Source organism: Bubalus bubalis, chromosome 16 (assembly GCF_019923935.1).
Source record: "Bubalus bubalis isolate 160015118507 breed Murrah chromosome 16, NDDB_SH_1, whole genome shotgun sequence".
In the NCBI taxonomy this organism is placed as follows: Eukaryota; Metazoa; Chordata; class Mammalia; order Artiodactyla; family Bovidae; genus Bubalus; species Bubalus bubalis.
The window spans coordinates 51,798,159-51,928,362 of NC_059172.1; the positions used below are offsets into that span (position 1 = coordinate 51,798,159).

The 130,204-nt window shown below is 41.8% G+C and overlaps 2 protein-coding genes, 1 long non-coding RNA gene and 1 pseudogene across 3 annotated transcripts; 2 read left to right on the forward strand and 2 right to left on the reverse strand.

Moving 5' to 3' along the window:
- Positions 1–20,842: 20,842 nt before the first annotated feature.
- BSX (brain specific homeobox) lies at positions 20,843–26,249 on the forward strand. The gene is made up of 4 exons (XM_044929598.2): positions 20,843–21,204; positions 21,435–21,840; positions 23,795–23,991; positions 25,010–26,249. The coding sequence occupies exons 2-4, from the start codon at positions 21,579–21,581 to the stop codon at positions 25,247–25,249; spliced, it is 699 nt and encodes a 232-aa protein (XP_044785533.1). The 5' UTR covers positions 20,843–21,204; positions 21,435–21,578; the 3' UTR covers positions 25,250–26,249.
- LOC123329795 lies at positions 23,001–24,853 on the reverse strand. The gene is made up of 2 exons (XR_006545354.1): positions 24,714–24,853; positions 23,001–23,122 (listed from the first exon to the last, which is right to left on the reverse strand). It is a non-coding gene; the product is annotated as an uncharacterized LOC123329795 (long non-coding RNA).
- Positions 26,250–38,556: 12,307 nt separating the features above from the next.
- On the reverse strand, positions 38,557–120,906 carry JHY (junctional cadherin complex regulator). Its single transcript, XM_006072530.4, has 9 exons — positions 120,704–120,906; positions 117,766–118,184; positions 92,483–92,999; positions 71,265–71,378; positions 61,527–62,188; positions 55,846–56,140; positions 42,819–42,899; positions 41,923–42,051; positions 38,557–39,755 (listed from the first exon to the last, which is right to left on the reverse strand). The coding sequence occupies exons 2-9, from the start codon at positions 118,089–118,091 to the stop codon at positions 39,558–39,560; spliced, it is 2,322 nt and encodes a 773-aa protein (XP_006072592.2). The 5' UTR covers positions 118,092–118,184; positions 120,704–120,906; the 3' UTR covers positions 38,557–39,557.
- On the forward strand, positions 71,433–72,473 carry LOC123329793 (annotated as a pseudogene).
- Positions 120,907–130,204: the final 9,298 nt, after the last annotated feature.

Sequence of the window (130,204 nt, forward strand, 5' to 3'; positions counted from 1 at the left end):
GGCCACAAAATATCTCTTCCTTTTCCTTTCCTCGAGTTGCCTGCATGTTTCATTATGATTTCGATTGAGGGCTGGAAGATTTATGCCCTACAACCCTTTTCCCCAGCATTCTCATCACTTTAATTTGTTGAGCTGCCTAATTACCTAAATACTTCTGGCCAAGAAGCAGGAAGGGGATGCTGGGGCTGGTGTATCCATCACCTTCCTCCTCTTCCCCAGCAGGGCCGTCCCCATCTCAACTCCAAAGGCCCAGTGGTTTCCATCGGAGGGTAGCAGCTCCATTTCCCTCCAATATTAATAATTATGACATTAGAGGGGTGATCTGCTGCAATTCAGCCTTTCTATTTGCAGGCTGGTGACTGCATATCAATGGCATGATTAGGCAAATGAAATCAGATTGGCACTGTTATGAAATATTTACATGGCCAGAATGCATATGCTTCAATCTCATTGTTCCCATTATTAAGCCATTTTATAATCTCATAACATTTAGACTCACACTTTGCATTTCTAATTAACTTGAGGAGTGACTTCGCTGGGAATTAATTGCAACTTGTGCATTCTTATACACACAAACTCGCCGAAGAACAAACTCTGGTTGGCAATCATGCAGCTCACCCCCAGGCTGGACTCTAGGCTGACTTCTGTTCTAACCCATCCTCTGTCAGTTGGGAAAAGTGGTTGGAAACTTTAGTTTTCATTAAAATTTGGCCACAGATCACATGCAGGAACAGTCTGAGTGCCAGAGACCTGTCTCCCTTTGGAGGGACTTGTGTCTACCTACATAGCCTTGCACAAAGAGCATTGTGAGGGAGTGGTTTTCAGCCTTTTGGATTTCATGGATCAATAACATCTTCAATAATAATAATAATGAAAGGTTTGGGATATCTAAGTAGATGTTGTGTTGAGCTATTACATTGTCTTTATTGAAAATTACTTCAGGATGAAGAATATGGTATATCTCGCACTCTTTAGTTGGTTAGTTAGCATTTGAAAATCTCTAATCACAAGTCCGTACCCTTGAAGTGGTCGCTACAAGCACTTTAATGATCTTTAACTCCTATTAACATCAGAGTTTTGTTAACATGCGCAGTTGGTGTCAGAAATGACTTTTTTACTGGAGAAATGAGTGATGTTCAAGATATTGTGGATTGGTTAGAAATACTGATGAGGCGTTTTCATGAATGAACAACTTGTAGCCCAATGGCCTACACAGTTCAGGACAGGCCCAGAATTTTGCCTTGTCAAATTTTAAGAAACTTGTACAGGATCTGGCTGCCTGGATTTGATTAAGAAATGATCTAAGGGCTTCCCTAGTGGCTCAGTGATAAAGAACCTGCCTGCCAATTCAGGAGACACAGATTTGGTCCCTGATCTGGGAAGATCCCACATGCCCAGGAACAACTAAGCCTGTGCATGACTACTGACCCTGTGCTCTAGCGCCCGGGAGCTGCAACCACTGAAGCCTGAGCGCCCTAGAGCCTGTGCTCTGCAACGGGAGAGGCCAGCACAGGAAGAGAAGCCCTTCCTTCACAGGGCTGAAAACCCACGAACTCTCTGAACGAAACAAAAACCAAGTAGCATGACTCCCATTCTACAAAGGAGAAAACAGGCTTCAGCAGCTAGTCCATTGTCATAAGGCTAGTATGAGTTTTCCGTATCTGAACCCAGATCCCCCCACCTCTAAGATCTCAGAAAGGAAACATCTCTGCTGGGATGTGACCTAAGGATGGTGGGTATGTATCCACTCAGCATCTGACAGAGCATAGGATTGAATATTCTTTGGTGGATCATCTGGTCCAGAGATTCCCAATCTTATAATAGATCCATGAACCTTTAAAGAAAATTTTTTTAAAGTTTTATTTTATTTATTTTTGGCTGCTCTGGGTCTTCATTGCTGGGTGTGGGCTTTCTCTAGTTGCAGCAAGTGGGGGCTACTCTTCATTGCCATGCCCAGGCTTCTCTTTGTGGTGGCTTCTCTTGTGGCTCTTGGGCTCTACGGCACTTGGGCTTCAGTGGTTATGGCACAGGCTTAGTCACTCTATGGCATGTGGGATCTTCCTGGACCAGGGATTGAACCCATGTGTTCTGCATTGGCAGGCAGATTCTTAACCACTGGACCACTAGGGAAGTCTCATGAACCTTTTAAAGATAATTATATACTTTGATTTTTTTCCAAGGAAAAATATTTTAAAAATACTCTGACACTACTCGTGCCATTTCATTGAAGAAAGTATATTTTAAAAAATAATTTTATTTATTTATCTTTATTATTTATTTTTGGCTGTGCTGGGTCTTTGTTGCTGTGCAAGCTTTTCTCTAGTTGCAGCGAGTAGGGGCTACTCTTCATTGCAATGCACAGGCTTCTCATCATGGTGGTTTCTCTTGTTCCAGAGCATGGACTCTATGTATACTGGCTTGTGGGCTCAGTAAATGCAGCTCCTGGGCTCTAGAGCATAGGCTCAATAGTTGTGGCATATGGGCTTAGTTGCTTCTTGGCATGTGGGATCTTCCCATATCAGGGATTGAACCCGTGTCTCTTGCATTGGCAGGTGGATTCTTTACCACTGAGCCACCAGGGAAGCCCAAGAAAGGATATTTTGATGCTAGGAGAATAGAAAGGAAGTAATTCCTTCCTTCCTTCATTCAGTGAGTATTTATCAAGTGCCCATTTCATACTTGTATTCTAGGCGTTGGTGAAAAAACAGAAAATGAGAACATCAGAGTCCTTGTCCTCTTGGAGCTGATGTTCCAATAATATAACTCAACTCTTTAAGTAAAAGAAATTAAACACAAGATTCATTCCAGGGTACCTATTAGTAAAAGTAAAGTACCTATAAGTAAAAGAAATTAAACACAAGATTCATTCCAGGGTACCTATTGTTATCTTTTCATCTTAATTAGTACAATCCTCATGTGGCGGGATTAGTAAAATCCTTGTGTTCCCAAATGCTGGTCTGTATCTAATGCATTTATCTGTTTCCAGGGACAGAGCCCCGAAGTTATCTCAGATACAAGGAAATCAGATCAAATTTTAGATAGTGTCACAGGGCTCACAGGGAAATCGGCTGTGGCCTTGTACACTGGGGTGGCAGGAGCCAGTTTTCTCTGAGTGCAACTCCTGGTGCTTTGGTTCCACTGGTTAAGTGGCAATGTCCACGTCACCTTACTTTGCCTGCTTTTTCTATACCCTCACTGGTATGCCTGGAGACCCTTCAAAGCATTCCAAGCACCTTTGCATCTCCCAGTTCATTGCAGCTCATTTACAGTGCTGGGAGGTTAGGTTCATTTCCCCCACAGGGAAACTGAGCCTCAGGAAGAGGTCACCTGGCAAGGCAGAGGTGGCTTTAGGACCAATCCTGGCTCTTTTGCTTTTCCTCCATGGATCTATTCATGGGACAAACTACAGTCCTCTCTGTCTCCTGAAGCAGTGACCTCAGAATTCACGGCAATGGTTCTGCATGGCTAGTATCTCTTACTTGCTGAGCTGTCCAGCAGGCTCAGAAATGGCAATACAATGACGTACACACTTAGAAGTGTCCTTGAGAGAGGGCACAGCAAAGAGGAAGAGCATAGGGGGAGAAGCAGGCCTGAGGTCTGAGGCTGAAAGGCTGTTCAGGGTGTTCCCCAGGCTTCAAGGTGGAAGAGAGAAGGCCAGGGTCCTTGCCTGAACTTGACAGCTGGAAAATAAACAGTGAGCTTCCCTTACTCTGCATGAGCTTGGTTTAGTTTTGCTTTTGTTGTCCTTGTTTGGTCAAGTCCTGTCTGACTCATTTGAGACCCCAGGGACTGTCATCCTTCAGGGTCCTCTGTCCATGGAATTTTCCAGGTAAGAATACTGGGGTGGGTTGCCATTTCCTTCTTCAGGGGATGTCCCTGAGCCAGGAACTGAACCTGCATCTCCTACATTGCCTGGGAAGATTCTTTACCAACTGAGCTGCCAGGGAAGCCCCTAGTTTTGCTTTAGAGAAAGGAAATTCCTGCTGGATCTTTAAGTAGCATCTGATCTGTCCTCTGGCCTCCAGGCAGGCCTACATTGGTACCACCCCTGGTGGCTGCCACTGGGCCGTATGCCCCTCCCTCCTGCCGGGCTGTGCAAGCCCTCTGCCCTCCATCCGAATGCCTGCCCTTCCCAGTCACTTCCCACAGAAGCTTCCTTGGCTGGTCAGAGTGTGGGCCTGCACAGGTCTCACTTGTTCATGCTCGCTCCACTTTCTTCTTTAACTCTGGAATTCGTTCTCAGTCGATGGTGCTGTTGCCACGGAAAAGGGTGACTGGGCAGCAGTACAAAGCAGTGCCTGGCACCGAGATCTTTCTGAATGGCGCTGGGAAGTGTGGAGGAACTTCTTGAGAGACATGCATCTCTTTCTGTTTTATTCTTTGGGGGAAGACTAAAAATGAGTCTGTGGTCCCTGAGCCCATAGCAACTACAAACAAAGTGAGGAAACCCAGGAAGCATGGTTGGGTTGAGAGCAACATCCTCACAATGAGTGCTTGGCCATGGAAGATCTCAACATGCACAACCAAGAGGCAACCTTTTTTTTATAGAATATTTTATTATATTTTCATTGAAATAGAATAGACATATAACATTAGCTTCAGGTGTACAATGAAATGATTCCATATTTGTATATATTGCAAAGTGATCACTTCAATAGGTCCAGTTAACATCCACTGCCACACTTAGTGACGATTTTTTTTCTTGTGATGAGAGCTTTTAAGATCTACTGTCTTCAGTTCAGTTCAGTTCAGTCGCTCAGTCGTGTCCGACTCTTTGTGACACCATGAATCGCAGCACGCCAGGCCTCCCTGTCCATCACCAACTCCCGGAGTTCATTCACGTCCATCAAGTCAGTGATGCCATCCAGCCATCTCATCCTCTGTCGTCCCCTTCTCCTCCTGCCCCCAATCCCTCCCAGCATCAGAGTCTTTTCCAATGAGTCAACTCTTCGCATGAGGTGGCCAAAGTACTGGAGTTTCAGCTTTAGCATCATTCCTTCCAAAGAAATCCCAGGGCTGATCTCCTTCAGAATGGACTGGTTGGATCTCCTTGCAGTCCAAGGGACTCTCAAGAGTCTTCTCCAACACCAGAGTTCAAAAGCATCAATTCTTCGGCACTCAGCCTTCTTCACAGTCCATACATGACCACAGGAAAAACCATAGCCTTGACTAGACGGACCTTTGTTGGCAAAGAAATGTCTCTGCTTTTAAATATGCTATCTAGGTTGGTCATAAGTTTCCTTCCAAGGAGTAAGCGTCTTTTAATTTCATGGCTGCAGTCACCATCTGCAGTGATTTTTGGAGCCCCCCAAAAATAAAGTCTGACACTGTTTCCACTGTTTTCCCATCTATTTCCCATGAAGTGATGGGACCGGATGCCATGATCTTCGTTTTCTGAATGTTGAGCTTTAAGCCAACTTTTTCACTCTCCACTTTCACTTTCATCAAGAGGGTTTTTAGTTCCTCTTCACTTTCTGCCATAAGGGTGGTGTCATCTGCATATCTGAGGTTATTGATATTTCTCCCAGCAATCTTGATTCCAGCTTGTGTTTCTTCCAGTCCAGCATTTCTCATGATGTACTCTGCATAGAAGTTAAATAAGCAGGGTGACAATATACAGCCTTGACGTACTCCTTTTCCTATTTGGAACCAGTCTGATGTTCCATGTCCAGTTCTAACTGTTGCTTCCTGACCTGCATACAGATTTCTCAAGAGGCAGGTCAGGTGATCTGGTATTCCCATCTCTTTCAGAATTTCCCACTTCTCTCTTAACAATTTTCAAATACACAAAACAATATTATTAACTATAGACAACATGCTAAGAGGTGATCTTTTATATATAGCATTTATTATGCTATTTAATATTTATTGGGTTGGCCAAAAAGTTTGTTGGGGTTTTCTAAGAGGTTATGGAAAAACCCAAATGAAGTTTTTGGCCAACTCAGTATGTCCAAATATGTGACTAGTTTAGTTTCTGCTAGTCAATAAGATTTGGATTGACTTTTTGTCAATAAGTGTTGGATTAATTAGTTTATCAATAAACGAATACAATGTATATTTCTATACAGCATCATTCATACCACATTTGGAATATTATGTTCAATTCAAGGCAGGTTCTGTTTTAAAGTTCAGAGCTCCACAGTGGTGAGATGGCTAAAAAATGATGTTACAAGGAGCAGCGCTGGTTCTGAGATATTTATTCTGGGAAGGAGAATACTCAGAGAAAACAGTAGAGCTTTTAATTTTGGGGGGGGGCGGGTTTAATATTTGAAAAGCTTTTCTGTAGCAGTTTTCCTCTATGTGATTCTATGCTCAGAACAGGAATCAGTTGTACAGGTTACACAGAAGTAAATTGAGACTTCATAAGAGGGAGTTGTTACACTGTCTCATATCTTTTAGGTGGGAGGCCTACTCTGGTAGAGTTTGGACAAATGTCTGCTAAGGCCATTTCCTGCTATAAAATTATACTGTTGCTGCTGCTAAGTTGCTGCAGTCATGTCCGACTCTGTGTGACCCCATAGATGGCAGCCCACCAGAATCCCCCGTCCCTGGGATTCTCCAGGCAAGAATACTGGAGTGGGTTGCCATTTCCTTCTCCAATGCATGAAAGTGAAGTTGCTCAGTCGTGTCCGACTCTTAGTGACCCCATGGACTGCAGCCTACCAGGCTCCTCCATCCATGGGATTTTCCAGGCAAGAGTACTGGAGTGGGGTGCCATTGTGTTCATATTACATATATGTATATAAATGGGCTTCCCAGGTGGCACTGTGGTAAAGAACTTGTCTGCTAATGCAGAAGATGCAAGAAACTTGGGTTGGATCCCTGGGTTGGGAAGATCCCCTGGAGGAGGGCATGGCAACTCACTCCAGTGTTCTTGCCTGGAGAATCCCTTGGACAGAGGAGTCTGGGGGGCAACAGTCCATAGGGTCACACAGAGTGAGACACAACTGAAGCTACTTGGCACACACACACACGTGTGTGTGTGTGTGTGTGTGTGTGTGTGTGTGTAGCATATGGTTCTTCTGCTGTACCCAGACATAGGTTTTTGCTTGTCTTTTATTATGGGTAAATGTGACTAAGATCATCTGTTCTCTGAAAGTACATTATTTGAGTGAATGTGAACATGGCCTTACATTGATATGCATATACAGAAGTACATAACAGTATTGTCTAATTTTAATTAGGCACTGGACCCACCAACCACTTTCCGTGCACTGTCTCATTTAAATCTCCCAACCATCCTGTGAAGAGATGGGACCATTTATTTATGTCCCCATTTTACAGATGAGACAGAGGCTCCAAGAGGTCCCAGATAACATACCCAAGGGCACACAAGAAGGGAGAGCTGGGTTGAATGTCCAGGTGTGTCTGATGATCAGCCTCATAAAAGAGGATGTGTGATTTGTGTTTAAAGACAGACACACATTCTAAGACTGGGCATTTATCATGGAGACCACATAAATAGCTTGCTGTCCGGGTCGGTCACTGTCTCACCGCATCATGGGACTGCAGAGGCAGTGGGGTAGCTTCTCTTCTGAGTGACGGGCTCCCTTCTTCCTTCAGGATCCGTGTACTTTAACCTCAAGGAGCTCATGGCCAGGCTGGCCAGGCTGGGCCATGCTGTTGGTCTGGGGTTTCCCTGCCATGGCCCTGTCACAGAATGGAAATAACCTCACATTTCTTTAGTTTAAGCAAATGAAATTTTCTGTGCCTTATTTCACTTTGGTTTTTGTGTTTTGTGTCCATATGTACCTATACACATGGGCTTTTGTTTTTATTTTCCTAATGGATGAAGTTGGCATGGCAGAAGCTGAGCTCTCTGTACCAGAAGGGAAGCCTCCCGGATGAATGAGGATGGTTAAATGAGAGGAGATGCGTTTCACAGTTTGTCTCAAACAATCACTTAATGGGTACAGGAAATTTCTGCGAAATGGGTGAATAGCGTGGGTCCATTTTATCAGCCCCTTAATGAAGTAAAGCCTGCTGGCTTTTAAGAGCCAGGCAGCAAAGAAAAAATGGTCTTTATCCTCACACACCAAATCTGTGCATCGGTAAAGTGCAGGCCCTGACAGGAATTTCAATTATTTAATCAAAAAGAAAATGAAAGAGGTCTTAAGTGTTGTGATTTGAAGACAGCCTTTTCATAGACCAATCTAGTGTGCGCTCACATTGAATATGAAGCGAAATGGGAAGGAAATTAAGGCAGCTTCGGCTTAAATCATGTGATTGCAAATAGTAAATTAGTTTCTCGATGTTTTCATTTAAGTGTTTAAGTGGAAGGTTTTATTCCTAATGTAGCGTAGTGACACAGAAGAGAACCCTCACCGACTCCAGCTTCCCGTCTTCAGGCGGCGGTGCATTTGCCCTGGGGAGGGAGAGGGAGAAAGGGAGGCGAGGACGGAGAGAGAAGGGGAAGCGGGGCCGCGGTCACGTTGAGGTGCTTTTGTTTTAAATTGCTCGCGAAGTAGCTTTCACAGCAACTCATTAATCGGGCAGATGAGTAACGTCTGTTGAAAACGTACCGAGTGAAATGCATTTAATTTGGAAGGGAAATCAGAAACTGCATTAGTCAGAGCATTTAAATGGCAGCATCATCCAGTCGCCTGTTGTTTTGCTTGATGCGGCTTCACTGAGTTTGTTCTTAAGGGATAAGGGTTGGTAAAACCAGTTGGCATTGAGCTTCAGAGAAAATATGCCCCTCTGGCTTTCAAAGGCTTCTGGGTGGTTTGGCCGGGGCTTCAGCGGGACCTGCTGGTTGGATGGGCGAGGACACCCTGGGAATCTCTCGGGAAAGCACTAATTGGGTTGGGCCGAGCTGACCTCTGGCTGGTGCAACAAGTAGCTGGAGGTCATTTCTTTGCAAATGAGCATCCCTTTGTGTTTGTAATTAGCTTTGATTATTCGGCTAGGGGCCCACGGCGGTGCACAGCAGGAGGTCTGGCTCTGGCTTACTCTGTGGACCAACTGTGTATGGACTTTTAATATCAAATTAGGCAATAGGGCTTGGCACCTCTGAGGATTAGACTTGCCAGCACCCCGCCTGTAGCCCACAGTGGGAGGAGAGTGGCGGTGAATGTGTCTTTAAACTCGCCATTGTCTTGGTTATGCTAGGATTACTGACCTTCTTGTATGTTTCAGTTTCAGTCATCCAAAGTCCCACCTCCTCCAGGAAGTATTCCTTGACTACCTCAGGCCAAGAGATTTATTCCCCCCCCCCCCCCCCCCAGGAGTCTAGAGGACTCCTAGATAGCTTTTGGTCTATGTTTCTGTGATGCTTTCTGGACACTGAATACTCAGCATACACAACTTTTACTGTTGTCTAACTTTCTTTTTATGGTTGAATGGTATTTTTGCTCTTCTTTCTTTTTATTATGGAAATTTTCAACAACTAGAACAAAGAAAACTATAAGGAATTTCCATATATTGCTCATTAAATTTTACTGGTTATTAGCCTTTTGTCATATTTATTTCTTCTTCCCTGCCCTGGTCTCCAAGACTTAGTTACCTTTTTCCATTATTCTAAAAGAGTTTTTTATGCTTGGTATGTTCAAAGCAGGATCTAATCAAGGACCACACATCGTGTTTGTGTCTTAAGTTTTCAGTCCTCATTTTATTTTTATTTTCCTCATGGCATTGTTTTGTTGAAGGAAATGGGGAATTGTCCCATGGAATGCTGAATCGCCTGGATTTATCTCACTTCTTCTATGCAGTATGGTTTAGCTTACCTTTGGGTCCTTTTGTATTTTCTGAAACTTAAAGTCAGATCTAAACCTGATTGAATTCAGGTTAAGCATTTGGCAGGACATCACAGCAAGGACACAGGTAATGTCTAGTTGTCCCACCATTAGGGATGTTAAAATTGATCACTGATTTGAAGAGTTGACCGCCTGATTTCACCAATCTAGAGTTATAGTTCCTTGTCTGTAGACAGCAAGTAATCTGTGGGGTGGTACTTTGGTGCCATAAAAAAAAAATCAGTTTCCCCATTTCCCAGCAAATGAGGGCCAAGAACCTTGCATTAGAAAGTTTCCTGCAGCACCTGGTTGTGTAACTGATATGATAACAATTCAAAAAGTAATTGGTTTTGAGAGAATAAAAAACTTAATGAGAAATTCTGTATACCCTCCTGTGACTGATACATTGGTCAAAGGGCTCAACAACTCTGGGAGTCACAAAACACTAACCCTTCACCGGATGTGGAGAGATCAGGTTTCCTAGCTTCAGCTCTGCCAACAGTTTGCTGTGACTTTGGGCAAATCACTTACCTTCTCTGGAACTGATGTGTAAAACAAGGACTACAAAAAGAAGAAATCTGGGACTTCTTGGCAGTCTAGTTGTTAAGACTCTGTGCTTCCAGTGCGGGGGGTGATGGTTTGACCCCCAGTTGGGAAACTAAGATTCCCACATGCTGCAGGACATAACCAGAAATAAAAAGAAATCTCTAAGTTTCTACCAGCCTTAGAATTCTAAAAAACATGATGAACTATTTGGACCAGGTGGTTGGAGCCTGCAGATCTTGAACCTCCTTGAATCTGCAAACCACCAGCCCCTTCTTGCACCAGAGATTTGAGGTATTTAATAAGCTTACAGGTTGTCATAGCAACCACCGCCCTCCCCACAGCTTATTATCTGATTGCCAGGTCGGCTCTGTGCCCCATTTGATAGTGAATTGGAAAGGTGACCAGGCATTGATTGACTTTCATGCCATTTTATACACAGTGGAAAACACTTCTTTCCCAAGCCAAGAAAAATCTTCCAGGCTTGATCATCTGAATGGCTCTTTCACCTATGCGCTTATTTATTCACTTACTCAATAGTTGAGACCGTACTATGTGCCAGACATTGAACTTGATGCTTGAAAGATCATTGGTCCTCCTTTCTGTGGAGTTTACAGTTTAGAGAGGGAGTGATGGTGGTTTAGTCGCTAGGTGGTGTCTGACTCTTTGCGACCCCAGGGACTGTAGGCCACCAGGCTTCCCTGGGGTCCATGGGATTCCCCAGGCAAGAATACTGGAGCGGGTTGCCATTTCCTTCTCCAGGGGATCTTCCCCACCCAGGAATTGAACCAGGGTCTCCTGCATTACAGGCGATCTCCTGCATTGCAGGCAGATTCTTTACTGACTGAGCCACAAGGGAAGCCCCTAGAGAGGGAGACAAATGATTAAAGAGGCAGTTGCAATGTAGTGAGAAAACTATGATGATGTCAGAAGTATGGTAGCACAAGGGCAGGGCACCAATCCACCTGGGGGCATCAGGGGAAAGCTTCCTGGAGGAAGTGATTTGTTTTAGCTGAAAACTGGAACCCAGCGCCAGAATGAGAGGTGGCAAGAGCAATGAATGTTCCTGGCAGAGAGGGTAACTTAACCTACTGCCAAAGGATTTTAAGCATGGACTAACAATCAGATTTGTACTTTTGAATCATCACATTGGCTAGTGAAGAAAGGATTGGAGGGAGTGACAGAAGAGGGACACAGAGACTATTAGTATTTAAGATCATGCCAATATCATGAGGTTTGAAAGTCTTAAAAGCAGATGATGTTGTATTTACATTTTCTAAGCTACTGCTTGGAGAGGGCAATGGCACCCCACTCCAGGACTCTTGCTTGGAAAATCCCATGGACAGAGGAGCCTGGTAGGCTGCAGTCCATGGGGTCCCTAAGAGTCAGACACGACTGAGCGTCTTCACTTTCACTTTTCAATTTCATGCATTGTAGAAGGAAATGGTAACCCATTCCAGTGTTCTTGCCTGGAGAATCCCAGGGACGGCGGAGCCTGGTGGGCTGCTGTCTATGGGGTTGCACAGAGTCGGACATGACTGAAGCGACTTAGCAGCAGCAGCAGCAGCAGCAGCAAGCTACTGCTGGGCTTCCCTGATAACTTAGTTGGTAAAGAATCCTCCTGCTATGCAGGAGACTCCGGTTCAATTCCTGGGTCAGGAAGATCCTCTGGAGAAAGGATAGTCTACCCACTCCCGTATCCTTGCCTGGAGAATTGCATGGATTGTATAGTCCATGGGGCTGCAAAGAGTCAGACACGATTGAGCAACTTTCACTTCACAAGCTACTATTATCATGGCCGACATCCACAGAAAGTGACTAATAAACATTTGTTGGGCTTCTGTTGTGGCTCAGTAGTAAAGAACCTGGCTGTGATGCAGGAGATTATCTGCAATGCAGGAGACTGTGAGTTCGATCCCTGGGTGGGGAAGATCCCCTGGAGGAGGAAATGGCAATCCACTCCAGTACTCTTGCCTGGAAAATCCCATGGACAGAGGAGCCTGGTGCGCTACAGTCTGGGGGGAACTTAGCAACTAAACAACAACAACAATACAATGCTATCAGAGTGTAAGTGCTCTAATCTATTATCCTTAATAATAATTAGCATTTTCATGCTGCTGGACAGCTTTGAAAGATCTTTTGCATATTTTCCTCATAAAATAGTCCTACAATGGGTCTCTGAGGTAAGTGACATTATCCCCACTTTGCAGATAGAGTAACTAAGCTTCTTAAAGTTGGAAGAGTGGGATGGGGAGATTTTTCACTTCATAACTTTTATGGTTTTTCACCTTGAATGATTTGAATATTTTTCCTATAGAAAAAATAACAAATAGTCTAGTTGGAGAAACAGAACATGGCCATGAAAAGAGATAAAACATATCAATGTTGTAATTAGCCTATTCTAAAAGCACAGTGAGTAGAACATCTGCTAATACTATGGTGACTGAGTGCTGTGGACAGGGATAGTTTTCTCAGGGACAAGGGTCTGAACTGGATCTAGATTTGGATGGATATTTCCTATGTAGATGGGAGGTGATATGGATGAACCTTCCTGAAAGAGACAGATGGAAGCAAGTTTTAATAATCAAGCTTTGTAAAAAAAAAAAAAAAAAAAAAAATCAAGCTTTGTGAGGCTAAGACCTCAGAGTGCAAAAGAGGAGAGTGAAAAAGCTGGCTTAAAACTCAACATTCAAAAAACTAAGATCTTGGCATCCAGTCCCATCACTTCATGGCAAACAGATGAGGAAAAAGTGGAAGCAGATCAATGTCCCCTGCTTTGTAAGGCAGATTCTTAACCACTGGACCTTCAGGGAAGTCCTTGATATTATTTTCTAAATTAATGTTTTTGAACTCTGTCTGGGGGAAAGTAGGGAACATGAATAATGCAGCCATCCAATAAGAAGTTGTCATCTTTCTTAAAATCATCTTCAAAGTATCTTCTAGAGCTAAATAGCTATTCCCTACTTGGATCCAAGAGATGACTCCACCTTCTCAATATATTCTTTTTTTTTTTTTCCTTGACAAAAAACTCTTTCTGCAATTATATAAGCCTGCTTTTGTGTAGCAACATGGTGTCAGATTCATTAATGACTCGTGTCTGTGATATTGATCATTTGGGCCTGCTTTTATCAGTTAGTTGGGCCACCAACACCACTACCACCACCATCACCTCCGTCTCTATCACCAGCAGAAGCACCCGTAGCAGGGCCACTTACTAAGCATTAACTGTGTTAATGCTTACCAAGCACTGAGCAAAATGCATGACATATATTATCTTTTAACATTTTAGATATAAGAAATTCCCTGGCAGTCCAGTGGTTAGGACTTGGTGCTTTTACTTCCAGGGCTCTGGTTGGATCCCTGGTCAGGGAACTAAGATCCTGCAAGCTGAGTGGTATACCCCCAACCCCCCAAAAATTTGAGATATAATTGACACATATATATTACCTTAAATAGTCTCCATTTTACTACTGAGAACAATAGGGCTGAGAGGAATTAAACAAAATGTCCATGATCATACACCTAGTATGGAAAGGTGATGGAGCCAGATCTCTACTCTTAGTCTGCTTGACTCTAACCCTGCTCGATTTTCAACTGGCAATGTATACTGCTCCCATCATCCTGAAGCGTGTGTGTGTGTGTGTGTATTCATATTGCAAAGTTAAAACTTTAAAACAACCTTTCTGTTATTTTAAGTTCTGGTTATTACAGATCATGATATGAATTTTATAAATTTTATAAAGTTATAAATTGGAGGACTTATAAATCCTCCAATGAGAAGAACTGGGGAGACTGTCCTCTTAAATCAAGGGCAGTAGTTTCAAGCTCCATTCCAGATGGGAAACAGGCAGCGTCTATTATTGTTTTGCTTGTCCGTAGTAATGTTGTTGCAATGAACAGAGTATGGACCCTGGGGTCAGATAAACCTGAGTTCAAGTCCTGGTGTACAAAGCTGAGCGGCTCTACCTACGTGATCTTCCATTTCTTAGTATGTAAAAAGGAAGAGCTGTGATACTCAAATGAGAAGGCAGAGCCAAATGTATGATAAATAATATAAATGCAAGAAATTCACCTCATGATCCATAATGTCATCATTGAAATAGTTAAAAAGCATTCTTCAAAGACTTGAAGTGACTAAATCCATATTATTCCTAATTTCTGGATGAAAGTGAAGTGTGTGATCAACTTTTTGAAATCACATATTTTATATGGCAATAAAGACTTGAAGAACTTTTACTAAGGAATTAAAGTTTAAAGTCCCTTATAGGCAAATATCAATTAAACACAACAGCGTACTAATTTGGGTCCAGTAACTTACAGAGAAAAGCTAAAATCATAATAAAAATAATAGAGTGAATTTTGACTGGAACATTCTGGGGTTGAAGTATAATAACTTTTTTTTCTTTTATATTTTAATCTTAAAATTATTTTTGAATGAATATTACATTCATATGATTCTTACAGAAAAAATACAAAAGGGCATTTAGGGAGAAACCTACTTCCCATGAAGTCCCTGGCACCTCAGTCCCTGAAGGCAACTAATGCTAATACCTCCTGGAGTTCCTTTTGTTCTGGGTTTGTATAATTTAGCCGTGCTGCGCAAATCATATCTGTTGGATAAATTTCAATGTGCATTTGTAATTTTGACATATATTACCAAGTTGTTCTCCATAGAGATTGTACAAATTTGCATTCTTTGCATCAATATAAGAGAGTGATTCTTTCCTGCACAGCCTTGCCAACAGAATGAGTAATTAGATTTAAAAAATTTTTTTATTCAACAGGTTAATGTCTCACTGTTCTCTTTCATTAGTCTTATTTTTGGTAGTTATCATTATTAGCATCTTTTAAAATGCTTGACAGCCATTTATTTATATTTTCTTTTAGGTGATCTCTTTCTATCCTATGCCCGTTTTTAAATTGTACTGTTTTTTAAAAACAATATTTATTTTTATTTATTTATTTATAAATGGTAAATTGGTTGTGCTGGGTCTTAGTTGTAGCATGCCTGGTCTTTGGTTGCAGCACGTGAACTCCTCATCCTAGCATGGAGGATCCAGTTCCCTGACCGGGGATCAAAACCCGGGGCTCCAGCACTGGGAAGGTGGAGTTCTTACCACTGGGCCACCAGGGAAAGCCCTTAAATTGTACTCTTGATTTTTTAAAATTGATTTGTAGGAGCTTTTTATATATAAGAAATTATCCTTGTGTCTGGGATACAAATTGCAAATACTTTCTCCCAGTTTCTTGTCTTTTTCCTTTGCTTATGATAATTTTTGTCATGCAGAATTTTTAAAAATTAATTTTTATCAATGTTTTATTCTATTACTTCCAAGTTTTTATGTTATACACAGAATGATTTTTCCTATTTTAAGTTTAAAAAAACTTCCCCAATACTTTTCCTTCTGCTTTCTTTTAAGATTATGTACTGTCTTGGTTATTGGGGGACAAACCCAATATTGTTCTCTTACAGTGACATTTGTACCTCCCATGTTTTTGGTCCACCTAACTTGATTGCATTGTTAATGAGTTTAAAGAATAAAAATCAGTTTGCTTCATGAACAATATTCTCAAACAAAATATAAACAATCCAGCATTTAAAAAAAACATACTCAATATTTAGTTCTATGAACATAGTCCTTTTGGAAAATGTTTACAAATTTCTGTACCCAGTGATAGAGTTTGAAAGGATCTTATAATCTCTGATATTAGAAAATCACATAGTAAGTATTATGGTAGCAACTCATTATTTTTGAAACTATGCATACTAATTTTGTATTGTTGTTTAAAGTACATTGTGCTAGTAGGTGCTCAGTTTTATTTTATTTTATTTATTTTTTTGTGTGTGTAATAAAGTTTTATTAAAGTATAAAGGAGATAGAGAAAGCTTCTGACATAGGCATCAGAAGGGGGCAGAAAGAGTACCCGCTTGCAGAAAGAGTACCCGCTTGCTAGTGTTAACAATGAAGTTATATAATCCAAAGAATGTCTGGAGGTTGTAAAGACCTCATCAGACCTACTCCCATAATTTACATTTTAAGATAACAGAATTAGCCAGAAGGTTTAATCCAAAGACTGTCCTCAGGCAGGATACATTATTGTTATATAATCCTAAGGAATGTGGAGAAAGAAAAAAAGTTTGTCCTTTCTTCCTCCTTGAGAATTCCAGACCCCTCTCTCCTTGGGGACCCCTAGACTCCTTATCAACCTGCCTAGGAAATGACTCTTTCATTCCCCCCTTTTCTTTTAGGAGAATTATGTTGCCTAGGGAAAAGGGGCGTCGTTCTCGTTCCATAACTGCTTCCGAGCTGACAAGGGGCGTTGTCCTTAAACTGGTGAGGCAACATATTCTCCTAATCCTCATATTGAGGATATCTGATCCAGGGGCCCCAAGGTGCTAAGTTTTAAATCTGACATAGAATTTACATGGTTTAGAATGGAAGAAAAGAATACTTAAAAGGCATTTTGTAAGCTTATTAGGTTTTTTCCCCTCTGGTAATATACTTAGTTTTGGGGTCTTGATGTCTTTGGGGGTTTTGATGAGAAAATGGTGGAATACTAATAAGAAACTTATTCAAACCTCATTCTTATTCTACTGTATACTTCTTAGAGGATTAAGAAATGATGTGTAATTGCTCACATTTCAAACCTTTAACGTCAGGTGTTTTTTTTTTTCTTGTCACTTTGTGAAGCTTGTTTTGAATTGAGAGGCCAAAGTCAGCATAGAAAACTTCAAGAGAGAAATGGAAGTTTTTCTCTTCAGATTTTATCCTCAATGAGCAAACTGGATGTAGTTATTTCTCCTTAGGTTAGGAATACTATGATTTAAATACCCTATCCTTGAGTGTGTTCTCATAAGAGTTCACATCCTAATTTTCAGTGTAAAAGCATTATTTGAAGATACATTTGCAGGAAGCATTCGGTGACTCTTGTTCTTTTTCTCGGCATGTCATCCACTTTGGTAGTGCTTAAAATAAAGTACTCAGATAGAAGGTAAGTTGAAACAGACAACAAGCAATATAATACAAAATGTTATGAGTAAAGCGTGTTACTCAGATCCTTCTAAAATACGTTTCTCTCTATTTTGAAGGCCACGGTATAGGCATCTTGACTAATGGAACCAGTCTCTTCCTTTGATCATCAGTAGGGTTATCTTTTCGGGAAACCAAGTCTCAGTTCAGATGACAGTTTTAGATGAGGCTGACATGAAAGAAAGAAGGACTTTTTAATTATTAGCTCCCTGAGAAACATGCATTCTCTCTCTTTACATTAATAATTCTTCAGCTGAAGCCATAAACAGGAGCTTGATCAGGTCTTGTGGGTTGAACAGGGGCAGGGTGGGGATTTTTTTGATCTTTATTTTTTTGCTCAGATAGTAAATAGGATCTGAATGTATATGTCAGCCTGGCATACAATTACAGCCTGCTGACTCTGGGTAGATCAATTTTGGTCAAACGAGAATAAAAAAATTAATGTGAGTGCATTTCTTTAATCTCCTAAGGCTTGGGGAAAGCTTGCAAAGATGGGTAGGGAGTACCCTCTCAGACGGTAGATGCTCAATGAATGCTCACAATAATAGAATATCATAGATGGATGAAAGGCAAGCATTGAGAATGTTGGAGGCTGGCTTCAACAGCTTCTTTCCATTTTCTGTTTGTGAATACCTACATTGGAAAAGGGCAAAAGGAATTACGGCAATTAACTAAGTGTGCACTGTTCAGTAGGTAACCACTAGCCATACGTGTTTAGTGAGAACTTGAAATGTGGCTAGTCTGAACTGTAAACAGAGATGTGCACCAAGTATAAAATACACCCTGGATTTTGAAGATTTAGTATAAAGAAAGGAATGCAAAAAAACTCAATGATACCCATACTGATTACATGTTGAATAATAATATTTTTTATATATTGGGGTTAAATGAAATACATGACTATTTTACCTCTCTCTTTCTACTTTTCAAATGTGACTGATAGAAAATTTTAAATTACTTATGTGGTTTGCATTATACTGTAATTAGATGATGCTGGTCTGGACTTTGGAGGTAATGTAGGCAATGAAATATCTCTGCTTTTAAGGGCCAACTTGCAAGCTATGTAACTATATGACTACTTTTCTCCTTAGGTAGACTGGTGGGAGAGGAGGGGAGAGGGAGGCCTGTTGACTCTGGAATGCCTCTTCCTTCAGACGGGAGCCTTCATCATGCAGGCAGGCTCAGTCGCTCAGCCCTATCCGATTCTTTCACAATCCCATGGACTGTAGCCTGTCAGGCTCCTCTGTCCATGGAATTCTCCAGGTAAGAATGCTGGAGTGAGTGGCCATTCCCTTCTCCAGGGGATCTTCCCCACCTAGGGGTTGAATCTGTGTCTCTTGCATTGGAAGGTGGATTCTTTACCATTGAGTCACCTGGGAAGCCCACCCTGAGCCTTACCCCAAAATTTAATCTCAAGAAGGGGCTGGGCACCTCAGGGGGCCTCCTTCACCCAACCTGGGAAGTAGGATGGGTCAGACCAGAGCCCCAGCATCACAGAGAAATTTGTCAGCTTTCTTCACCTCCCAATTTTCCAAGAGTCTGGGTTGTAATAACTATCTAAGAGGAAAAAGGAACTTTCGTGGGACAAGCCCTGCCAGGACAGCCTGCCCTCATACTGGACTCAGGCCCCACAGCCCCTAGTGGGGTCCCAGCTGAGATTACCTGAGCACCCTGGGAGAAAGGTGTATCCTTAATGGAAAGGGGTGATGATGGAGGAATCCCTCTCTCGGCCTCCACTTCCGATCCCCAATTTCCACCTCTGAGCCTCCAGGGGCCTGCATTAGTGTGGACAGTGGGTCCACTCTCTCAGCCACAGAGCTTTGCTTCCCAGCACTGCTGAAAGGGGAAAGGCAAGGAAAACTCCGGCAGTCTTGGAGGTCCTGCCCTTTCTCAGAGCTGTCCAGTTTCCTCCCTCCATCTGTCATTTCCCAGGTTCCCAGGTTCTGCGGAGGCAGAGGAGGGAGGGCTGGACTCCTGGGGAAAAGGCCTTCAAGTGCTTCTCCATGGGGCTGGGCTCTTGGGCAGGCAGGTCCGGTGTGAGCAATAGAGAGAGGGGAGCATGGGCAGGGCCTGGGGAGATAGCCTTAGCTTGGAGGGAGAACAGGGAGTATGAAATAAAAGTATATAAAGTAAGGAGGCAGTAAGGACTTAGCAGGCTGCGTACCTCGCCCTCTCCCTTCCCTCTTTGGATCCTGCAAACATCCCAGGAGAGGTGTAAGGTTGAATTCTGAGACAGGGTTTGCAGCACCTTGGCTCCAAGGTAACTGCTATCCAACAGTGTTTTACTGCCTCTACTCCCAAGGGACTTTCAGAAATCTTGTCGTTTCTGAGGCTGAAGTTAGTCCCCGCCCCCAGGTGAAGCTGAAATCTCACCCTCAAGGGTGGATGCGAGTCTGCTCCGTGTAGGGATGTAGTGTAGGTGTGCAGACCCAAAGGCTCTTTACAGTGGCTACTGCTGTTTGTATATGCACCATTCCCTCAATGGCCACTCTGCCTCTAGAGTCTCAGTAGACAAAATGCCTCAGCTCTCACTGGGAGCTGGTAGATGTGCGTCAAGTGTGGCCTGTCACCCCCACTACCTCTTCACGAATTTGTCTTCCCCTGGACCAGAGCTAAGACCAAGCATTGACTCCCAGAAGTCTGCTGTATTCCCTCACTGATACTACCTGTTTGGGGTTTTCAGTTCTTACCATTATAAACTTTAAAAAGATCATATTTCAGGCTCCAGGACATGAGTTCTGACTTCATTTAGAGGCTTACTTTCCAAGATCTTATTTTAAAGTTATTTCCCCCTTCTTTCTCCTTCCTCTCACTCTCCTCATCTATTTACCATTTCCCAGTTCATCCGTATGGAATACGACGCTCCCACTTCCTGGAGTGCTGTAGTTTGGGGCCTAATTGATTCTGGTAATTAATTTGTTCTACCTGCTAGATCAGATGGAAATCCTACCCGTGCGCCCAAGGATTAGCACTTGGCTTTCTAACACCTCCTCTAATTATCTAATAGCATGGGTTGTGTGGACTCAGTCTCTATTAAAACACTTTTACTATTAACAGTAGTGATTGGAATTGTGATGATGACTAGATTTCAACAAATTAGAGCTTAAAAATGGAGAGATGGAAGAGAAGTGGCTTCTTTTAATTTCCCTGAGTTTAACATCAATAATTAGAGCAATTTTCGGAGATGTGAGCTGAAATTACCCCTGCTGTGTTGTAGATGATCACCTTAATTTTAGCAAATTGACTCCAGGGAAATAAATGTGACAGTTTAGAAAAAGACAAACAGAAAAAAAAAAAAAAAAAAAACCCAAAAGATTGGGAGGGAGGAAAATGAAAAGAAAGGTTGCAAAAGGGAATGGGAGACAAAAACACAGTACAATTATTTTTCAGGCTAGGGTTGGTTGACAAGTGATGGTATAGTAGAAATAGCAAGTCATGTGAGTGGAATGAGAAAGTAGTGGAAATTTGAGAGGAGGAGGAGGCTGGCATTAAGAGGTAGTTCTGGACATATTTATACAGATCAGATTACTTGACTAATGTAGATATAACTTTCCTCACACCACCCTCTAAAACTGAGGTAAATAATGTTATGATCATTTATTTACCTCCACAATGCAGTCATCCCTTAGCCATCAACTTAAGTTGGGTCAGCAGGTATAGGCTCTCTCCTCACTTCTTCTCATCCCCTTCTGCAACCATTGTTCTAAAGTGCCCAGACCCCAAAGCTGAAGTACATACTTTATTCCTGTTGCTTCAGGGCCCTTTAAATGCCCTCTGCTCTCTAAAGAGGAGTTTGTCCGACGTAGAGACCTTTTCTCTTTCGCTTTCTTTAAAAGACGACTGGGAGCTAGGCAGCTCCTGCAGTGGCCAGGCAGAAATCGAGGTCCAGAAACCTGGTAAGAGCAAGAATCCAGTTCTCTCTGCTCCACTCTTTCCGGGCCTGGCCGGTCGCATTCAGCACCGCGGACAGCTCCCCGCCCCGCCCCGCTCCGCCCCGCGCCCACCGCACCCTCCCCTCTGCCTCTGGCAGCCTTGCCATTGGCTCTCCCGGCTCCCCTCTCCAAGCTGCCAATTCTCCTACACGTAGACCCAATCTACCCAGGAGCTTATCTTCTCGCCTCTCCAGCTCCGGGGGTAGCCCGAGGCCGAGAAGAGAGCATCAGGGATCCGAGCTCGAGGGTGGTTGGCTCTCGACCAGGCTTGGTGAGACGCCGCCTGCTTCCTACACTTCGTCCCCGGCCCTCGCCCTGTGGCAGGCGCTCGGTTCAAGATGAATCTCAACTTCACCTCCCCTCTACACCCGGCATCATCTCAGAGGCCCACGTCCTTCTTCATCGAGGATATCCTGCTACACAAGCCCAAGCCGCTGAGAGAGGTGGCCCCTGACCATTTCACCAGCACTCTGGCCTCCCGGGTGCCTCTGCTAGACTATGGCTACCCACTCATGCCCACACCCACCCTCCTGGCTCCTCACCCCCATCACCCACTACATAAGGGAGACCACCACCACCCTTATTTCCTCACCACCTCGGGTAAGTAACAGGGGTCTCAAGGAATGGGGAGCAATAACAGGTCTTCCAGCAGACTCTGAGCCTGTGATGGAGTGGAGGAAAGGCCAGAGCTGCCTGGGCCTGGCTTGGCGACCTCCTTCTCTAAGTAACAGGGAAAGAATGTTGGGGATACAGCTGAGAACACAGGGAGCTCCCTTGAGGCATGCCAACCCAGGGTGGTAACTGTACTTTTTATTATGAAGGAAACATGCCTAGCCAAGAAGTGGCTGTAGGTTTGGGTGATATTCTTGATGCACAGTGTTCGGTTTCCTTTTTCTTGGTCTTGGTCACTTTGGTCCATCTCTGTCCCCATCGCTATCTCTTTCACTCTGAGGGGAACCCCTGACTATCCCACCCCATGGAAGGGAACTCAACTTTTCAGCTCAAAAGTCTCCAGTGGGGCCAGCTCTCTCCTTCCAGGTGCTGAGCATTCGCAGATACTTCAGGGGTTTAGAAGTAAAGGAGGGTTTGGGATATTGTAAGGACTGAAGGTTTGGACTGGCCTGAATATGGGAGAAAAGGTAAGAAAAAAGAGAGTGAGAGGAGGCTGTTCGTTAACCCTCTTCACTTCCAACACCCATCATTTAATTCACAGTCTAGGGCTGGGCTGCCCTCCCCTGCCCCAGTTGCTGGCGTCTCTGGAGCCCCAGCCGAAGTAATTTGATTTCCGAGGCATGGCAAAGAGCAGAGACCAGCAAAGTCTGGCTGGGACAGGGATATGTGGGGGAAATACCCAGGTTTTCTTCTGCTTCTCTCCGAAAGCCTACATTCACACTTTCTTTTCCGGCCTCTTCATTACAGCCCGAATTCGTTGATTCGTTGAGTCCAGATGCAGAGCGTAGCGGGAAAAACAATCCCGGTCGGGGTGGGGTCTGGAAAGACGGGAGACAGTCTGTGAAATGTGGGCGCTGGAATCCACGACAAAAGTTAAAGCGTTTGTGAAGCGGTAAAACCCAGACTTAGGGGCACTGGGTTGGAGGGGCAATTTTAAAACTTGCGTCCGAGCTCGCCTTTTGGTTTTTGCTTCACCACGGGCCGGAGACAGCTCTTTAGCGCTGCACCCATGTTTCCCGCAAATAGAAAATAGTGGACAAAGCCCGAGATACAGGAACTACTTGTTTTCTGTTTCTGCTTTTTCTCTCTGGAATCAGTCGATATTGATGTCTGTGGCGGCTGGTCCGCTTGGCGCGTCTCAGACACGGTAAAGCCTGCGAGGGTCAGGAAAGACTCAAGACGTGTCCCGAGGCAAGGCGCTTCAATTCTTCTGCGTGGGGTTGGAGGGAAAGAATGAGAAAAAGAATGAGAACCAGATCAGAGAGCGGGGTCCCCAGCGCTTCCCCGAAACTGACAGGAAACGTGCGAGACGGAAATTACCGCTCCGTTTTCGCTCAGGAGCTTTACTTGCATCTGACTGTTGGTCTATTCCCTTTGGTTGCAGGCGGGAGAACCGGGGCGGCTCAGTGAAGAGAAAGGTGCTTTTTAAGTAAGGTTGTGAAGCAGGATCACATTCACTGCTTCCATCAGCCCCAGGACATCACTGATTGTCACTGAGTGTCCAGAGAAGACTGGAAGGATCGGGTGGGGGCGGGTGGGGAGAAATAGCTGCTGGACCACTCGACGTTTGCAAGAATATTTTGGTAGGCGCGACCAGAAGTTTTTCTCCAAGAGGACATTTTCAAAGACCTCCGGATCTATTTGATAATTTTCTTTTCCGTTTTACTTACCGTTTACTGTTTGTATTTATAAATGGCCTTTCTGATAAAGATCTCCAAGCGCTATTCTTGCAATTTGTTCCCCCCTGCCCTGCGATTCCTAGGAGAAGCTTTGGGGACGTGGGGCGGGACCGGTGGGGGCGCGAGGCGGAGGGGCTGCCGGGGAACTAGGGTGGGAGTGGGGCGGGCGCTCTCTGCCCACTTGACCGCTCTTCTCTCCGCAGGGGTGCCGGTCCCTGCGCTGTTCCCGCACCCCCAGCACCCGGAGCTGCCGGGGAAGCACTGCCGCCGCCGCAAAGCTCGCACAGTTTTCTCGGACTCGCAGCTCTCGGGCCTGGAGAAGAGATTCGAGATCCAGCGCTACCTGTCCACGCCGGAGCGGGTGGAGCTGGCCACGGCCCTCAGCCTGTCGGAGACGCAGGTGGGCCGGAGGAGGGGGAGGCCCCTTCTCCGCTCGCTCCTCTTCCTAATGCCTCTGGGCGGGCCGCAGAGCTCCCGCTTTATTCTAGACTTCTCCAAAGACCCGTAGGAAGACTACCGACACTTCCAATCTCTTGTCTGAGTCACTGAAGCAAAATCTCTCGAGCAGGTTCCGGACACGGAGGAAAACCCCCTCGAATGATTCCGATGATCATGTCCTGTTTGAGGACTACCATTTCTGCGCCTTCCCCCACTCCTTTCCCCATCAGGGCAGTAGCCCGGGTCAGAGGCAAATCAGTAAGAAATAAAGAGGGTTCTTGACCCGAGAGAAGTCCACATAAGGGTTCCCCCCCCTTAATGTTTCTCACAGCCGCAAGTCTTCATATCCACCCTCTCCCTAACACACTCTCACACACATGCACAAATATGAGCCTTCTTCCTATTTCCCTGTCCTGAGTGGGAGAATTTTTTTCATTTTCTTCCAGATGCTTTTCACCTGCAACCTCAAAACGCCTGGCTCCACTCCCTCTCCTCTGTTCTCTGAAACCCAACTTGCTGTGAAAGCGCAGGCCTGCCAGGCCCCAGTGATTTTTTTCTCTCTGATGAGAAGCAGCAAGTCTGCTTCTCTCCCCTTCCTGTCCAGGAGTCTTGCTGGACAAGGTATTTAGATGTCACAGTCAGAGTGAGTTGAACGGAAAGGAAGCTCACCCACGCAGCACTTACTGTTAGAGGTTCTAATTAATAGCGGTATTAGTATGTACTAAGCGCACCATATTGAGCCTCGTTGTTATTTTGGGGCAATTACTTCTGAGAGCTCTAGGATATCTGGTTCCCATTCAAGCTAAGACGACAACTTGTGAGCCGTTCAGGTGTGACCCAACCCAAGAGTGAGACAGTCAATAGCTTCTGGATAATTCGTCAGTGGGTTGAGGTCTATTTTCTTAAACCCCAGCAATCGCTTTTATCTTCGCTGAGTCTGAAGGAATGACGTGCTTTTCTGTCTTTCTCCCCGGAATCAGGTGAAAACGTGGTTCCAGAACCGGCGGATGAAGCATAAAAAGCAGCTGAGGAAAAGTCAAGATGAACCCAAAGCGCCTGATGGGCCCGAGAGCCCCGAGGGCAGCCCCCGCGGCCCCGAGGCCGCACCCGCCGAGGCTCGGCTGGGCCTGCCTGCCGGCTCCTTCGTGCTGACTGAGCCGGAGGACGAGGTGGACATTGGGGACGAGGGGGAGCTGGGCTCAGGGCCGCACGTGCTCTGAGCCGCGGGGCCGGAGAGGCGGGGAGGACGCGGCGGGGCGGGCCTGGGAGATCGGCTTCGGGAACACAAACGCTACACACCTGTTAGCCCTCCAACCCGTGCGGGCCGGTGCGCCCGGCCTCCCGCCCCCTTCCCCCGCCCACCCGCCCGCCAGAGCCCGCGCCGCCGGGGCGAGAGTGCGCCTGCTTCGCTTGTCCGCGCGTCCCGCGCCTTCGGCAGCGCCCACGGGAGCTTGGGCTCTCGGCGCCCTAATTCGGTGCGGGAACCTCTTCCCTGCCGCGACTGCAGACCCCTCGGCCCTCGCCCTCAGCCACCTTTCCCCGCTCGTTGTCCAGGCGCTGCGGCCTCTCCACCGGACCCCTTGCCCTTCCTTGGGCAGACCGATGGGCTGCAGGTAAGGGACCGGGTGTTCCGCTCATATCCACTCCGGGACAGACTCGCGCGCTGCTCGCCGCCACGCTCCCACTCTCCCCCGACTCCCTCCTCTTCTCAGGGCGGCGCTTCCATCCTCTCTCTCCAAGGTTCTCCTCAAGATCTCTTGGGTCTGCACCCAGAACCGTTTTTGAGCTTGTGGTCCCCTAGGCCCCCGCGGTCTTCACTCTGGTGACTCCGGCCCCCGTAATGGGAGGCGAGAAAGTTGGGCGGATAAAACCCATCGAGCAATTCCGGCTCCCGACCTTGTTGCGCGCCTGCCCCGCAACTCTTCCACACCCCGCCGGCTATTGATATTTTAAAACTGAGTGTCTCTTGGGTTCTATATGGAAATGCTCGTTCTCATTGCATTTTAGGGAATCTTAGCAAGATGAAGCCTAAAGGAGAATGCGCATCCCCTACCAGGCGTGCCTGTCTCTTTTTTGGGGACTTTTGAGGTGGGGACAGGAATCGGGTTGGCCCTACCCGTCGCTCCCCTTTCCTTTCCCCTGGGAGGTCTCCTATTCTTTTCCCGGGTTTGCACTCTCTGTAGATAATAAAGGGCTCGCCGGGCAAAACTGGGAACGAAACACGAGTTTCCGGGAATCGTTTGTTACCGCGACCTCCTGCGCGCACGCCCCCTCCGCTCAGCCCTGGGCAATTTCCTGTCCTCGGCAGGACTGAGCAGGGCTAATAACTTTTACTTAACAGATTCCCATCTCCCCAACGCCGATTTTTCTGTTTTGAATCGTTTAATAGTCTCGGGTTCCACCTACATGAAAAAGGTCTCTGCAGATGGTATTTTTGACTCTCAAATGCTGAAAGGACAGCGGTCTCTTGATATTAGGAGTTTGAAATGTGCTAAATGAATTGTGTGACGACACTACGTACCCAGTACACTTATCAGATATAGCACCCGTGCCAGAGGCGACCTCAGTTTCCGACCTTCCTTTCGTTCTGGTTGTGTATTTAGGTAAAAGAGCCCAGGAAACCTGGAAAAGAGGCTATGTCGAGTCCTGACTCTTGGGTCCTAATGACTAACGTTAATTACATGAATTACAGCTCTATGACCTTGGGTTCCATTTAATTACAATTTTTGGCTCCTTATTTCTCTAATAAGAGGATGAACCCTAAAGATCCTCTGGGTCTAAGTTCTATGATTCTATGAATGTAGCAGCAGACTTTTTTTTTTTTTTAAGTAAGCTTGTTTGGGGAAATACTAACTTAAGCAGAGATAAGTATCAGAGTGAGACCTGTATCCAGTCTATATTATTTAGGAGCAAAGCTATTGCTTTAAAAACACAAGCATTGTATATACTATCTGGATTTTCCAAATGCTCTTTATCAGTTAACAATCAGTGAGTCTTGGCAAGAAGGGATTGTTTTTCCATTCATAAATAAGGAAATTGAGGCTTGGCAAGGTTGAAGGATTTACCTATGAAATCAGGACTAGCTAGGCGCCAAAGCAGGACAGAAAATCTCTTCTGACTCCTTGATCACTTCTTTGCCTCAAACACTTTTTCTTCAACAATGCATTGGTTGGCATTTTGCTTCTAACACTTCGTAAGGACACCCCTCTCATTTACTTAGATCTTGTAGATGTGCTACAAATGCAAGTCTAGGTTCAGATTCCTCCTCTCTCTCTCCCTGTTCAGATAACGACGGTACCATTTTAAGCAAGTTTTTGACAAATGCTTTAAGGAAGACTTGTTTATAGAAAGAAAGCAATTTGTGAATAAGAATGTTCTTGGTAACTGGGAAGAGAAAGTAGATCCTATTTATTACACAAGGGGAAATAAATCTCAAATTCTTCTAATCCCAGGAAGAGCAACTCCTAAGAGGGATTTTGGGGGAGAATCTTTGAAGGGAGTAGAAATACTGTGTTTAGGGGGAAATTAAAAAAAAAAATTAGATGGTTAACACAAACCCCAAAGCACCAAGCATTTCTTTCTTTCTTCTCTTGTCTTCACAAGAAGATGGCAGGGGTTATTTTGGCTCTAAGAGTAACAGATAGCTACATTTTAAAAACTTTTTTGCCTTGAAAAGACAGATAAATAGGAAACACTGTTAGCATAGGCACAACATTGCTTGACTGGAGGCAGAATGGATCCTGGAGCTAGGAAGTAGCTGTCTTTTTCATTCATGAGCATCAACACAAGATGTTCACTTTGCCTCATCCTGGTCTCCCTCTGTGCTTTCCCTCGATGGGTGGGTTAGTTGGGAAGGGAAAAGCTCAGACCTGCAGCACCAGCAGAACCTGGGGCACCATTTCCACATCAGACAGTATTCCCTGAAATTGATGCAAACAATTCAATAGCAAAGTTCTCCAGGATTTTCTTTCCTTTTTCTTTTTTCCCCCCCTTTTATATACAGCGAGTTAGTGATGATGATAGAGGATAGACACAATTTAGTCTCAATTTAATGTAACATGATAGTACTTTTTGTTTTTGGCCTTCAATACTGATCAAAGCCTCCATAGGCTGAAAAGATATTTTGTCTGAATTACCCAGGCTTTTGCTTCAACTCGGTTTCACTTGGTGGTGAAGATCTGACAAAACCACGCTCATTATGATATATTAAAGAGAGATATACACAGATCTGGTTCTGAAGGGTCAAAACCATCTTAAAATAGCCCTGGTGGACAAGTCATCCTACTTGTAATCCTAAATGTAGTAAATAATTTGTTCGGTATTTGTTCTCAATGTTGTTTCTGATGGACAGCATTTCATAGCCTCTCAGAGAGGGACTCAATAATATTTCTACTCACATGACATAAGAACGCAAGAAATTGACAATACGTCACTTAGCCTAGTATTAGCTGATAGTGGCACTAAGAAGTGATTAATTGAAATCCATGACACCACTTCAAAAGACAGAGGACTGGCTTTTATCGATGGATTTGATAACTAGAGATAAAGAGGTATGAAGGCACAGAGCAAGCAGAATGCTTTCTGGTGCTAAGAGAAACGTGCAATAAACATATTTAATTGAATCAATAACTTCCTGGTCTTGAATTGGGCTCAGTGTGTGTGCAAAACTAATGAAATATATTATATTTATGTTATGTTCTTGGCATCACGTTTTAAAGAGGATATTGACAAAGGTTAAATTCATCCAGGAATGAATACAGGAACCTAGATAGTAAAAGATATAGGAAACAAAGAAGTGTGAACTTTTTAGTTTGGAGAAGCAAAGCTTTGGGGAGGGTTGGGAGAGGCTGTGTTAGTTGTGTTTCAGTGGCTGCAGAGGGATTACGTATCACGAGGGCATGTCTAGTCTGCTCTGCTGGAGAGGGCAGAACCAGAGCCAATGGGTGGTTCCAGGGAAGTAGATCTTGGAACGATATTTGAGTAACTTCTATAAGACAGGTATTGTGTTGACCATCAGTAGAACAGGCTAAATCCACAAAACACTAAATACTTTTCACTAGAAAAGTGTGATCAGAAGCTGGCAGGCAAAACATTTAAAATTATTTGTCATCTTACTAAGATTTTAGTTCATACACTCTAAATAAATAGAAGAGTTAACAAAAACAAGAAAAAGAAGAAAAGGATATTCGTTTATTCATTAAAGAAGTCCCAGAACCTCACTCTAAAAAGTAAGTGAAAACTAAGTGATGTTCCTTTGGGTTAAAGACAAAAATATAATTAGGAAGGAATTGTCCGTATTATAAGAGACATTTGACAAAATCTAAGTCCTTCATTTTATAAAGGAAGACATTAAAATCCAGATATAACAAATTACGGGCCAATGTCAAATAGACAGTGGTGGAATTAAGACTAGAAGTCAATTTTAATTATATCTTACCACTAATTCATATTGTGATAAAAGTGGCAGAGGGGTTATTATCATTCTATTATGTGGAGGAAAGGATTTTGCATAGTAATTTTAGATGTAAAATTTTTAAAAAATAGCTGGAAATTATCTAGCAGATTCTTAGATCAATTTATGGTACACCTAATTAAGAGCAATCTGAAACTTAAATTGACATTCCTAGGAGGTACTGAGTCCCTTAGCCCTATTTTTTGTCCAAGCCACAGGGGAATAACAATTTGCTGGGTGGGATGTTTTAGAAGATGTTTGTGTGTCCAGTAGGATGAGCTAGATATGTCTGCTGCTGCTGCTGCTATGTCGCTTCAGTCATGTCTGATTCTGTGCGACCCCATAGATGGCAGCCCACCAGGCTCCCTGTCCCTGGGATTCTCCAGGCAAGAACACTAAGCTGCTTCAAATCCCCATAGTTTTCTAAAAATTTTGGCCTAAATCTCCTTTAATTGCAGACAAAGCAACTGAGAGAGACTGACTTGCCTCATGTCACACAGGCTATTAATTTGGTAAATTATAGAATTAATACATGTAGAGGTCAGAGAGCATTCCAGTAAATATTTAGGAGATAAAAACTTGAAATGACTTTCATGTTTTCTCTTCAGATTCTCTCTGTTGTATTTTCTAGTTTTAATCCTGCCTCCCAAAGACAGATTTCTCCTTCTCTCAGAATTCCCTGTGTGTACTCTGGAGAACCTTCCCTCCGTGATTTCATTTTTGTTGTTGCTCAGTTGCCAAGTTGTGTCCGACTCTCTGCGACTCCATGGACTGCAGCCCTTCAGGCTCCCCTGTCCTCCACTGTCTCCCAGGGTTTGCTCAGATATATGCCCACTGAGTCAGTGATGCTGTCTTACCATCTCATCCTCTGCCACTCCCTTCTACTTTTGCCTTCAATCTTTCTCAGTGGTTCCAGTTTTCTCTTACTACTCTTTGTATTATTGTGGAACCATAGCTGATTTGGCCATGAGCTGGATGGCTTAGAGACTTCAATTCTAATCATTTCTTTTGCTAATGATTACTTGGCATCTGTAAATTATTACTTTGCTAAAAATTTTTCTTACTTGGTATCTGAAAAACAGGGAGAGTACCCTGTAAATCAGTTGAGAATGGGAGGGGATGTGAGATAACAGTTATAAAAATACATACTGTGGTATCTTGGAAGAAACGTGCTAGAGAAAGATGATGAATTACAACATACATCTGAGGACAGGGAGGCCTGGCATGCTGTAGTCTATGGGGTCTTGAAGAGCTGGACACCACTTGGCGACTGAACTACAACATACATTGAAGGTATCAGTTTGGTCTTTGATACTAAACTCCAGAGGACATCGGCTGGAGCAATATGGTACCAAAAGGTCAGTATTAGTTTTGTGTGCCAGCACCGTCATTAAAAAGGGGATTTTATGTCTCTTTCCAAGGAATTGTTTTTTATAACTTCACCTTAATTTCTGTTGTTGACCTCATGTGTGGACTGAGAGGATCAGACAGCCTGGATGAAATAGAAAGTGTCACTGGGGATGCTTTATCCAGAATGCTCCTTTTCCTCCCCCTTACCTAGCCCAGCCCCCTTCTGTCCCAGGTTTCTGTTATCTTCCTTAGTAACAGACATGATGCTCTGTAAAGAGGGAAGTTAGAATTCAAATTCTTGGGAACCCTCTTAAGAGAGAAAGAATTGACTGTGACTCCAGTTCAGGGATCAAACTTGCATCCCGGCAGTGGAAGTGTAGAGTCCTAAACACAACCAGCAGGGAAGTCCCTGTGCGTGTATTCTTAACATTTCATTTTCCTGAACCAGGCTCTCCCACAGCCTCTAGCCTGTCCACCCTGAATTCTGTGTTAATGCATCTTTCTTCCCCTTTATCCCGTGGCTGCCTTTCATTTCACTCGTTTCCTCTTTCTTCCTCATTCTTGGTTTACTCTATTTTGGTGGAGCACAGGCTCCTCTAGCTTCCTGGTTGGTAGTGAAAGGTCAATGTTTAGAGATCATTCTTGTGTAAAAACATCTTTATTCTAGTTTCTTAGTATTTTGGGTAAGTATAGAATTCTCAATTGGAAATCATTTTGAATACGTTTGAATAATTTTGAAGGCATCATTCAATCGTGTTTTGGCTTCCAGTTGCTGCTGTGAAGTCTAATGCCATTTTGATTCTTGATATATCCTGTCTTAGTTACTCATTTGTTTTCCTCTTGGGAAACTTGTAGGGTCCTCTCTTTGGAGCCAGTGTGCTGAAATTTTACAGTGATATGCCTGTGTTGGAGGTCTGTTTTCACACACTTTTTCAGATGCTCAATAGGCCCTTTCAATATGAAAACTTTTTTTTTCAATTATGGGAAAATTTCTTGAATTAATTTTTTGATGATTTATCTCTTTTTTTTCCTATATTTGTTCTTTATGGAACTCCTATTATTTTCATTTTTTTTCAACCTTCCAGATTTATCCTCTAAACTTATTCCTTTCTCTCCTACTTTTCTATATTTTTGCCTTTTTTGCTCTGCTTTTTGAAAAAAAATTCTTCAGTTTTACTTTATAACCTTTGAATTTTTAATTTCAGCTATCCTTTTTCTAACTCTCAAGATCTCTTTAATTTCCCTCTCCTTTTTAGTAGTATGCCATATAATATCCTCAGATATTTGGAAAACCTTGATTGTCTGCTCATATTTAAGTAGGAGAAACAGAAAGCTGATAGGAAGCTCTGAATACCCAGTGAGACCAGCTGGCTGTGAGCTCTCTTGTAGGATGACACGGTTGACTCCTTCACTTGGAGAACCTCTGAGGTCCGAATCTTTAGCTCTTTTCTGCTGGGCTGGTCAGATTCCCAGAGAAGAATTTCCAAATCTCTGCTTGTAGGATGAAGGCCTAACTTTCTGGGAGCCTAGTGGCAAAGGAGGAGCAGAGGTCTGTGTATTTAGAACACCTGTGCTCACTGTTGACCCTGTTATTGGGATGGTGCCTCCTAACAGCAAGTCGTTTCTCACTCCTGAGACACTGTTCTACCCTCTGCAGAGGGTCCAGCAGCCTTTTACTGGGGTGGTGGAGGGTCAGTCGTCCTTCATTTCACCCCACCCCCTTTCCCCACTACTTCCAGTGGTAATTGACCTCATCAGTTCCTGAGCATTTGGGGGCATTCTGTAGTGTAAATCAGATTGATTCTTGGATTTCCCCATTGCTTGGTTACGATTTCTTATTTTTTGAGGCTTTTAATTACTAATATTATTTTACAATCTATTCATCCCCTTTCTAGTTTTAAAAAAGTTGCTACTGGTATCCCTCTTCCCGTTCTCCCTGTTCTTATATGTTTATGCCATTAAAAAACAAAAAGCTGTTACTGTGATTTTAGTGGGAGCTTGCCAAAGGAGTGAAACAGATATGCACATGGGCACGTGTGTGTGTGTGTGTTCAATCTACTGTATTTATCCAGATTTCTCATAATTTGAATTTAATGTTTGTTTATTCTGGCTTTTACAATGGAGGTACTGATCTTTTATGTTGATGTTTCTTTTATGTAACTGAATTTGTTAAATTCAGGAGTTGCATTATCATTACTACAGACTAAAAGGTTGACTTCATTGCCAAAGCACAGAATATCCCCTCTTACCTCATATTCAGTAATGTAGTACCAATGGCTTGGGATCTACCCATTTGAGAGTACTGGAAGTTAGTTAGTCCTTAAGAATCTTTGTCTGTGAAAGGTCCTGAATAGTTTTACAGGATATTCTTAGAAATTTCAAGGTGAAAGGATTTGTTATTTCATTTTTCTTGGTTTCAGATTGATTTGAAACCTGGGTCCCTGATCTCTGAACAGAGAAACAGAAAAGATAAATAGAGACAGCAAAACAGAGCCACAGACACACAAATACATGTGCGCACACATGCACGCAGGCTCACAAAGAGAATGGTGCACACAGGACAGGGAGAATTGGAAGGTGATCAATTAAGACATTAAGTGTTTTGTGACACACGAACGCATCTACATTTTGCCCTGATAACAAGGCCATCAGCTCGTTTTCAGAGGGCTGCTGCCTTCTTCAGCTCAGTCCTCAGATCAAAGCAAAACTGTCTGCTTGCATTTTCCAATCAGAATGGACATGCTAATTTATACTCCTTAATGTGTGATGGTAGGAGACCCCTTCAATTAACTGAATTCTATAGCTGGCAAAATAAAAGGTATACAAAGAGGCGCAGGCTGGAAGAGCCGAAATTCTCATTAAATCAAAAGGTCCAGTATTCATTACCTCGTGCATCTGAGGCTAAACACTAAATATGGGGATCATCAAAGGAGGTTTAATGGGTTAAATTGAGAATATAATCTAATTAAAACATTAGACATGGCAAATAGTTCTTTGATATTCATCTAAAGGTTTCATTAAAAATGGGTGCTTGAGGTTTGTACGCTAGATTATCAATTTTAAGTAGAGACAGCATCCTTGGTACTGCTTCAAAGTGTCACCATTGTGTGGAAGCAGGGGAAATGGGAAAAGACATTGCTGCCAGGTGACGGGTTGGAGATCCGGGGTGAGGCCAATCAGGTTTCATGAGAGTGATTTCGATCATTGTCTGGATGGCAAAAAAGAAAGTGTAAGGATTAATTTAGGAGGCAAATTTGCCACAGAGGAAAGAGTCCATTTGGAGCCCAAATTATTTAGTGTAGATATCTACAGGGATTTTACTCACTGGACATTCATTTTCTTCTTCCTTCTCCTGTATAAACAGCTTCTCAAAGGATAACAGGTATACTTGGTGGATTTTAAATTTCTGAAGGTTATTTCTCCCACTGTCAAATTTGTGCCCTTAGGATACCTACAGTTTAAGCATCTCTTGCAAACGCTTGGGACTCCAGCGACAAGAGGTGCTCTGAAAAGCCAGTCTGGCAGCCTCCATATCCGGTTGGGTCTCTCTAAGCTCATTAAAGAAAATTTCTGACATCTTATCAGATATTTCCAGGGCGTCACTAAATATATTTGCCTGAGATAGTCACATCATTGTAATCCTCTCGACCTGTTAGAGTTGCTTAATAGTGGAAGACCATTTATTCAGCTTATTGAAAATTAATTACTTACATGGCTCGGGTTTGCAAGGGTACAATGAAAAGGCAGTAGAGAGGCAGCAGGGGAGATAAACCTTGCCGCCAAATTCTTTTTTCTTCTCTTCATTTTACCCAAAGAGGCCCTATATTACGTGGTGGAGAGAGCTGAAAAATCTGTGTACTTTGCATCTTATTGCATCTCACACTGTGATATTTTCATAACCTTTTGGGAAAGCCTCAACTTTCCAGCTATTCCACTAAATCAAAATCAAATAACAAAACATGAAGAATGGGAATCTTTAACACAGACGGGGAAATAAAATGAACAGATGAAAGAATGAATAAATTGATGAAGGAAAGAAAAATCTGCTATCCAAGCCCTTTTGCATTCCATTGGATGGATGTTTGCCTGGGAAATGGAGACATTTTGTGTTTTCTCAGTACCTTTGTGAGAAAGATGTGTGGTTTTGCTTAATGAAGTGCAAGGGGGAGTAGAAACAAATACTGTACTTAGTCTGGAGGCTGTGGGTTGAGGGGACAGTTCTGAATATCAGATTTTTAGCTACTCTGAGATCCTACTTCCATATGCTTTAAAAAGTGGAATGAATATCTAAGTGAACATTTTTTTAGAATACATATTTCTCCTTTTTTGGCCTTTATAGTACAGAAATTTTGTCTGACAATGTAAAAAATTTCTTATAATCAAGGATATAGAATGGGAGTGAGACATTGGATAAACAAAATCTGCAATAATGAAAAAACATCACTTCGTGCTATTGTTTTAAATCCTTTTTCACTAGGAAAACAGCTAAGCGAATGGAGCAATCATGTATCTTTTTGTCTTTCTGTTTTTTACCCATTAGGAATAGACGTTATGAAAATGTAGTTAGCATTAGGGAGAAGTCTATAGTCGTCCTGTAGAATACTTGAGAGTTAGATGAAATGTGTATTATTGTTGTTCAGTCGTTAAGTTGGTGCCCGACTCTTTGTGACCCCATGGACTGCAGCACGCCAGGCTCCCTGTCCTTCACTGTCTCTCGCATTCAAGGTTTATTCTTGATAGGAAAAGATAATCTTTAAAAAGGCATGTTTAGGAAAGCAACCTTAATTTTTCCTTAAGAACTTTATGTTTTCAAGTGCAGCTTCTAATCTAATGGTAATATATGTTTGGAAGCACATCTTAGAATTAGTTAAACTTGGTCCTGATATGTGCAGGCTGTCACCCAAATTCAATTCATTTTTTATGCAATTTTTCAATCAGTAATTAAAAAAGAATCCCCCCTGAATTTATCCTGTATGATATTATAGACTATTTGCTATCAACTCAAAGTTCTCAATTAGCTCCAGTGTTGTTCTAATTACTGGATGTGTTTTCAAACAACTCCCAGCTAATAACTGTTGGGATGAAGAGTCATTTTCTCGCTACAGAGTAGGCTGTGCATGCTCATGCTTGCTGCGATGTTTTGACAATGATTCATTAACCAATAATAAGGCCCCGATTGGAACCATTAGACTTTGGTGCTTTTGCTACGCTTACCTTTTATTTTATTCCTCAATGTTGTCTTTTCTTGAGTTGGTTTCTAGATAACTCCCAGGAGACTCCTTACCATACAGAACAATATCATGAAGACAGCTGCCATTAAATTCAGCTACTTGTCCAAAAGCTCCCTCTAGGAGGATGCTCTTGTTGGAAACTCAAGATGGAAAAACGTCACAAAAAGAGCTATAATAAGAGAACATACATGATTTAAAGGTCCTTTCTTTATACCAGCTCGCAGCAGCAGCATAGAGATTAGGCGGATTAGACACTATGTCTTTCAGTGGCTTATCTAACATCTGGTCAAATCCAGGCCCTCCATCATTTTATCACTCAGGTTTATAGTTTCGTGCCCTCTGATAGGCAGGTTCTTTTTATTTCCTAAATATCTGAAACAGAAATACTATAAAAATTGATTACTGATCCGATTGGGTCTATAGAAGATCAGTGTTATTAGTACAATTTTCTTGAGAGGAGCCAACAAGTGTTCGTCACCCACTGTTCTTGCGGAATCTCTGTCCTGTGCTAGTCTCATGACATCCTGCTTAGACGTTAGAGACGTTCTGCTGGATCTTATGGTTGTGGGATGACTTGGGGTCAGAGGAAGCCTACTTTGAGCTATTCTTTGATTTCAACCCCCAAACTTTCAGCAAATACGTTCTTTTTTTTTTTTTTTTTTTTTTAGCTAAAGTCATTTTAGATGCTACCTGTCACTTTCAGTATTTGGGTACAAAGAACTTTTTAAAAAAGTAAGCTTCCCATTTTTAAAAAGTTATTTGTGGCTGTGCTGGGCCTTTTGTTGCTGTGCAGGCTTTTGTCTAGTTGCAGAGAGTGGGGGCTGCTCTCTAGTTGTGGTGTGTGAGCTTCTCATTGCAGTGGCTTCTCTCCTTGGGGAGCGTGGGCTTTAGACACGCAGGCTTCAGTAGTTGGGGCACACAGGCTCTAGAGCACAGGCTCAGTAGTTGTTGCTTATTTGCATAGGCTTAATTACTCTGGGGTATGTGAGGTCTTCCTGAAATCATTTCTTCTGCATTGGCAGGCGGATTCTTTGCCACTGAGCCACCAGGGAAGCCCCTCTATACAAAGAATTTTCATTGTACTAGGGTCATACTTGGGAGAAGGCAATGGCACCCCACTCCAGTACTCTTGCCTGGAAAATCCCATGGACGGAGGAGCCTGGAGGGCTGCAGTCCATGGGGTCACTGAGGGTCAGACATGACTGAGCGACTTCACTTTCACTTTTCAATTTCATGCATTGGATAAGGAAATGGCAACCCACTCCAGTGTTCTTGCCTGGAGAATCCCAGGGATGGGGGAGCCTGGTGGGCTGCCGTCTCTGGGGTTGCACAGAGTCGGACACGATTGAAGTGACTTAGCAGCAGCAGGGTCATACTTAGTGGATGGTAAAGCCTTGCCTTGGATGTATAGTCTCTGGGAAATGTTGGTATCAACTGATTCATTGAGCCTGCTTCAGTGGAGTGTGGGTTCTAAATGGCATTGATATGTGTGAACGTGCCTGAAGGATTTAATGCTTAGGCTGAGAGAAATGGTTAGGGGAGGTTTTTAAATGTTCTGGAAAAAAAAAAAAAAAAACTGTCATAGCATCTCATTGACTGGTCATTATTTGAGTTGTGTTGTAGATGTCTCCTACAACTTTAGTAATGACGTTGCCAGACTGTGCATGTTAAACAGGCAAGATAGATAATAATGCATATTTCTAAAAATGGAACTTAATGGTGGAAGTTCACATCCCAAATTGAAATATATAGCTAATTCCTCTTTGCTCACACAGAGAAACAAGAGCTCTCTCTTACCACAATCAGTCAATCCAACAGTGCTGCCCTGGCTGTTCAAAGACTGGAGTTTAGACCTGCCTGCTCTCCCACTGTAGGACTGAAGGGTTTCAGAGTCACACCCTTTCTTAATCATCATTGCCTCTTCTGAAAAATCGACACTTGAACAAGATAAACCCCTTCCAAGCTCTAAATTCCTTTAAGATAATTTAATAGAAATGGAACATTTAAATAACTTACCCTGTCCCTTTACATATGGAAATATGGAAATGTCTTTATATGCATTATTTCCTTTATCTTCCAGAGCAAGTTTAAATTTAAAAAATAATCATTCTAGTTCATGTTTTTAGAAAGATCTTTGAACATGTAACCTGAGGGTCTGCTTCTTTTATAAATACATTTTAGGAGGAGCTTGGGCTATGATTTTCCTGAACTAACTCCTCATGTATGCTCTGATTTCCCCAATACTACTGAACCAGGGTGCTCCAACTTACTGTTTATCTTCAGATACTTGTTATCATTCCAGACCTTCAATTCTGTTTCCAGTAGGAAATTAAATTTTGTACAGTCTTTCTACCATGTTGTGGTATATGTAGATGTATACAACGTAGGAATAAATCTCCAAAGCTAGTCCTTATGCCACCTGTAGAGAGAAACAGATTTGCCTGGAGAATTTCATGGACAGAGGAGCTTGGTGGGCTGCAGCCCATGGGGTTGCAGAGACGGACATGACTGAGTGATTAACACCATACTGTACTATTGTTAAATGTGTCCATTTCTAGATATAGCCATCTAAGAATGCAATGCCCACCTAGTACAAGCAAGTCAGAAAAATTAAATCCTCCAGTAAATTAAGACCTGGGAATTTTACAGTGTGTATTGAGTTTCAAAAGATTTTTTAAAAAGTAAAAAAAATATTTATGAATATTGACATTCAGTAGTACACAGTGGGATGTTTTTGTCTTACCCAGTGTTTTTATGTGAAAGCAAACACCTGAGGATATTTTAAGATCTTTGTGATGGCAAGATGGTCAGCGCATTTATAGACTTGAGGAAGTAGCTTTGAGAAAGAGTGTCTCAGAGTGGCCTAACTTGAGCATTCCTGGCCTTGGTAGATTTCTGATTAATGTCTTGATGCTCTGTTAGAACAGCACTGAGATTGGTTTTACTTGAGTGAGCACATCTGAAGCACTTTCATTTAAAAGATTTTATCCTTTAAAATATTGAGAGATGTTAGAAATATTTTGGAAACGACATCTCAAAATTTACCTGTGTTTAGTCCCATTTGAGTTCTTTTCAACAGAAACTGAAGTGTTCATACTTTTTTTTTCTTATCAGAAAAATGAGAAATAAACACAAGTAGATACATTTATTTCTGGGTAACTTCAAGAGTTTCATTATGCTGAGAAAGGGTAGCCATCATTTTAGAAATTAGAAGAGCTGATAGAAAACTAGAAGGTTTTATTCCCTAGTTCTTATTCAGCCCCAGTTTTAACTGATTTTGAAAATAAATAATTAAAATAGTTTTTCTTCCTGGAAGGTAAAATATGGCACCACATTGTAATTAGGGCTCCATATTTTAAATCCTATACAAAGCAAACATGGACTGCAGTTACATGATGATGTGAGGTCATCACTTAATGCAGAGCAGTTAAAGTTGGAGTTTCTCTCCTCCATGTCCATTCCCCGAGTGTCTCTGATCTCCAACACATATGTTGTCTATACAATGTGAAGGACTTTAAAAGCAGCCACGGCCTGTTTTTCCCTTTCGTGTCTGTTCTGCAGCACTTCCAGCAGTGAGATTTCAGGTAAGGTGTCTTCTTTTCCAGCATGGGTTGGAGTTTTCTTTTCTTTTGAGGCTTGATCACTCAGATTTGAAGGTTTGGGTTTGGGGATGGTCTTAGCATATTCCAAAGCCTAAAAGCATATAAAAGTTTATTTGAGATGGGAAGGGAGCCCTGGATTCCTTAAATCTAGTCTTAGAAAAGGTTTATTGATAGTATAAACGGAGACTGTTGCTACAGGTAATATACTAACACATAGGTGGAAATGGAGACCAAATGGAAAATACAAATAATGCAATATAACACACAGATTAAATAAAATGAACCATGTAACAAAATGCTGTGGAAAAAAAAGAGTTGAAGACTGATACATACAGTTGTGCCTTTGGATGTTTTCTTTATAAAACTGAGCTTTATTAAAGTGCTTGAAAATAGATTTCTTATGTGTTTGATCTATTTAGCTTCTGGCAGTCTTATTAAAACCAAACCTCTATTAAGGCGATATTAACAGACCTTTCCATCCAAAGAGGACTTGTTATAGCTTGAGACCAAAGACATCACTGTAGTTGAGATAAAATTGAGCCTCCATTATTATACCAACTATTCTTGTTTCTGGCTCTTAGACCTCTAGCGCTAGTATTCTTTAGAGGTTGAAAATTCTTTTTTCTTTCTTTTTTTTTTTTTTTTTTTTAGTAAACCTATAGAAACCTGGATACTGAAAAAAGGCAGTCTTTTATTCAGGGCTGTCAGTTCTGAAAGGCATTACAATAAAAATGAGATCACTAAATATGATTTCTAGATCTGCCTTTATATGTTTTAACACTTTTTTAAAATTAAAAAATTGAAGTATAGTTAATTTACAATGTTATTTTAGTTTCAGGTATATAGCAAAGTGATTCTGTTTTTTTAATATATATATATATACACACACACACACTTTTTCAGATTCTTCCCCATTATGGGTTATTACAAGATACTGAATATAGTTCCCTGTGCTATATAGTAGCTCCTTGTTGTTTATCTATTTCATATGTAGAAGTGTGTATATGTTAATCCCAAACTCCTAATTTATTTCCCCTCCCTAGTTTTACATTTTAGTAAGAGTTTCCTGAGAGCTGAAATGGGGATAGATACAATATATGTAAGTTCTGGAAGGGGTAAAATTCCCCAAACAGAAAACTCCAGACTTCTCTGTGTGTGTAGGTGACTTCTGTTGGAATTTCTAATTATAGACTTGCTGCCTTGAATTTTTCATGAAAAAAATAATGGTTTGGAGAAAAAAGAAAAAGTGGCACCATGGAAACTCAATCAAGAGGACTGAGGTCTTCAAGGTCTGAGGAAGAAAGGCAATAGATAGAAAATATGAGAGTCTGTGAAAGAGAACACGAAGTACAAATCCCTAAAAGCACCAAGGGGTCCCTTGTCCCTCATGCAAAGGGTCCCACGTCCTTGCTGGGACTGAGGCAGAGAGTGCACTGCAGAGCTCGGTGTCCCCATAGAAAGCATTTCATTCACATCACAACTTAGAGTTGGATGACTTCTGAGAGGGAGAACATTCTGTATTTTATGAAATCATTTTTCTTGGGTTGTTGTTCAGTCGCTCAGTCATGTCTGACTCTTTGCGACCCCATGGACTGCAGCACACCAGGCCTCCCTGTCCTTCACTATCTCCCAGAGTCTGCTCAAACTCATGTCCATTGAATCAGTGATGCCATCCAACCATCTCATCCTCCTCCTCCGGCCCTCAACCTTTCCCAGCATCAAGGTCTTGTCCAATGAGTCAACTCTGCATCAAGTGGCCAAAGTATTTTCTTAGGTAGAGGAACCAATACCTATTGTACCATCCCTTAGGAAAAATGTAGGGAGTGAACTTGAAACAATGAAGGACTTTCCTCTGACACAGGCACCCAGGGATGGCAAGAAGATGCTAATTTCTTAAAACTTATTTAGTGGTAGAAAAGGAAATTGATGGTTAATCAGGATTACTAGTTTCTTTTAGAAAGAAAACCACCTAAGCATTCAATTCTTGTGTGACAAACTTGAAATACTAGGAGGAGAACACATGGAGGACTAAAAATGATAGTGACCCTCAGGGGAAAAAAAAGACTCTAACCTTCCAGCAGCATATGTGGGTATATCACTTTTACATCAATATCTGTGAATGATGGGGTGCTGCAGGAATGGTAGAAGCTAAAACATCCTCTGTGTTCAAAAGACGTGGGGAATTTATGTCATGAGGTCACACAGATTTCCTTTTAATTCTAATTGAACAGAGAACTGCCTTGGTGAGAGTGTCTTACCTTCTGCCGCGGGACAGCAGATTTATTTTCGGTAATTGCTGTTTGTGGCTTTGAGGGGATGGATAGTGCCTTCATGTTGTATTCCTTCACTTGTTTAGCATATTCCTTTTGCTGTATTAATTTCTGCATCTGTTCAGAGAAGCGCAGGGAGAGTGACTCACAGGTCCTGCTAGATCGCTCTGTTCTCTCTTTCAAGTGACACTAATTTTGGTGAGCTGGGCATACAGTATTATTAGCACAGGGGAAATGGGATTACCACGTGTGACAGCAGTGAAATGGTTAAATTAATGTTTCTCCTAGAAATCATTCTCTCTCAAGGAGGGACTAATACACCCAGTGTTCCTTTAACAGGGGCTAAATCGCATTCAGCCTCTGCTTTGTTGCGTTTACCCAATTTATTTTCATTCTTGCGTCCAACTTTGAACTCTACTCTCTTGTTATGCCTTGAGTGCAACTGCAGTTAAAACACATTAAATGAAGATCTCCTTTCACTAGAGGAAAGAGAATAAAGTGGATGCACTTTTCATGGGGGAAACTCTTACCCTGAGTGTCTTCTCTGTAGCCACTCTTCAGTATTATAAAGATAACTCTATTGAGAAAGCCCAACAACCACATAACACACACATCTCTTTTCATGGGCATGTGCCCACTTTTCTGCTTGGGCCTTTAAAACTAACTTAAAAGCTGGATACATAAAACAACATTGGCTGAGTAATTTTATTTCATGGTAGAAGGAGTGCCTGGGGCTTATTAATACCAGTGCTATTTCAGAGGGGTCTCTATTCAGAGCGAGATGTTTGAAATAGAACTTGGTTCTGGGGGTCTCTCTATACAGTTCTGCTGGAAGACAAAGGGCAGATCTGAGCCTGGAAATGCTGTAGGTACCTCCTACTCACTTTGTCTCTGATGGACTCAAGGTCAGGTCCCAGGCCTCCAAGTTTCACGTCTCTGTTCTGATAACCTTTCAGCTTGGAGCTCTTGAAAATACAATCAAACAGAGAGTTTCTTTTAGAGACATGTATGTTCCCCCCAGCTCCTTCCAAGTTGTCATAGACACGTGAGAAAGGGGAGAGGCGAAATGAAGAATGGTGGCCTGTGTGGACCTCGGGGGAGTGGGTGTGTCCTGACAGTTCTTCCATTTTAATGGTTGTCATTGATAACAGTGTCCTTGGTAATTTGTAGCTGGTGGGCTGACATGTGTGGACTTTTCCACTTCTGCAATAAAAAACACTGAAATTCTGAAAATTATAAATAAAAAATTTCAAGTGAGTAAAGTGCTGCTTTGTTATTAACTTTTTTAAAACTTTTTTCCCTATTTTTTTAGTTTAAATATTTAAACACTTTTTTACGATGTTGTGTTGGTTTCTGCCATACAACAATGGGAATCAACCCTAATTATAAATACATTCCTTCCCTCCCTAGCCTTCCTCTTCTCCCCTCATCCCATCCCTCCAGGTCATCACAGAGCACCAGACTGGGCTTCCTGTGCTACACAGCAACTCCTCACCAGCTATCCATCTTATACCTGATAGTACATATATGCTGATGCCACTCTCTTCCTCCCCCACTGTGTCCACATATCCATTCTCTACATCCGTGTCTCCATTCCTTCCCTGAAAATAGGTTCGTCAACATAATTTTTCTAGATTCCATATATATGTGTTAATACACTATATTTGTTTTTCTCCTTCTGACTTCACTCTGTATAATAGGCTCTAGGTTCATCCACCTCACTAGAACTGGCTCAAATTCATTCTTTTTTATGGCTGAGTAATATTCCATTGTGTATGTGTACCCCATCATCCTTATCTATTCATCTGTCGATGGACATTTAGGTTGCTTCTGTGTCCTGGCTATTGTAAACAGTGCTGCTTTGAACATTGGGGGTACATGTGTCTTTTTCAGTTACGGTTTCCTCAGGGTACATGATTGGTAATGGGGTTGCTGGGTCATATGGTAGATTTGTTATTAGTATTTTTAACATGACAGACACATTCCTACTTTGCTGCTACTATGACAAGTATGTCTAGTTTTGTACCATTCACTGAACCAAATGATCTCCCTGGAAGAGGCTATCTATCAATAAATGACTCAGGTAAGCACACTGCTTCAAAGGCAGAGTGCCCTGTCTGATGTTAAAATTCAAAAGAACGGAAACATGTAAAGCTTAAGAGTCTAAAGAAGACCCACTGAGAAATTCATTGTATTCAGTGTGATTCTGGATATGTTGAAGGGTACAGGTAATTTTGATTCCCTTGTGTCTCAGCTGTTAAAGAATCCGCCTGCAATGCAGGAGACCTGGGTTGGGAAGATCCCCTGGAGAAGAGAAAGACTACCCACTCCAGTATTCTGGCCTGGAGAATTCCATGGACTGTATAGTCCATGGGATCGCCAAGAGTCGGACACGACTGAGCAACTTTCACTTCACTTCACAGGTAATTTTATATGATAACTATTATCACTATTGCATATTTAAAGGGATGATACAAAACAAGGCCATTTAATTATTAAATTATGACACGAGCACAGTAGTAGGCGGGAAAAATACTAAGGTGCTCCTGATTGTGGGATAGATTGAGATTTTCCCCAAATTCCTGCTTTTGACAGGAAATCTGACTTGTTATTTGCAGCAGATGCCCTTGTGGTAAACCATGTCCTTTAATTTGTGAGCTCCTTTGCTTGTCTTCCTTGGGAAGGGTGCATGCGTGCTAAGTCACTTGAGTCATGTCCAACTCTTTGCAACTCTATGGAGTGTAGCCCCTCAGACTCTTCTGTCCTTGGGACTCTCCAGAGGCAAGAATACTGGAGTGGGTTGCCATGCCCTCCTCCAGGGGATCGTCCGAAGCCAGGGATTGAGCCCCCGTCTCCTAACATCTCCTGCATTGGCCGTCAGGTTCTTTACCACTAGTGCCACCTGGGAAGGGTAGGAAGGACGATGCCAAAGATACGGTTTGGGTGACAGTAATGGTCTTGGGGCACATCGAAATTGGTGCTTAGAATAAACAGCCATACCGTGGAGGTGGCAGTTCTGAACTGTACATGGTACCACCTATTTATATGCTAATGACAAGGCATTTTTCTAAATGTTGAAAGTTCCTGTTAATTATTGAAAAGTGAAAGCGAAAGTAGCTCAGTCAAGTCTGACTCTGTGGCCCCATGGATTATACAGTCCATGGAATTCTCCAGACCAGAATACTGGAGTGGGTAGCCTTTCCCTTCTCCAGGGGATCTTTCCAACCCAGGGATTGAACCGAGGTCTTTTACCACATTTACCACATTTACCACAAGGGAAGCCCAAGAATACTGGAGTAGGTATATACACTATACCTAATGTGTTCTTTCCTAAGAGAGAATTTGGCAGAGATAGTCGAGAGACTTTAAAAATGGAACATTTCGTCATATAGTTACTGCATACAATTCTCAAATCTTAACAGTGAATTTACATACACACATGGATCAACTGTTACTACTCGCAGGGACTATTGACTGACGACCTGGAGGTCAGATCACTTAGCTTCTCCATTGCTATTTCCCAGGCTTAGAGCCAAATGCTCTTTTTCCCAGATCCCAGCACTGAGCTCTGGGCTTTGAGGTGTGAGCTAGAGGGTGCATCTTGGAAAACTTTGATTTAGCCTGCGACAGCCCCTCCCCTTTCCCTTGGTCTTGTCTTGAACGTGGATGTAATTTCTGGCGCTAACAGCAGTCTTAAGGCCGGAAAGGGAAGAAAGAGAAGCATAAATACTGGTTCTGATGTTTTGCGCTCTGGAACCACCGGTGCAGCTACCCACCTGTGAATTAACTGTAGGTAAGAAGAATGAACTCAAGAATTTTTCAGGTTGTTGTAAATAGCAATTCTATGGCTTGTAACTGAAGGCAATATTTCTATGGTCCTACAGAATTTTTGTAGTGCATCTTGGGGCTTCAAAGGGCCAAAGTCATGTGCCATTTAGGCAATAGTTCTACACTGCAAGGATGAAAGTTGTGTAAATAGTATTTGCCTTATTAGAATGTTAATATAACATTTATTATATAATGACATTCATAGTCAAAACTCTTTCAGTGCATCTAATCCTAAAAGATCAAAGAAGATCCTTTCTTAAAGAAGGCTTTGTTGTTGTTCAGTTGCTCGGTTGTGTCCAACTTTTTGCGACCCCCATGGACGGCAGCATACCAGGCTTCCCTGTCCTTCACTTCTCCCAGAGTTTACTCAAACTCATGTCTGCTGAATCTGTGATGCCATCCAACCATCTCATCCTCTGTTGCCCCCTTCTCCTCCTGCCCTCAATCTTTCCCAGCATCAGGGTCAAAGAAGGCTTTGGACTAAAATGACTAGAACATTAATAATGTTAAGTATATAGAAGAAACAGTGTTCATTGAAGCCACTTAAAAATCATAAATCTCCTTTAAGAGAATGGAGTCATCACCCAGAAAAACCACTACAGCTGCTTCCTGCCCTTAGATGTGTCTGCTCCTACTTTTCTAAAATTGTCCCTATGCTACAAATTATTTTATTTTTCACTGAGGTTAGCATGACACTGTATTTCCCTGCCACTGAATATTTTCTGTGTTTAACATGCTATGGTCTATTTGTAGTTGAATTATTTAGTGCTTTCTCCAAATGTTGAACATTTAAGATGTCCTAGGGATGAGCACAGGCCTCCCCTGTGACTCAGCTGGTAAAAAATCTGCCTGCCATGTGGGAGACCTGGATTTGATCCCTGGGTTGGGAAGATCCCCTAGAGGAGGGAAAGGCTACCCACTCCAGTATTCTGGCCTGGAGAATTCCATAGACTGTATAGATCATTGTGGAACCCCAGCTGGGGTCCCCTATTCAGCACTGACTGCCCCCCATGCACACACACAGCAGCTGCTCCTCCAGCCACACCCCTCCTCCTGCTCCCCCACCCACAGCCCTTGACCCTGGCCAGCCTCCCCCAGCACAGGCCACCAGATGGGCTCCTGAGACCCTCCCCCCAGCAAAAGGCTGTGTGTGTGCAGCTGATTCTGCTGGGGGTGGAGAGTAGGAGGGTGTATGCTGGACGCTGGACTGGCAAATAGAAGCCTGGGGTAGGGGGTCAGTGTGCCTCAGTTTCCTCCCCAGCAACAGAATTTTTTATAATATCTGAAAACTGAGGGGACTTCCCTGGTGGCTCAGACAGTAAGAGTCCACCTGCAATGAAGGAAACGTGGGTTCGATCCCTGGGTTGGGAACATCCCCTGGAGAAGGAAATGGCAACCCACTTCAGTGCTCTTGCCTGGAGAATCCCTTGGACAGAGGAGTCTGGTGGGCTACAGTCCATGGGTTCACAGAGTCGGACACAACTGAGCGACTGATACACGCACGCACACGCACACAGGGATGAGGACTGTTTGTGGGCTACTCATTATTTCTTCACAAGTATTTCTTCTCTTCTCACTTCTGAATTATTTCTTCACTTCTCTGAAGAGAAGTGAGATTATTGAAACAGAATTGTGATGTATTCAGGGCCATTCATGAACACTTCCGTTAAGGAGGCAGAAGAATGCTCCTTTTGTGCAGATCTTGAGGACACTGAGTATTATTACATTTTAAAACCTCTGCTGACTTGTAATAGGTAAATGAGCTCAGATATCCTATTCTTGGCAACTGCGGATTTGTTCTTTACCTGGCCTATGCCACCTGTGCCATTGTTTTCAGCGTAATCACTAAGTTACTATCTATTTGCCAAAGTAAATCAAAGATGAAAAAAGAGGGAACCCACTCATGTCCAAGTCACAAATCCAATTTGTCCAAAACTGAGAGAAAGAAATGATTAGTGCCTAGAAATCACAGCCTTAGTCTGAAGCAGCTTAGCCTTAATCATCCCACCGATTCACAAAAGACAGATTGTGAAGCATGAGGAATTGCTTATTGCTGCCCCATCCAAGTTCTTAATATCACCTGGATTGGACATCATGGCGGTCACAGGAAGACAGAACCGAGGGTCCAGTACTGTAGACTGACACGAAAGAGAGAGTGTGGACTGAAAGGGGCATCTCCAAATGCCACTGACCCCTTGACAGGCTGAGCTGCTGCCAGCGAAAATGAGGACATTTCTCAAGGGAGTGCCAGGGCTCCTGACAGAGTTTGTTCTGGGTGACCGGCAATGAAAAATCCTGGATTCACTTGTTAGCCTCAAGTAATCTTGATTGGTTCTCAGTGCTGTAATTTTGTTTGATCCCTTTCCATCAAAAATCTTTTTAACAGCTTTATTGAGATAAAATTCACACACCACCACATGCACCCATTTGAAGTTGTACAAGTCAGTAGTGTTTAGTGTATCAAGCTGTGCAAGAGTCACCACAATCCAATTTTAAAACATTTTCATTATCCTAAAAAGAGACCCCATACCCATTAGCAATCACTCCCCTCCCCTCTCTCCCTCCAGCCCTAGGCAACCACTAATCTACTTTCTGTCTCTTCAAAAGGCTGTCATAGGCAAATAATCCCTAGAATTTACTTTGATTTACCTCTCTTTGGCTGTTACAAGACCAAAGGGTCACGACAGCGTGATGCCCTCAAATTTTTTAAAATTACATCAACAATATAGTCTCGTTAGGTCTCCAAACATGAGGAAAATAAAAGCACGTTTTCAACAAATCTCCAGTGGGGTTCACCGCTAGTCTTTGTGTGAGATGCCCATGGGCTGACATTAGCCAACTCTGGCTCTAGTTGATGACTGACCAGGCCAGACCTGTGCCTCGGAACTGGTGTCCATGGGTCATGACTTTGGCAGAGTTCGGCATAGGATTTCCTGGTGGAAGGTTTCTGCCAGCCGTCCATCATGCTTCTCAAGCTAGAAGACGGACTTTTACTGTAAACTTGGGGCAAAAGCTGCCTGAGCTGAAAATGACATCAACTGTCCCCAGGAGGACTTGTGTCAACTCTGAGAGGTCATGCCCCGATGTGGGGGGACACTGCAGGACTTTCCCCCAGAACATTCCTCAGATGTGTAAGGGTGAGAGAGTTACTTAGTGATGGGATAGAAAACAATGTCTCCAATACTGGGGAACAGCAAGGGAAGGAAATTTGCTCTGTGGTTACTAAACTTAATCCAAATAAACCTCTTCTTAGAAGCAGTCGAGCAGCAATACCCAGATTGTCTGTGACAACAAACACAGGAGTTAATTACTGTGGCTCAGCTCTGCACATCTGTCAGAGAACTCCTTAGCAGTTATTCTGTGCAGGTCGCAGTGGATATTTTTATACTGTTTGTCATCCCTTGCGCTGGGTTAATCTCTCACTGCCTGACGTCTGGATTCAGTGGCATGGACAATGCTGAGTATTCATAAATCAGTCACAATACAACTGCCAGGAGAAGAGGGACGGTGCTCAGGCCTATTGTCTTGACAAATCCTCTGATTTTTACTGTGATTCAAGTCAATTCCCTTGGAGACCAAGAGATTTGCTTTGACTGGGAAATGGGCCTGATCTGGGTAATGAGTCTTTGTGTCTGGGGCCCGGGCTACCTGCTGTCCTATACAAATAGCTTGGTTCTCAATCATTGTAGCTTCTGGAATGGCTCTCCGGACAAAGACTGCTTCTTTGTCGGATGTAGGCTGAAGGTCTTGGATGGAGAAAATGGTCACAAGAAGATTGTAACATCCCCTAGAGAGAGCAGGAGGAGAGGGATTTCCCAAGTTTAAAGAGGGCTTGGGAAGCAATAAGTGGAAGTTCTCTTTCTTCCTCTTCCCTCTCTTCCAGATCTTAGATGTCTGGTGATACCCACCATTACCTGGGCCTATCCTCTACCCTCCCAGGTAAAATGCAAATTCAGACTACAGGAGGAGAAGGAAGAGAAGGGAAATGAACATCTAGTTCCATCTATTCTTCACTAGGTACTAAGCTAAGGTTTTGGGGTTTCCTTGGTGGCTCAGTGGTAAAGAATCCATCTGCAAGTGTAGGAGATGCAGGAGACAGGGGTTTGATCTCTGGGTCAGGAAGATTCCCTGGAGGAGGAAATGGCAACCCACTCCAGTATTCTTGCCTGGAGAATCCCATGGACAGAGGAGCCTGGCAGGCTACAGTCCATGGGGTTGAACATGACTTAGTGACTAAAACAACAACAACAAGCTAAGGTTTTAATATGGTATTTCATTTAACTGTCAAATGAGATCTACCAAAAGAACAACTCTAATTGCACAAATGGGGAACTAGGGGCTCAGGTGAATTAATAACTTGCAAAGTTATACAGAGATTAGGTGATAGAAATTTAGAAATGGCCAAGTGTTTGACTTCCACTGATCCCTGCTCACTAGAAATTGAGCTAAAATAATCCACAGTTGGTAGGAACCCTAACCCAGAAGGTTCTCATCCAAAGTGGTGTGTTTGAACTCTTTCTTAGGCCCTGACAACTCATAAGTTCTAGAGGGACAGGACATCCTCATCTTGAGAATGTGCTGGTTCCTAAGCTCTGAATACATTTCCCCATAGAAGTAATAATACGCATGGTGTCTGGCTTCCTAGTCCAGTGTACAAACTCTATTCTGTTTATGAAGTACTTGAAAACAGTACTAATTGTACCTCAGAACCTAACTGTAATGTAACCTAAGCATATAATGATGTTTTGGTGGAAAAATAAGTTACTGATGGTCCCAGGAACACATTTCTTCTTAATACAGTAAAACTGGGGATTATCCCAGCTCCAAACAACTGGTAGTGGTCTCCATGGCCTGGGCAAGAATTAGGACAGAGGATGTGAGGGAAGGTCAGACAAGGAGCTCAAGGAGCCCTTGGGTGGGGGTATAGGAAGGGGTGGTGGTAAGGACCCTGGGTTGTGAGCGAGCTGAAGACCTGGGCTGCGTGGGCTCTTGGGTGGGGGCTTTGGCAGTGGGCTGAGGTGTTTCATGTCCATCAACCTCGGAGGTCCTCTCTTAGGAGGACATAGCAAGCCGGTCTTCCTTTCCTTCTCTGTAATATAGAACTGTCATTCTAGTCCACTTTCCCTTGTTCTCTTTAAGGTCACCCTTTCCTTTTTTTCTGAGGCTCCCACATGAGCTTTTAGCTCACGACCCCCTATTCCTGGTGTGCTCTGCATGACATAGCCAGAACAGTCTTTCTAAAAAGGCTAAGCTGAATATAGTAAAGTTGCAGGATATAAAATTAACACACAGAAATCCCTTGCATTCCTATACACTAACAATGAGAAAACAGGAAGAGAAATTAAGGAAACAATTCCACTCACCATTGCAACGAAAAGAATAAAATACTTAGGAATAAAGCTACCTAAAGAAACAAAAGACCTATATATAGAAAACTATAAAACACTGATGAAAGAAATCAAAGAGGACACAAATAGATGGAGAAATATACCATGTTCATGGATTGGAAGAATCAATATAGTGAAAATGAGTATACTACCCAAAGGAATCTGTAGATTCAATGCAATCCCTATCAAGCTAACCAACGGTATTTTTCAGAGAACTAGAACAAATAATTTCACAATTTGTATGGAAATACAAAAAACCTTGACTAGCCAAAGCAATCTTGAGAAAGAAGATTGGAACTGGAGGAATCAACCTGCGTGACTTCAGGCTATGCTATAAAGCTACAGTCATCAAGACAGTATGGTACTGGCACAAAGACAGAAACATAGATCAGTGGAACAAAATAGAAAGCCCAGAGATAAATCCACACACCTATAGACCCCTCATCTTTGACAAAGGAGGCAAGAATATACAATAGAGAAAAGACAATCTCTTTAACAAGTGGTGCTGGGAAAACTGGTCAACCACTTGTAAAAGAATGAAACTAGAACACTTTCTAACACCATACACAAAAATAAACTCAAAATGGATTAAAGGTCTAAATGTAAGACCAGAAACTATAAAACTCCTAGAGGAAAACATAGGCAAAACACTCTCTGATGTAAATCATAGCAGGATCCTCTATGACTCTCCTCCCAGAGTAATGGAAATAAAAGCAAAAATAAACAAATTGGACCTAATTAAACTTAAAAGCTTTTGCACAACTAAGGAAACTCTAAGCAAGGTGAAAAGACAGCCTTCAGAATGGGAGAAAATAATAGCATATGAAGCAACTGACAAACAACTAATCTCAAAAATATACGAGCAACTCCTGCAGCTCAATTCCAGAAAAATAAATGACCCAATCAAAAAATGGGCCAAAGAACTAAACAGACATTTCTCCAAAGAAGACATCAGATGGCTAACAAACACATGAAAAGATGCTCAACATCATTCATTATCAGAGAAATGCAGATCAAAACCACAATGAGGTACCATCTCACATTGGTCAGAATGGCTGTTATCAAAAAGTCTACAAACAATAAATGCTGGAGAGGGTGCGGAGAAAAGGGAACCCTCTTACACTGTTGGTGGGAATGCAAACTAGAACAGCCACTATGGAGAACAGTGTGGAGATTCCTTAAAAAACTGGAAATAGAACTGCCTTACGACCCAGCAGTCCCACTGCCAAGCATACACACCGAGGAAACCAGAACTGAAAGAGATACGTGTACTCCAATGGTTAGCACAGCACTGTTTACAATAGCCAGGACATGGAAGCAACCTAGATGTCCATTGGCAGATGAATGGATAAGAAAGCTGTGGTACATATATACAATATTACTCAGCTATTAAAAAGTGTATTTGAATCAGTTTTAATAAGGTGGATGAAACTGGAGCCTATTATACAGAGTGAAGTAGGTCAAAAAGAAAAACACCAATACAGTATATTAATACATATATATGGAATTTAGAAAGATGGTAACGATGATCCTATATGTGAGACAGCAAAAGAGACACAGATGTAAAAAACAGACTTTTGGACTCTGTGGGAGAAGGCGAGGGTGGGATGATTTGAGAGAATAGCATTGAAACATGTATATTATCATATGTGAAACAGATCGCCAGTCCAGGTTCAATGCATGAGACAGGGTGCTCACGGCTGGTGCACTGGGATGACCCTGAGGGATGGGATGGGGAGGGAGGTGGGAGTGGGGTTCAGGATGGGCAACACATGTACACCCATGGCTGATTCATGTGAATGTATGGCAAAAACCACCACAATATTGTAAAGTAATTAGCCTCCAATTAAATAAAAAAATAAATAATAAAAATAAAAAGGAATGTTAGTAGGATCTAGCTCTCTACTACAGAGGCTAAGAATAAGGTTCTAAATCTGATGACTGCTGACCAGAAAACCACCTTCAGTTCTGTCATCACATGCTTTAGTGTTTCCATGTTAACTGCTGACCAAGGGGAGAGAGCCATTTAAACCACTAGCTATCTGTTAATCCATAAATCATCTGATGAACACATACACATTCTGGCCCAAAATGAGCAGCTAACGTGTCAGGGGACTTACTGTAATTTCTTTGCAAGACCCTCATTTGATCAGTATGTGACTGAACTGACACTTAATTTTGTGTCTGTATCTTTTCACTTATCCACACACCGGAAAACAGACTAATGAGCAATAACATCATCAAAAGCACAATAAAACAGAAGAGAAATAAAGCCCTCAATTAACCACCCATGACTGAAATTCCTCATATGTGACTGTAAAGCATATTATCCCTGTTCCTGATATTGAATCTGATAACGTATCTGAAGCAGGACTAGTAATAGAATAGTTACTTGGGAAATATAACTGGTTAATAATAAATGGAGGACAGAAAAACATAAGCAATAGAGAAAGAATAAATGAAAGCCTGGTTTTTACAGAGACCTTCATTGAAAAGTATTTCTTTTCAATTTCAATGAAGTAATACTTCATTGAAAAGTATTTCTTCCCTCTGAACTCAAGAAATGCAAACCATTCTAATTAAAACTGTCACCTTATTTGAATGTCTTTGACATGAAACTTTTCATTCATATCTTTTGATGTCTTGTGACTATACCCCAATTTTTCACCCTAGCCCTTTTTGTCTCATCTCTTCTTCTCAGTTGTTTTATTAACCTTCTGGTTATAAAAGTCATGCATGCTCAGTTCCAAAAAAAAAAAAAAAATCAGAAAATATGAACAATTATGAACAGAAAATAAAGGTCAATGTTAATCCCATAAAATAAAAAGACTAAGCTAATTGTGGTTAAAATTCTTCAGTGCCTCCCGCCAACCCGCACCTCTACCCTCCAGCCTAGAGATTAGAGCCCTTCTTCCACCAATGACAAGCAAGATACTGGCAGACCTACCCAACCCCCTCAACTCCCTGACCTATTTCTCCACTGTCATCTCTGAACATTCAGGCCTCCTAGTTTTGAGGGACTGTGCTGTGCTTAGTTGCTCAGTTGTGTCCGACTCTCTGCAACCCCATGGACTGTAGCCTGCCAGGCTCCTCTGTCCATGGGATTCTCCAGGCAACAATTCTGGAATGAATTGCCATGCCTACTTCTTTACCGTCTGAGCCACCAGGGAAGCCCCAGTTTGAGTGATAGTAGCCTTGAATTGCTTCAGTTCCCAGCATGCTTTGTGTTCTCGCGCACTTCAGAACATTTGCTCACGCTGGTCCCTCTGCCTGAAACGCTTTCAATCTTTCTTCTGTTAATTCATGAATGTCCTCTGAGACAACTCAGGATCACCCGTGAAACTCTGCATGACCCCCAGGTGGGGATGTGTGCCCCCTCAGTGCTCTGTGTTCACCCTGCATCTCTCTTTTTTATTTCAATATGATACTGAAGCCACGTGCCTGCATGCCTTCCCCAGTTCCAGGTAATTGTCCACTCCTGCTGCTCGTTCACTATACATCCCCCAGCACCTGACACCGGGTCCTGGAAGGACACGTATGTCCTCAACATATGTGTTGAGTTGAACTGAGGATGGCTCCCTAAATCTGCCTGAGAGTGGACGCTCCCCTGGACCCAGACTCTTGTGCCCCTAGCTGCTGAGTGTCCTCTTCCGTGGCTCACAGTCGAGTCCCTCCCTGAGAACTGCCCTCACCCAGGTGATGTAGCTCAAAGTTACTACCAAAGCAACAAAGTAGTAGCCCAAAGGAACCGTGCCCGAAGTTACTACCCTTCCCCACAGACAGGCAACAGCCAGTGGCTGATCCGTGTTAGGGAACAGCTGGTGCCTTGCCTCTGAAGGGCCATCCCAGCTTCAGAACCCTCCTGGGCTTGGCTGAAGCTTCCACTTTCAGCCTCAAAGCTGCCACCTCTCCCTCGCCCAGCCCTGCCTGCTCCCTCCCTCCCAGGGGTAGTTCTGGAGGAGGGCTCCAGCTCATAAATCTCCATTTCAGAGTCTGTTCCTGGGAAGGCCCATCTTCCAACCAAGTCTTTCCCTGTTGCCCCTTAAAGCATTTTCCAGCTTTTCCCTTACTGTTTGACACTAGAAAACAAGTGGTCTCTCCTGAGGAGTTTTTATTGTGTGGAACAGTGGAGAAACATAAAGGACATAAAAAGACTCCTTCATTTCTTCCTGGAAACCTTCCTTTTTTGCCTCCCACCCCCATTTCCTTTATTTAGCAAAGCAGACCCGATGGGAAAGACTTCAGTGCACAAAGGTGCTAATGATGGTGATCTTTTTGTTTTTGTTTTAAAAATATTTTCATTGGAGGATAATTGCTTTACAGTGTTATATTGGTCTCTGCCATACATCAACATGAATCAGCCAAAGGTATACATATGTCCCCTCCCTCTTGAACCCCCCTCCTACTCCACCCCACACCCCATGGTGAATCTTATAGTATCGAGTTATAGTAAACACAGAACTCAGTAAAGCAAACATTTCAGAAGAAAAGTGCAGTCATTGGCTGTCCTGGGTGTTTTACTGCAGGAGCTGAGGTTGAGATGAGAGTCAAGGAAGAGTTCTTAGGGGATAGGGGCAGGAAGAAGAGAAAGAGGAGGAAGAGGAGCATCCCTATTCCAGGCTTATGATAAGGGGAATGAAAGTCAAGGACCATGCGTATTATCAAAATGGAAGGTTAAGTAAGATGCTATTATTACCTTAATGCTGCTTCTTTTCCTATGCTTTTTCCCCTTTTCCAGTTGAAACAGATAGCTTTCAGAATTGCTGCGGCTGATTTTCACTTGGTTTCTTTGGCTTCTCTCTGAACTGAGTTGGGATTCACTCTCCACCCTTGACAGTATGGGTGGAAGGGTGAGGCCGGGTGAGGCCCCTTCGTGCGGCTGCACCTCTGTCAGCTGCAGCAGGGCTTGCTGATGCTGCTCCATTATCTGGGAGAGCCGGGAATCTGGGGAAGCCTTAGCAGGTTGTTCCTCAGAGGAGGAATGGAATTTCCTTAAAGGAAAAACAAAAAAAGCACAAATCTGTTAAAATGTAGATACATAAGACTTAGCATAAAAGTCTTCATGAACCATTGATTTACTATATTTACCACTCCCAAAGAACCCACCGCCAATGCAGGAGACATAAGAGACGCAGGTTCCATCCTTGGATTGGGAAGATCCCCTGGAGGAGGAAATGGCAACCCAGTCCGGTATTCTTGCTTGGAAAATCCCATGGATAGAGGAGCCTGGTGGGCTATAGTCCATGGGGTTGCAAAGGGTAGAACTTGACTGAAGTGGACTGGACTTAACATGCATGACAATCAAATTAATGTCCTTTAGTTTAATCTTTTCATATTATTATCCATATTGTCCTATTTTTTTCTTTAGGATATTCTAGCTCTTACTTAGAACTTTCATTTACTGCATTCAGAATGGAAAAAAACACCATTCTGAAAAATCAAAGGCCTTCCCACCACAAAATACCTGGATATGGTGTATTAAATTAAACAAATATCGTTTTAATTGTATAATTAATTGAATTTGTAAGAGAGATGGGGAATCTTCAAAGACCACAAACTAAACAAGAACTAAAACTAAAGCAGATTTTGGATGAGCTGAAGCTATAGCTTTCTTTGAGGGGATTTTGAACCTAAGTGCTTGCATTTTACCATTTAACACTAGGGTTAGATATGTCAGACCTTGGCCTTGTGTGGGGCAGGGAATCAGAAGTGAGATACCTACACTAAGGCTCTTACCCTTGAAGATCCCATTCTCCAGGGGATCTTTGCAACCAAGGGATCCAACCCAGGTCTCCTGCATTGCAGGCAGATTTTTTACTATCTGAGCCACCAGGGAAGCCCTGAAGAGATACAGCCTCAATAAAAAGGCAGATTAGTAAAAAACTCATTCACCAGCCTTGAGAAACAACAGAGCAACACTATCTTTGTCTAGGCCCTGAACTAGGGGGAAAAAAAATTCCCTGGGAATTTGGGGCAATATTTGGGGTTCAAATTTACCTTACCTACATAATCATGGAACTCCAACACCAAGAAATTAACATAAAAATGATGCTGGAGGAAGGATACCTCTGTAGGTGGCAGAAGCAGATAAAAAAGTTCTCTGGAAAAATGCAAATCAAAACGACAATGAGCTACTACCTTACATCAGTCAGAAAGGCCATCATTAAAAAGTCTACAAATAAGAAAGGCTGGAGAGGTTGTGGAGAAAAGGGAAGCCTCCTACACTGTTGGTGGGAATGTACATTGGTACAGCCACTATGGAGAACAGTACAGAGATTGCTCAAAAAACTGAATATAAAGTTGCCATATGACACAGCAATCCCACTCCTGGGCATATCTCCAGACAAAAGTATAATTTGAAAAGATAATTATGCACCCCTATGTTTATAGAAGCAGTATTTACAGTAGCCAAGACATGGAAACACCTAAATGCCCATCAACAGATAAATAAGGTATGGTGCATACACACAATGGAATATTACTCAGCCATAGAAAAGAATGAAAGAATGCCATTTGCAGCTACATGGATGGACCTGGAGATTATCATACTAAATGAAGTAAGTCAGAAAGAGATAGACAAATACCATATCACTTAATATGTGGAATCTAAAATATGACACAAATGAACTTATCTATGAAACAGGAACAGACTCACAGACATAGAGAACAGACTTGTGGTTGCCAAGGGGTTGGGGGAGGCTTGGATTGGGAGTTTGGGACTAGCAGATGCAAACTATTATATGTGTTAGTTGTACTCAGTCATGTCTGACTGTTTGCAACCCCATGAACTGTAGCCTGCCAGGCTCCTCTGTCCATAGCATTCTCCAGCAAGAATGCTGGAGAGGGTTGCCATTTCCTTCTCCAGGGGATCTTCCCGACCCAGGGATTGAACCTGGGTCTCCCGTATTCCAGGCAGATTCTTTACCATCTAAGCCACTAGGGAAGGCCCAAACTATTGTATACAGAATGTATAAACAGCATTGTATATCATAGGTGACTATATTCAGTATCCTGTAATAAATTACAGTGGAAAAGTATGAAATAAAAGTTCTCTGGAAGGATACATCCCCACCCAAACCTGCCTAGGTGTCTACAGATAAGGTGGCTACACATAAGTTCACAATCCAAAATTTTAGAACATGTAAGGAAATAACCTACCAAATAAGAGAGTCCAGACACACATGCAAACTCACATACAAAGCAGTAGTAGATTTCTAAGAATTTAGGATAACTGAATATTAGAAAGCATTTGTAAGCAAGCATGTGTATAATGATTAAAGACATGAAATAAGAAATAAAAACTCTGAGAAATATATTCTGAAAAAGGAACAGGAAGGTTTTAATCAGAACCATACAGAAGTTCTAGACATGAAAAGCACCATCAGTGAAATTTACAACCAATGGACACGTTAAAGACCATATTGGACACAGAGACTTATAAACAGGAAATTTCTCAGAAAGAAGCACAGAGAGATATGAGATGGGAAATAAGAAACAGTTAAAAAGACATGGAGTCTAGAATAAGAGGATCAAATATATATCTATTGTGTGTTCCTGAAGGGAAAATAGAGCAAATTTGGGAGACATAGTATTCAAAGGGAAAATGTGTGATGATTTTCCAGAATTTATGAAAAAGATGAACCTTCAGATTTAGGAAGCCCAGAAAAGTCACAGGCAAGATTATAAATTTCAAACTAAATACGTCATAGTGAAGCTTGAAAACACAAAAAGCAAAGGAGAGACCGCAAAACCAACAAGAGAATAAAAGACAAAAAGAATGATAAATACATTGATAAAAGTCTTTTCAAAGAAATACAGAAGCCAGGAAATAGAAAAACAGTGTTTTTCAAAGAGTTTAATTCTTTACCGAGTTAAACAGTAATTTAAAAGAATAAAGTAAAGGAATTTCAGGTAAGTTTACCAGTGAAATGTACTTGCTGAAAGAACTTCTAAAGGATCTACTTGAAGAAGGAAGAGTGAAATGGCAGAAAGATGGAAAGCAAAGACATTAACAATCGGTTAAATCTAAAACAGCATGGACTCTATCCAGCAATAATAAAACAGCAATTAGGAGATATAAGATGCTGAATGAAAAGAATATGTATGACACAAAGGGATTAGAACAATCCAATGTTTTGAATATATCTGCAGGATAATAGAAATATTAATTTAACACTAGACTAGTTAAGTATGTAAGTTAAAAAAAAGAATAGAAAGAAAATATCCATTTCTAAATCAGTAGAGGGGAAAGGTAACAAAGTTCTATCAGTTTAATAGATAATATTTTTTTTTTAAAGATGATATTAGAAAAAAGTAGGGTGGTTAGGACAAATTAAGATAGTGGAAATAAACTCAAGATTTGAGTATCACAAAAAATGTAAGTAGTCTAAAGTTTAAAATCTGCCCACAAACAACAACAAAAGAAAGGCCAAACAAAAAAACACATGTGAACTAAATAGATTTACTGAAAAATTCTATGTAACTTTCAAGTAACAGTTCCAATTGTGTATCCCAGAGGATGTGAAATGAGGGAATTATTCTAAGGCTGGTATAATCTTAGTATAATTGATAACACATCCAGACAAGGCCAGTGACAGATTGGAGAATTTTAAGCCAGTCTCACTTCCTACATGTGAATGTTAAATCCTAAATAGCATTAACAAATCAAATCAAGCAGTTTATTAAAATAGTATGACAAGGTGGGATTGTCCTAGGAGTAAAAGGTTGGTGGAAGGGTAGAAAATCTGTTAATACATTTAGCCACATTAAAGAATTAAAGGAGAAAAAATTTCAATTGATGCAGAAAAAGTTTTTGATAACATTAAGCATCTATTTATGATAGATCTTTGCAAAAAAATAGGACATTTCCTCTGTATCTCCCCAAGTACTAAAAATTAAATATTTTTAATGGCAAAATGTTAGAAGCACTCCCTCTAAACTCAGGAAAAAAAAGACAAAAATGCCTGTTATCTATCTATCATTATCTCTTCTAGGAAGTGAATTCTAAATCTTGTTAAATGTACATTCCACACCTCCAAGTGGAGCACTGAAATGTCTTCTGATTAATTCATACGTGTTAAAATTGTCTCTCTACTTTGAAAATAAGCTCCTTGAGGGTTCCCATGCATCATACTACTTTTGTATCTTCTATAACATTTCAGTCCTATATTCAGTTGTATCAGGCGTGTAATAAATACATTTGATTGAATGACATCAAGAAATCCCCCTTGATTTTAAAAATAACTTTTCATTTTTCTAATTACAGAAGTAATGCATATACATTGTAGGGAATTTGGACAGCTCAGAATATATAAAGAAGAAATTAAAAATAATCCCAAACTCTTTTGCCAGAGAAAAACATTATTGATGTTTTGGATGATTTTCCATCTTCTGTGTACATTTTAACACGTAGGTGAAGCTCATACTCTTTTAGGTAAAATTTTGTACCTCACTATTTTCTCTCTATAAGGACTTCCCAGGTGACTCAGTGGTAAAGAATCCACCTGGCAATGCAGGAGATAAGGGTTTGATCCCTGAGTGGGGAAGATCCCCTGGAGGAGGAAATGGCTGCTCACTCCAGTATTCTTGCCTGGAGAATCCCATGAACAGAGAAGCCTGGTGGGCCATAGTCCATGGGGGTCGCCAAGAGTCAGACATGACTTAGCAGCTAAACAACAATAACAACATTTTCTCCCTATAGAAGCATAATTTTAAGGGGTGTATTGTTTTTCAGTCACTAAGTCATGTCTGACTCTTTGCAACACCATGGACTGTAGCATGCGAGGCTCCTCTGTGCATGAGATTCTCCAGGCAAGAATACTGGAGTGGGTAGCTATTCCCTTCCCCAGAGGAAAATGAAGGTGAAATCTTTACAGTCTGAGCTACCAAGGAAGCCCATTTAAATAATTCCATGATATTTAATAAAATTTACTTAAACATTTCTTTATTCAATTATTGTCATTTCTGTAAATGGTGATATTTTTTCACATACATAATTTTTTCTGCATTTTAGATTATTTTCTTAAGATTGACCATTACAGGGTTGGAGATAATTTGTTTCCTCCAAATATTACTTGCAGTTCTCAAGATATACTGTATCTTTTTTTTTTAACTGTATATTTTTTGATAGGGTCCCTCTGTCCTCCCCTCTAGTCTCTGGTTTAACTACAGTGGAAAAGCTAGAGACAGGGAAGAAGAAAATAAATACATGAAAAGTGGACTATTTTAGGTAAAAGGCCAGAGCCAAGGACGCCGTTAGGTGAATTTCTCCTCTTGCCTGACCACTGTCATGAACCGACCCCTCTGTCCAGCATCCCATCCTCCCTCTTCTAGCCTCCCATTTCTCCAGAAAACCACCTGAGAACAGGGAATTCTTACCATAATATTTCTAAGTTCTTATACTTTGTCTCTGTATAAGCCAGTTTGGGTTGCTGCTTCTTTTCGGTTGATGCTTGCCTGTTTACGTTAGAAACAGTCTGAGAGCCTTTCTGGCTATGGGATGCGTGTTTCTTGGTAAGTTCATGAAGGTAGCTCAAGTGCATATTGGATAGAGTGTCAATGTGTAGCTGCTGGTAGGAAAACCTTTTCTCTTCTTGGTCGTTGTGTCCTCTTTCTCTATTAGCGTTCATCACTGGGTAATAGCCGGCAGGATTTTTATATAATACTTTGTTAGAAACCTGGTGTGGTGGAGCAAATTGACTGGAGGTTACTGTGGGATCCTGGCTTCTCAGTACACTTGAGTATTGTAAATCATCGTTGGTGGTATTCATAATCACAACTGTTTCCTGTGTTACGTCAGTATCAGTAGACTTATCTGGGTTTTGCTGATGTCTGGGAGTGTTATTCTGGTTTCCTTGACTGACAACCAGCTCTTCAGTCACCAAAGACTTCGGGCCATGCCGGTGTTTATGCTGTTTTCGAATCTTGTGCTTGGCTGGTCTTCTGGAAGGTTGCTGGCCATTGGTTGTTTCTGAAGATTGACCTCTGAGTCCATTGCTTGACTTTTCATGTTCATATTGAGACCAGTGTTCCTGGTAATCCTAAAAAGATATTTTTTGTTAATGTAAAGTTAAAAGACTGAATTTAATGTAAAGTTAAAAGACAAAAATTTTAGTGTTTCTCAAACTGGGAGTTTTGAGACTTCTAGAAAGGTGATCATGGGATTGAAAGGACATAAAGAAAGAGAACACAGGGGGCTTTCCTCATTTCAGGTAATGAGAGGGTGATTAGCTGAGTGCTTCCTCTTGGCAATTTCAGATTATGAATTTTCTAGAAAAAAAAAAAAGCTTAGAAAGGGCATTATATTAAGGGCAAGTCTTTGACTTAAAATGTTGTAAAATGAAGTTTTACCACATAGGGGGAGAAAGCAGCTTTTTCTCTAAAGAGCTGCATACAGAGGAAGTGCAAATCAGCATCAAAATACGCACATTTGTCTTAACTAAGAAAAATATTAAAAATCTCAACCAGAAAGAACATCAATGATCTACTTTACCCACTAAATACAAGTTTAGTATGAAATACAATTCACATTATCAGATCTTAGTCATGTAGGTCAGAAGCCAGAAATGACCTCTTCACCAGATGAAACAAATTAGATTTTATTCAGAGGATTATAAAAGAGTCTGCATGGTGATGGGACATCTGTGAAACCACAAGGGTTGTTTTGCTTCTGTTCCTTAATATAGCCTGTACTTAGGCAATCAAACATCTGGGGGAAATATTTCAATTTCAGAACAGTCTTTATGCTTTCCAAAGTCTTGTAACAACACAATGTACTCCTGGTATAATAGATACACTATGTAACTATATTGCACTAAGCCATTTAGACATATTTCCCAAGGAATAAAGCACTCATTACTTTGTGAAAAACTAGCTGAGTTAAGAGGCCTCTGGAAAGAATGATTATATGCTTACTGAAAACAGTCAGAGGACCATATGCCCCCATGTGCTGTGTAACTGCAACATATTTCTTCCTATCTGAACACACATATAAAAAGCCTCTGTGGCCTGTATCTACGCAAGGTTAATCGAAAAAGCGCAAGTTACACAGATTGTTCAGGAAAAAAAAACCTTGAAATGAATAAATCATGTTTTTGCTCAAATTGTTTGTTTTAGGGATATTTCACTTTTTTGATGTAATTGCTAAGACTCCTGTAAAATATACTACTACTGTATAATACTACTCTTGTATAATATCATTTAGTGCCATTCTATTTCTCATGGTATCTCATTATAATAAGGTTGAGATTATTGAATTTAAAATAGTAATATACAATATTCTTATATCAGATTTTCATGTAAGAGTGACTTATAATTTGAAATTTAGAGTACGTTCTCCTTAGATTTTGAACTTTCTGGAAGATTGTTCTGATTAGCTCCTTAAAGTTTTTACCTGCAGTGTCCAAAAAAGAAAAACTTCCTTCTCTGTATTTCAGTTGAAAGGGTCCTTCCTTCCATGCAGTATACTGAGCTGCATGGACTCAATGTGGGCAAGAAGGCTCTGCCAGTGCACAGCCTAAGAACAGCCTTGCTTGTAATGCATCCAGAAGAAAATTATTTTACACTCGTACAGGTGTGTTCATGAAACACAGTGACTCTTTTTATGGCTATTATCACTGTTCTTGAAGGTCAATAAAGATCCACTTTTGTGATGATCTGTAGATATTTACTGATGCTGATGTTATTCTTTTCAGTATTTGTTTAGCCTTTTTTGTTGACATTTAATGTTGTGTCAATTTCTGCTGCACAGCAAAATGACTCATATACCTATATACATGCTTTTAAATATCCTTTTCCATTCTGGTTTATCACAAGAATATAGTTACCTGTACTATACAGTGTAAGACCTTGCTGTTTATCCACCCTATCTATGACAGTTTGCATCTGCTAATCCCAGATTCCCCAGCCATCCCTCCACTCCTCCTCCCTCTTGGCAACCTCAAGTCTGTTCTCTGTGTCTGTGAGTCTGTTTCTGTTTCATAGATTAGCTCATTTGTGACATATTTTAAATTCCACATGTGACTGGTATCAGATGGTATCTGTCTTCCTGACTTCACTTAGTATGCTAATCTCTAGGTCCATCCATGTTTGTTCAGCTTTTTAACTGCTGGAAAAATAAGTGACCAGGAGTTCTTCTTCTGCTACCATCTGACTGTGCTTGGTCCAGTTCTCTCTCTCATTTCCACCAATGAGAAATGGCCCGAAGTCATTCCACCAATGAGTACCAGACCCGAAGTCTTGGCCTACCACTTGGCCTTAATCATGTTAAACCTTTTCTGCTGACACTTCAGACGACAGCTGTGCTCTTCACGGGGCGCTCTGTCAACAAGGCCAGGGCTCATCATTTCGTGAGAAACTTCAGTTGTCTCAAGTGTTAAATCTGCTATTCACGTAAATGTGAGTGCCCAGGCATGGCATTTCAGTCTCCGTAAAGAAAGACATTTATGGGCTGGATGTGATTTGCCTCACCTTCCGAGCAGCCTACTTGAAATCTGAGGTTTACTAGAGATGTATTACCTACAATTGAGGCATCAGGTGTCACTCTTTAGGGCAAGACCTGAGTTCCCTGAAGTTAATATACAAAGCCATTCTCGGGCTATTTAATCTCCATCAGCACTGAAATCCTCTACTGCATCCCCCTCTCCCTGGGATTCTTTTGTCACCAACACTCACAATCAGTCCAGACTACATGCACTCAGAATAACTGCTTAATGGCAGTAGGTTTTTCCAGCACACACACAGCAGAGTCCTGTGGCTGGGACATTAGCACCAGAGTCTCCTGATGCCTGATGCTATGATGATAGCTTCTTAGTAAGATCTGTACTCAGTTTTTAATGCTCCTCCGTATTGTGCCATCCAAGGGAAGTTTGCCACCAACCCTGAGAAGGGCAGCAGCTGACTGTCTTTTTCATGACTTTCCGGTTTACATGACATAAGCAGAGGGGAGAATGCACACTTCGACCTCAGCAAAAGCAGAATGTTCATCTGCTTTAAAACAAAAGCCATTCTTATTCTCAACCACCCTGATCAACCCTAGAGTCCTGAGGGCTATGCCTGGACTCCAAGATTAGCTCTGAAGTTTGTGTTGTCTTTTTTATTATTTTGTTTTTAATTGGAGGATAATTGCTTTACAATGTTGTGTTGGTTTCTGCTGTACAGCATCGCAAATCAATCATAACTATACATATGTATGTCGCCTCCCTCCCACCCACCCCTCATCCTGCCCCTCTCGGTCGTCACAGAGCACCAGACTGGGTTCCCTGTGCTCGGTAGTAGCTTCCCACTAGCTATCTACTTTACACAGGGTAGTCTGTAAATGTCAATGCTACTTTCTCAATTTGTTCCACCCTCTCCTTCCCCCACTGTGGCCACAGGTCCATTCTCTACATCTCTTCTCCAAGTGTGCTGTGTTTCTTAACAACAAAACACATATTCTTTGAGTCTGGGTTATACATTCCATCCAATAATATTAATAAAATTTAGAGAAGACATTAACTGGCTCAAATTTTTTGTGTTTGGATGAATAAATGCATCATAGTTCTGCTGAAAGCATTGGAGGCAAAACCCGATGAATAGCTCTTTGGAAAGGTGGAAAGATAACTTAGGATGGGATTACAAGAACTTTGACGTTAACAAGTCAAAGATGCTACATATCTTTCACACTGTCATTTCTTATCTAGAGAGGCAAGAGTTATTTTATTTTAGAGAGAAGAAGGAAAACATCCTATTTCATCCCTTTGAAGCCTTCCTTAACCAGGGAACGTTTGTCTTTTCCTTTTGACCACATGCTTCTCTCCTGGGAAGGTTCTTCTGCAGGTGAAAGTGTGCCCTCTTACACTGGCCCCCTGGGCTCCGACTCTTGGCTAAGTATTCTGTACATTTCTGAGTACACAACAGAAATGGGATCTGGAAAAGATTCACAGGAGAGCACAAAACAATTCAGGACAATAGAACCTCATGGACAGGTAAAGGACGATGGATTACTTGAGATAAAGATGTCAAGCATGGGTAAGGCCTTACACAGAAAATAATGAGAATGACCATCAGTTCTTGGTATTTTTAAAGTGAAAATACACAGGCTTAAATGGTCTCAGGGACCTTGTTTCCAGCATATCACCTTTCTTTTTCTGGTCCTATATCTCTAGTTTCTTATCCTTTCTAGCATGTGAAAGTGTTAGTCACTCAGTTGTGTCCAGCTCTTTGCGACCCCACAGACTATAGCCTGCCAGACTCCTCTGTACATGGAATTCTCCATGCAAGAATACTGGAGTGGGTAGCCATTCCCTTCTTCAGGGGACCTTCCCAACCCAGGAATCAAACCCAGGTCTCCTGAATTGTGGGCATATTCTTTACCATCTGGTAAAGACCTTGTAAAGTCACCAGGGAAGCAAGCAAGTAAATGTTTAAAGCTCTTCTATTAAGAAAGAAAGAAAAAAAAAAAGAAACAATTCCTTACTTGACCTCATTCTCTGGTTAAACTTCATCTCTTCAGTGGGGGTGGGGGATAAATTGGGATTGAAGCATATACTACTATCTAGGAAACAGATGATTCTTTTTGAGAACCTACTGTATAGCACAGGGAACTCTACTCTGTGCTCTGGGGTGACCTAAATGGGAAGGAAATCCCCCCAAGAAGGGGATATATGTACACAATAGCTGATTCACTTTGCTGTGCAGCAGGAACTAACACAACATTGTACAGTAACTATTGTTGTTGGTCAGTCACTAAGTCAAGCCCGACTCTGTGACCCCGTGGACTGTAGCACGCCAGGCTTCCTTGTCCTTCACCATCTCCCGGAGTTTGCTCAGACACGTCCATTGAGTTGGTGATGTTACCTAAACATTTCATCCTCTGCTGCCCTCTTCTCCTTTTGCCTTCAATCTTTCCCAGCACCAGTGTCTTTTCCGATGAGTCAGCTCTTCGTAACAGGTGGCCAGAGTACTGGAGCTTCAGCATCAGTCCTACCAATGAATATTCAGGGTTGATTCTTTTAGGATTGACTGGTTTGATCTTGCAGTCCAAGGGACTCTCAAGAGTCTTCTCCGGCACCACAATTCAAAAGAATCAATTCTTCAGTGCTAAGCCTTCTTTATGGTCCGACTCTCAAATCTGTACATGACTATTGGAAAAGCCAGAGCTTTGACTATACGGACCTTTGTCGGCAAAGTTGTCTATACTATTAAAAAAGCAACTACTCCAGTAAAAATTAAAAAACAAACAAAAAATCCCCAAACATCTCATCTTGTAATCCTTCGCCAAGCATCTTAAACTGCAGGTTGGTCTTCATCTTCCCCGCTCTCATCCCGACCCCTGTACACTGCAGGTGGACCCTTACTCCCACCGCCCCAGGGAAACCGCTCTGCTCAGGCCACCAACCACCTCTTAGTTGCTAAATCCTATGGTACCACTTTCTTTAACTTTCTGTTTTTTCACACTTACACTATTATTTCAAACTTACAGAAAAAAATGGCAAGAATAGCACAGAGAACTCCCAGATATATTCACTGATTCACTTTTTAACATTTTGGCACGTTTCATCATTCTCTCTCTCTGTAGATCACTCAGTCTCCGTGTGTAGACAGACACACAAATACACATTCTGTCATTTAAACTGTTATTGCTGGTCCCATCATCACTTAGTTGGTCTGAATCATTTGAGACTTGCATCTGTGAGTTGGATACATTCCTCCCTTTTCGTGGCACAGGTGCACAGGCTTCTCACTGTGGTGGCTTCTCTTGCTGAGAAGCACAGGCTCTAGAAGTTCAGGCTTCAGTAGCTGCAGCTCCCGGGCTCAGGAACACAGGCTCAGTAGTTGTGGCACAAGTGTTTAGTTGCAAAAAATCTTTTAATTGACAGAGAGAGCCTTTCCTGGCCCCCGGCTAGCCTGCCCAGCCTCTGTCCCCTCCTCACACCTTTCCCCTTTAGTCACTGAACTCCAGGCAAAACTCTCAGGGCAGACTAGACTCCCCCCACTTTCATTCCTCTGCTCTCATCTGTCTGCTTGGCATGGCTCAGAGGGTAAAGCGTCTGTTTACAATGCGGGAGACCCAGGTTCAATCCCTGGGTTGGGAAGTTCCCCTGGAGAAGGAAATGGCAATCCAGTCCAGTACTATTGCCTGGAAAATCCCATGGACAGAGGAGCCTGGTAGGCTACAGTCCATGGGGTCACAAAAAGTCGGACACGACTAAGCGACTTCACTTTCACTTTCACTTCCAGGGTCAGCTTAGATGCCATGCCTTTTCGAGAGGCTTTTCCCATCTTTTTAGGGCAGAATTAGGTGCTCTTTTAGTTATACTGCATTTTATGCCGACTTTCATATCACTGAATTCTGATGACTACGTAACTGTTTTGAGCTCCTTAAGGGTAGGAACCATTTTTGAAAGGGTCTTTTTTTAAGTTTTATTTCTATTTTTTTCTGAAGAGTTTTAAAAAACCTATGTCTTTGGGGCCAGGCACCTAAAAGCTGCTGGTTGGAACATAGTAGGTATTCAATAATTATTTATTGTCTGAATTATTTTGATTTCACATAGAGGTATCTCTATGTTAGTAAGAGTTGCTCATGGTTAGATTATGTTTACTAAAGGATGTGTAGATTCTTTGAAAGTCACCTTTTAAGAAAAAGATTTCAAATGAGGCCCATTTTCACTTAAGATTCAGTAAATGACCTATAAATGGTTTTCTAATCCACCACTGGGCTTCCTGGGTGGCACAGTGGTAAGAGATCCACCTGCCAAAGCAGGAGACGCAAGAGACGTGGGTTTGATCGCTGGGTCAGGAAGATCCCCTGGAGAAGGAAATGGCAACCCACTCCGGTATTCTTGCCTGGAAAATCCCATGGACAGGGGAGCCTGGCAAAGAATGATACACGACTGAGGGACCGAGTACACCATTAAATATTGAGTATCAGCTTTGGGCAAAGCAATGTCCTAGGAAGTGGAGAGAAAAATTCATACAAAATTATGGGAATTATCAAGGAACTTAGAGAGTAGCTGGTACAAAAGAAACACAGCTAATGGGACAAAGGTCAAATGGGGTAAACCCTGAAGGAGTGGTCCTGACCACAGGTGTGACAGGATGCGGTGGGGGAGACAGGAGGAGGAGGGGAACCAGAACAAAGGCAATGGAGCTGGGTAATTGAAGAGAAGAAAGGCAGGCATCCTGGGGACCTTCCTGGCAGTCCAGTGGTTAAGACACTGCAGTTTCAATTCACGTTGCATGGTTTCAGTCCCTGGTCAGGGTACTAAGATCCCATATGCTGTGGGGCCAAAGGGAAAAAAAATAAGGAAGGCAGCCTGGAGGTTTGTACATTGAGTATCCAGTCAGCGTGTTGGGTGCAGCGGGCAGCTAGGAAATCCTTTCTGAATAGAGGGAAACATTCCTTGGGCCGCTCTGTGTAGCCATCTTTCTAGGTCCAACAATCTTGAGATGTTTCGCTTCTTACTGTCTTCACTCAGGAGTGGGTTAGAACCAAGTGAGTCTAGGACACTCAGAGATGAAACAGCTTTCTTCTGATTTTTTTCTTTACAAAGTTTTTTTGTTGTCTCTGCCTAGGGTCATGCCATGCATCAAGCACCCCAATTTTACCTTGATTCTTTTATCATTGGCTGAGATGCCTCCAATTTTTCATAGGGAAAAGTGTGAAAACTAGAGGTTGTGAGACTCTTACATGCTTCAAGTGTGTTTTCCATAGTAATTTAAGTTCACTAGAGATAAAGGATCTTAGATTCATAGCATTTTGTAGCTGGGATGGCCCTTGTAGTTCATTTCTTTTTCTGCAACTCTGAAAGTAGCCTGGAGGCCACTGTGGTGGGAAAAAAAAAAGATGATTTGAGCTGTCTCTCTTCTCTAATGTTTCTGAAACTGGAATGAGCTCTCTTCTTCTTCCCGCCACCCTCCCCCCACCCCCACCCCCACCCCCACATTACCTAACACGTGGGATCGTAGTTCCCTGACCAGGGATTGAACCCATGCCCCCTACATTGAAAGCACAGAGTCTTAACCACTGTATCACCAGGGAAGTCCCAGGAATGAGCTTTATTCTTATTATTGCTTTTCCTTTGAACATGATTCTAACTAATGATGTCAACAGGCTCTGTAGGCTGGGTGATTTCAAAGGGCTTCTCCTTCTGAAAACGTTTGTTGCTTAGTCGTGTCTGACTCTTTCCAACCCAATGGACTGTAGCCTGCCAGGCTCCTCTGTCCATCAGGTTTCCCAGGCAAGAATACTAGAGTGGGTTGCCATTCCCTTCTCCAGGGGATCTTCCCAACCCAGGGATCGAACTGGGGTCTCCTGCATTGCAGGTGGCTTCTTTACTGTCTGAGCTACCAGGGAGGTCCAAGAGTCACTACTACACATAACGCTATATACTGGTTCAAGAAGAAATCAGCTGCTAGACCTTTTCTTGATTCTTCTAGAAAAACAGTCAGTGAGGACAGTTTCGTGAAAATCTTCCCTGAAACAACATTGTGATTTCAAAGTAGTAAACCCATGGCTCTCAAAGGGATGTCATCATGCTAAATTACTAGGTAATAGGCTGTCATGTTATGCCAGTGAGGGTTTATTGAGGCTCTGGGGTTTCCCATCTATTTTTAAGGACTGTGCCCCCCCCATCACATAGGGATACTATGTGACTGATAACTCCAAAAGGAAATAGACCTTTTTTTTTTTTTTTTTTTTTTTAATCTTGCCATGCTGTGTGGCATGTGGGACCTTATTTCCTGACCAGGGATCAAACCCAGGCCCCCTGCAATGGAAGGATGGAGTCTAAATCACTAGAACACCAGGGAAGTCCCCAGGAAACAGACTTGGGAGCAGTATAGGATCAGACAGTGTTTTGGACCTGCCTGTATTGTTTCCAGGCCATTCCTCTGAATATCGGCAGAGTGATGTAATGATTTTCCTCTAGGAAGGAGAACTTTGGGAAAGTGGGTAGGGTTGGCTGGCTGAGCAAGTAATGGCCCATCTGGGCAGAAGTCGTCTTACCCATCAGAAGGTAGGTAACTATTCTCAGGCATAAGAATAAACCCTTAAGTGATAAGATGTCAGCCACAGACCATCACTTAGATCCAGCAGTAACTCTTGAAACACACTTAAAATTCAATCTAGCGAGTGACCTTTAGCTGTTGGGCTCTTTGATGCCATTTGTCTTCAGGGTCTATAGCGACATTTCCAGTCTCTCTGGCATTCTGAATAGACGCCTTGTCAGTTACTCTGACGGGGTAGGAGATCTGCAGGGGTAAAACATAGACAGCATGTTAACTGGATTCATTTTAGTCTGTACTCTCGAAAGAGGTCCTGCAGTGTTACGTTTTACCTATGGTTCATTTCAATCATTCATCTCAGGTAGCTTAGGTACCTGGATTATTCCCAAGGAAAATAGGAATAAACAATGTTTTCTCTTGTAGGGATGATGTGAGAATTGGTGTTTTGAAGTCAAATTTTGTTGTTGTTGTTTAGTCTCTAAGTCATGTCCTACTCTTCTGCCACCCTATGGACTGTAGCCCACTAGGCTCCTCTGTCCATGGAATTCTCCAGGCAAGAACATTGGAGTGGCGAGGGGCCAGTGGCAGTGGGCCTGGAGTGAGCAGGGTTCGGCGGCCTCACCTATCCCCATTCAGAGGTGGCTATCGGTGGCGGCGGGCAGCGTGTCAGGCAGAGCGAGCCGTCACCAGGTGGGCAACAGGGGAACGTGGCTTAAGAAACTAATCACAGCCAAGTGCCTGTGCTTTGTTCTGCTGGCTGCAGATTTTGTGGAAACCCTGGTACAAATGGCATGTGTTCAGTGCGCAATAAAAAACTACTATCTTCAAATTGTAGTTCAGAATAGTGATGGTAGAATAAGCCCCCCTGTACCTTCTGTCTCTAGTCTGTCTGAGTCTTTACCAGCCCAGAGCACAGATGGCAGTGTTCCAGAAGCTCAGTCAGCGCTAGACTCTACATTTTCGTCCATGTAGCCAAGCCCTGTATCACATCAGTCACTTTTATCAGAATCTGTAGTGTCTTCCCCAAGTGGACAGTACATCTATGGACAAAGCAATACTGGAAACAGATGACCTGCAAACTTCAGTATCAGAAACAGCATAGCAGCCGTCTGAAGAGAAAACCAAGTCTCTTGAAAAACCAAAACAGAAAAAGAATCTCTGTTTCATGTGCAGGAAGAAAGTGGGACTTACTGGGTTTGAATGCCAGGTGTAAATGTTTACTGCGGTGTACACCATTACTCAGATGTACACAACTGCTCTTACAATTAAGGACTGATGGCTGCTGAGAAAATCAGAAAAGAAAATCCAGTACTTGTTGGTGAAAAGATCCAGAAGATTTGAACTGCTGGGATACAAAATCCTTTGATTATCTGCAAACTAAAAACTGACGAGGTTTTTTTCCCCTAGTCCTTGGGAACGTAGAACAATGTATCTTGCATAGACCTTTAATCATGAATGTCATCAAAGAATAGATTTTTGTTTTTGTTTTGAAAATTACTCTGAACATTTGTTTCCAATGCAGTTTCTGTGGCTGAAACGACTTAAGTAAACTCTGTGAATATTATCCTTTTAAGATCATTTTAATTTTAGTTGAGTGCAGAGGGCTTTTATAAGAAATGTGGAGAAATTTTGGAGGGCTGTGATTTTCCCCAGTATTAAACATGCATGCTTTAATCTTGCAGTTTATTTTCTCATTGTGTATAGCTTTTCTCTGCAGCACAATTTCTGTCTTGATAATGCCCTTTAGGGCACAGCTAGTTATCAGTAACTGAATATATATTAATCATTATGGCTGCTTCTGATTTTCACTGACAAAGATTATACATATGTTAGCATATAGTTTCTTTGCACCTAGTATTTACATCTGGATCATTTGTCACAGGAGAGCGTGTGTTGATACAATTTTAGTGAAGTTGCTCAGTTGTGTCTGACTCTTTGAGATCCCATGGACTGTAGCCTACCAGGCTCCTCCATCCATGGAATTTTCCAGGCAGGAATACTGGAGTGGGATGCCATTTCCTTCTCCAGGGGATCTTCCCGACCCAGGGATTGAACCCAGGTCTCCCGCATTGCAGGCAGACGCTTTACCCTCTGAGCCACCAGGGATGCAATTCTAAGTCTGCGTGTTTTTAAATTTTTTTGAGTGAGGGAAGGGAAAGCTGTATGCATTTCATTGCTGACTGCAGGTTTCTTTTAAGATTATGTTCATTGGCCTGTGTGTATACAATATAAAGAATGATCTGAAGTAATTAGCTGTATTTATATCTATCCACTGTCTTTGATTAAATAAAAAGGAAAACCATAAAAAAAAAAAAACCCACTGGAGTGGGTTGCCATGCCTTCTTCCCGACCCAGGGATTGAACCCAGGTCTCCTGTGGCTCTTGAATTGCAGGCAGATTCCTTACCACTGAGCCACCAGGGAAAGCCCCTAGCTACCTGTTTTAAGTCGAGAAATTAGGTTGTCTTTGCGCTATATGGAATTCTAGCCACTGGGTAGCATTTCAGAGAACAGACTTAAAGTTCTGCAATCTTAAAGGTGGCAGAGATTCTGAAGATAATCCAGCACACCCTCTGGTGTTACCATGCATCCCTGGTCGACCTTCCTCCCCTCACTGCCTAATCACATGCCCCTTCGACAAGCGGGAGAATCTGCTTGTCAGTATTTGTATAGATGGAGAGAGGAAGGCAGAGCAAGGTTGCTTGTGAATAGTCCCTTGCTGTGGGAGATCCAGTCCTTCCAACCACCCGCTGGAGTAATAAAATGTTAGATCTCTGAATCTCTGTTTCATTAATGATGAACATTCTTTTCCATCTTCGAGAAACCTAACTGCTATGAATGAAAGTGTTAGTCACTCAGTCGTGTCTGGCCCTTTCCCACCCCATGGACTGTAGCCCGCCAGGCTCCCCTGTGCATGGAATTCCCCAGGTAAGAATACTGGAGTGGAAAGCCATTTCCTTCTCCAGGGGATTGTCCCAATCCAGGGGTCAAACCCGGGTCTCCCAAATTGCAGGCAGATTCTTTACTGTCTGAGCCACCAGGGAAGCCCAGATTCTATTAGGCTGTTCCTTATAAGAGCAGTGATATGTTTGTAATTTCTATCCCTCTGCCCTTTGAAATAACACAGAATAACTCAATCCGTCTTTCAGAAAGTGCATTGGGGTTTAGGATCTGCATGGTTGCATTTAAATTCTCCCTGTGTGGCTGACTTTTACTTCATACTTACACAAGCAGACTAGTATTCAGTGCAGAAAGGCAAAAATACTTGTTAAATATTAACTAGTAAGCAGGCATCATTGACTCAATGGACATGAGTTTGAGTAAGTACTGGGAGATGGTGAAGGACAGGGGAGCCTGGCGTGCTGCAGTCCATGGGGTCGCAGAGAGTCAGACACGACCGAGCGACTGAACAACAAAGCATTTGTCGGTGATGATAACCTCACTCCTTATTCAAGGTAGCTTCTCTGGCACAAGAAAGACAATTTGTTTTTTGTTTGTTTGTTTGGGGTGCAGCCCTCTATCTGAATGCCTCCTGATCACAACTGCCCAACTCAAATAGTGTGAAAGTTTCCATGTTTAAAAGGTTGATCTGTAAAAAGGGAAAAAAATGAAAGTAAAACTTTTTTCATGTTTGAATTCTCACTGCTAATACAGGAACACAATGTACTGTTGGATCATGGAGGTTTTTTTTTTTTTATTACAAATGGAAGTAATCAATAGGTTTTGAGTAATTACCTACTCTGCAAGTGGAAAACTTCATGATACCATGCAACAGTTGAACTTGTGCTAAGATGGGAAGTTTGGAGTTAAATGCTATAATAGAGCTCAAGGTCAGGAGCCGCTTTCTCGTGTTTCCATCTCTCAGCCCTTCACTCTTTCCAGAAACCCAGGATGACAATAAAAGTATTAAGATTTTGCAACTTTTGTCATTGTTTTTTTTTTTTTTTTTTAACTTTACATAATTGTATTAGTTTTGCCAAATATCAAAATGAATCCGCCACAGGTCATTGTTTTCTGTAAGGCTTCAATCCCTTACTGCCGTGATGTGAAACAAAAACACAACTCATTTGAAAGAGAGATCAACTCTGTCCTGGAGGAGAAATGACAGTAGGGACGGGGGGGAGGGGGGGGGGATCTAAATAGGCTGCCTAAGCAGGCGAGGAAATAATCCTGTTTTCAATCTCAAACACGCAATGTCTTGGACAAGCTGGAGCCTGGGAGAAGCTGGGTTTATTCCTAGATCTGCCACGAGGAGATTTGATGCCCTAGCTTTTGTAAAGGGGACTTCGTTAATTTGGTTTTTCACTGGTGATATTATTTGATAAACAACCATGGGGTCCCTTAATGGAGCTCTGATAAAAAGTTTATAGATGAAAAAATATAAAGGCATTGTTCTACACTGCCTTCCCCAGAGAATGTAAGATGTACAGTATTTCCATCCACAGGCTGTTTTGGTAGAACTCGGTGTGTGAATCCCCCCAGTGAGTCTCTGGGTGGATAAAGCATACTTCTACATTATCTCTTTGAAAGTGGAATGGGACACAACCTCTGCTAGCTATTTCTTTTTTTTTCCCCTTGGTGAGCCATTCTATTAATACCAATCAAATCGAGAAAATGATCAAATGAAATTGCATTTTGAGCATCATAAGCTGTGTAATGTCTATTCTGTTAAATTGGGACCTATAATTGCTTCTCTACTGAAAAGATACAACAAAGACAGCAATCATGCTATGTCATTATCCCGGACTAGAAAACCGGCCTTTGCTGGGAGGACTTCAAAGGCCTGTGGTTCTCGAATTGCATTTGGCTGCTATTGTTGAAGCTCGGGCAATCTTGATTAGGTGTTTACACTGAGGTAAGGCGCAGAGCAGAGCGCCTGAGTGCCTGGGTCTAGAGCCATTAAAAAATTGTACATTATGTTCCTGGCTTTGAAGTGAGGGTTTGTATGTAGGAGAGCAACTCAGATTGAGTACAGCTGAGCTAGATTGGGCTGGCTACTTCTGTCTCAAAGAAACTCATCAGGTTCTTAGGGAATCGGCACCACAAAACAAGTTGATGCTTTACCGAGAGCCCTATGTGGATCCGCGCGTACCCACAGAGACACACACTGAAACATGTTTAAATACAATATCACTGTGAGGTCCTGCAGTCGCTGAAGGTTTGGGTCCTTTTTTCCCCTTTCCGTTATATTCTGTTAATAACCTTGTGTTTAGTTGTTGTGGGGGAGTCTCGTGTGAATTTATTAGGTTCCCTGTTATTCTCATTCCTTGATGGTATTTATGATATATGACAAGCATATATCCAGATTAAAATCGGCCAGAGGGTCCTATTTTTCCAAAGTTGCTGTTTGCTTAGCATCATTCCAGCACATCTGTTATTGAATCCCTCTCTTAGGAGCGTAATCAGTGGACTGAGTGTGCGTCTGTTTGTGAACTTGGCTGATGAGTGACGTGCAGCGTTAACTTGTCCTGTTTCTAATCCGTATTGCTCTGTGTCGGTTTGGACCTGCTAAGGTCAGCATTGCTGCTGCCTGTATTACATATCTTCTTCTGTGGCTGGCAGAAGAGGCAGGGACGTCAGGCTGTTGGGCTCCGACAAGGGTATTTAGTACAGTTGTTTGAAGCTTGAGTTATCTGGGCGTTTGTAATAATTATTCAGCTATTTAGAGACAAAACACCTGAAATGTTTTGGCTCTGCCGCTGGCCACTTTCTCTATCCTATAGAACAGGGAGTCCCCAACCTCCGGGATCTGTGGTGGAGCTGATGTAATAATAATAGACATAAAGTGCACAATAAATGTAATGCTTGAATCATCCTGAAATCATCCACCACCCTCGGTCTCTGGAAAAACTGTCTTCCACGAAACCAATCCCTGGTGCCAAAAAGGTTGGGGACTGCTGCTATAGGTCACTTCATAATGTATTTAGCATGCATCTACTCAGAAACTGATGACACTGAGATCTCCGAATATATTATTTTTACATTAAATTTCTGTATAAGACTCTTGAGCTTCTTACAACCCTACGTGAATTATGCCAGGCACCTACTTAAAGAGCCTTCAGTGCACTTCCTTTGCCCTTAACCTTTAAAAGGTTTATAAGGTCCCACATCCTCTATACTCAGCCTCTCCTCCCTGCTCTCATTGTTGTTGTTTAGTCACTAAGTCGTGTCCGACTCTGTGACCCCCTGGACTGCAACACACCAGGCTTCCCTGTCCTTCACTTGCTCAAACTCATGTCCATCGAGTCGGTGATGCCATCCAACCATCTCATCCTCTGTCATCCCCTTCTCCTCCTGCCCTCAAACTTTCCCAGAATCAGGATCTTTTCCAATGAGTCAGGTCTTTGCATCAGGTGGCTGGAATATTGGAGCTTCAGTTTCAGGATCAGTCCTTCCAATGAATATTAAGGATTGATTTCCTTTAGGATTGACTGGTTTGATCTCCTTGCTGTCCAGGGGACACTCAGGAGTCTTCTCCAGCACCACAGTTCAAAAGCATCAATTCTTCAGTGCTCAGCCTTCTTTGTGGTCCAACTCTCATATCCATACATGACTACTGGAAAAACCATAGCAGACTTTTGTCAGCAAAGTGATATCCCTGCTTATTTACATGCTGTCTATGTTTGTCATAGCTTTCTTTCCAAGGAGCAATCATCTTTTAATTTCATGGCTGCAGTCACCATCTGCAGTGATTTTGGAGCCCAAGAAAATAAAATTTGTCACTGCTTCCACTTTTCCGCCTTCTATTTGCCATGAAGTAATGGAACCATGATCTTCGGTTTTTGAATGTTGCATTTTAAGCTAGTGTTTTCAGTCTCCTCTTTCACCCTCATCAGAGGCTCTTTACTTCCTCTTTGTTTTCTGCCTCTTTAGTTCCTCCTGCTCTCGTTAGACTATGTTTTCAGGTCTGTTGTTGGGCCACATGCTCTGGGTCCATGCACACGCCATTCTTTGCCCGGAAACTTTTCACCTTACCTACTCTGACCAATCCCATTCACTGGTCTACTCTTGGCCAAAATATAACTTCCTCCAGGAAGCCTTCCCTGATACCCCAGGAGGTTATAACAGATGTACCACCGCCTTAGTGTTCTGTCCTTTCCTGTGTGTGACAAGTTTCACCCTGGTCGTTATGTTTGTCTCGCCTCTAGATGTTAAGTCCCACGAGGGCAGGAAAAGGAGGGACTCTGTGCCGGGCTGTAGGGCTGCAGGGGCACTACTCCCATGAGCTGTGTGCTGACTCTGGATGTGCCTGGCACATACGTGCTCAGTAAACGTTACTGAGTGAGAAGATTCATCTACATTGCTCACTGGTTGCTCCATTTACATCTGAACACATCTAATCTATTGTTTCTCTGCCTAGATTTGTGGTTTTCGATTAAAGCCAGGTGGCGGCTGTCAGCGATACAAGGTAGAAGCTAGGATCCCCTGTCTGTTCTTTCCCTTGCTGGCTTGGCTCCAGGCCCGTTAGCCCTTCCTCTCTTCAGCGCTTTGCATTTGCTGTTTCCTCTCCCAGGAAAGCTCTGCTCTCCTACCTCCGTGACCTGTCTACAATGGTGACCCCCACCCCCAGCATTCCCTGTCCCTGCTCTGCTTCCTGTCTCTCCTCACCACTTACATCACCTGCTAATACGCTGATTATCTATTTTGTCTATTGTCTGCCTCCTCCTAATAGGAAGTTGGCCCTTATTTTTGTCAGTTTTGTTCACTGATATATTCCAAACACTTGGGACAAAGCCTGGCACATAAGAAGCTCTTAATAATTGTATGCAAATGAATGACGCCAACAACCATTTTCAAGAATGTGAAAGAGATTTTTAGGAATGTGGCATGAAACGTAAGTGAGGGTTGATTAGCAACCTGAACTCCCTATAAACAGCTAAGGATATGTAAGTGTGACCTCTGGACGGTCACAGGATTCAGATTGCTCCGTGACTAAAACCCTTCGGTGATTCCATGTCGCATAAAGGAGAGGCCTAACTCTTCAGCATGGTAGTTCTAAAACTTGAGCACATGTCAGAATCACTTTTGTTAAAACACAGATGTAGGGATTTCCCTAGTGGTGCAGTGGTTAAGAATCTTCCTTGCAAAGCAGAGGACTTGGGTTCGATCTCTTGTCAGGGAACTAAGACCCCACATGATACAGAGCATCTAAGCCGACCTGCCACAACAAAGACCTGACGCAGCCAATAAATAAACCTTAAAAAAAAAACAAACACAGATGTACGGAATTCCCTGGTGGTCCAGTGGTTACAACCCAGTACCTTCCCTGTCAGGGTACGGGTTTGATCCCTGATCAGGGAACTAAGATCCCACGTACCTCACGGCACAGCCAAAACAGCCCCTAAAGCAAAACAAAAACACAGATGTAAAGGCCTCACCCTGATGTTTCCAGTTTGGGAGATCTGGGCTGGGGCCTGAGACTGCATTTCTAATGAGTTCCCAGTTTGCAATTCTAATGGTCCTGCTGCTGCTGGTCAGGGACCATATTCTGAGAGTTCTTCCTTGTGAAAGGCCCATGCCCATTTCTCTAGCCTAAATATGGACCTCCATCCTGACAATCCAGTCATCCACAACACAATCTAGTCCTCCGCCTCCACTAACTCAGTTGATTAAGTAACACTCTCCAGTCCTTTCTTAAGACAGCCTAACTTAAGCCCATAGGCAAACACTCATATTATGCCTTGATATGTCTGTTTCCACTAGTTGAGTTACGTGTTTACCAAGAGGCTTTTACTTGTTTATTCCTATTGTATATGTTGTTAAAATTATGAATTTGATTTAAAGATCAGATAATCTGGAGAAATCTGAGTGTGAACAGAGAGCTGTTTTCACAAAGACTGAGTTGAATAATTTAGAATGACCGAGTCAAACAAATGGCAGTATCACAACTGGGTGAGGTATGTGTCTGTGTGTGTAAGAGACTAGGGGACACAGTCACAAAAATCTAGAAAGGTTATGTTCTTAGATTGTTTCTCAGCACTTGCTAAGTTTTTATTAATACTTTGCTTTCAAGAAATCGGAAGTGGAAACCATAGATCTTTCAAACTGATGTGAGAAAGATGTCGCAAAACATAGATTATGCACTAGGCCCCTTAGTGGAAAAAAAAAAAATTCGTGAGTTAATGTATATTTATATACTTAGAGTGAAAGTTGGAGAAGGAAATGGCAACCCACTCCAGTGTTCTTGCCTGGAGAATCCCAGGGACGGGGGAGCCTGGTAGGCTGCCGTCTATGGGGTCGCACAGAGTCGGACACGACTGAAGTGACTTAGCAGTAGCAGAGTGAAAATGAGATATTTTACGTCATTTGTCATACTGCTTTAACCACTTGACTTGATTGACTGACTGCCAGTTCCTGCCCAGCACCATAGTGGTTCCTCCTGTACTCACAGGTCTCCATTTAGCAGTGTCCTCTCGCACCCTCTTAGCACCCCACGTGCTCCCTTTGCCTGAGGTCTCTTTGCTGCCTGCCTCTGCCTGTTACCTTCTGCTGCTGCTGCTGCTGCTGAGTCGCTTCAGTCGTGTCCGACTCTGTGCGACCCCATAGACGGCAGCCCACCAGGCTCCCCCGTCCCTGGGATTCTCCAGGCAAGAACACTGGAGTGGGTTGCCATTTCCTTCTCCAATGCATAAAAGTGAAAAGTGAAAGTGAAGTTGCTCAGTCGTGTCTGACTCTTAGCGACCCCATGGACTGCAGCCTACCAGGCTCCTCTGTCCATGGGATTTTCCAGGCAAAAGTCCTAGAGTGGAGTGCCATTGCCTTCTCGGTGTTATCTTCTACTTCTCCTTAAAGACTCAGTTCAGTGACTGCCTCTTCCATGAAGCCCCCTCTGACTTCCCCAGACAGACCTGGGCATTTTTTTTCTGGGTTCTTTTGGGGCCACAGGTATCTCTAGGACAGCAGTTATCACTTGGTCTTGTTTACATGTCTGCTTCCTGCTTGGCCAGAAGCTCCTAAAGAGCATGTACTCTGACAGTGGCAAAAATGACCACAGAAACATGGCATCTGGCAAAGAGGCAAAGGATGGTGCCCATCACCATGGCTCTCGACTTTACTGCAGAACAGGGCACTGTGGCCTGGGTAAGAGAGCGCAGAATTATCACATTCTCCAGGCACATTATCATTATTTTTTTTTTAATTGGAGGACAACTGCTTCCATTTCTGTTGTACAGCAAAGCGAATCAGCTATATGTGTACACATATCTCCTCTGTCTTGAACCTCCCACCCCATTCCACTCCTCTAGGTCATCACAGAGTACTTCGATGAGCCCCCTGTGCTATGAACCAGCTCCCCATGAACTGGCTGATTTACACATGGTATGGAGAAGGCAATGGCACCCCACTCCAGTACTCTTGCCTGGAAAATCCCATGAACGGAGGAGCCTGGTAGGCTGCAGTCCATGGGGTCACTAAGAGTCGGACACGACTGAGCGACTTCACTTTCACTTTTCACTTTCCTGCATTGGAGAAGGAAATGGCAACCCACTCCAGTGTTCTTGCCTGGAGAATCCCAGGGACGGGGGAGCCTGGTGGGCTGCCGTCTATGGGGTCGCACAGAGTCGGACACGACTGAAGCGACTCAGCAGCAGCAGCAGCAGCAGTGTATATATGTCAGTGCTGCTTTCTCAGTTCTTCCCACCCTCCTCCTGCCCCTTCGGTGTTCACATGTCTGTTTTCTATGTCTGCATCTCTATTCCTGCAAATAGTCCACACACGTTTTTTCAAAGTTATCCTTAGACATGATTCATTCTGTTAAAGTTCTGGTTTTTGAAAGGGCATGCTTCAGTTATGAGGAAAGTTGTCTCTTCATGGGTCCCTCCTCAGTAATGCTGAATTAATGAAGCGTCACTCTATAGATCAGGCAAATAAGTGCTGACTAGCGCATACAAGAAAGATGCCTTAAGAAACGTCTTGTATTGAAAAACTATAAAGTTCAATTTAAATTATACTGTTATAAGTAAGTGCTCTTGTTGTGGTTGCATAGGGCAAAATAAAAAAAAATCTATCAATGAACATACACAAAGTACCTACTCTATAGAATATTTTTTTGTCAGTATGAGACGTGGGACTCAAAAACACCACCAAACTGGAAGAATTCTATAAAAAAGCATTCTGTGTTTCTGACCAAATATAATTAGAAAAAGATGATCATAATTTAAATAAAAGAAGTTTAATTTTATAGACAACCAAAGGTCTTAAACCATGATATTCAAAACCACAGAAAAGGAGATCATTATATCAATTAGATATTGATTTTATCCAATTTTATCCAAATTCAGATCAAACATTCAGTAATAAATGTAACATTTATATAAGGCTATATCATCACTTCATGGGAAATAGATGGGGAAACAGTGAAAACAGTGTCAGACTTTATTTTTCTGGGCTCCAAAATCACTGCAGATGGTGACTGCAGCCATGAAATTAAAAGACGCTTACTCCTTGGAAGGAAAGTTATGACCAACCTAGATAGCATATTCAAAAGCAGAGACATTACTTTGCCAACAAAGGTTCGTCTAGTCAAGGCTATGGTTTTTCCTGTGGTCATGTATGGATGTGAGAGTTGGACCGTGAAGAAGGCTGAGCGCCGAAGAATTGATGCTTTTGAACTGTGGTGTTGGAGAAGACTCTTGAGAGTCCCTTGGACTGCAAGGAGATCCAACCAGTCCATTCTGAAGGAGATCAGCCCTGGGATTTCTTTGGAAGGAATGATGCTAAAGCTGAAACTCCAATACTTTGGCCACCTCATGCGAAGAGTTGAGTCATTGGAAAAGACTCTGATGCTGGGAGGGATTGGGGCAAGAGGAGAAGGGGACGACAGAGGATGAGATGGCTGGATGGCATCACTGACTCGATGGACGTGAGTCTGAGTGAACTCCGGGAGTTGGTGATGGACAGGGAGGCCTGGCGTGCTGCAATTCATAGGGTCGCAGAGTCGGACATGACTGAGCGACTGATCTGATCTGATCTGATATGATTATGCAGAGCATTCACATATAACATCTTATTTGGCCATCTAAATAACTGGATCTGTAGAAGAAGGTAAACATTCAAGACTTAATTGACCAAAGGTAATAACTGGCTGTAATAATAATGGGGCTCAAATCTGGTCTTTCAATGCCAAATTCCATTATTTAAGTCAGGAGCATGAACTCCTCAGTTTTGAAAATTTTTTTCACTTGAGAGTGATAAAAGCCTGAACCACCTCCCCTCAAGTATTTAAAAATTACATTACTTCATAAAAGATGTAGAAAGTGCTTACTGCATGCCATGCTCTAGGAATTCAGAGATGAGCCAGTCCTTGCCTTCAGGACCTCAGAGTCACGTAAAGACATACAGACACAAACATTAAATAGTGCAGCGTGGTGTCATGGGTTTTGTGGTGGGTGTTCAAGGATGAGTGAGGAACTCAGAGTGTCTTAAAGGCAGAGGGCTTTGGGCTGAATCTCAAAATGGAGGGTGAGATTTTCCCAAGGAAACAGGACAGGGAAGGGTAATTCATCAGCCTGGACAGAGGGCCAGGGGAAGTGCTGGGTTCAGGGAGCCGTGAGTTCCCAGAGTACGGCTGGAGCATAGGATGCAGGGGAGGAGTGACAAACGATGAGGCTAAACTGGCAGAAGGGGCCAGGTCACAAAGGGCCTTGAGTACCACTCTGAGGGTTTGACTCTTATCTTGAAATTAACAGGGACCCTCATTAAGCAGCTGGTTGATATGATCAGATTTGTATCCAAGAAGAACACTTGTGACCGCAGTGGAGAAGTTAGATTTTCAAGAGCTGTGATATGAAATTGCACTTTGAGACCAAAGCGTCAAATATTCCCTAAGTTCCTTGTTACCAAGTGTAAATGTCTGAAACATTAACTGAGGCCAAATGCAACTTCCTAAAGAAATATTGCCAATGAGTACAAGACTATAGGGTCCTGTAATCCCCGGGGCAGTGTTTGATTGATGGGGGAACCTTCAGGAGACAGCCTGGTTAGTGGACAGTCTTTTGGGAGTCACATCATAGAATGGGCTTCTAGAGTCTGTGTGCGTGCTAAGTCCATTCAGTCGTGTCTGACTCTGTGTGATTCTGTGGACTGTTGCTTGCCGGGCTCCTCTTACCATGGGATTCTCCAGGCAGGAATACTGGAGTGGGTTGCCTTTTCCTTCTCCAGGAGACCTTCCTGACCCAGGGATCAAACCTCACTGCATCTCCTGCGTTGGCAGGTGGGTTCTTTTACCACTAGCACCAGCTGGGAAGCTAGGGTCTACAGATGTTATCCTTTTGGCAACATTTTGTTCTTACTCTACCTGAAGTCATATGCTTTTCATTTTCAGACACTGTAGCCTGAAAAAAAAAAAAAGCCCTTTAGAAGGACCTGGTTTCAAGGTGGATTCTTTTCCTTTCTCGTGACTTAAGGAACGACCCGTTTAATAACAGCTTCCCTTCACTGAGTGTCTGCCACGTGTCAGGAGCTTTGTATAAATTCTTGCAGTAGCCCTCCAAGGCAGAAATGAACCCCCTATGACAGGTGAAGAAGCTAAGGTTTAAAGAGTCACTTGCTCAAATATCTAGTTAATGGTACGACCTAGTACATTGAAGAGCCAGCATCTAACCTGTGATAGTCTGACTCCCAAACCAGTGTTCTGTTTTGGTTTCATCCCCTTTCCCACTATATTGTGTAGCCCCTTCCAAGGCTGGGACCAACCAAAGCTCTTTGCCCAGGGCTTACATAGTCTTCTCTTTCTTACCCATTCACGTCTCAAACCATATCTTCTCAGAAAGGGAAAGCTTCCCTAAGCACCTCGTTAAACATCCCAGTTATACCTTTATTAAAGGAAGTTGACTCAATATCCTTTGAGGTATTGAACCCTACCCAAAATTATTTTGTTAGATGTTTCTCATCAGGTGATTGGATGTAAGTTTCCTGAAGACTGGACTCGACATCTCTTATTTCCTGTGATATCACTAGCACTGAGGAGAGTGCTTAGCATACAGCTGGCGCTCAATAAAGATACGTTTGGTTGAGTGACCTGCTGCCTCAGCAACAGCCTCAAAGATGTGCTGATGCTCAGAATGGGTAGTGGATTCTATGTAAGGACCTTATATTGTTTTGAAGGCCATAGGTCATGGAATAACCTTTCTATATGCACACTGCAAAGTATCTGTAATTTCTTGAAGAAATTACAAGGGAAAAACAGAATAATATGTATAAAGCACTTCTGCTGTTTTCTGAGCCCATAATAAATTTCACCTTCATCAGTCTTCAAAGTCACACTTTAGAATCAAGATAGAAAGGTAGCTCACTTTTCAAGAGACAATTTCCTTTAATGGTAGATCATAAATTGACTTAATTCTAGTGAGTTTCAGACAAATACCTCTGGCTACTGAACAAGTCTTGAATAAAAGCAAGCACTGAATATTCACTAGCTAAGTGTTGGCTGACTGTGATACTTAGGTGCCCTCTAGCGTGTGTTGATTTTTATATCAATTCCTTGTCTTGAACATTATGTGACTGAGATCTCATAATGCATTCTAAAGGTGATTTTTCCAGTGCATTTTAATGTAAGATAAACAGATCTATGAAAAATGGTGAAAAGGTCGTGGAGAAATAAAATTTAAAAAATCAGTGGTTCTACTCTGAGCCATTATTTTCAAGCAGAAGTGCAATTTAAGTGACCCTGAGCAATCAGGGAGTATAAGGTTACCAGGGTTCCCACAAAACACTAGATATTGCAACCACATAAGCATGGTTCAAAAGTAAGACATATATAAAGGCATGAAGTGAAGAATTATGCTCCCACTCTACTTCTGCCCCATCCTCTACAATTAACCAGCTATGTATTCTTTCTCACTATTTTAAAAACATATCAAGAAAATATGTATATTTTTATTCCTCCCCACTTTTTTTGCACTATATATACTTTTCTACAACTTTAACTTCTGTCTTAGTAATAATAAATCCTGATAGGTTGTCCATAAAGGTTCATGGGGAACATCTTTTTTTTTTTTTAAGCTATAGGATGCTCTGGTATATGGACGTACCATAGTTTATTACAGATTTTCCAAATAATAGACATCTGGGTACCTTCCAATCTTTTGCTATTAGAAGGATGAAATGAATAATTTTATACAGGGTTATTTCAAAACTGCACACATATAACAAGGATACAGTCCTGGGAGAGGAAGACGTTGGGTCAAATTTAAAAAATAATAATTACTAACACTTATATAGCATTCACTATAAGCCAGGCATCAAGTTAAGCACTCTCCATATATTAATTTACTTAATCTTTTTAATAATCCTTTGAGGAAAGAAGGTGCTATTATTATCCCCATTTTAAAGATGAGGAAAACTAAGGCATAGAGAGGCTGCACAGCCTGCCCAAGGTCAGACAGCTAGCAGGTGGCAGTGTTAACCAACCTGGCTTGAAAGCCTGTATTCTTAGCCATTATGCTTTGCTTTCTCAGGAGTGTGTATAGTATTTGTATTTTAAGTGGATATTAGCAACTTGTCCTCCATACTAGTTAGTCCAATTTATTCTCTCACCAGCTTGACTGTACTTTTTTTTGCCCAGAGGTTAATAAAAAATTGGGAATTTTATTGGTTTAATTATAGATGAAAAATGGAATCCCAATATAGTATTAATTTGCATTTCTCCTAAATGACCAAAGTTGGATATGTTTTCATATGTTTAATAGCCACATGTATTAATTTTTCTGTGAACTATATATTCCTATATTTTGTAAATTTTTATATTCACAAAAGATACTGTCTGTTGGTCTCTTTCTCATTGACTTCTAGGAGCTCTTTACATTTACACACATATTACTTTGTGATATGAATTAGACATATTTTTCTAGTTCTTTGTATCTTGATTTTCTTATGCTTTTCTTTCTTGCAGAAGCTTTTGATATTTATATACAGTTTACCCTTGTACAAAGTGAGGGTTAGGGGTACTGACCCTCCAGAAAATCCATGTATAACTTTACAGTCAGCCCTCCATATCTTCAGTCCTGTAGCTCTGAATTCAACCAACTCAACATTGTGTAGTACTGTGGTATTTATTTATTTTTAAAAAACCACAAGTAAGTGGACCTGTGCGATCAAACCCATGTTGCTCAAGGGGGAAGTGTAGTCAAATTCATCTATGTTTTGTAGATTCTGGATTTTGAATAATTTCAAAGTTATATGAGAATTTTCTTGTTTTCCCTCTAGTATTTTATGGTTTAATTTTTTTTTTTAGAGTATACTTTCTTTACAATGTTGTGTTAGTTTCTGCTGTACTACAGTATAAATCAGCCATGTGTATACAATGGTTTAATTTCTAAAAATTAAATATTTGACCCACTTGGGATTTATCTTGTTATATGATATGGGGTATGTATACAACTTAATTTTTTCCCAAATGTCTATCCAGTTGTCTTCTTGGAGAACTCATCATTTCGTCACAGATTTGAGGTCTTGCCTTTATCAAATAATTATGTCAGATCATATATTCTCACACTAATTTGGTCCTAATTCTAGATTTTCTGTTCTATGTGTCTGTAAATGCATTAAACAAAACTTTATTATTTAATTATTGAGGGTTTAAGTATACTCTGTTAGCTAGTGGGGCTACATTCTTTCACGACTCTTTTTAAAAAAATTTTGTTTAATTGTATAATTACTTTACAATATTGTGATGGCTTTTGCCGTTAATTTCCAGAGCTTGTGTTATTATTCTTGCCTGTTTCTTATGTAAACTTAATAATTAACCTTTTCAACTTTTTTTTTTTTAATGGGTTGGCATTTTTACTGGGATGTTGTGTGAACTTCTTAGACTTAATTTCAAATCTTCCCAAATAACAATACACTGCTTAAGACCCTGTCTGATTCACTGGGCATAGAGACTTGCAACAAAATGATGGGTTTTCTTGGCTGTGTAGTGGTAATTGACATTTATTCATTCAGTAAACAACAGAGATCATTTATCCTTTCAATATTTCTAGTTGTAAGATGTTTATTATCTATTTCAAAGAAATGAGTAGGGAAAAACAGATTTCCAAATATGAAAACCTTCAAAACAGATGCTGCTTAATCTAAAACAGCCTCCAAACCTGCCACCCCAACTTCTTACCTCACATCCTCAGCCATTGCAAACATCAAGGACCAATGAGCAGGGACTTACACAACTGTTACTGTAGGTTTCTGAAAAACCCTTTATGTTCTTTCTGTGTCATCCAGGGACCAGCACCCTTGGCATCACCTGGGAGTTTGATAGGCATGCAGACTCTTGAGTCTTACTCTAGACCTACTGGATCAAAATCTATATTTAAACACGCCCTAAGGGGGTTCATAAATACCTTGAAGTTTGCAGGAAAGAAGATCAGTGGTTCTTAAAGTGTGGGCTTGATAGCAGAAATGGTGGACTCTGCAACTATGTATAAAAATTCAAACCTTGGGCCCCACCCTACCTCTAATGGATCAGAAATATCTGGGTTAGGTCCTGCAAGCTGCTTTAACAAGCTCTCTAGATGATTCTAGAGGGGGAAAGGAAAGACAAGAAGAGGACAAGGGGACGACAGAGGACAAGATGTTTGGGTGGCAACACAACTCAGTGGACATGAGTTTGAGCAAACTCTGGGAAATAGTGAAGGACGGGGAAGCCTGGTGTGCTGCAGTCCACGGGGTCACAAAGAGCTGGACACAACTGAGCAACTAAACAACAACAACTGGATGATTGTGATACACCTAATATTTGTGAATCACTGCTCTAGATCATCGACTCTCAGTCTTGCTGAGATACTAGGATCACCTGGCAAGCTTTGGAAGCTCCACAATGCTTCCAAAGTGAAGCATTAGAATTTAGAACTAGAATTGTGAAATTAGAAAAGCGAAATTAGAATTTCAGTTGCTGCAGGCTCAGGAACCAAGACGCTTGTCATTTTCCAGGTGATTGCAATGTGGAGCCAAGGATGAGAACCACTGCTCTAGTGTGGAACAATGCTTCTCAAACCTGGCTTCATGTTAGAACCACTGAGGGTCTTTTTTAAAAATACTGATGCTCAGGATCTCATCCAGAGATGTAAACTGGTCTGGGTAGTGAGGATCACATTCTCTCCACCGCCCCCCACAATTGAATCCAGCCAGGATTTCAAACCACTGTTCTAGAAATACCATTTCTCCCACATAAACTTCAAATCACAGTAAAGAGAATAAAGTTTGGAGGTGACAGAAGATGGACATTTTTTATTTCCCATATATGTACTGAGCCATGATAGTATGTTAGGCTAGAAGATTTAAAGATAAGCACAGGGACTTCCCTGTTAGTCCAGTGGTTAAGACTTTACCTTCCAATGCTGCGGGTGCAGGTTTGATCCCTGGTTGGTGAGCTGGGAACCACATGCCTTGTGGCCAAAAAACCGAATCATAAAACAAAAACAGTATTGTAACAAATTCAGTGAAGACTTTAAAAATTATCTACATCCAAAAAAAGAAAAAAAAAGTCTTAAAAAAAAAAGTACAAAGCATAGTTCCTGCCTATCAGGGAATATATAATCTGTACTGGCAGAAAGACCTGCACATACTTCATACATAAATAATGACTTGAACACATCATTCTATGCTACTGACTATAATTCAAAAAACAAGTTACACCTATTATTGTATATCATTATTAGGTCAAACTAGTTTGTATCTTTTTTTTTTTTTTTTTTAAGGAATTGGAGTAAAATGAAGGAAATGTATGTTGGAAAACGGTGCAGAAACAATTTTGAATACAATTAGCAATCAGCCTTTAGACATTTGAATCTGGAGAACGTGGAGGAAAAGATCCATGGCCATTTCACAGAATAATTCGAGAGTTTAAAGACTGGGTAAACCTGAACTGCTTTAAAGTTTCCTCCTGGGCATAATGAAAGAAAATTATGCTATGGAATCAGTGACAATCAACACACCCTGATATTGTTTGTAAATTAAGGTATAACTATTAAGAAAAATTAGCAATTAAGAAATCAATTAAGGAGCTTATAATAAACCTTTTCTCAGTTTTATTATTGGAGATATAACTAATTCTTTTTTGCCTCACTATTTGCCTCTTCTCTTTTGAAAATACATTTAAAAATAAAGGAAAAATATTGCCTTAGTCTAGGAGAAACTATTGACCATAAACAGCTTTCACAGAATTTATTTGTATTTTAAAATGAGTGACCAAGCAAAATTTAAAATGTCACATAAGTTTCATGGAAAAGTACATTCACAACTAGAACTGAGTAAAAAATGTTGAAAATTCTGTTTGAAGTCAGCTAAGTATTTGTTTTGATAATCAACTAAAAATACATGTCCACTCCTTTGTTTTATTTTCAGTTACGAAGGCAAGGATATGACATAATCTTTTAAGACCATAGACAGAGTTTCCTCAGTTAAGAAAAAATCACAAATGTTCACTTTCCCTTGTTCCTTCAGAAAATACTCACAGGTTAGAACAGGTCAGAGTACCCTAAATAATGCCAGTTTGAATTTGAATAGGTCGAAAAGCATCCCTGTATTTGTGCATATGTGTGTGTGCATATGTGTGTGTGCACACGCTTAGTGGCTGAGTCATGTCCGACTCCCCTTGGCCCCATGGACTATAACCCTCCAGGCTCCTCTGTCTATGGAATTTTCCAGGCAAGAACCCACTGGAGTGGGTTGCCATTTACTACTCCAGGGGATTTTCCTCACCCAGGGATCAAACTGGCGTCTCCTGCATTGGCAGGCAGATTCTTTACCACTAGCACCACCTAGAAAGCCCCAAGGGCATCCCTATTTAATATAACAACCTCTCCTTCATGTTTGAAAATGATCCCACATTGTTGGGTGATGAATTTCAAGCTGTTTCCCCAGTAAGGGTGGTGGATGCACTGATCCAGCCATTCTATTCTCCATGTCCACAAACATGTCCCCTAGGAGGTGGCTTGATGTGAGCTTTATGTGCATCCATGAAATAGGGCTAAGTTTACTGGCTCCAGTAGGTCTTGAATTCATCATCTGGGGTAGAATAAACCCTCAAAATGATCAGATGAGAAAGGGAGGGGACATAATATTATTCCAATTTTATAGACAGAGAGACTAAAGTTTATAATCAGATCACATTTGCACAGGTTGAAAGACAGTACAGTGATTATCAATGGGAGTTGGAAAGATAATAGAATCACCTGGATAATAATAATAAAAAAAATACCCATGTTGTACCCTGCCATCCTTGCGCTACCACCCTATATATATATATGTATACACACACACACACACACACACACACACACACACACACACACACACATATATATATATATGCTGCCAAGTCGCTTCAGTCCTGGGTGTTCATTGGAAGGACTGATGCTGAAGCTGAATCTCCAATACTTTGGCCACCTCATGCGAAGAGCTGACTCATTTGAAAAGACCCTGATGCTGGGAAAGATTGAGGGCAGGAGGAGAAGGGGACGACAGAGGATGAGACGGCTGGATGGCATCACCAACTTGATAGACATGGGTTTGGGTAAACTCTGGGACTTGGTGATGGACAGGGAGGCCTGGCGTGCTGCGATTCATGGGGTCGCACAGAGTCGGACACGACTGAGCAACTGAACTGAACTGAAGTCGCTTCAGTCGTGGCGGCCTCTGTGAGACCCCATAGACGGCAGACCACCAGGATCCTCCATCCCTGGGATTCTCCAGGCAAGAATACTGGAGTGGGATGCCATTTCCTTCTCCCATGCATGCATGCGAAGTTGCTTCAGTTGTGTCCGACTTTATGCGACCCTATGGACAGCAGCCCACCAGTCTCCTCTGTCCACAGGATTCTCTAGGCAAGAATACTGGAGTGGGTTGTCATTTCCTTCTCCACACACACATATATATATATATACATACACACACACACAGAATCTGAGCTGAGAATCACTTCTGTCGGTGGCTGTTACTGATAATGAGTATGTCATGTCACCGCCAATGAGAGGGATTTAATAGGATTGAAGACCAGTGCTTTTGTGGGAACAAAGGCAGCCAACACAGAGAATCAAACCCTCAGCTCTGTATTTTATCTAATGGAGTTTATAGTTTAAAAAAAAAAACCAAAAAACCTATGGTTCCTTGGATGGAAACATTTTGGGTCTAATAATTGAATTACAGCACTGTAAGCCATTAATGACTTCTATTTTGCTTTTAAGAATTTGTAGAATAATCCCCCCAATTCTTCAAAGGGGGCAAGGTACAGGGTGTTTGTTTTACTCAGCTGGGTGCTTACAATGACATTGCCACCCCAAAGGAAGTGATACCCAGCTGTTTCAAACAGAGGCAAATGCCAGTCGAGTGCCTGGAAGAGATTTTTAAGAAGTCGCTACGTACCTGTTCTAGGTGACCTTCCCCCCTTTTTTTATTGTGAAGTTGAAGATAAGAGTCCATTCTTGGAGTGGGTAATCCCAAAGTCAGCTTGTTCTTTTCCACAAAATATTGTTTGGACTTCCTTCGCCGAGGGCCGCGTGATCCTGGCAGGAATGCCTCGCTGCGTGAACTTGAACTCTTCAAGTACGGAGAGAGGTTGCTGGACTTTTCCTCAGGGTCGCTGTCACTCAGCACGGAAAATGGCTCAGTGCGGAGGGTGCTGAGCTCGTAGTTCGGGCTTACGAATTCACTCCCAAGTAAGGAGGCTGTGCTCCGTGGGCTCTTCTGTTCACCTTTCCCCCCTGAGAGGTCCATCGAAGGCTCCTTGGAAGGGTAGAGTGGGTTCAGAGTCAGATTTTCTGTAGAGCTGTCCACAGACTCCGGCAACGCTTCTACAGGCAACAACTTCCCCTCCTCTTTCTTACTCTTCCAGTTTGGATCGTATCGGAGGTGTGAGTATTTGTCTTCTGTGGGTTGTCGGCTGCCCAGAGCAGAAAAGAAATGTCAAGTCCTTCATCCAAACAGATTACTCATTCTCTTCAGCTGACCATCTTACTCGACATCAATCTCCATCTTTCTCTTACAATTTTCCTTTTTACTATGTAACATGTGAAAGACACATCTCAGGCTCAGACTAGGCCTACACACTACACATAAGGGCAAAAAGTCGTCATTATCTAAGTTCATTGAAATATAGAATAAAAAAGGGGGATGGTTCATTTCTAAATGCTGGAAAACCAATGTCTGTAACATTAAACCAGCGAAATCATCTTGGTGCGAGGAATGCTATTACTTAGACACACCATAAGTTGCATAAGTAATAAGCTGCTGCAGATAAAATGGATTTCACACTTAGCTGGTGATATACACATTTAGCTGTTTATCAAGGAAGGAAAATTCGACCGTTGCCTGGACAACGACTCAGTCTGCATCTTTGTGGGAGAAAAGCAGGATTTATGCCAACTGAACACCTACACAGGTTCATCCTCCTGAATCAGTGATTTTTATTCATCACTTCATTTTGTCTTTTTTTTCAAATATGCTACGGGAAGATCCCTCACATTTGTGATCAGACAATGCCTCTGAAAGCTCTCAGCTCATATTCTCTGGGTCAGGTCTGTGTACACAAAACTCAGTAGACAGGTCAGCATGTGTTTTAAGGTGTAGAAAAGCCCTATATGAATAAAAGGTTAAGCATAGGGTCCTGCCTGGTCCATATGAATGGGTCCATAATCAGTACATATGACCCCAAATCAAGTCCTCCCTTTTTCCCTATGACGATCTCAATTTGTAAAGCACCTCCTAGTCTTAATCAAAAAAGGAAAAAAAAAATGCTGGTAATATGGGCATATTTAATGGCCTCTTTGATCTTCAAAAGCTAAATGGGAGAGATTTTCCTTGAGTACAGTAGATGCAATCCTCTAATCAAAAAGAAAATGTAAATCATCTGGGCTTTTTATGCTATTTGATATTCCCGTTTACAGAGGACATAATTTTATGCTGGGTAAACAAACTAATGGGGCCCCTAATGCTAATTTAGTCTTCTTAATGAGAACCTAGATTTCTTTGATTTGATGTAAAGCAGAAACTAGAGCAGAAAGCCCAACTTCCATATCTTGCTAAATTGTCACTTTGAATTTTTAGTGTCCTTTTTTTTTTTTTTAACCATGACACAAGGCTTGCTGGACGGGATGTCAGTTCCCTGATCCAGGACTGAAGCTGGGCCACAATGGTGTAAGACCCGAGTCCTAACCCACTGGACTGCCGGGGGGTTCCCCTTGTCACTCTGAATCTGTACTTCACATGTTAAGATGGAAAACTTATTGGGATGGACTGCTCTTCCTTTTCCACTGAGGGAAGAAAAATGATATTCTCCTCCAGCAAAGCACCTGGATGGATGGTCCATGATGGTCAGGAAACTGACATCAAACCGTGTGACTCGTCACTCCTGAAACTCCGCAGGGCTACCTCTGGGGCTTTGAGGAGGTCTCTCTGCGCAATGTCCCCTGCTGTCCCAGGGGCAGGGGTTGGTCCAGCAGGGCATAATCTGGACTTGGGACTAGACAGACCTGGGCTCAAGTCCTGGGTCCGTCACTACCTGTCTGTGCCTCAGTTGGTAGACCATGTCATCTCTGAGCCGGTTTCTCTCATCCCTAAGTTAGGGATCAGTTATATTTGTTCTGTTTATTTCTCAAGATTGCATAAAATCCAGATGAGACAATGTAGCTAAATTCATGTGCTGTATTTGTGCTTAGTTCACTGTTCACCATGGCAACTGTATCTCCTCACCTAGGTCAGGTCCTGGGCAGCAGGTCTGGCCTTCCTTTACCTAACCTGTGCCCTGTGCTATGGACAGAAGAGGTAAAAAGTGATGCTTGAATCAATAACTGAGCATTAGATATTTATATATTTTTTAAAAACCCAACAGTAGTAAATTAGTATTTAAACATGCAGAAAAGCTGTTTTCTTTGGACCAAACAAGTGAATGACTTTAGGGCTTATTTTGTGCTGCATCAAGTATAAGGTTCAGCAATGGTTGTTTAGATGGGGAAGAAAAGATGAAAGTACATCTTCAAGTAAATAAAGATAGAAAGTATTTTTTAAATGAAGAAATGTGCCATTTTCCCCATATCTATGATATAGTCAAAGGAAAATGTGAGTTTAACTCTCCTCATTCATTCATTCACTTGATTTGACAGAATTTAACTTTCCTCATGCATTTGCTTGTTCAGTGATTCTATAGATGTTTACTGAGCGTGTACTGGGTTGGGGGAGGTGGTGCTAGTGGTCAAGAACACGCCTGTCAATGCAGGAGATGTTCGATCCCTGGGTCCGGAAGATCCTCTGGAATAGCAAATGGCAAGTCACTTTAGTATTCTTGCCTGGAAAATTCCATGGACAGAGGAGCCTGGTGGTCTACAGTCCATGGGTTTACAAAGAGTCAGACACGACTGCACATCCCCACACAAGTTAGGGGGAGATGATGGTGAGCTCAGCTGGGGATACAGACCAGGAAATGAGCGATTTACAACTGGAGTCATGAGTGCACCGAGCAGGGCCAATCAGGACTCGGGAGGGACAGGGCCAATCAGGACTCAGGAGGGACATCCAGTCCCATCTTGGGAGAAAGGGGAGCTTTCTGAAGGCATTGATGGCTTAGCTGATACCAAAGGCTAAGAAGGGCAGAGAGTCTAAGCCAGGCTGAGGAAACAACTTGTAAAAAGGAACAGAGGGGTGAGAGAACATGGGGCTTTCAAAGGACAAATTTTGCATGGATAAAGTGGAGGGTAGGAGTGGGGATGGTTGAGGAGTGAAGGTCAGGGTTAAGCCGAGGTGTGATTTTGCAGGGCTTTGTAAATTCCATGAAGGGTATGGCTTAACTCCATTAACTTGAAAGCTTGGATTTAATTTAGCAAAATCACTCAATTAGAGAACAAGGTAAGACAGATATATTTGGATAGGCACAGTGATGCGGTGTTCAAAGGGCTTATCTACGGTTATCTACGGCTTATATATGGTTTTTAGGGGAGAGTTTTAGAACAGGTAGCCTTCTTCTTTGCACTGTTTAAAGCAGGGCTTGGCAACCTTAAAAGTGATACATCTGGGCCTCTCTGGTGGCTCAGTGGTAATCAGCCTGCCAATGCAGGAGATATGGGTTCAGTCTCTAGTCCAGGAAGATCCCACATGCTGTGGAGCAACTCAGCCCATGCACCACAACTGTTGAGCCTGTGCTCTAGAGCCCGGACGCAGCAACTCCTGAGCCCATGGGCTGCAACCACTGAGGCACATGAGCCTAGAGCGTGTGCTCCACAGCCAGAGGAGGCACTGCAAATAGAAGCACAAGCACCGCAACTGAGCGTAGCCCCTGCTATCCACAACTAGAGAAAAGCCCGCACAGCAATGACCACGCAAAAATAAATTAAAAGACAGATTCTTTTAAAGTGACACATCTTACTGGGGCCCACCGCCCCACTGCTTTCCTAGGGTGGGTTGTAGAGTGCTGGCTTTCGGAAGATAGAACATATTATGGTGTGCTGATCTAATGCTAATGCTAAGTCACTTCAGTCGTGTCCGACTCTGTGCGACCCCATAGATGGCAGCCTACCAGGCTCCCCCGTCCCTGGGATTCTCCAGGCAAGAACACTGGAGTGGGTTGCCATTTCCTTCTCCAATGCATGAAAGTGAAAAGTGAAAACTGAAAGTGAAGTTGCTCAGTCGTGTCCGACTCTGAGCGACCCCATGGACTACAGCCTACCAGGCTGCTCTGTCCATGGGATTTGCCAGGCAAGAGTACTGGAGTGGGGTGCCATTGCCTTCTCCAGGTGTGCTGATCTAGGGAATGCTTATAATGAATCTCCATTTTTAACCTCATAGTAACCCTATGGGGAGATGTCACCATTATGCCCATTTAATAGATGAAGAAACTGAGGTTTGGAGAGTGAGGATCGATTGCTAAGTCACTTCAGTCGTGTCTGACTCTGTGCGACCCCATAGACAGCAGCCCACCAGGCTGCCCTGTTCCTGGGATTCTCCAGGCAAGAACACTAGAGTGGGTTGCCATTTCCTTCTCCAATGCATGAAAGTGAAAAGTGACAGTGAAGTTGCTCAGTCGTGTCCGACTCCCAGCGACCCTATAGACAGCAGCCCACCAGGCTCCTCCGTCCATGGGATTTTCCAGGCAAGAGTACTGGAGTGGGGTGCCATTGCCTTCTCCGATCAGATTGCCTGCACTGAATTCCTCGTACTACCAGTTACCGTGGGAGTGTGGGCAAGTTATTGTACTTCTCTGTGCTTCAGTTTCCTCATCAATAAAATGAGGATGCGAATAGTACCTACCTAAAAAAAGATAATGGTACCTACTTCATAGTCATTGAGAGTATTAAGCACATTTGTATACATATATATGCTGAGAACTATGTTCTTTTTTAAAATATAATTTTCTTATTTTCTGTGTTTGCTTTCTAAAAAATATTTATTTGGTTGTGTTGGGTCATAGTTGCGGCACATGGGATCTTCACTGTGGCATGCGGGCTTCTCTCTAGTTGTGGCTTGAGGGCTTAGTTGCCCTGCAGCTTGTGGGGTCTTAGTTCCTTGACTAGGGATCAAACCTGCATCCCTGCATTGCAAGGCCGATTCTTAATCACTGGACCACTGGGGCAGTCCCTGGAACTATGTTCTTGGCACAGAGTAAGGAGGGTCCCAGGAAGGGTCTGCTATGAAAGCGCGTGCCAACAAGCTCCGTCACTGGTGTCTGTTGCTGCGTGTTGCGTTCTGTCACATGACACAGCACTGATGTGTCCTGTGCTTCCTGCTGATTGGATCTCAAGGGATTCTTTTCTCCCTAAGGCCTAAGTTATTTCCAGGACACAGTGTTGTCTTGTGATGCACTAAGTGGCACCTTAGTGGCCTGAAAGAGTGAATACACTATCTTAAAAAAAAAATTTTTTTTCCCAAGAACTAGGCATCATGGAGAATCTGTTTCAACTGTGATTTAGGAAAATGGGATTAAGAAATGTCTGTGTTTCCACACGATGAGAAATTTTAGGCACTGCTGAGAGATGATGAGGAAGATAAAACCGGGAGAATTAAATTATTTTAGACTTTCAGAAGGAGATATAATTTTTAGCCTCAACAAATTGCCATCAGACACTGCCCACAGAAGCAGCATCACACACCCTGGAAAAGACAGGTGTTTTGAGTGAAACCTGGAAAATTCAGAAGGTTTTGAAACAAATCAGACACACTGAGTTGCTCTGGCTGTGAAAGATATTTTTGAACCAATCGTTTGAAGAGACACTCTAGTAATGTGTATTTACAAGATTAGAATCAGAAAATGTGGCTCTTCTAAGAGCTTTAATTACACTGTACCCCATACACCTACAATGACTATCTTAAAACATGCCCCTTTCTCTTCCTTTTGATGGAAACCATATGTAGGGACAAATGGGAGGTTATGTTTTGCAAACTCAGGAGCGTGAAAAGCTGTAATACTTCACGGAAACAAATCTAATGCTTGAAACAGAACATGATACTAAAGAACCCCATTGTTCCGAGCTTGTGTGCTGAGATGCTCCTTTGTGTTGTGTGGTCCAGGTCAACACACTGGGAACAAAATGAGTGTGAAGTGCTCCTTCATCAGTAATCATGTGCACACAAAACACACACCTTGTTTTCTCCCCAGTGGATAGGGAGGTTAGACAATGAGTACACAATGCTTTTGCTGCCATTCAGACAACAGATGCCAGGTCTGCCCTTCAGATGCCCAGGTTAGAGACGGATGCAGAGAGGAAGGGGAGGGTGGTCTCCTAGGCATATGCCATCCTATTTGCTGTCTCTAATGGACCACATTTGAGCACTGACTGGAACAACTTCAGTCCAAATAAAATCAAATCTCCATTTGACAAAGAGCTTTGTGTTCAGTTTAGTATTCAATCAAAAAATTACTAAAATTAGAGCATGTTTCTAGTACAATTAACATCCTTTGCACTCATAATAAAATATTCAATAACTGGCCATTTTGCCTGTCAAGGAGGTGAATAAAAGCATTGCTATTAATCATTTAGCAGTTATTTCTTTGCCACTTTATTTTAAGTAGGCAGTTAAATTGAAACTGCACATGTTATTATTGATTTAGGTTTAATTTAATCCTTTTAAACAGAACAATTATTCCCAATTTATATGCCATTAAATCTTTTATGGATATGAACAGCAAATTCAATTTCTGTTTAAGTGTACAGTTTTTAATGCTTCTTTAAGGAGCAATAAAACTGACAATTGCTTCCAAGGATTTCTGAATTCTGTGCTCACCTTAATCTTTTTATCAACAGCTTTTAAGTAAATAAAATGAAATAAATCCAAAGGATCAAAAAAATCACTTTTGCAAGTACAAAACAAAAAGGTTCCACAAGTATATCGAAATCCTTTGGGAAGGCTATTTACAACCCAGAAAATTTCATCTAATGCAGGAATTTATTCTGCTAAAAAAAATTAAACATTTTAATAGGAGAAAAGCAGTTTAATGAACCAAAGGCCAAAGACTATCCACAAGTGAAGGGCTCGGATTGTTATGTTATCTGGTGAATTTTGTTGACTGCAGTCATATAGTTTGGATAATTCCAACCAAAATCTCCCTTTTTTGACAACAGCTTTTGGCTGCAGAATAACCAAGTATTTGCACCAGGTTCTTATTAGTACCAGTGTTGATTCATGGACAATCTCTGAGTTAAAATAAATTATCTTAAGAGGGCATGCTAGTAATTGCAACGTGAAATTCCAGTACCTCGTTTCCATTAAGATTATCTTATGTGAAACAAAGGCTGCATCCTCACAAGGGAAATGCTGATGACACAGAACATATTCAGAAACAGAATTCCTTCCCCTCCTTCAGTGAGAGCGTACAGTGCTCTTGCAGACATTTTCTGTGGAAAGCTCGGGAGTTCTTTTCATTCTCCAGAAACAGTGGCTAAAAGGCAGAGACCCAGACTGACAGCACTTCCAGGTGCTAGTTTCTTGGACTTTTTTCTTTTAAGATTTTTTTTTTTTTTTTTTTTTGATGTGGACCATCTTTAAGAAAATCCACTCCAGTATTCTTGCCTGGAAAATTCCATGGACAGAGGAGCCTGGTGGGCTACAGTCCATGGGATTGCAGAGAGTCATACAATTGAGCACACACATACCATTTTAAAAGTCTAGATTGAATTTGTTACAATATTGTTTCTGTTTCATATATATATATATATTTTTTTTTTTTTTTTTTTTGCCAAGAGGCATGTAGGATCTTAGCTCCCTGACCAGAGATGGAACCCGCATACCTTGCATTGGAAGGCAAGATATTAACCACTGGACCACCAGGGAGGTCCTCTCTTGTATTTTAACTGCCAGATACCAAGGCATTGGAATTGCAAGGTAGCTATGATGTCACGGGAAGAGCACTGGAGAGGTCTTGACACCTGAGCCCTAATCCAGATTTTGCCACTGAGCAGTTACGTGAACTTGCATAAGTTTCTTATCCACTCTAGGCCTCAGGTTCCACCTTTTATTAATACAGTAAGGGATAGGCTGATCTTTAAAAGACCAAACAGCTCTAAGAATCCACCATTTTAAAAACTGAATTGGGCCTATCATGGGAAACTCACCAATGTATATAGGGGTTGGGGAAAATTTTTAAATTCAATCCATTAAAAAATTAGTAACCAAAGATTTCCACATTACCAAATTTGTCAGGGAGTAGAAACAGATGAATACAGTGAAGGTTGTCAATTAAACTTATCTGCTCAGTTACTTGGTTACAGTCTTCCTCTTGATAGACTGGCAGGACTGTAGGTGATATAAATTCAATAACACATTGTGAGGTTTCGAACTCACTGTTTATTTACTTATTTTAACACAGTAATGCATCCCCATTTGGAAATAAGCTGGAAAGGAACTCATGGTCCTCTCTGAGGGCAATAAAACCCCAGGAGTCACGGTAGCATTAGCATTTCTGGCGGGGACTGTGCCTCTAATAGACACAATTCATGCCCACGCATACACTTCACTTCCTCCTCTGACTGCTCGTCTGTCATCATGGCACAGTGCCTGCTCTGAGAAGCGCATCAGGGTTTGACAGCTGCATTGTTTGTGAGCAAGTGAACATAAGACAGCAGTGACCAATACCTATGACAGCAGGTCACTTCTTTTATATGATGATACCCATGTGATCAGAAATAAATAACCAACATGCTAGTAGCTATCACCAAACACTGTGTGAACCCCATAGGATTGGGTATATGTGCATGCATGCTCAGTCATGTCTGACTCTTTGCGACACTATGGACTGTAGCCTGTCTGGCTCCTCTGTGGATGGGATTTCCCAGGCAAGAATACTGGAGTGGGTTGCCTATTCCTTCTCTGGGAGGATCTTCCCCACTCAGGGATCAAACCTGTGTCTCTTGCATCTCCTGCACTGGCAGGCAGATTCTTTACCACTGAGTCACCTGGGAAGCCCTTGGGTATAGAATAGAATGCATTTGAAGAGGTTGGCCAACCAATGACCTTAAATGGAAAATCTCATCAAGACAACATAAATTGACATGGATGAATGTTGCTAGAAACCAACAGGAATGAAAGTTGATGCCTGGAAGCTCTCAGAATGTTCTTGATAAAACTAGAATATTACACCTAGCCTCAAGTTTCTTTACGCTCCCAATCAGAGGGGGGAAAATAAATCTCCATTACACTTATGAGAGGAAGTAATCTCTCATCAGCTCAAATATATCTTATGTGTGAAATTGGAGGGGGAAGTTAAAATTCTGAGTTTGGGTTTTTACTAAGTCTCTCTACCTACTTTTGGTTTGGCTTATCCCATACTAATATTTAAGTCCTAAAAATCACCATTCAGTACTTCACTTGATTCTTGTATTGTTAATTGGAGACAACATACAGTCATCCCTGGTATATGTGAGGACATGCCGAGAATACCAAATTCTGTGGATGCTCAAGTGGCAGGACCCACCCTCTGTATCCACGGTACCACATCCAGTAATTCAACCAGCTGTGGGCTTTGTACTACTGTCGTACTATTTATTAACAAAAAATCCTCATGTGAGTGAACCCATTCAGTTCACATTCATTTTGTTCAAGGATCAACTGTATATACACACACACACACACACACTACATATTTATATATAAATACTACATATTTCATATATATATGTGAAAGCTTTTGAGAGGAAAAATTATATACTACCGCAAAAATGCAGATGATTATTCCTGAGTCCTTTTCTTACTTTCAGTCAATTCTGAATATTCAAGTTAACTAAGAATACTTTCCCGCACCTGTCTTCCACCAAGTACTTTCTGGCACAAGGTGGTCTTTTAGACAGAATGGGGGATATTTGGTGAGGGCTCTGTTTCCCAGGTGATGAGAGAGCCTTCACTGAAGGAAAACATTCTGTTTTCCAGGAGAGTTGCTGGGGAATATAGGCTACTGTGATTCTGTTCATATGGACCCTCAATGGATGTGAATCTGAGCAAGCTCTGGGAGGTGGTGAAGGACAGGGAAGCCTGGTGTGCTGCAGTCCATGGGGTCACAAAGAGTTGGACATGACTGAGTGACTGAACAACAAATGATCCTCCTGCCCAAAAGTAAAATACCATTAATATTTATTGTGTTCTGAGGACACAGGATCCGTTATAGATTTGTATTACTTAACTAAAATTTATCATTTTACATGTATATTTAATCTGGCCTCAGTTCGGTCCATATTGAAGCTGTTACAGCTTTAATTTCTGATAGAGAGCAAAACTGAGTTCTTGACTAGATCAGTCCTTGATCACCTATCCAGATACATACAATTGGAGACCCAGACTTTGGAGTTGGAAGACAGTTCATTTAGCTCAATTTCTGGCTTGGCCACTTAGTAGCTACATACACCTAACAAAACTTTCAGGGCCTTGGTTCCCCATTTGCAAAATTTGTCTAAGAGCCTCTTGTTGTGATAAATGAGATAGTATATATCAAGCAAACAGTCCTCCAAATAGTAGCTAATTATATTGAGGTATTTTTGTAAAGAAAACCTTATCAAACGCATATACCAGTTACTGTATTGCTTCTTTCTGATTTTTTTTTTTTTAACATATGAGGTTTCAGAGGGCCGCAGGGCTGAAGAGGTTATTTCTAATGCTCTAGGAATTACATTGATCTCCTTTTCCCTGAGTGCCGAGTGTCATAAGGCTAGTTCTGGAGTGGGGTTTAAGGATTATCACGTGAAGATCCTCTTTCCACTCTTGATTCATTCACTGCAGTCAATGCTGCTCCAATTTCTATTAAGTAAAAGGTTTTTCTAATCCATATACATTGAGCTGAGGCTTGCTTTGCTGAGGTACAAGGGAGTAATTGCTTTGAGGAGGTTCTAGTAACATCAAAACACAAGAGTAGAGCTCAAGTGACTTGGCAGGCAGCTTTTAAAATGGTTGCCCATAAAAGCAAGAAGAAAGAGATTTTTCTTGGTTTTAAGGCAAGGCTTTGACTAATTATTTTGAACTACAGTTCCCAGAATGCCATCTACCTGCCAGAAATGAAAGCACTCTTGAATTTCATATTGAGAGCCTGTGATCAATTTGTCTGTTTCTCGTCTCATAAACTACTCAGATCCAAGCAACGATACACCTAGGAAAAGTTTCCAAGATCAACAGAGAAAGGGGCCAGTAAGGAAATGCTCAACTGGATGATATTTTTTTAAGGCTTTTAAAAAAATTTTTATTTGGCTATGCTGGGGCCTTAGTTGCAGGATCTCTCAGTTGTGGCATGTTGGATCTAGTTCCCTGATCAGGGATTGAACCTGGGCCCCCTGCATTGGAGTGCAAAATCTTAGCCACTGGACTAACAGGGAAGTCCCTGGATGATATTTTTGAGGCACTACTTGACCAAATGCTTTGGTTGTGTTCTCCTTTGTAGTGGAGAACTGGTTCTCCAGTCAATGTATGAAGCACTGCACAGCCAAACAACTACTAGGGCCATAACCCACTCTAATCCTGGGGATTATAGTCTTTATTTAATGTTTCCAAGACAAATCAGTCTAAGGAAAATACCATCATTTTAGGATCTGTGAATCAAGACCAAGGCCCTAACCATGCTTTTGACTTTATATTATTCTTCATTTAAAAATACATTGATGTTTTTGGGGCTCCCTTGGAGTATAAAAGTGTCACATTCTTCCGGCTACCATGGATTTGTGAAATTGTTACTTTTCTTCTTACTCTTTAGTGGTGACTGTCTTTTCCTCCAGTGCTCTGAAAAAAATAGAGAACCAATGGCTCTTCTAAGGGGATCCTGTGTAGTGAAATCGATCACTGGATTGAAAATTGAGAGCTGGGTGCCCATTTCATCTCTTCCACTAAATTACTTTGTGACATAGGAGATCAAGCTCTGAGCCTTTACAGTGGAAATACTGACTCCAAGACTCTAGACTACCAGAGAACTAACCCTCAGTCAGTTAAGTCACTCAGTCGTGTCTGACTCTTTGCGAAACCATGAATCACAGCACACCAGGCCTCCCTGTCCATCACCAACTCCCGGAGTTCACCCAGACTCACATCCATCGAGTCAGTGATACCATCCAACCATTTCATCCTCTGATGTCCCCTTCTCCTCCTGCCCCCAATCCCTCCCAGCATCAGAGTCTTTTCCAATGAGGTGGCCAAAGTACTGGAGTTTCAGCTTCAGCATCATTCTTTCCAAAGAAATCCCAGGGCTGATCTCCTTCAGAATGGACTGGCTGGATCTCCTCACAGTCCAAGGGACTCTCAAGAGTCTTCTCCAACACCACAGTTCAAAAGCATCAATTCTTCGGCACTCAGCTTTCTTCACAGTCCAACTCTCACATCCAGACATGACCACTGGAAAAAACATAGCCTTGACTAGACAGACCTTTGCTGGCAAAGTAATATCTCTCCTTTTCAATATGCTATCTAGGTTGGTCATAACTTTCCTTCCAAGGAGTAAGCGCCCTTTAATTTCAAGGCTGCAGTCACCATCTGCAGTGATTTTGGAGCCCAAAAAAATAAAGTCTGACACTGTTTCCACTGTTTCCCCATCTATTTCCCATGAAGTGATGGGACCAGATGCCATGATCTTCGTTTTCTGAATGTTGAGCTTTAAGCCAACTTTTTCACTCTCCTCTTTCACTTTCATCAAGAGGCTTTTTAGTTCCTCTTCACTTTCTGCCATAAGGGTGGTGTCATCTGCATATCTGAGGTCATTGATATTTCTCCCGGCAATCTTGATTCCAGCTTGTGCTTCTTCCAGCCCAGCGTTTCTCATGATGTACTCTGCATATAAGTTAAATAAGCAGGGTGACAGTATATAGCCTTGACGTACTCCTTTTCCTATTTGAAACCAGTCTTTTGTTCCATGTCCAGTTCTAACTGTTGCTTCCTGACCTGCATATAGGTTTCTCAAGAGGCAGGTCAGGTGGTCTGGTATTCCCATCTCTTTCAGAATTTTACACAGTTTATTGTGATCCACACAGTCAAAGGCTTTGGCATAGTAAATAAAGCAGAAATAGGTGTTTTTCTGGACTCTCTTGCTTTTTCCATGATCCAGCCGATGTTGGCAATTTGATCTCTGGTTCCTCTGCCTTTTCTAAAACCAGCTTGAACATCTGGAAGTTCACGGTTCATGTATTGCTGAAGCCTGGCTTGGAGAATTTTGAGCATTACTTTATTAGTGTGTGAGATGAGTGCAATTGTGCAGTAGTTTGAGCATTCTTTGGCATTGCCTTTCTTTGGGATTGGAGTGAAAACTTACCTTTTCTAGTCCTGTGGCCACTGCTGAGTTTTTCAAATTTGCTGGCATATTGAGTGCAGCACTTTCACAGCATCATCTTTCAGGATTTGAAATAGCTCACTGGGAATTCTATCACCTCCACTAGCTTTGTTCATAGTGATGCTTTCTAAGGCCCACTTGACTTCACATTCCAGGATGTCTGGCTCTAGGTCAGTGATCACACCATCGTGATTATCTTGGTCATGAAGATCTTTTTGTACAGTTCTTCTGTGTATTCCTGCACCTCTTCTTAATATCTTCTGCTTCTGTTAAGTCCATACCATTTCTGTCCTTTACAGAGCCTATCTTTGCATGAAATGTTCCCTTGGTATCTCTAATTTTCTTGAAGAGGTCTCTAGTCTTTCCCATTCTATTGTTTTCCTCTGTTTCTTTGCATTGATCGCTGAGGAAGGCTTTCTTATTTCTCCTTACTATTCTTTGGAACCCTGCATTCAGATGCTTATATCTTTCCTTTTCTCCTTTGCTTTTTGCTTCTCTTCTTTTCACAGCTATTTGTAAGGCCTCCTCAGACAGCCATTTTGCTCTTTTGCATTTCTTTTCCATGGGGATGGTCTTTATCCCTGTCTCCTGTACAATGTCATGAACCTCCGTCCATAGTTCATCAGGCACTCTATCTATCAGATCTAGTCCCTTAAATCTATTTCTCACTTCCACTGTATAATCATAAGGGATTTGATTTAGGTCATACCTGAATGGTCTATTGGTTTTCCCTACTTTCTTCAATTTCAGTCTGAATTTGGCAATAAGGAGTTCATGGTCTGAGCCACAGTCAGCTCCTGGTCTTGTTTTTGCTGACTGTATAGAGCTTCTCCATCTTTGGCTGCAAAGAACATAATCAATCTGATTTCGGTGTTGACCATCTGGTGATGTCCATGTATAGAGTCTTCTCTTGTGTTGTTGGAAGAGGGTGTTTGCTATGACCAGTGCATTTTCCTGGCAAAACGCTATTAGTCTTTGCCCTGCTTCATTCTGTATTCCAAGGCCAAATTTTTCTGTTACTCCAGGTATTTCTTGACTTCCTACTTTTGCATTCCAGTCCCCTATAATGAAAAGGACATCTTTTTTGGGTGTTAGTTCTAAAAGGTCTTGTAGGTCTTCATAGAACCGTTCAACTTCAGCTCCTTCAGCCTTACTGGTTGGGGCATAGACTTGGATTACTGTGATATTGAATGGTTTGCCTTGGAAACGAACAGAGATCATTCTGTTGTTTTTGAGATTGCATCCAAGTACTTCATTTCGGACTCTTTTGTTGACCATGATGGCTACTCCATTTCTCCCAAGGGATTCCTGCCCGCAGTAGTAGATATAGTGGTCATCTGAGTTAAATTCACCCATTCCAGTCCATTTTAGGTCACTGATTCCTAGAATGTCGACATTCACTCTTGCCATTTCTTGTTTGACCACTTCCAATTTGCCTTGATTCATGGACCTGACATTCCATGTTCCTATGCAATGAGAACTCACACAAAGGAAACCACTTGAATACAAGACCCAGCATCACCCAACCACCAGTAGTACCCTGTGCAGGGCACCTCATCTAAACAACAAACAAAACAAAAATACCTACTCAGTCATCAGCAGACAGGATTACCACCTCACTCAGCCTTGCCCACCAGAGGAAAAACAAACAAACAAACAAAAACTCAGCACAAATCTCACCCTATATGAAGCTTGCACAAACCACTGGAGCAACCTTAGGAGGGCAGAAATCAAAAGGAAGAAAGAATTCAACCTTGAACCCTGGCAAAAGGAGACCTCAAACACAATAAGTTAAAAAAAAAATAACGAAAAGGCAGAGAAATACTACACAAATGAAGAAACAAACTGGAAATACAGAAGTCCAAATAAATGAAGAGGGAATAGGCAAACTACCTGAAAAAGAATTCAGAATAATAGTAAAGATGGTCAAAAACCTTGAAAACAAAATGGAGAAAATGCAAGAATCAATTAACAAGGACCTAGAAGAATTAAAGAATAAACATACAGAGACAAACAACACAATGACTGAAATCAAAAATACTCTGGAAGGAATCACTAGCAGAATATCTGAAGCAGAAGAATGAATCAGTGAGCTGGAAGATAAAATGGTAGAAATAACTTCTGAAGAGCAGAATAAAGTAAAAAGAATGAAAAGAACTGAGGACAGTCTCAGAGACCTCTAGGACAATATCAAATGCACCAGCATTCAAATTATAGGGGTCCCAGGAAAAAAAGATTTTGAGAAAGTTTTTGAAGAGATTATAGTTGAAAATTTCCCCAACATGGAAAAGGAAATAGTCAATCAAGTCTAAGAGGCACAAAGAGTCCCATACAGGATAAACCCAAGGAGAAACACCAAGACACATACTAATTAAACTAATAAAGACTAAACACAAAGAAAGAATATTAAAAACAGCAAGGGAAAACCCCATACACTTAACAGCTGATCTTTCAGCTCTTCAGGCCATAAGGGAATGGCAGGATACTTAAAGTACTGAAAGGGAAAAATCTACAATCAAGATTACTGTACCCAGCAAGGATCTCATTCAAAATTGATGGAGAAATAAAAAGGTTTTCAGACAAGCAAAAGTTAAGAGAATTCAGTACCACCAAACCAGCTTTACAACAATGTTAAAAGGACTTATATAAGTTAAGAAATACAAGAGAAGAAAAAAGATCTACAAAATCAACCCCAAACAATTAAGAAAATGGCAATAGGAACATATATATCAATAATTACTTTAAATGTAAATGGATTAAATGCTCCAACCAAAGGACACATACTGGCTGAATGGATAGAAAAATAAGACCCATATATATGCTGTCTACAAGAAACCCACCTCAGACCTAAAGACACGTATAGGCTGAAAGTGAGAAGATGGAAAAATATATTCCATGAAAATGGTGAGGAAAAGAAAGCTGGAGTAGCAATCCTCATATCAGACAAAATAGACCTTAAAGAATATTACAATAGATAAGGAAGGACACTACATAATGATCAAGGGATCAATCCAAGAGGAAGATGTAACAATTGTAAATATCTATGCACCCAACATAGGAGCACCTCAATACATAAGATAAACACTAACAGACATAAAAGGAGAAATTGACAGTAACACAATAATAGTTGGAGACTTTAACACCCCACTCACACCAATGGACAGATCATCAAACAGAAAATTAATAAGGAAACACAAGTCTTAAACGATACATTAGATGAGAAGGATATCTTCAGGACATTCCATCCAAATGCAGAAGAATACATCTTCTTCTCAAGTGTACATGGAACATTCTCCATGATAGACCACATCTTGGGTCACAAATCAGACCTCAGTAAATTTAAGAAAATTGAAATCATATCAAGGATCTTCTCCAACCACAATGGTATGAGACTATATATCAATTACAAGAAAAAAACTGTAAGAAACACAAAGACATGGAGATTAAACAACATGTTCCCAAATAATCAACAGGTTACTGAAGAAATCAAAAGGGAAATCAGAAAATTTCTAGAAACAAATGACAATGAAAACACGACAACTCAAAACCAACGGGATGCAGCAAAAGCAGTTCTAAGAGGGAAGTTTATAGCAATACAATCCTACCTCAAGAAACAAGAAAAACATTGAATAGACAACCTAACTTTACACCCAAAACAACTGAAAAAAGAAGGACAAAAACCCCCCAAAATTAGTAGAAGGAAAGAACTCATAAAGATCTGAGCAGAAATAGATGAAAAAGAAATGAAAGAAACAATAGTAAAGATTGATAAAACTAAAAGCTGGTTCTTTGAGAAGATAAACAAAATTGACAAGCCTTTATTTAGCCAGAGTCATCAATAAAAAAAAGAGAAAAGAATCAAATCAACAAGATTAGAAATGAAAAAGGAGAGGTTACAATAGACAATTAAGAAATACAAAGGATTATAAGAGACTATTATGAACAACTCTATGGCAATAAAATGGATAACCTGGAAGAAATGAACGGATTCTTAGAAAAGTTCAATCTTCCAAGACTAAACCAGGAAGAAATAGAAATTATGAACAACCCAGTTATAAGGGCTGAAATTGAAGCTGTGATCAAAAATCTCCCAAAAAACAAAAGCCCAGGACCAGATGGCTTCACAGGAGACTTCTATCAAACATTTAGAGAAGAGCTAATGCCTGTCCTTCTAGAACTCTTTCAAAAAATTGCAGAGGAAGGAATACTTCGAAACTCATTCTACGAGGCCACCATCACCCTGATAACAAAAGCAGACAAAGACAACATAAAAAAAGAAAAATCTGTATGCAGGTCAGGAAGCAACAGTTAGAACTGGACATGGGACAAAAGACTGGTTTCAAATAGGAAAAGGAGTATGTCAAGGCTGTGTATTGTCACCCTGCTTATTTAACTTATATGCAGAGTACATCATGAGAAACGCTGGGCTGGAAGAAGCACAAGCTGGAATCAAGATTGCCGGGAGAAATATCAATAACCTCAGAAATGCAGATGACACCATCCTTATGGCAGAAAGTAAAGAGGAACTAAAAAGCCTCTTGATGAAAGTGAAAGAGGAGAGTGAAAAAGTTGGCTTAAAGCTCAACATTCAGAAAACGAAGATCATGGCATCTGGTCCCATCACTTCATGGGAAATAGATGGGGAAACAGTGGAAACAGTGTCAGACTTTATTTTTCTGGGCTCCAAAATCACTGCAGATGGTGACTGCAGCCCTGAAGGGGCTTACTTACTTAAAGGGTGCTTACTCCTTGGAAGGAAAGTTATGACCAACCTAGATAGCATATTCAAAAGCAGAGACATTACTTTGCCAGCAAAGGTCCGTTTACTCAAGGCTATGGTTTTTCCAGTGGTCATGTCTGGATGTGAGAGTTGGACTGTGAAGAAAGCTGAGCACCGAAGAATTGATGCTTTTGAACTGTGGTGCTGGAGAAGACTCTTGAGAGTCCCTTGGACTGCAAGGACATCCAACCAGTCCATTCTAAAGGAGATCAGCCCTGGGATTTCTTTGGAGGGAATGATGCTGAAGCTGAAACTCCAGTACTTTGGCCACCTCATGCGAAGAGTTGACTCATTGGAAAAGACTCTGATGCTGGGAGGGATTGGGGGCAGGAGGAGAAGGGGATGACAGAGGATGAGATGGCTGGATGGCATCACTGACTCGATGGACGTGAGTCTGAGTGAACTCCGGGAGTTGGTGATGGACAGGGAGGCTTGGCGTGCTGTGATTCACGGGGTCGCAAAGAGTCAGACACGACTGAGCGACTGAACTGAACAGGCCAATATCACTGATGAACATAGATGCAAAAATCCTCAACAAAAATTTTGGCAAACAGAATTCAGCAACACATCAAAAAGCTCACACACCATGAATAAGTTGGATTTATTCCAGGAATGTAAGGATTCTTCAATATATGCAAATCAATCATATTAACAAATTGAAAGAAAAACCATATGATCATCTCAATAGATGCAGAAAAAGCCTTTGACAAAATTCAGCACCCACTTATGATTAAAACTCTTCAAAAAATGGGCATAGAAGGAACCTACCTCAAAATAGTAAAGGCCATATATGATAAACCTTCAGCAAACATTATTCTCAATGGTGAAAAACTGAAAGCATTCCCCCTAAGATCAGGAACAAGACAAGGGTGTCCACTTTCACTGCTGTTTTTCAACATACTTCTGGAAGTCCTAGCTACAGCAGTCAGAGAAGAAAAATAAAAGGAATCCAGATCAGAAAAGAAGTAAAGCTCTCACTGCAGGTGACATGATACTCTACATAGAAAACCCTAAAGATAGTTATCAGAAAATTACTAGAGCTAATCAGTGAATTTAGCAAAGTTGCAGGATACAAAATCAATACACAGAAATCACTTGCATTTCTATTTACTAACAATGAAAAATCAGAGAGATTAAGGAATCAATCCTATTCACCATTGCAACAGAAAGAATTAAATATCTAGGAATAGACTTACCTAAGGAGACAAAGGGACTGTATACAGAAAATTATAAGACACTGATGAAAAAAATCAAAGATGACATAAACAGATGGAGAGATACTCCATGTTCCTGGGTAGGAAGAATCAATACTGTGATAACGAGTATACTACCAAATCCAATCTACAGATTCAGTGCAATCCCTATCAAATTACCAATGACATTTTTCACTGAACTAGAACAAAATATTTCACAATTTATGGAAACACAAAAGACCCCAAACAGCCAAAGCAGTCTTAAGAAAGAAGCATTGAGCTGGAGGAATCAACCTTCCTGACTTCAGATTATACTACAAAGCTACAGCCATCAAGACAGTATGGTTCTGGTGCAAAAACAGAAATATAGACCAATGGAACAAGATAGAAAGCCCAGAAATAAACCCTTGCACCTATGGGTACCTTATTTTTGACAAAGGAGGCAAGAATATACAATGGGGCACAGATAGCCTCTTCATTAAATGGTTCTGGGAAAACTGGACAGCTACATGTAAAAGAATGAAGTTAGAACACTTCCTAACACCATACCCAAAGATGAACTCAAAATGGATTAAAGATCTAAATGTAAGACCAGAAACTATAAAACTCTTAGAAGAAAACATAAGCAGAACATTTGATGACATAAATCTAAGCAAGATCCTCTATGACCCACCTCCTAGAGTAATGGAAATAAAAACAAAAGTAAACAAGTGGGACCTGATTAAACTTAAAAGCTTTTGCACAGCAAAGGAAACTATAAGCAAGGTGAAAAGACAGCCCTCAGAATGGGAGAAAATAATAGCAAATGAAACAACTGACAAAGGATTAACTTCCAAAATATACAAGCAGCTCATACAACTCAATGCCAGAAAAACAACCTGATCAAAAAGTGGGGGAAAAGACCTAAACAGACATTTCTCCAAAGTAGACATACAGATGGCTAACACATGAAAAGATACCCAACATCGCTCATTATTAGAGAAATGCAAATCAAAACTACAATGAGATACCACCTCACACCAGTCTGAATGGCCATCATCAAAAAGTCTACAAACAATAAATGCTGGAGAGAGAGTGGAGAAAAGGGAATGCTCTTGCACTGTTGGAGGGAATGTAAATTGATACAGCCACTGTGGAAGACGGTATGGAGATTCCTTAAAAAACTAGGAATAAAACCACCATATGACCCAGCAATCCCACTTCTAGGCATATACCCTGAGGAAACCAAAATTGAAACAGACACATGTATCCCATTGTTCATTGCAGAAGCATTTACTATAGCTAGAACATGGAAGCAACCTGGAAGCAACCTAGATGTCTATCGACAGATAAGTGGATAAAGAAGTTGTGGTACATATACACAATGGAATATTACTTGGCCATAAAAAGGAATGCATTTGAGTCAGTTCTGATAAGGTGGATGAACCTAGAACCTATTATACAGAGTGAAGTGAGTCAGAAAGATAAATATTGTATTCTAATGCATATATACATAATCTAGAAAAATGGTACCAAGGAATTTATTTATAGGGCAGCAATGGAGAACAGACTTAGAGAATAGACTTATGGACATGGGGAGAGGGGAAGAGAGGGTGAGATGTATGGAAAGAGTAACATTACCATATGTAAAATAGATAGCCAACGGGAATTTGCTGTATGACTCAGGAAACTCAAACAGGGGCTCTATCCACCTAGAGGGGTGGGAGGGGGAGGGAGTTGGGAGGGAGGTTCAAAAGGGAGGGGATGTATGTATACCTGTGGCTGATTCATGTTGAGGTTTGACAGAAAACAACAAAATTCTGGTAAAGCAATTATCCTTCAATAAAGAAATAAATTTAAAAAATACATTGAATAGTATTTACATTGTCCTTGGGTAAAAAGCAAGGTTCAAGTCAGGTCTCTGAGAACTGTTCTAAGAGGAAAAACTCAACATTGGGGAAATGAGGTCACATAATGGATCCTTGCCTTGGTTTCTTCCTTGTAAAAGTACAGACAAGAATACCTATCCTTTCTGATGCCCTGTTTCTATAAATAAAACTACCATTTATTTCCTAGGAAACTATGACTCTCTTAGATTAGTGCTACAATAGAAACATGGTTTAAAGCATAGAGTCAGACTGCAGGAGTTTGCTGCTCTACCATGCCCCTGGTGAAATAAGTAACCAGCTTCTGTAAGCCTTATTTGCAGTCTCTAAGATGGGATCATGATAGTGTACACCTGTTGGGGCTGCCAAAAGGATTAAATAAGATGATATATGTCAAGTGTCTGGCACAGGGATTGGGTTCAGGACAAGTATTCTGACAATGCTTTTGTTGTCAGAACCTTAAAGTAATCTTTGCCTTCTCTTGTTCTTTCCAACCCCAGTTCTAAATTGTCACCAAGTCCTAGCAATTCTTTATATACGTATGTCTCCACTCATTAGCTGTGAAGGAAATGAATTAAAAATTGCTATGAAGGAAATAACTCATATAAGAGTATGTATTGGTTGGAACTTCCCTGGGGGTCCAGTGGTTAAGACTCCATGCTTCCACCATGAGGGTCTTGTCTCTGATCAGGAAACTGAGATCCCACAGGCTGCGCGGCAAGGCCAGAAAAAAAGTATGCATTGGTTATCTCTGAGGAGGAAGACGGGTGTGAGAAGAGGAACAAGGAAACTATCTTCAACATTTTATGTTTTAAAAAATATATCTGAAATATGGCAATAAGGGTGAGATGGTATTTTTCTCTGTACTTTTCTATGGGTTAGAATTTTTTCTTAATTAAAAACCTCAGGGAATTCCCTGGTGTTCCAGTGGTTAGGACTTGGTGCTTTCACTGCTGTGGCCCAGGTTCGATCCCCGGTTGGGGAACTAAGATCCTGCAGGCTGCACAGCATGGCCAAAGTAAATAAATAAACAAAGTATTAAAAAAAAAAAAGAAACCCTCAACATCAGTAACAAAGCTCTCTGATGTTAGGTGACTTCATCTCTGTCAGCTTCATTTTCCTGACCTGTAAAATGGGAATAGCAGCACTTTCTTGTGGGATTGCAATGAAGAATTGAGTGAAGTTACAATGGCCTTTCAAAAGAGACGACGTTACTATTACTGTTGTCATTATAATTACTACCATCTGGTGGTCTCTTTACTGTGTTTTTACCATCTAATTCATAATGCACCAGCTTGCAGAATAATCTTCCTTGAATACTGCTTCATCTTATTGTCCTCCCCAAGAACCTGCGTTTTTTCCTCTGGGTATACCCAACCCCATTCAGTCAGGGGCGGAGAGCTGGTTAAAGCCTTCCTAAGCCTCTTGAACTCTGGTGTTGGAGAAGACTCTTGAGAGTCCCTTGGACTGCAAGGACATCCAACCAGTCCATTCTGAAGGAGATCAGCCCTGGGATTTCTTTGGAAGGACTGATGCTAAAGCCGAAACTCCAGTACTTTGGCCACCTCATGCGAAGAGTTGACTCATTGGAAAAGACTCTGATGCTGGGAGGGATTGGGGGCAGGAGGAGGAGGGGACGACAGAGGATGAGATGGCTGGAGGGCATCACTGACTCGATGGACATGAGTCTGAGTGAACTCAGGGAGTTGGTGATGGACAGGGAGGCCTGGCGTGCTGCGATTCATGGGGTTGCAAAGAGTCGGACACAACTGAGCAACTGAACTGAACTGAAGCCTCTTTCACCCCCTAACTCTGTGGCTGCACCTCAGTTATAGCATTTATCACTTGTCAGTAAGTCTCCTATATACGAATGAATTCCATTCCAAGATGGTTAAGTCAGTTAAGATCAGTTAAGTCCAATATATTTGTAAGTCTAACAAAGCTACCCTCGGTACCCAACTAACAAAATTGCCTTTATAGCACTGTACTGTTAGAGTTTATAATATGTTCATATCTTTGAAAGTTCATGACTTGAAGGTTCATATGTAGGGGACTTACTCTACTCTGACAGCCCCTAAGCAGCAGACGAGCTTGATTCAACTTGGTATCTTCAGTGAAAGAAAAAGAAGGAAAGAAGAAAGGGGGAAAAGACGTAGGGCTGGGCTCTCATTCTGGCTCCCATGAAAGCCTGCGCCGGGAGTGTACTCTTGGGAAACATCATTTGAGTTCTGTGTTCAATGTCATATCCATGGCATGGGCTGGTGGTAACCAGAAAGGCCCTTGTAAGCAGGCTCCTCCTCTAATTTCCCTATATTCAAAAAACATCCTCTGTCATCAAATGGGGCTCAATGGGCTACACACACTCATGTTAATTCTGTTCTTTTTTCCCCAAATCTTGCCTAGTTTCCAAAACCCTGCCTGCCCAAGTTCTAAGCCTTCCAATAAACTTTCCTCAATTTATTTTAGCCCTAAAAAACATCTAACACAAAGAGGGTCCAGGAGGGAGGGGATATATGTATACATAGCTGATTCACTTTGTTGTACAGCAGAAAGTAATACAACGTGGTAAAGCAGCTATATTCCAATTCAAAAAAATAAAAGCAGTTTATACTGCACATTTATAAAAATTATTTCCTTAAACTTAAGAGAATAAGGTAAGGCATTATTTTCTACAATCCCATGCACTCTTATTACTTGGCTAACAAAATTAAGCCCTACTTCTGACTTTATATCATTGCTCCTCCTCAACCCTTCAACTTTGGTTTTATGGGGGGAAAAAAAAACATGGTAGAGTGTTTTTTTTTTTTTAATCTAACACATACATAACTTATTAAGAGTCTCTGTTTGAAGCACTATATATATATATATATATATGAAATGCACGCACACACACTGATTTTAGCCTCACAATAAACTGTGAGATTACTATTATTATCCCATTTTTACTGATGAGGAGCTGAGGTACAGAGAATTTAAATGGGCTTGGCCAAGGTCACACAACTAGTCAGTGGCAGAATCTGAAACCACTTGGTCTGCTTCAGATGCTTTGTAACTTACCACCATCTCAAGATCCCTTTCTAATCAATGGCTTTGAACTTCAATACTCTAGTGTGTCACTTATATTTTCATTAAAACTGAATAATACTGCACTCATTTATATCTTCTTAGATGTTTTGGTAGCTTCTAGCATAAAGTGAATACACCTTAAATACTAATGATTAAAGAAATTAAATCTCTGTGATTATATAAGCCCAGGAAGGTAGACCTCTCCTGGATCAGGTAGAGGTCTCAAGTTCCCCCCAACAATGTACTTCACTGATGTGATGGCAGTCTTGTGAGAGAAGCAGGCTGGCTCATTTCACAGGAGAGAAAAAATGAGCTGCAGAAGACTAAAAGGGACTTATTTCAAATTATACACTAAATACCATTGCCTCGACCAACTCAAGAACACCTGAGTCCACGATCATGGCACTTTTCTAGATTAGGCTTTCTGGGATTTCTCCAAGGTGAGGTCGTAGCACCTTGGAATATGGACAGGAAGTAAGGAGCATAAGAAATACAAATGTCCTTCTTGTTAATAACTATTCTCATCAAAAATCTTGGCTCCAAGCTGTCCTTAACTGCTTGGAGATCTGTCTCACACACATTACAAAGGAGCTCGTTACAAGAGCCTGTTCAGAAACAGACTCATAGACTTAGAAAATGAACTTCTGGTTGCCAAAGGGGAAAGGTTGTTCAGGGGGAGGGATAAACGAAGAGTTTGCAATTAACATGTAAATAATAATAATATATTATTATTATTATAATAATAATCTACTATAAATAAAACAGATAATCAACAGGGACCTACTGTATAGTATAGGGAGTTCTACTCAATATTCGGTAATACTGAAAAAAGAAAAGAATGAAAAAAGAATTAGATATGTGTATACCTATAACTGAATCACTTTGCATACCTGAAAGTAATACAACATTGTAAATCAATTATATCCACTATAAAAAAAATCACAAAACAAGAGCCTGTCCTTACTTTCACTTGGGACAGTACCAATAATTATGCATCTCAGAACCCACTGTTTCTACACAAGCCAATTTCTTACCTGTTAATTGCAACAGCATCTTGGGTGTGGAGATTTTCCTTCTTGGTCCTCTGAGCTGCTTTTCTGCTTGCTTCTTCTTCCGTCTCACTCAAGTTCTCCTCCTCTAGGCTGTCAGGCTCCATGTCGTTGTCCTGAATTTGGTCTTCAAGGTCAGACTGGAACTTGATCTTTTGAGTGGGGCTTTCTGAGTCAGATTCCAAAGAGTCTTTTGAAATCAAATGTAAGTCTTCTTTCTTAAAAGATGGCTCTGTGGACTGGACCTTTAAGTTGGTGTGATGAACAGGAGATTGAATAGATACCTTGGGAATGAATTTACTATGACTCATCTTGAGAAAAATACAAAAATGAACAGGGATTCTCTCTTGTGGATGGCAGCAGCTGGCCGGATATTTAAAGTTGTGGTTCACAAAAGCATTTGCCTAAAAAAATTATATTTGTTATTCTGTGACAATTAAAATCTCTAATTCCAATATTAATCAAAAAATTAAGTAAGAGAACCTCATTATATTATCTGCAGGCTTTTGTATGCACCCTTTTGTAAGTATGAGAAAGGTCTATTGGAAAAACTATTGTGTTTTTCCATCTACAGGAACACTTCTGCTGCAGAGCTCATAAACAGTCTGAATAATCAAATGCAGCTTTATTGAGGAAATCAAATGACTGGAATCCTTTTTCTAGCTTCCAAGAGCCTGTTACAGATAAGATTGGACAAAGCCAAATGCGTAATTACGGATAGTACTTCAATGCCTTATTTCCAATACCCAGGGCACTGATATATATATATATATATATATATATATATATATATGCCGTGTTCAGTAGTATTTACAGACAGAGTAAAACAGGTTCAGGGTCTGCCTTTTGGAAAATAAAGGAGGGTGAGACAGTATGGTTTCCACAGTTGGAACTGAAAAGATGATGGAAGCTAGTTTGTTCTTAGACCTATACTGGCTGACTTCTCATTTGAAAGACTTTTTGATGTCCAGGTTGCTACCAGGTAGGAATATGTAATTTAGGTGGATGTAACATGGAGATCAACTTCAGCTCAGTATTAATAAAAACCCTATGATAATGATCAAAACTGTTCAACAAAAGATTTGATGGCCTTGTGAATTCTGCCATTCAGTGATTCATAGCAGAGGCTGGGTATTCACGTGGACCTGAAAGGGATGCTGTCCTGGGGAATGTTGGCTGGGTGGAAGATTGGCCTGAATACAGCTGGGGTCCCTTCTAACTTGCTTAAGAGTATGATTCCAAGTGAGCCCTCCCTGTCTCAGAGGGCTGTCATAAAGACCCATGAGATGGTTTACGGAAAGGGTGCTTTGAGTTCAGATACAATTGAAAGGAAATGATGTTTTTGGATTGTGCTTCCTTTCATCTCTAGCTGGCATTTCTGTTTGCTCTGTCTTCTATCTCACTGCCTTTATGCCATTTTTTCCCCCCTGTAGGTCAGATAACAGAAACAACCTTTCTGATCAGAGATTACTGTAAAATTTCTTTTAATGGTCTACTACTATTCTTTTGGCAAATCCTTTCTTTAATTAAATAACACGACCTTCTTATTACTCCTAGTTGACCTTGTTGCTAACGTTTCTATGGAACATCCTCAACTCCTTGGAGGAAAGCACCTTAACAAACAAAAGAGACCAAAGGTAACATTCATATTGAAATACATATCATATTTAAATATCTATGGTTTTCTTTTTAACTTAAAGTTCCCCCCTCTTGGTAGACTAACATATTATTTGTCAAACTGTTTGTATTAATTGCCTTATTTAAAAAATGTATATTTCATTCCACCATATTATTTTAATTTTGATAAATGGATCAACCTTCGCTTTTAGGATATTTTTAGAAAGCAGCAAATCCCTCAAATACTAACATATTTTAACCAAAACAGTTTGTAATAATACATCTTTAAGAGTTCAAGTCACTGTACTTGGGATCTTAAAAAGCTTGAAGTAATCATTGTATTTCAATTTGGAACTGTTCCTTCATGAAATAATTCAGTCCCTTCAATTTCTCTTCATTTCTTAAATGACATAGACTAGGGTTTCTTGGAGTTAATCAATTAAAAATGTTCATAGGAAAAGATACGATTTTTGTTGTTGATGTTTGGGAGATAATGAAGAGACCAAAGCCAGATACCATCCAAGTTGGGTCATCTGTGGAGGTGTGATTTTATAAAAGCATGGGATTAAAAAAGGAAAAGCTAATGGCCGAAATAAATTAGAAAGTGGGACTTCTAAATGCAGTGAATGTGGCTCCCTACTGGACAAAGTTTTTCACTGAAATTTCAGACAAAGACCGACCGACACATCTCCTAAGAAAACAAGACAGGCAGGGATAAACCAGTGGCACCAAGAAACCCCTCGTTCCCAAGGGGTCCCGTCAAGATCCTTGGGCCCAGCCCATTACATTAGCATTGGGAGGAACACACTTCCTTCTGTAGGTGAAATGTAGCCCTCCTTCAAGGGTTCATCCACCAAGATGAGTGCAGAGGAAAAGTTACCCTGTTTTGGAACAAGTCCTAAGCTACCCAAGGGGGCGTGGCATTTATTTCCTCCCTCCACCTATTCTCTGATGGACAAGACTCGGCAGCCAGCGGCGTTTTAAGGCCCAGGAAGTGATGGGTGATCCGGTGGGTCTGATGCCCCGGACCGGCCTGATCAACCCAGGTTAGGGCTGTTCTGGGAGTCTGGGCGCCAAAGTCTTTCCAGATCCCGACCACCGGCCCCTGGGCTCCGTCCCTGCCTCGGTCACCGTCTGTCCTTCCCGTCTGGGTCCAAGTGCTCCCGCCTGTGGGCTCCCTTTTCTCCCCACCTGGATCACTTTCCTTGAGAGGTTTTCTCCTGTCCCCATCCACGGTCCCACCATCCACCCCCAATCCCTGCTCGGGCGCACTGCACACCCCATTTGGGAGGCAACCGCCTGTCACCTTGCCGGGCGTTCCTGGCTGCCGCGACCCTGGAGGCCCCACATCCTCAGTGCTGGCGCCTCCTGGTTCCGCCCTGAGTCTCCCAGTGCTGCCCTGGAGACCGGGGCCAACAGAGCCAGCCCCGCGCGCCTCGGGCCGCCCGGCTGTGGGCGGGGCCTCAGCGAAAGGGCGGGGCCTGTGCTATCCATTCCTCCATTACACAGTGCCGGATCTAGTCGGTCCAGGTGGAGAGGGTGGGACGGGTTATGATGACCGGGTCTAGGGCACAGCTCCCAGTATCCCGGGAGTTCCCAATGAAGCCGCTCGCAGTCCATACTGGGTTTTCCAAAGTTGAAAAGCGAGGAAAGACAGGCCACCGAGTGGGAAGGGAGTATGTAAAGAACTCCTACAAATTAAGAAAGCAAAGAATCCAATTTAAAAATGGGCAGATGACTTGGACAGAAATTTCACAGAAGAAATACAGTGGCCAGTAACTATATGTTGTGGATGGAAAAGGTTAATAATCAGAAGAGGATAAAGTAAAGCCACTGTGGATACCGGCCACACTCACCATGTGGGCAAACATTTAAATACTTGACAGCGCCCAGGGTTGGGGAGGATGATTTGGCAAAGATCCCTCATATACTGCAGACGGGAGTGTGAGTTCATGTAAATACTTTGGAAACTGGCTTCACATTAGCTCGGATGTGTACACCCTGTGATTCAGCAATTTCACTTTTTAGGTGTTTACCTCCCACCTGCGTATGCTTATGTGCACCCAAACTGGAAATAACTGAAATATCCATCAACAATAGAATAGTTAATTTAATTGTAGTATTTCCCAAGTCACTGCAGATGGTGACTGCAGCCATGAAATTAAAAGATACTTGCTCCTTGGAAGATAAGTTATGACCAACCTAGACAGCATATTAAAAAGCAGAGACATTACTTTGCCAAAAAAGGTCTGTCTAGTCAAAGCTGTGGTTTTTCCAGGAGTCATGAATGGTGTGAGAGTTGGACTGTAAAGAAAGCTGAACACCGAAGAATTGATGCTTTTGAACGGTGGTGTTGATGAAGATTCTTGAGAGTCCCTTGGACAGCAAGGAGATCCAAGCAGTCCATCCTAAAGGAAATCAGTCTTGAATATTCATTGGAAGGACTGATATTGAAGCTGAAACTCCAATACTTTGGCCACCTGATGTGAAGAACTGACTCATTTGAAAAGACCCTGATTCTGGGAAAGATTGAAGGCGGGAGGAGAAGGGAACAACAGAGGATGAGATGGTTGGATGGCGTCACCGACTCAATGGACATGAATTTGAGTAAACTCCGGGAGTTGGTGATGGACAGGAAGGCCTGGCGTGCTGCAGTCCATGGGGTCACAGAGAGTTGGACATGACTGAGTGACTGAACTGATTTCATATACTGACATACTATACAATAGCAAAAATTAATGAAATACACCTGCATGCAATAAAACAGAGGCATATTAAAATACAATATTGAGTTAAAAAAACACCCCAATACATTGTATGATTTTGTACATAAATAGTTTAAAAAGGCAAAATTGAACTGCATTATGGGTATTGATGCATACTTAGTGGAAAAGAAAAAGAAGGTGAAGAAAAAGAAAGTGTCCGACTCTTTGTGACCCCATGGACTGTAGCCCACCAGGCTCCTCCGTTCATGGAATTTTCCAGGCAAGAATACTGGAGTGGATTGCCATTTCCTTCTCCAGGGATACTTAGTGGAGAAAACTATATAAAAAAAGTGAATCTCATAAATTTAGGATTTAGGTCAGTTCTGGTGGGCAGGGCAGTGTGGGGATTTGGGGATAGAGTGCCTGTGAGATCGTATTTTCTGACTTTTAATGCTGGTTACATAGATATTCATTTTAGAACAATTCATTAAGCTATACATTTATGTATGTATAGAATATTTCACTATTTAAAAAATCTTCAAAGAGGAGTAAAGAAAGGAAGTGTTGGGAATTATATTCATATTAACACAGCATTAAAACCACAAATAGATTTGGATAACTGTCTTCAAAGATACAAGAATTCTTCAGTTCTTCAATACCAGTTGCCTCATTAATGATAGGAAACACAGAGAATTGGAAAACATCATTAGTACTCAATTTTGCTATTTTTATTCTGCTTTTTATTAGAGTTAGATTTTTGACAAGGGAAATATAACCTTTATTATGGTAAAATAATTGAACCCTACAACACTGCTTGATTTGTTTGATTTGATTATGACTTAGGAATGTATGGTTGATAAGATAAAAGCTACATCCTAATTTTGTTTCATATGCTTGTGGTTGATGCTATTATTATTTTTAAAAATATCTATTTCCTGTCACCTTTGACTTTTAGTTCAACAGTGATTTATTATTTGCTTGTCAAATTGCATTCAGATCAGATCAGATCAGATCAGTCGCTCAGTCGTGTCCAACTCTTTGCAAACCCATGAATCGCAGCACGCCAGGCCTCCCTGTCCATCACCAACTCCCAGAGTTCACTGAGACTCACGTCCATCGAGTCAGTGATGCCATCCAGCCATCTCATCCTCTGTCGTCCCCTTCTCCTCCTGCCCCCAATCCCTCCCAGCATCAGAGTCTTTTCCAATGAGTCAACTCTTCGCATGAGGTGGCCAAAGTACTGGAGTTTCAGCTTTAGCATCATTCCTTCCAAAGAAATCCCAGGGCTGATCTCCTTCAGAATGGACTGGTTGGATCTCCTTGCAGTCCAAGGGACTCTCAAGAGTCTTCTCCAACACCACAGTTCAAAAGCATCAATTCTTCGGCGCTCAGCCTTCTTCATAGTCCAACTCTCACATCCATACATGACCACAGGAAAAACCATAGCCTTGACTAGACGGACCTTTGTTGGCAAAGTAATGTCTCTGCTTTTGAATACGCTATCTAGGTTGGTCATAACTTTCCTTCCAAGGAGCAAGCGTCTTTTAATTTCATGGCTGCAGTCACCATCTGCAGTGATTTTGGAGCCCAGAAAAATAAAGTCTGACACTGTTTCCACTGTTTCCCCATCTATTTCCCATGAAGTGATGGGACCAGATGCCATGATCTTCGTTTTCTGAATGTTGAGCTTTAAGCCAACTTTTTCACTCTCCACTTTCACTTTCATCAAGAGGCTTTTTAGTTCCTCTTCACTATCTGCCATAAGGGTAGTGTCATCTGCATATCTGAGGTTATTGATATTTCTCCCGGCAATCTTGATTCCAGCTTGTGTTTCTTCCAGCCCAGCGTTTCTCAAGATGTACTCTGCATATAAGTTAAATAAACAGGGTGACAATATACAGCCTTGACGTACTCCTTTTTTCCTTCCTCCCACTTTCTTGTATTTTATTGAAATAAATATAGTTGGAGCTGACAAAGAGGCCCCTGACTGATTTGGAAATATATATATTTTTAACAGTAGCATTTAAAAAATATTTGTTTATTTTTTGGCTGTGGTGGGTCTTCATTGCTGCACATGGGCATTCTCTAGTTGCTGTGAGTGGGGCCTGCTCTGTTGGTGTGCAGGCTTCTCCTGGTGGAGCACAGGCTCTAGATGCACAGGCTTCAGAAGTCTTGGCTCTCAGGCTCTAGAGTGCTGCCAGCTCAGTAGTTATGGCACACGGGCCTAGTTGTTCTGCAGCATGTGGGATCTTCTCAGCCCAGGGATCGAACCTGTGTCCCTTGCATTACAAGGTGGATTCTTAACTACTGGACCACTAGAGAACCCCTCCACAGTGGCATTTTTTTTAATGAATTCTTTTGAAGTTTAGTTGATTTACAGTATTGTGTTACTTTCAAGTGTATAGCAAAGTGATTCAGTTATATATATATATATATATATATATATATATTTATATACATCTATCGGAGAAGGCAATGGCACCCCACTCCAGTACTCTTGCCTGGAAAATCCCATGGACAGAGGAGCCTGGTAGGCTGCAGTCCATGGGGTCACTCAGAGTGGGACACGACTGAGAGACTTCACTTTCACTTTTCACTTTCATGCATTGGAGAAGGAAATGGCAACCCACTCCAGTGTTCTTGCCTGGAGAATCCCAGGGATGGGGAAGCCTGGTGGGCTGCCGTCTCTGGGGTCGCACAGAGTCGGACACGACTGAAGCGACTTAGCAGCAGCAGCATATACAGCTTTACATCTCCATATATCTAGATATTTATATTCTCTTTTAGATTATTTTCCATTATAGGTTATTACAAAATATTAAGTATGGTTTCTCTATTTCTTTGCATTGTTCACTTAAAAAGGTTTTCTTACCTCTCCTTGCTGTTCTTCAGAACTCTGCATTCAGATGGGCATATCTTTCCTTTTCTCCTTTACCTTTTGCTTCTCCTCTTTTCTCAGCTATTTATAAGGTCTCCTCAGACAACCATTTTGCCAATTTGAGATTATATTTCCTTACTTAATGCTAGCTACATAGATATTCATTTTATAGCAATTTATTAAGCTGTACATTTATGTGTGTGTAGAATGTTTCACTATTAAAAATGTTTAAAGAAGAGTAAAGAAGGATTGGGCATTGTATTCATATTAAAATAGTGTTAAACCCACAAAGAGATTTGATTAACTATCTTCAAAGATGCGAAAATTCTTCTACAGTGGTGTCATTAATGATAGCAAACACAGAGTGTTGGAAAATATCTTGAGTACTCAATTTTGCTGCTTTTTATTCTGCTTTATATTCAGTTCAGTTCAGTCGCTCAGTCGTGTCCGACTCTTTGCGACCCCATGAATCGCAGCACACCAGGCCTCCATGTCCATCACCAACTCCCGGAGTTCACTCAGACTCACGTCCATCAAGTCAGTGATGCCATCCAGCTTTATATTAGAGTTAGATTAAAAACAAAATGTTTTTGACAGCAGGGAGTGAGTATACAATAGGACCTCAATGTTACTTGAAGAAATGAAAGCAAGGTTGCTGAAAGCATTGATGTTATTCTGTCCAGCATTTAAAACTTTTAGTTTTATTTTTGGTCGTGCTGGGTCTTTGTTGTGTGCAAGCTTTCTCTGGTTGCAGTCAGTGGGCACTACTCTTGGTTTTGATGTGGTGGCTTCTCTTGTTCATGAGCACAGGCTCTAGAGCACGGGCTCAGTAGTTGTAGTGCAGGGGTTTAGTTGCCTCACAGCATGTGGGATCTTCCCAGACCAGGGATTGAACCTGTGTCCCCTGCAGTGGTAGGAGTATTCTTAACCTCTGGACCACAAGGATAGTCCTGTCCAGCATATTATAGAGTTGATATCGGTGGTGATTTAGTTGCTAAGTTGTGTAGCTGTAGCCCGCCAGGCTCCTCTGTCCATGGGATTTTCCAGGCAAGAATACTGGAGTGGGTTGCCATTTCCTCCTCCAGGGGATCTTCCTGACCCAAGGGTCAAACTTGCATCTCTTCCATTCAGTTCAGTTCAGTCACTCAGTTATGTCCGACTCTTTGCGACCCCATGAATCGCAGCACGCCAGGCCTCCTTGTCCATCACCATCTCCCGGAATTTACCCAAACTCATGTCCATCGAGTCGGTGATGCCATCCAGCCATCTCATCCTCTGTCGTCCCCTTCTCCTCCTGCCCCCAATCCCTCCCAGCATCAGGGTCTTTTCCAGTGAGTCAACTCTTCGCATGAGGTGGCCAAAGTACTGGAGTTTCAGCTTTAGCATCAGTCCTTCCAATGAACACCAAGGACTGATCTCCAATGGACTGGTTGGATCTTCTTGCAGTCCAAAGGATTCTCAAGAGTCTTCTCCAACACCACCATTCAAAAGCATCAATTTTTCAGCGCTCAGCTTTCTTCACAGTCCAACTCTTATATCCATACATGACCACTGGAAAAACCATAGCCTTGACTAGACGGACCTTTGTTGGCAAAGTAATGTCTCTGCTTTTGAATATGCTATCTAGGTTGGTCATAACTTTCCTTCCAAGGAGTAAGCGTCTTTTAATTTCATGGCTGAAGTCACCATCTGCAGTGATTTTGGAGCTCAAAAAAAATAAAGTCTGACACTGTTTCCACTGTTTCCCCATCTATTTCCCATGAAGTAATGGGACCTGGAATGTTAGGTCCATGAATCAAGGCAAATTGGAAGTGGTCAAACGGGAGATGGCAAGAGTGAACGTCAACATTCTAGGAATCAGCGAACTAAAATGGACTGGAATGGGTGAACTTAACTCAGATGACCATTATATCTACTACTGTGGGCAGGAATCCCTTAGGAGAAATGGAGCAGCCATCGTGGTCAACAAAAGAGTCCGAAATGAAGTACTTGGATGCAATCTCAAAAATGACAGAATAATCTCTCTTCATTTCCAAGGCGAACCATTCAATATCACGGTAATCCAAGCCTATGCCCAAACTGGAAATGCTGAGGAAGCTGAAGTTGAACGGTTCTATGAAGACCTACAATACCTTTTAGAACTTAACACCCAAAAAAGATGTCCTTTTCATTATAGGGGACTGGAATGCAAAAGTAGGAAGTCAAGACACACCTGGAGTAACAGGCACATTTGGCCTTGGAATACGGAATGAAGCAGGGCAAAGCTAATAGAGTTTTGCCAAGAGAACGCACTGGTCATAGCAAACACCCTCTTCCAATAACACAAGAGAAGACTCTATACATGGAAATCACCAGATGGTCAACACCGAAACCAGATTGATTATATTCTTTGCAGCCAAGGATGGAGAAGCTCTATACAGTCAGCAAAAACAAGACCAGGAACTGACTGTGGCTCAGATCATGAACTCCTTATTGCCAAATTCAGACTTAACTTGAAGAAAGTGGGGAAAACCACTAGACCATTCAGGTATGACCTAAATCAAATCCCTTATGATTATACAGTGGAAGTGAGAAATAGATTTAAGGGACTAGATCTGATAGAGTGCCTGATGAACTATGGATGGAGGTTCGTGACATTGTACAGGAGACAGGAATCAAGACCATCCCCATGGAAAAGAAATGTAAAAAAGCAAACAGTTGTCTGAGGAGGCCTTACAAATAGCTGTGAAAAGAAGAGAAGCAAAAAGTAAAGGAGAAAAGGAAAGATATAAGCATCTGAATGCAGAGTTCTGAAGAATAGCAAGAAGAGATAAGAAAGTCTCCCTCAGCGATCAACACAAAGAAAAAGAGGAAAACAACAGAATGGGAAAGACAAGAGATCTCTTCAAGAAAATCAGAGATACCAAGGGAACATTTCATGCAAAGATGGGCTTGATAAAGGACAGAAATGGTATGGACTTAACAGAAGCAGAAGATATTAAGAAGAGGTGGCAAGAATACACAGAAGAACTGTACAAAAAAGATCTTCACAACCCAGATAATCACGATGGTGTGATCACTGACCTAGAGCCAGACATCCTGGAATGTGAAGTCAAGTGGGCCTTAGAAATCATCATTACAAACAAAGCTAGTGGAGGTGATGGAAGCCCAGTTGAAATATTTCAAATCCTAAAAGATGATGCTGTGAAAGTGCTGCACTCAATATGCCAGCAAATTTGGAAAACTCAGCAGCAGCCACAGGACTGGAAAAGGTCAGTCTTCATTCTAATCCCAAAGAAAGGCAATGCCAAAGAATGCTCAAACTACCGCACAATTGCACTCATCTCACACGCTAGTAAAGTAATGCTCAAAATTCTTCAAGCCAGGCTTCAGCAATATGTGAACCGTGAACTTCCTGATGTTCAAGCTGGTTTTAGAAAAGGCAGAGGAACCAGACATCAAATTGCCAACATCGGCTGGATCATGGAAAAAGCAAGAGAGTTCCAGAAAAACATCTATTTCTGCTTTATTGACTATGCCAAAGCCTTTGACTGTGTGGATCACAATAAACTGTGTAAAATTCTGAAAGAGATGGGAATACCAGACCACCTGACCTGCCTCTTGAGAAACCTATATGCAGGTCAGGAAGCAACAGTTAGAACTGGCCATGGAACAACAGACTGGTTCCAAATAGGAAAAAGAGTACATCAGGGCTGTATATTGTCACCCTGCTTATTTAACTTATATGCAGAGTACATCATGAGAAACGCTGGGCTGGAAGAAGCCCAAGCTGGAATCAAGATTGCCAGGAGAAATATCAATCACCTCAGATATGCAGATCTCCTGCATTAGCAGGTGGATTCTTTACCACTGAGCCACCAGGGAAGCCCAACAGCAGTAATTTTAATGGAAATAATTTAACATGAAGATTTATTAACTGAAAAGTAGCAAAAAGGAACCTAGGTGTCCTTGGAACAGTAGGTACAGGAATCAACCACCACCCCTATTTCTGTGAGAACACAGGGAAGAATTTGTAATGATCACCTGGAAGCTGGAAGGAAGGGGCCAGAGCTGGGAGAAGGAGGAGATTCCAAGCTGATGAGTGCTGGTGTCTTTAAGAGGCGTTTGAAGCTGGTTCTGGGAGCACTGGGAAAACTTTCACCAACTGCGGCTACTGAAACAGGCTGAGCCGTGTGGGTGAAGAAATCTCAGGATGAGTCTGAGAGGCAGAGGACGCTGGGGAAGTATAGTGTCTCTCGACTGCCCTCTACTGGCAGAGCCTTACAGTGACTGGCCAAGGTAAAAGGTTTGCAGAGGCTAACCCAGCATGACAGCCAAGTACATGAGTATGTTTGAAGCTGAGAGACAGTGAATTAATAAGCAGAACAGTGATACACTGTTCTTCAGAATTCTTAAGGATTTTAAGGTGGAAGCATATGAACAAAATAAAGCCGTAGAGTGCATTGTTTTTATCTCCTGCTTCCCTGGTAGCTCAGATGGTAAAGAATCCATCAACAATGGAGGAGATTCCGGTTTGATTCCTGGGTCAGGAAGATCCCCTGGAGAAGGGAACGGCTACCCACTCCAGTATTCTCGCCTGGAGAATTCTATGGACAGAGGAGCCTGGCAGTCTACAGCCCATGGGGTCGCAAGAAGTCAGACACAACTGAGCGACTTTCATGGAAATAATGATGATAATTTATGTATGATTAGCAATTTCCCAGGGTTTGCAAAGTGCTTTTGCATGTATCATCTGTTCAGAATTAAGCTGGCAATCTGATGCTGAACTAACTGAAAAACAAAGAAGAATGAGAAAAACAGGTCAAAAATTATTAAAATAGATTGTTGTTGTTGTTCAGTCACTAAGTCGGGTTGGACGGTTTGCAACCCCACAGACTGCAGGATGCCAGGCTTCCCTGTCCAGAGTCTGCTCAAATTCATGTCCATTGAGTCAACTGAGCACATAGCTGGAAAGTGTGGTTACTCCGTAATTCTAACAAATTAAAGTGTCTTGTTCCTTCACTTACATGTTAAATTCGAAGTAATAAATTAGGAATGGGGAGAGATGGCACTCTGAGGACAGAAAGGACTGTACCAGGAAGTGAAGGAACACAAGTGACATAGAGATGTTCAGAAAGACCCAAAGCCACCTGAGGGTCCTGTGGTGTAGGCAGCAAGCCACTGTATAGCTGAAAACCCTCTGTGAGAATCCTAGTACCACAGTAAGCATGATTAATTTTCATAA

Excerpts from the sequence above, each read along its gene's own strand:
- BSX (XM_044929598.2), top strand. The coding sequence starts at position 21,579 with ATGAATCTCAACTTCACCTCCCCTCTACACCCGGCATCATCTCAGAGG. Across the intron at positions 21,841-23,794 it reads TTATTTCCTCACCACCTCGG|GGGTGCCGGTCCCTGCGCTG; the intron begins GTAAGTAACAGG and ends TTCTCTCCGCAG. Across the intron at positions 23,992-25,009 it reads TCAGCCTGTCGGAGACGCAG|GTGAAAACGTGGTTCCAGAA; the intron begins GTGGGCCGGAGG and ends CCCCGGAATCAG.
- JHY (XM_006072530.4), bottom strand. The coding sequence starts at position 118,091 with ATGAGTCATAGTAAATTCATTCCCAAGGTATCTATTCAATCTCCTGTT. Across the intron at positions 42,052-42,818 it reads TTGAGTCCATCAGAGACAAA|ATGCAGAAATTAATACAGCA; the intron begins GTGAGTAGGAGG and ends TTCTCTGAACAG. Across the intron at positions 39,756-41,922 it reads CTGCTGTCCCGCGGCAGAAG|GCTTTGGAATATGCTAAGAC; the intron begins GTAAGACACTCT and ends ATATGCTTTTAG.